The 144,179-nt window shown below is 45.4% G+C and overlaps 2 protein-coding genes across 3 annotated transcripts; both read right to left on the bottom strand.

Annotated features, from left to right (window-relative positions):
- Positions 1-33,700: 33,700 nt before the first annotated feature.
- RNLS (renalase, FAD dependent amine oxidase) lies at positions 33,701-110,290 on the bottom strand. Of its 2 annotated transcripts, none has more exons than XM_074874119.1 (7): positions 110,179-110,290; positions 109,991-110,096; positions 108,882-109,024; positions 107,522-107,683; positions 52,796-52,969; positions 37,936-38,111; positions 33,701-34,035 (listed from the first exon to the last, which is right to left on the bottom strand). In XM_074874119.1, exons 1-7 carry the CDS (start codon positions 110,288-110,290, stop codon positions 33,883-33,885), a joined length of 1,026 nt encoding a protein of 341 aa, XP_074730220.1. In that variant the 3' UTR covers positions 33,701-33,882. The 2 variants fall into 2 exon arrangements, with proteins under 2 accessions (XP_074730220.1, XP_074730221.1); XM_074874120.1 differs by having other exon boundaries at positions 107,522-107,680.
- Positions 110,291-130,851: 20,561 nt separating this feature from the next.
- On the bottom strand, positions 130,852-135,061 carry LOC141946238 (lipase member M-like). Its single transcript, XM_074875697.1, has 9 exons — positions 134,960-135,061; positions 134,472-134,589; positions 133,805-134,003; positions 133,580-133,689; positions 133,135-133,271; positions 132,319-132,462; positions 131,752-131,823; positions 131,268-131,333; positions 130,852-131,085 (listed from the first exon to the last, which is right to left on the bottom strand). Exons 1-9 carry the CDS (start codon positions 135,059-135,061, stop codon positions 130,852-130,854), a joined length of 1,182 nt encoding a protein of 393 aa, XP_074731798.1.
- Between the last annotated feature and the right edge of the window lie 9,118 nt (positions 135,062-144,179).

Below are 144,179 nucleotides of genomic sequence, written 5' to 3'. Positions count from 1 at the left end.
TGGCAGAGCATGGGAAACTGAAAAGTCCTTGACTTAGGATAAGCGCTACTTAGCAACAGCTAAAACATCAACGTTATTCTCACTCTGAATCCAAAACAGAGAGTTTGCATCTGGAGCTCTTCCCCACTGTAGATGTGATGTTGGTTTTGAAGTTAGGCCTAGCTTGCAGGAAATGGCTGGATGCCAGAGTTTTGCCAAAAAAGCACAAGCTGTCTGCTAGGGCTAAACTTTGAGACCTTTTTTGTGTGCGTAGGGTAGGCTCTCTGCTTCCTGACAGCGACAGAGAGGGGCCAATGGGAATATCTATACTTTCAGAGATGTATGTGTTTGGGCTATTTGTGCACATACCCTTGCTGAAACCAACCTGCCTCTTGTGGTTGTAGCTCTTGCAAAATATTGAAAGCTGAAATCTAGAGAAAGACTTCTTTTGTTTCCAAAGAAGTCTTATCTTTGACCTTTATTTCTACCTTCATTTGTTTGGCTTTTGGGGCTCCTCCCACATGAGACAGCTGTTGCTTGGACCAAACGCAGAGACTACTGCTTGCTGAAAAGAGGAGGAGGAGCAGAAAAATCTAAATGTTGTTCAAGGAAAAATAACACTTCAGCACCATTATTTGACCTCTATTGTTTTCAGTATCAAAGCTCTGTTTCCCTTTCACTAGATCCAGGATGAATAAAATACTATGAGCTGTATGCAGTTGCTTTGCATTCTTTCCATTCTTTTTTTTCTTCATTGTGAGTCAGAGTGCTGAGGTTCTTGGAGAGGCTGGAAAGAGGAGACTGCCTAATTTCCATGGGCACACAGAGTACCAGCATCTGGACAGAGTTATAACAAGCAAAAATTATACATAGTGTTTATGGTTATGAAGAATCTCAGTTTCTTGACCATATGAGGCATTTACAGATTCTGTCAGAGAGAAAAAAGGCTCAACTTTTTATTAAAAGTGACTGATAGAAGAATAAAAACAGACCAACAGCAGGAAACATGTCATCAATGTTAGCATCAGCTCTGCTGGCTGGAGTGAAGCTCACTGCATGAGGCATGCGGACACGTGTCCAGGTCCGTATCTGTCATCTCACGTTTCACCTGCTCTAGAAATCACAGCAAAACATGTGTCATTTTGGTGACAGGAGAGAAGCAAAAGCACAGCACTGAAAGGATGAATCTTGGTGGATCTGTATTAACTCTCCCTTCCAGCTCAGGGTGGAAGAAGATCCTGGAGGTCTGTGTCTAGGTAATTTGTCTTGCTGGGAACATTGAGACTTTGCCTGCAAAACTGGATTTAAGCTACTACTGGAGATGCCAATGCCATCAGCTAAAAGGAAGGGCACTTTTGTTTCCCAAAGGAAAGGCTCAATTGCACCCAGGGAAAGAGATTTATGGCACAAACCAGGGTTGTCTTAATCCTGTGACCTGGGGCTTGCCAACCTTCATGATCTCTCAGCAAATCTACTAATGGGTTAGGTCCAAGGTATCTGTGTGACTTTGACTGGTCTCACAGCTATGGATACAGACAAATTATGTCATGAGATGATCAACCTCCTGTTTTATACTTCTCCATCATTGCAGAGCAAGGTGCACCAGCCCAGCCAGCAAGAGCCACAACCAGTTCCCATCTTCTCTGTCATTTTTGCCCTCTTGCTGCGTATACCAACAGCAAGATGCCACTGCTTTTACCCCTGTTGCATTTCTTCTGCTGTTTGGTGTAAAGATGGATGGTCTGGTTTTGTCCACAGAGACAAGACTCTCCTACTCCCTTCACTGTTGGAAGTGGCCCATTTGTCTATTTCAACGGTCCATTTCAAAATATCCTTTAAAATTTTTTTACATTGCTTATATGAGTTGGTGAAGTGTTCGAATATTATCCTGTCCTCAGTACAGTAGGTCTGGTTTCTACTCTGGAAACAGCCAAAAGGAATTGTTTTTTATTAAAAATGGCCTAATAGAAATTGAGTGTGGACACCGTCCTCACCAACACAACAGTGCCTGTCCTGATCCTTTGCATGTCTCAAAGCACAGATAGCACATCTAAAGGGAATATAGGAAAGCCAAAAGTCCCTGTCAGGAAGACTACATGGCCATAAGCCAAGGGGCTTCTTGTGTTAATGGGTCAGAGCCCTGTTTAGCATCAGCTGAAGAAACCCCAGGGGAAGAAAACAGGTACTGACATGGGATGTATGGACTGCAGTGTAAACCAGTGAGAAGTCCAACCTGTAAGATCCATCTCTAAATTATTAAAAAACTCACCGCTGATGATGTCAGGCTGCAAAATGCCATCAGCTTCTGCAGCACCAGCGGGGCAGCCGGGAGGCAGCCGGCAGCCGGGTGGAGATTTTCGCCAGTCTCTGCAGGCTTCTGGCGAAACTGGACCTGAGCCTGCTGACTTCACGGTGTGTATTAATAACTGATATTGAAAATCCTCCATGATAAGTAGCAGATGATGGAAAGTGTTTCTTCATTCTTGCAAACTTACCCCCACATATGTATTTTATAAAAGTGTGGGAACCCAAAAAGCTCAATTTTAGTTTCCATTACTCATTGTTTTAGTTTTACATAGTCGTTTTTCTTGCCTATATGAAGCAGTCTTCTGCTTAACGTTGTGTGATAGACCTCATTTCTTTCTGTGGCCCCCTCACCTTGGAGGCAAGGTCGCAGCTTGCTGATCTAGCAAGGCCTGATTTTTCTTTTCCCCACCCCCGATCACACAAAATAGTTTCTCAAACATATCTGTGTCATGACCTCAATTTTGATAATCAGTCTGATTAAAGAAGTAGTTTTCACAGAGAGAAAGAGGCAACTATGGGGAGGTTCTGCCCTTTCCAGCCCCATTAGTGCAGAAACAGAGCAAACCACAACCTGCAAAGCATTGCAGGAAAACCGAGGTGTGATGCAGAGCCCTCAGCTGATGAAATGCAAGAATACAATGGTTGAAGAATGGCACAATAGGAGTAAAACTATTCATTTCTAAATGAGTGCCTTCCTCTGGGCTGCAGTGGAAGGAACATCTACCTGCCAGGGGGATCCTTGACATTAAAACAAGCGTTTCTTTGCACAGAGGTAACGTCTGAACTCCTGTCGTCAATATTCAAATGTTGTGGGTCCAGTTCTGTTTTCATTTTGTGCATTAAAAAAATCTTGTTGAAAGAATAAAAAAGTGGTTGCGTGTAGGAGGCTGAAGCACTGCTCTCTGTGAATCTTCAGGGCTCAACGGGAGTCAGTAGTTTTATGTCAATGCATAGCAGCTGAGCATGTGTGCCAGAAACTTTTCTACATTTCCCTGCCTCATTGACATATGCTGGTCATGCATTATGCCTGTCTCTAGTTTATTATGCAATAAGGCCCGTGCTAAATAGCATAAAGATTGAAATGTTGTTTAGGCCTTGTATTACAAAAGTTCATAGCAGCCCCTGTCTGCCACACTTAAAGAGCAAGGCAGTCTTGCCGAAGAGATGCCTCATGGGCAATCTCACCAGGGTGTCCTTGTGCACAGCCGGGCAAGGCTGGAGTCCTTTCCCTCACTCTATCAGTAACAGCTGCAGTCAGCCCCTCTCCTGCTTTTACTGGGTGGAGTGAAGACAACAAAGCTGTCTCCATTGAGTCAGAATGCTCTGCCACATGGTCCTCCATGGTGAGTAGTGCCTTTCTCTGCTGAGCTCACTCTTCTGCCCTTCCCAAAGACTTTGTGCTGGTCTCATGCATGATGTATCAAGTGCTGACCCAGTCCTGGCTAATGCCTTGCAGAGGATTTGAGAGAGCCTGCTGCTGCCTCTTCTCCTAACTTCAGATGAAGCGTGAGACATGAGCTTTGGGTTTTCTTGCTCAAGCAGCTGGTGAAGGTGTCCTCCTACCCTGGAGCAGGTTATGACCATGTGGCCTTGGAGCCTTTCTGAAAAACTTCTTGTGTGGCTGTGCTTTGGAGCATTGGTGTATTTGTCTTTGAAGGGTTCTGTAAAGCCAGTATCTCCAGGACCTTCCATAAAGTCTCACCACAGGCTGGGTTTTTTTGAAGTACAAAGAAGTCCTTTCTCGTGCCTATCTGTCCAAACCTTTGGCAAAGCCCTGGGAGATGGCACCTTCTGCACCTGTTGGACTAGGGTTTCTATGTGAGCGTGGGTTATGATGGAGTTACCTCTGCCAAGCTTCTCCAGAACTATCTCAGCACCACCCTCCTGATTTGCACTGGTGGGTTGGAATAGGGCATTATCCTTCCCCTGCCTCTGTTTCTGGCACTGGTGAGGCTGCTTGGTGGGGAACTGTATTGGGTTTGTGCAGTAAAGTTTTAGTAGTTGAGGGGCTACAGGGCTGGCTCCTGTGAGAAGCTGTTAGAAACTTCCCCTATGTGTGATAGAGCTGATGCCAGCTGGCTCCAAGATAGACCTGCTGCTGGCCAAGGCCAAGCCCACCAGCGATGGTGGTAACACCTCTGTGATTATATATTAAAGAAGGGGAAAACGTTGCTGCACAATAGCAATTGCAGCCGGAGAGAGGAGTGAGACTGTGTGAGAGAAACAACTCTGCAGACACCAAGGTCAGTGGAGAATGAGGGGGGAGGAGGTGCTCCAGGTGCCGGAGCAGAGACTCCCCTGCAGCCCGTGGTGAAGACCATGGTGAGGCAGCCTGTCCCTCTGCAGTCCGTGGAGGTCACTGGTGGAGCAGATGCCACCTGCAGCCCGTGGAGGACCCCACGCTGGAGCAGGGGGATGTGCCCGAAGGAGGGTGTGACCCCGTGGGAAGCCCACGCTGGATCAGGCGCCTGGCAGGACCTGTGGACCTGTGGAGAGAGGAGCCCACACTGGAGCAGGTTCCCTGGCAGGACTTGTGACCCCACGGGGGACCCATGCTGGAGCAGTTCATGAAGAGCTGCAGCCTGTGGGAAGGACTCACATTGGAGAAGTTCATGGAGGACTGTCTGCTGTGGGAGGGACCCCACGCTGGAGCAGGGGAAGAGTGTGAGGAGTCCTCCCCTGAGGAGGAAGGAGCGGCAGAAACAAGGGGTGATGAACTGACCACAACCACCATCCCCTGCCCCCCAACCCACGCCGCAGAGGTGAAGGCGGAGGAGAAATCGGGAGCAAACCTGAGCCCAGGAAGAAGGGAGGGGTGGGGGAAAGGTGTTTTAAGATTTAGTTTTTATTTTCTCATTATCATACTCTGATTTGATTGGCAATAAATTAAGTTACTTTTCCCAAGTTTGCCTGTTTGTCTGTCGGTAATTGGTGAGCGATCTCTCCCTGTCCTTATCTCCACCCACAAGCCTTTCATTATATTTTCTGTCCCCTGTCCACCTGAGGAGGGGAGTGATAGAGTGGCTTTGGTGGGCACCTGACATCCAGCCAGGGTCAACCCACCAAGAGACCTGAAGGCTGGGAGTGAAGTATGTTACTGCCTTCGTGGTTTTTTTTCACTTGGTTTTGGTGCCTGACTTTGGTGGAGAGGATTTTGTGCTTGTTCCTGAGGGCTGTCCACATTTGTCAGTTCCCATGGATGTGGTTTGATGGACTTCCCAAGGAGATGCAGGTATCTGCTTACTGCAAAACGAGCATCTTCCATGTCTGTTTGGATCAAGTGTGGGAAAAATCCTCTGTTCTTCAAAGGCATTCAGAACAGTCTGCATAAAATTGGCATCTCCTGTAATGCCACAGACAGAAGCAATGTTTCTAACCCTTCCTTCCCTCTTTGTTTGTCTCTACATCTGTTTGCCAAAGATCTCCTGTCTCCCTTTTATGGCAGCAGTCCTGCAGGTCATACTCAATAGTTGCAAGTTTGTGTTGTCCCGGTGGTCCTTGGGATGCAGCTTGTGCGTGAGGGACTGTTCCGTGCTCCTGAGTCTGCAGGACTGATTTGCACCTGGCCACCAGCTATGCCCATCAGTGTCATCACTGGCTCTTGACCAGCCAACAGTTCATGTTCCCACCTGGCTTGCCTGCAGGCTCATGGGTGTCCTGGAGATGATTGCAATAGGCTGTAACTATCTCAGATAGAGGATCTTGCTGCTTCCTTACCTTGATGGCTGCTGAGTGGCAGGACCATGCAAGACTGAGGGGTTTTGGGCAACTGGGCAATGCTCACTGTCTTCATCTCATTCTTGTGAGACTGGCAGAGGTCACAGGAGCAATCACCAATTCCCATGAAAGGATGGCTTTTGGTCTGAGAGATAATGTTGTTGATGTCTTAAAATTGAGGCCGAGTCCACTGCTCCTCAGGAAAATACTGTAGACACCATTTTCTCAGAGGTCCTCAAATCCTGATGCTCCCATTAAAGCTCACTTGACATAAGGCAACAAGGTGAGGAATTTCTTGGGTGAGTTCCCCAAAACCTGTAGCACTTATGTGAAAACATCATGCAGGTACAAATTCATCCATTCCCATGACACAGGGAGATGGAGTGGAAATACAAGATGCATAGTCATAATCTTCCTAGGTGTAGATAGACACAGAAATCTTGTTATGTTACTCGCTTAATATTTTTTTATTCCTTTATGGCTTCTATACAAGCTTTGGCAGATGTATTACTGGCACAAGGGCAGGTTTTCTATTTAGTCTTAGGTAAGCTAGTATCAGTTTAGGTCCTTTCTGTTCCTCAATCAGTTTGTTCTTCAGCAAATTCTGTTCTCTTCTTTGTGAAATTCACATCTTGTGTTGTATTCCCTACGAAATGTTTCAGTGAGCAGGCTGAAGAATAAGACTATTCGTTCTTCCGCACATTTCTTCAAAGGTAACTTTCACATTATTTACACTCCTTTGCAATTCTCCTGGAAACTTTCCTCAAGAGACAAATAGAAGAACATGCAGATTGGGGCTGCAAACTAACTTCTTGCTGCTCACAGAAGGTATATTGGAGTGAGGTCTTTTGCTGCAGCCCCTATCCATGGAGATCTGGGTGGAAACCAGCCCAAGTAAAAGATGGCATAGGACAGAGTTGCTCCAGTACAGGGGAGGAGTTTTCCAGCCCCTAAGTTGTTCTTCCTTCACCCTTAGGCACAGCACTGGGGTTTGGTTTTTTTGTGGGTAGGCAGGCAAGGTGAGCTCCATGTGGACAGGGGTCAGGCCCTCCCTCCTGGGCAGGAGCGACCATCCACCCATCCAGGCTGTAGTGCTTAAGGACAATGGCACGGGACCAGCTGGGGTGCTGGGTCATGGAAAAGTTTAGGGGGCTTTTTTTTGTTTGGGTTTTCATGTGTGTGTGTGTTGGTTTTGGGTTTTTTAACAAAATAACAGTATTTGAAACAGCAGAAGACAAGAGAGTTAACAAGTGTTGGGAGATACAGGAACAATAAATTCCCCTTGATCCTTCCCACCTTCAGACATCTTGGAAACATCTTCCCTGTAAATTGCAACTTACAAACCCTTTGTTGTTTGATAAGGTGACAAAACTGGTAAAACATAAAAGCCTTTTGGATTCTGCTTATGGAATCTCTCTTCCTGCTGGCTGCAAAAGACTTGGACCAGGTCAAACCATAGAGCCTCAAAGTGCAGAGGTAAATAAGAAGATGACCTTTTTTTCCTCTTTTAAAAATGTGATTTCAATTAAATTTTAAAATCTAAAAAAGTATTCTTGTATGCATTTTCTAAATTTATTTTATCTAGTGTTGGTCCCTGCATGAAGCTTCTATACCTTGAGCTGCACTATGGTCGTGCTTGAATTGTTCTGGGATGCAGCATAGAAGATGGAGTTGCTCTGCAGGATGGCCAGGTATTGTGCATCTTCCAGCGACAACCTAGCAAGAAATTATGTGTGATAGTAAATTCTCATCTCAGACTCAGTTCACTTCCGCCACAAGATCAGAATTTCTGGACAGACAAAACAGCTTCTGCAACTTTAATAAAAATTGTATATATATAACTTTGAAGATTTATTTAGGCCAATGTTTCAGAGCATGTTCTCTAAATCATTTCATAGAGTGGTGTCCACTGTAGGAACACTGAATTAGAGCTCACTTATAAATAACATAAGCATCAGGGTAAGTGACATATTATCTGGAAAAAAGTAATTAACCTGTCCTGATGAGGAGGTCCAATCCACAGGCTGAATAAGAGTCAGGTCCTGCTGCAGCCTTGTGCCCAGTTCCAGACACAACCCTCCCTCCCTCCTGAGGCTGGCCTCCCAAGCACATCCCCATGGCTAAATTCCCAGACAGGCCAGCGGTCCCCAGGTGGGCGCTCCCATGGCAGCGAGGGAATGCAAAATTCATGTTCATGAAGTGCACTGGCCCAGGGTCTCCGGTTTGCTCTATTAAACCTATGGTTAGTCTCCATCCAAACCAGCACACCCATAGAAATGATCTTCAACGTCGGCACCAGTAGAAGGAGGCAGTAGAAAGAAACATTCATCCACTTCTACCCATGTGCCAAAACGTTAACACAACCCATATGTCCACACATGAAAAAGAAACAATATCTTATGCAAACCAGCTGTCCCTCAACAGGGAACAGCCTTGGCACTTGCACATTGTTTTACATATTTTAAGTGGGGTGTAAGGTTAATTAAGAAATCCCTGTAACAGCCTTTTGAAGTAGGGGCAGCCGGGCTGAATCCTTCCTCTTCTTCCAGCTGTCCAAGTCCCTGTGGCAGGACAGGTGGGACTGGAGGCAGGACTTCACGCCTGGGGAAAGAGCATGTCGCAAAATGGATGGGAGCCTCACCAAAGGGAAGAGGGTTTCCTGGGCTGGCACACATGGCTGGCAACTGTCCTGCCAGAGGAGGCAGATGAGCCCCTGATGAAGTCACTGGAGATGTTAGGACCTCCTGGGACCTCAAAAATTTTGAGCAGAGGTCAAGCTGAACAGGTTTTTCCTGTGTTGCATTTGCTTTTTCTTAGGTTTTCAAAAAGCCTCTCTGCAAAAATGCCTTTCCTTGAGCATGGAGCAGTGGCTAATAAATGAAAAAGTACTAGGATTTCAGCTTGCATTTGCTGAACTTCAGCATCTTACCAGGCATGTTTCCAGAAAAGCACAATAATAAAGGGGTTAAACCCGGAGACACTACCACAAATGTTTCACTGTCCAGTATTGGATACAGGGACATATCCGCTTCAGCACACTAGCTATGAAATACTGGCTAAATCTGCCCGGATTGGTGCTCCTTCAGTTATTTTAGTCTTAACAGGTTTATAGTCGTCTGAGGGATGGAGACCAAACTGCCCCTGATGTAAAATAGAAGGGATCCTACAAAAATGAGGATATTTACCTTATTTGCATTTTAGTTCATTAACTAGGGTAAAACACTGGCTTTCTGCCTCCGTGAAAAGGCAAACCAAATTATTTCCCTGTCATTGCAGATTTTCAGAGCTCCAGGCTCATTCCTCAGGACTTAGGCAATGTTTGAAAGACAGCTGGAGGTGCCCTGATCCCCGTTTCCATCCCCAGGTGTGGGAAGACCATGCCATGCCCAGGGACACCAGAAGCCTCTCGTATCAGTGAGGATGTATCTCAGTGAGGATGTAGGTATTTCTAGAGAGGTTTGGTATTTGGAGTGGGACTCTTCTCTGAGGGGCACAGCGAGAGCCCCAGAGGCACTGGCACAAGCTGCAGCACAGGAAACTGAATTACTGAAATCCAGGCTTTTCAACGCATTTGTTAGCAACCTGGAAAAGAGGAATTTTGCTGCTGATGCTCTGTTTTGCAGGATGGTAAAGCTGAGGGACAATGGTGAAGAACTGCAGATTAACTGGGTGCAAAATGAAGCACAAAGAGAAAAATAACCCAAAAATGCCACGTATGATATGATGGGCTCTGGCTGGAGAACTCCAGAATGAGATCCCAACATTTTGACGGATGGTCCCATGAAAGCACCAGTCCATCGCTCAGGAGTGTCAAAAAAGCCAGAAGACTGTAGGGCATTACCAGGAGGGGAAAAGAGAGCCTCACGATGCTACAGCACAAATCCACCACACTCCTGTGTCTTGGATGCTAGGTGCGGTTTCAGTCTTCCCATCTCAGAAGGGATACAACAAAGCTGGGAAAGCGTTGGGGAGGATGAAAGATCTGGAATGGCTTCTGCAGGAGGGACTGTACAAGCCAGATCTGTCTGGTTGTGCATGACCTCTTGTGCTATAAAAAGTTAGAGTGTATCAGATGGCACTAACTTCAGCTGGAGGTAGGTTCAGGTTGGACAAGAGGAAGGTGTCGCTCTCAGGACACATTTCCCCTGCGGTGTTCCCTGGTGCATGGTTTTGGGGATGTGAGGAGTTTTTATGAGTTTGAAAGGGCGATGAACAAGTTAATGAATGAGGAATTCGTTCAAGGGTACTGATTGCTTCCAAAACAACCTATATTATAAAATCCCTGAGCAGCAAAGTACCAGAAGCTGAGAGAGCACTCAGGTGAAATTTCCCTGCATGTTTTTCTTATTCTTACGCCCTTCCCCAGGTTTTTGGCCAGAGTTCAAGAGAGGATCCTGGGCTTAGTGGATTTGTGCCAATACAGCCATTTTCGTGTTCTTCTGACACAGGAAATCAAAGCGATGTTCCCTTGTGAAGACGGATGTAATGAGCAAGGCATCGTGCATGAGTGATTTCTGCTTTACGTCCTGATTCAAGATAAACATTTAATGATGAAGCCCAGAGTTCAGAGATTCAAGGATGGAAAAACAAAAGCCCCAAACGTGTGTGAAAGTGTAAGAACGTATTCTGTTTCAGAAAACTTATGTTATTAGGTTTCTGAGTAAAAGAACTACAGGATATTTCACAATCCAATCATTCATGAACTGAATGGGTAAGCAATATTGACAAGATAAAAGCCACTTGCATCAAAAATGCTGAATAAGCAAAGAAATGTGTGCAATTTGCACGGTTTATTTTGCCAGCAGAAAAGGTCTCCATCTTCTGGGTGATTCACTTGCTGCCATTTGGCTCCACTTCAGAGGTGAGGGTTTCAGAATTACTCACAGCCCCATGCTAACGAATCGGAAGTCGTTATGCTATTGAAGTATCTCACAGCTTTGTCCCCTCTGAACCCACACAAGGTACTGAGCAGATGACTTAAAAACGAGACCTCGCCCTCTTTTTTGTCCCAACTTGATGCAAGTTTCATTCCATTTTTGCATGAGTCCTTGTTTTAGACATACTGCTCATGGCTGACACTAACAAAGACTCAACAAAACAATCTCAGCACTTCAGGTAAAGAAACAAGTGGGCTTTAATTATTGATGATACAGTGCTCTTAGTCATTGTCCAAGCATCACAAAGACTTTTCCATAATACCAGAGCCTCTCTTTTCTAATCCAACTCATAGAAGGAAGGAAGAGGCTTTGGTGCAGAGTATTTGGGACATGGGGCATGGTATGGCAGAGATGGGACAAGGCAGAGTGAGAGGGTTCAAACTTCTAACACAATCCTCTTTTGACTCTACAGATGCTTTTTCCTCCCCTACCTCAACTTCTTCGCCAAAGAAGAGGGGGTAGTCAATGAGAAGGATAGGTATTTGTTGGTGGGAGATGGGAAGAAGCCATAGTCCTGTCCTGGAGGAACTGCACTGCTATTTCCCTGATGGTGTGAACGCTTGCAGCTAGAAACTTCACACTGCCTTGCTGCAGAGGTCATACCAAAGAGTATTGGTTGTTGGTCAAACCCAAGAGTATTAGAAATACCTCTCTAAGAGATCTTATGCTCAGGCACAGGGATGTCTGTTCAGTTCTACAAGGCTAAGAAACCTTGAACCAGATAGTCGAGTTCCAGCTCTTTACTGTGTCTGAGCAGCCAAAGCTCAGCATTGCAACCTCATCGATGAGGTACAGATCCAATGGGGTAAAATAGTGGAAAACCACTGAGTTTAAATTGCTCTACTTGCACAGAAATCTTTTCCTCAGTGTGTTTTTAGTTTGTTTTTTCCCTAGGTACCTATATAGCTATGACTTACAATCTTGAAATATCTAGAACTGTTCTAAGTAGTATTAGCTTCGTGTGATCTTCAACATTTTGAACACAAGCTCAATGCACATTTGTTGTTGGAGTTGCATTTACATGTGCACAAGCACGGTGCCTTTGCTGAAACTAGAATCTGACACAAGAGAATGAAAGAAAAAAAACCCAAAGCCTTGCTCAAGCCTTATATCTAAAACAGTTGTAAAGGGAAAGTTTGGAAGCCAGACAAAATTATTTGTTGTTGTGCCAGATACAGTTATTTTTAAAGCCCCTAAATGTATTCTTTTTCCTTCCATGGGTCTGTCATTAAAAAGCTACAATGCACCCCGCATAGACATTTTTTTAAAGGTATAAAGCTTTGCCCAGCAAATACTCCAGTAGAAACTAGAGGGATCACGGGACACTATAGTGGGGATTCTGTTGCAATAGATGCCTCAGCCTTGCAGGACTGGGAGCTGTGGTAGAAAATACACAGTAGCATTTAGTTCAGTGTAGATGGATTTACAAATTGACTGTGACTGTGAAGCCACCTGAGGCTTTCCTGCCAAGCCAAATTCTGCTTCCAGGAGTGCAGGCTGAGACCCAAGGTGTATGACATGTACGTACCAGCCTGGTGCTTCTCTCCTGAAGTGGGGAGGCTGATGACAGCAAAGCAGGCACATCCAGGTTTCCTCCAAGTCACCTGTGCTTCACCAGCAATGAACATGAAGCTCAAGGGTGGGTTTGAACATGTCTGCTGCCCCATCTGCACCCTGACATCTCTGGGGTGCCATGGGGCACAGCTTCCAGGTCACAGCATGGACATTACAGCTGCTCTTCATGGATGGTGCCTCCTGGTCAGATATGGCCAGAGCTCTCCAAGGCAGTGTGAGGCTCATCTTTGCTACAGGTTACTCCTCTCAGCATTGGAGCCATCTCCTGGTGGGTAGTGAGGAGGAAGAGCGGGTCTTGCAAGGAATCACAGGTTACTGCAAGAGCCCTGGCTTTGTTCCATGAAGGACCACTGGTGACAGCCTCCCTAGTCCCCGTGGTTTCTGCTGGGGGGGAGGCTTGGCTTATTTTTCTCCATTTTTCAACTATATGGCCACCTTTGTTTGCTCTATGGAGCTTCCTTGGCCAAACAAATATTTTTATTAATACTCGTCAGCAAAAATATAAACAGATACTGAGTTATATCCACAGGCTCAGTTCTGATTATTTGACCTTTAGTTTCTATTGACAACAGCAAAGTAAACAATTTCTGTAACGACTCAATGCTGATTTCAGCCAGGAATAAACAAGAACATGAGATGCACACAGTGAGCTATAAGTTATTAAACCAGAGACCTGAAGTCATTGAAACTGGCAGCTACACTAAAAGTATTGATGCCAGTGGGGCAATGATTCTCCCTTGCAAAAAGCTGTTCTTTGTTCATCTTGCTGGCAGAGATGGGTTTGATGAGCATGGATCTGCCCAGAGGTATAGACTTGAGCTAAAGTGAACTTCAGATGGACATCTTCCCTCCTGAGGATCATTCAGGTCAGGTTTTCCAACGAGCCCTGAAGCCAGCAGTTCCTTTTAGGAGTGTAAACAGGCAGTGAAGTTTCTGGGAAACATGTGAAGGTACCTTGTGGTACTTATGTAGTTGGGTATCTTCATCTGAAAACTTGGCCAGCCCCCAGCAGCTCTTCATGGTTTTCAGGCTGTCACCTACAAGCTCTTCAGGCAAGGTAACACTGGTAGATGCGCTGAGGACACATCCTAGCTAATGACCGGAGGGCCTCTCTAACGCTGCAAAACAGAAGGTGCAAGGAGAGCTTTCCAAACAGCTTCATTCTGGAGGAACCCCACAGGGGTTTGGTGCCTCTTATGACATTTCAATTTCATGGAGGGTCTCAGCTGAGATCTAAGAGAAGGTCCTTGGCCTCCCGTCTGAACTAGCTGTGTTTACTGCGCATTTCTGCAACCCACCAAACCCTCCCACCAAGCCCAGCTCAGAGCATTTTGGTCATAGTAGCTGAACGATGATTGTAATGCAGGTCTGTGCAACAAGCTAAGTCTTAGAGAAGGATGTCCTTCTTGCCAGATCAAAGTGAGCCTATGAATGCCTTGATAGGAGGGGCAAATCAGAGTGTGCTCATACCTGTAAAGTATTCCTCCAAACTAGAAAGCACTTGGCATGACTGAAGGTTAACTCTTGACCTAATCAAGTAAATATTTTAAATTTAAATCTTAAAAATAAAACAGAAAACCCCAAGTCTGGATTCTTGAGAGATTTACGTGTCTGATATACTTCAAAAACTTACCTAAACTGCACATGTACATAAGTTTGCAAGATGACAGCACAAATTACTGGTGTCTGCAAAAGAATGGCAACTATATCTGCAAGACAAAAACAGTGCCCTCTGCAAAGCCAGCTTTCAGCTTGTATGAGAAATATTATGGCGGAGAACACTGTTGCTGGAAGTTGAGTTGAAGAAACCCTGGCCCTAAGTTCAGATCCTTCAGCAGGTAAGCGCTTGCTAAAACACCGAGCAAGCCACCATCCTTGTGCTGGTCAGTTGTGGTGGTCCACTTTTTGATCTCAGGCAGCACTTCCCAGTTTATAGTTTGAATCTATGCTGTGGGACTTGTTTGATTTTTCTGCCGTCCCAAGACAGCGATGTTTGCAATACTTCACAGTTTTCCTACAATAAACAGCTGCTTCTAATACTGGAATGAGAAAAAAGGTTTGCGGGAGTTGAAGTTTGGAAGCACAGAGCTCATCTGCCAACACCACCCATGGAGACCCCAGTCCCTATGAACCCTCATCCTCCAGACTAATTGCTCCTATAAGGAGGTATACTGGTAACAAATTGAAGTGGGATGAACAAGAAACAAGTTGGGTCCTTGCTCCGACCTCAGAGCGGTTTCTCCAAAAGCATCTCGTCCAAGTGTCATTACACAGATCTCCTGGCAGGGACATCTTCAATGCACAACAGCGCAAGCTCCTTCTGACGGTCACCTCCTGTGGGATCCACCCCTCCCTTGGCTGAAATGACAGATGCTTTAGCATCTGAAACACCACCTGCTTGGGCTGTGGCACTCAAGGGCTGTGCCCCAAAGATGGTTAGAGGCGTCCTGTGATCTCCGTGAGTTGGCTGAAAAAAGCCCTCATTTGGTTAAGTCAAAGCCATTGATTTCCACTTGTGGCATTGGAAGAGCAAACCCCCTCAGCTCTTTTTCTTTGTGAGATTAAATAATCAATATTGACTTTTAAAGAGTCACTGTTAAGGTGGATTCCTTGCTCCACTGCACATGCATCTCCTTCTCAGTTGATGTCCCCTTGAGTTTATTCCACACATTTTTTGTAGCTGCCTTTTCTGGCTGCAAGAGACTATTTCTGACATGTAAACCAGTGTTCTGGTCCAACACAAGCCCTGGTTTAAGCTGGAAGCATTTGCTGAAGTGTCACTGGTGATAGAGGAACCCCCCCAAAAAACAAAGCAGAGGCAATATAAAGATATCCCAAACAATGACCCAACAAAATGACTCAAATGCTCCAGAGGCAGGTCACAGCATGGGGTACAAGTCAGAGGACAGGGACAGGATGCTCTGCCCTGCTTTTCTCCCTTTGGATCAAGCAGAGACAGTGTTAGTACAGTTTGGTTTTGGGGTGTTATTTGGGGTGTTATTTAGGACTGATCAGAAATTTTTCAGTAGAAGATATTTCCATGAAAAAAACCCTAAAAATTGCAATCTAATGAACTTGAAACAATTTCCAGAGAGGAGAAGATCTCAGTGGATCTTGTGCTGGAGAAATGGGTGGCTTCCCAGACAGCCTGGCAGGTGGGTTTTCACCAAGACACCCCCAAATCCCTTCCACCCCCTGGGATGCCAATGGGTGAAAGGGATCCCACTCCCCAGTTTTGGAGCAAAATGGAGGAAATCAGTGGTCAGAGAGGGTGGGGAATGAGTTACTATAGTGGCTTGAAAATGAGGTCTTGACTTCCCCAGGGTGGGCGGCCAAGGTACCCAACACTGCAGGCAACAGCTTGAAGTATCTTGCAGTTCTTATTTCACACTGTGCCTCAAGGCTTCAGAAAGGAAATATTGCAGGATTTCTACTCAAAAAACCAACAAAAGCAAAAACAACCCTAAAAATTAAAGAATTAAAGAATTAAACAAAGCAAAGAAAATCAGCATGTTTGTCTTTTCTGCTTAATTTGGGCCAAGTGTGTTCCGAAAGTCAAAAGTATTATGTAACTGGAGCTTGGCATCCTATTTGGCTCTTCTATTAACTTCCCCATCTTGCTCATGGGGAAAGACAAATACAGATTTTTTTTTTTTTTTAAATTGGTTTATTTTTAGAGAAAGCCCAAGTGCAAACTCAGAGAGATTATCTGAAAACCATCTATTTCTCCCTTAGTGGAGGGGACCTGGGTGGGTCTCTAGAGCAAACCCCCAGCATCAGCACTAGCTTTGGGCGGCCGCCATGCGGTTGCTCTCCCATGGGGTGCCTGTTCTCCATTCCTGCCTGTGCCATGGCCGGGGGCTGCTCTCAGACTCCCCCCCAGCCTCCCTATGGCCAGAATCAACAAGCCCAGCTGTGGGTTTCGAGGTGCTGCTGGTGGATATTTAATGATGCCTGAGCTGAGACTGGGCAGAATTCATTTCACCTCGATGGTTTTGTTGCACATGTGTTTTCTTTTGGATTCTGCAATTGAATGCAGCCGCAGTGGACGCAGAGCAGCAGTTGGTGCTTCTGGTTGTTTTGATGCAGAGCTTTCTCAGGAATAAACCCTGAGACACCTACTTTGTTTGTCCTGCTCTCTTTACCATCACACCAACCTGTCTTGTCAAGCTCCTGAGACTGTTCCTTGGTCCCTTGTGCTCAACCGCTAACTAAAATCTGCTCTCCCTTTCCCACATGCTACTGTAAAATAGTTGATAAAGTGAAATATCTCTACACCTGGGCAAAACCAATGAACCTGGGCTCTGCTAGGTAGGTCTTCCATGGAAAATTTCCCCCAGCGTATTCACTGGCAGGTCAGAGAGAGAGAGATATTATTTTTCATGGCTGGGTAGAGCTCTCCAGGGGTCTCTAATCCCCATAAGACTGTACAAGGAGGCTTGAAATTCAGGAGATGTGGGTGTTGGCTGTGACACCCCTGAGACAGGTTCTTCTCTCCAAACCCATCTCTAAATGTGCACTCAAGGATTTGCTGGCATGGTGATCCACAAGTTTGGGGGTGCTGCTAGATAAATAAATGCCTCCTGAGAGCAGCCAACTTCCCCAAAACCCACCTACCATCTGGTTTGGGTAAGACTGGCATGTCCCAGGCACTCGTGCCAGAGTCATGGAGCAGCATTTGAAGGAAAGGCAGGGGAAGAAGGGTGGTCATACCTCTGTAGAGGAATAAATGAAGAAAGCCAAGGTTTGTCATGGTGGAAGACCACAGATGCTTGTAGTTATTAATATCTTACATTTTCAACACAGAAAGAGTATGCCTCTGCCATGGGCATGTCCAAGAAGGAGAGCTGCCCAAACCAAGAGGAGCAGCCTTTGCCATGACTCAGAACTGGGAAGGGCAGTGGCAAAACTCAGCTGTCAGGAAACAGCTGGGTTTTCATTGGCTTTCAGCCTGTTTGGATGGCGTTATGTCTTTCTTTGGGCTTTCTCCCTCTCCGTGTTGAGAACCTTCCTGCTCCCACTCCTACCCAACCTCTCTCTCCTTAACACACAGCTCTGATTTCATGCAGAGCAGGGAAGTAAAACCCCAGATCCCATTGCTTTATAACCAGATAGGATAACATTAATAATTCACAACTTGTCCGAAGAAACCTCAAAGAACCTGTAATGAAAGTGAATGTCTTTGAAGACTGTGCAAGAAGCCTTGTTTTTAGTATAATGACTGTTATTAGCAAACAATAATATGCATGTCTCATTTTAATGTTCTTAAATCTGAACTGGGGATGACTAATTAAGTAGACAATTCAATGCCTGGTATAGTCGAAGAGTTACGGTATCTGCATGCGCCACGCTGACCTTTCGGTAGTTGCGAACTGGCTGGCTCTCCTGTCCCTCCCCCACAGGCTGGGACAGCTGTAAACATCCCCGTAATAATGAGACAATTGTAATATCCTCTTTATTTCCATTAAGAACCAGACCGGTGCAGGCTTAGGTGGCCCGAGGGGCTGTGCAAGCAAAGCCCTTCCGTGCCCTCCTGCCACGACCTGGCTGCTGCTAACCCTTGGACCCATGAGAGCACCAGGGACCGCTACATGCAGAGAAATGCCTGTGGTGCTCTCTCTGCGCCCCTCCAAATAGAGTCCAGCCCCAGCATCTCTAGGACCCCTTCTGTGAGATGAAAATAGCAACCCTACTCTCTCTTCGCCTTTCACCAGCTCTTCCCATCCCTGATTTTCCCCTGGGTGCAGGAGTGGAGGGTGGGGAGGAGGACAGGAAGTCACTGACGTGTGTGGTTGGATTTCAGTTTGAACACTGTCCAGAAAGGAGCACCAAATATTAGTAAACAGATCAGGAAACATTTCCGTGTTTGGCGATAACTCTGCTTTTCCATGGCAGCAATCTCCAGTGGTTTTTCCAGTGGAGAAAAAGACCTGCTTGGTCGCTTTGCTTAAACTGGAGCAACTCAGATCCTGGACCCCCTTCAGATCCTGACCTTCAAACTCAGGTATCTCCCCTTGGGGGCGCGTGCTGCAGCTCATGACTTTGTGCATGGAGCTAAGTCCCTCAGAGCAGAGGGTGCACGCTCTCGTGTATGCCCAGGAGATTACAGGACCCTGCTGCCATGGCCAGCATCTCTGTAATGATCCAGGCTGAAAAGGAAAGGATCAAGATGGTTGGCTTCTTTTGCTTCTCAAAAGAAGATTATGGAGCAGTTTCCTTGCCATGAGTTAAAGAGGGAATTATTCCATACCAATGGGCTCTTTAGGGCAATGAAAAAAGGCCTATCAAGCTGGTGGTTGAAGCTCCAGACAGTCATGTTAGAGAAAAGACCCAGGAGTGAATCAAGCAGTGAAGCAGGTAACTGAATAAAGTCCTAATTTTACCATTTCTTGACATCCCCTGGTCAAGCCTGGCAACCTCTCTGGGATGAACACAAGCTGCTCATCTTTCACTAACTGGGGGAAATGTAATGGCCCATGATTTTGGAGGACTGAACTGATTGTTCCTTCTGGCACTGTGCAGAAAATGCTGTTTCTGCTCTCTTCACTGTGACTTCCACTCAACACAGTCAAATATAGGTCCTTGGATCAGAAGTATGTGGTCATGGACCGGTTAGGGAAAGAAGACTTCATTGTGTGCACACCTCCCACCACAGGTGTTGATGGATGTTGATGCAGATGGAGGTGCCACCAAGCATCAAGAAGACTAATTGAGAGGATGAGGGTCAAAAATGAGGCTTGTGAAGAGAAAAAGATTTCTGATGAGACAGTCTCTATATTGGACAAAATGCCTGCCTGATCCATAGCCAACAGCAACCCTAGGAGAAAAGAAGGAGGAAAAAGAATTTGTCTGTATTCATGCTAAACTTAATGAGATGGTGTGAGAAACCGTATGATCTAACAGACCTGCTTGACTTGAAACATCTCAGCTTAGTTTAGCATAGCTAATTAGCATGGCTATGGCTTAGCTTAGCTAACTCTGTAATTTCAACACGCTCCGCAAACAGCTGATTTATAGAGCACTTGGTGTGTTGACAGTAGCTGGCTTGAGTCAGAGAAGTGCTGTTCAAGGCAAAATTCATATTTAGGTAAATGCTGAGAGCTGGAGCACACTGAGTGTCAAGTCACTGTGGCTACATGTCCTCTGCATGCACATCAGCTGGTGGATTTGAGGTCAGAGAGCAGCAAAGTGACATGCTTCACAGGTAGAGCAGTGTTTGGTCATCAGCTGAGAGCAGCCCATAGGATTGCAAACTGGAGAAGATATAGCAAATAACATTGTTTTCCAAGGAATTAGTTTACTGAAATAAACATCCAACCTTGTCTAAAACCAAAGCAAAAGCCATAGAACTTCTAGTTGGCTGGAGGATGTGGGTGGCATTTCTGAGTGTCACTTGGCACCGAAGGAGTCACTGGCTCTTTTTGAAGAACTACCCCCAGACTCCTGAGACGACTTTCCATTATCCCAGACTACTGAGATGGCTTTCCACTATCCCAGCTGTTGAAGATGCTCCTTTTCTTTTGGTTGCAAACATTTCACCTGGCAGCGCAGCTACAGTGGAAAAGCTTGTGGTTGAGCCTGCAGATAGCTCCTACCATGCTGCTCCAAAGGAAGGATCTCTGCAGCATGTGTAACCTGACACATATAGCGGCCAGTGGGAGCCTTGTTCATGGGTAAGGAAGGTTTCAACCCTTCTTGTTTCTCTGTGGTGGGCTTAGACAAGCAAAGCCATCAGCCAGGGGTTCACCTCCTCTCAGGTCCCTCCTGCATCCTCCTGGATTGGATGCTGTAGGCAGCCTCTATGGGGCCTTGGTGAGGTCCCCACCACCCTCTCGCACAGCTCAGGATGTGGCTCCACCATCATCCTGGGGCCTTGCCAGTGCCTGTCCAGACCATGGGCTGGGCTGCCCTAGGGCAGCACTGGGCACATCTTCTTGTGAAGCTTCATATGGTAGAGACCTACTGGGGTATGAGCTGGGCCGCTTCAGGTGAGATGCATCATCCCAAACACACACGTCTCCCTGGTGATGCTAAAGGTGTGAACGTAAGGTCCTCGATGAAACCCGGCAGAGAACATACCAGTGTTAGATGTTTTGATGGCTGTCGATCATCCATCTGTTGAGTCAACCACACTGACCCACTGGCCACAATGTTATTGTTAACAGCAATTACTCCACTACTATTACTACTAGTAGTACTAGTAGTAAAAATAATAGCGCACAACATTTAGTAATAGCACCTTTGTGGGTGTTGCACATAACACCTCCTGAGAGACCTCTTGGTTGGAGTGAGGGTTCAGTTTCATCCACTGATGGACAACATGAGAGTATAATGCACCCAGCTTCCAAAAGGAACGCCTTAGGTCTGCACACCCCAGCAACCAAGATGTCTGGAGGAAAGATTTTTAAACTGACATGCGTGGTATCAGTAGGTGGAAGGATTTTTGCTGTATAGTCTTTTCTCCATGCCTACATGCACTGTCTTCATGAATCACCCCGCAGAGACATGCAAGTGGGATCTGCTTGCTTGACGACAATCACTTTTCTGGTGTATTTTCAGAGGGTCTTACCCCAGACTGCCAGACTGGCTGGTATTTCATTTCTCCAGAAGGAGGGGACAAGTTGCACTGGCTGTGTCATGCCCACCCTCCTGCAGAACCGCGCACCCACAATGTGCCCCTCCTCTGGCTTTGCCACCAGGTGTACAAGATCGATGATGGTATTAAATGACTCCATCAATGCTGCCTACAATAATTAACAACACGTCCATTTGGGAACTAGAGTCTCCAGTGAGATGCCACCACACAAATCACCTTCTGCTTTTGCAGTTTCAATCACCTTCCTACACCATTGTCCTGCCTTTTCTGCTCTATAAAGATAAGGGCTTTGGACACAGAGAAACTACTGGAAATACAACATTTCCCCCCCCACCAAACACAGCTCCTTTCTACTGCTTAGGAGACTGACTCCCATCCCATATGACACCCTTACTAAGCATGGAACTGCCCCTGTAGCCACTCTGCCCACCTTACTCATTGCCCAGTGCATCCGGATGCCATGTTTTGCCTTTCCCTGGTGTCAATGTCTTTTCCTTTTTTTTTAACCACCAATGAAGGGAAGAAATGTGGCATCTGAAGCCTCAGCTGTGCCCAAGAGGTGACACTGCTCCCGTGGTTTTATTTCAGTAGCCTGCAGAGCCATCTGTCAAAGTGACTGCGATTGAGGAGGGATTAGATGAACTGCTGTAATAAAAGAAATTTAAGGGGAAAGCCCCCTCTCCTCCATCACCTCTGGGTCTGGGCTGGCCATCCCACACATGCCTGTGGGTCATGTGAGTTTGCATGGGCTCCACTGCCCACCCCACCAACACCCAGTGGGGCAGGACCCGATCTGTGGGTCAGGGTGCTCTGAGCAGCCCTCCAAACTGCAGCCTGAGCATAAGGCAGTGAAAGAGATAGATGCAATTAGTGGTCTGGCACCTCATCAGTGTGCAGCAGTGGGTTAATTTTTACAAGAGCTGTATCCTTACAGGGAGCATTGGGGGGGGGCGTATTTTCATTGCACCACTCCCTGCAAAGGGTTTCATCCTGTGATCCTGGGTCTAAAAGTGAGATTAGGAACAATTCACACATAGTGGGATTACACCCCAAATTTCCCTTCTGTGGCTCCTTGCAACACAACAAAATGCCTACAGGCTTTCCTAGTGTCCCTGTTGGAGTTTGGAGACATTAATGTAGGGAGGTGAAAATGCCCTCCCCCCTATTCTGGGCATCTTTCATCCCCAGCAGTGCGGAGTGTTAAGAAAGTGTGCAGGTCTGGTGTTCCGAGGGAAGCCTGCAGGACCCGTGTTGCCATAAATCACCTATAATCAGCCCAGAGCACATGTTTCAGTTCGGAAGCATCAACCAAATATATCCCCAGGAAATTCCTCATGCAGCCTCCCAGCAAAGCTGGGAAGTTGTGTGAATTTAAGGGGCTTTGCTGGTAATGGGCTGCGGATTAGTCACATGCTCACCTTCTGCAGGGCTCATCTCCAGCTCTCATTCACCCAGTGAAAGCGCTAAGCGCGCCAGTGCCTTTTAACGAGGTTTGCAAATAGTTTCTCCCCTTCTACTCCGCATGTCAGGCTTACATGAGTCAAACAAAACTATGCTGAGGCGTAGATGGAGCCTGAATCTTTTGCTAGCAATGGCCAACTGGGAATAAGAGTTACTTCTTTATAGCAGATGTGTAGCTCAAAGTTCACCATAAGTGCATTCACATCGAGAGCACAGCATGTATTGTTCTGCAAGAAGGCGAAGCTCAGCCCTTCAAAAGACTATGGAACAACTAATTTCATTATTCAAAGAATACAGTAAGTGAGCGAGAAAGAGCCAAAGTTAACCCTCTGGTCGCTTCCTGGAAGCAGGGATTTCTTTAACGCCCTTGAGTTAAACGCTTCTGCTCACAGATGCATGCAGAAAATCTGCCATACAGTGTCCTGTCTCTGTTTTTCTCACTAGTTTAGAAGTTGAATATCGTATTCCTTCAAAAATGACTAGTTGGACCAAGGCCAGGTGGAGCACCCCCACATGAAGTCCTCTGTGTGTACAGTGTATCCGTGAATACGGCTCGGCATTTTCATCTACAGTTATGACCTCCAGGGAAAATCAAAAGCAACAAATCATGTTTGTTTTTTTTGTTTGTTTTGTTTTTGCTTTTTTTTTTTTAAATTATCCATACAGAAATAGGTCATTCTCTTACTGACCAAATTAAAAAATAATACTTGCAGGCAAGAAGGGCAAAAGAAGATGACAAGTCCCATGAAAAAAACTTCACTTAGGTATTTTTAGGTATATTTGAGCAAAGAAAAGTACATTCCTATAATTTCCAGCAAAACCACTTTAACTGGTGGACTTTTGTCTAGGCTATTTATTTGTTCAGAGGGAGAGATGAATGCAATCCCTCACTGCAACATTGATTTTAGCTTGGTGAGGTTCTCTCTCATTCAGCATGACCAGATTCTGCCCAAAAGCTGACCCTGGACCTTGCCATTTGTAATAATTGCAGTAACAAACCCCGTGTCTCTGCCTTTCCTGCAGCCATGATCCAGCGACACACCAGTGACTGGGAAGAGGGTGGTTCAGCTCCCGGTGATATGCACCCACCTCCACAGGCTTTGCAGGACGAGGCCCATCTGGTTTCACCTTGCTCTCTAGCCGTGGTAATGCAATGCCAGCAACAACAAGGGCAAATCGTGTCCCCTGCTGTACATGGCTGTGCATTGCTTGGCCATGTGGCTGGTGCATGAATTATTCCTGAAATTCTCCCTGCCCAACCAAATTCCTCTCTCTGGAGCTAAGTTGCTTGCTCAGCATGAGTCCTACCTGTGAGTGTAGCACAAATGGAAAAACTCAGGGGAAACAAAGGGAAAAACTGACCCAAAGAAATATCCATCCCAGATCAGAAGGTTAATAATGGGGGTTTGTCAAAGACCAGATTTAGTCTTTATCCCATGGGTTTGCAAGGATGCACATGTGTGGAGGGGTTTGATGGAAATCTGCTACGTGGTCCAGATTTCTCAATGAACAGTACAAGACGGGTACATCATCTACTAGAGGCTTCCTTTATTTTCACAAATGCACTCTATGCACTGATCCTCCATGGAGAGAGAGTTAATCCCTACCCCTGCTAGGTATCTTCTTCTCTGGGTGAAGTCAACTCAGATGGTCAAGAAACTGTGAGCAGGGATGCCCTACTTGCACAGGGACAGGCTGTTTCCTTGGGACCTGCTGGGTTTTTCCATGCTGCAGCTTGTGCTGGTGTTTCTGGGGTTCCCGCTGTGCCCCTTGGAGCAGAGTCCAGCCTCGGTGCCTCCAGGACCCTTTTGGGCAGAGGGAGATGCTGTTGGATCACCTCCTTGTCTCTGGCTGCACAAGCCCAGCTCCCCCAGCCTCCATCCACCATTGCCGGGGCCTTGGAAGTCTCCACCATACACCACCTTTAAACTTACCTCATCCTTGATTCCCATTCCCATCCTCAAATGATCTCAGACACAATGAGCTTCTAGACCCCCTCCTTGTCAACTCACTGCAGCAGACATTGGTCCAGATGCTTGTTCATGCTCACAGTTCATTGCCACATTTTCCAACAGCTTCTGCAAGTTGTTGGTATGCAACAGCCTTGTTTGCAAGTGGACCCTGGCTGGCAAGGCACAGACCACGCCTGGTGAGCACACAGAAAGCAACCCAGCTTTCCTTTGAGCTAGCTAGAGGTTAGCAGCCTTCGCCTACCCAGCAGCACGGAGCATGGAGCAGACAGACCTCTAATCTCTTTGTCAGAGAGGTCTGAGGGCTTGTGCCACTGGCTCTTGGTCCTGGAGGGATGTTGAAGCAAGCTGACACATCTGAAACACGTGCACAGAGCAGCGTGCCTTTCCCACAGCCCCTTTCTGGGCTCCACAGTGCTCCCAGCATGCAGCAATGCCAGCCAGCTCTCACCGAGCTGGTCTGCAAGGTGAGCGCTGCTGCTGGGTCCATGAATACCTTGTGCATGACACTTATTGCTACCCAGAAAAGGAGAACATGAAGTGTCAGGGTCTTCTCTGCAGCTTCCTTCTTTCGCATCACCGTGGCCTGAAACCACATCTTTCTTTGGGATGGCTCCACTCACTGACATGTCCTGCACATATTGAAACTTAGTGCATTTCGCAGTGTCTGGGAAGCTTGCCTGCTCCTTTTTCTTTATCAGAAGGGCATGAAAAGTCCATGGATCTCTTCCTCAAGCCCTTGCTCCAGTAAGAGCTGTGTGGCCTCTCCATAGAGGGAGATCAGCCCATGGGCTCTGAGCCTGCCCAGCCCATCAGAGTCCTCCAGGGCACACTGGATATACTGATCGTGACCAGCAGTGGGAAAATGATCCCACAGCTCTGCAAATGCAGAACTGTGTCCTCTCTTGGGTGCCTTTCCTTCTCTGTGGGGAGTTGCCTTGCTCCCCCATCCCTGGGAGGGAGCATCCCCAGTCCTGGCGTGGCTCTGGGTAGTGTGGAGGAAGGAGGGGGAACAGCCACCTCAAGGTGCTGTCACTGACACCAGAAAAGACCTGTGATGTTGGACACGTCGGGGTGGCTCTGCCAGGACGGTGTCAGGTTGGTCTGCCTCAAATCAGGATAGTGGATACTCAAGGAGGGAGTCAGTGAACGGCACTATTGTCCCTTGCTGGAGTGAGGACACATGGGAAGCAGAGCTCATGGTCCTCGGGGGTGGGAGCTGACCTGTAACCATCCCTTGTGGCCTCCTCACGAGCATCTGCTATGCAAAGGTGGTCAGCTCCCCCTTGCAGTGCAGCAAAGGAGCAGATGGGTCCCTTTCATTGTTTCGCTTCCCGTTTCCAGCACATGGTCCTGGGGGTGCAATATGACAAGCTCTTTTATCTGGCAAAACAGCCAGAAACCATCTCCAGCCACGCTTGGGGTGGAAAACCCAGTTTTCTCCCTAACCCAGAGCTGTTGTGTACCACTCAGAATCCTTTGGCAAGTCCTTTGACAAGGGGACTGGCTTAAACACTGGACTGTGATATGTTAAGGGTTTTATTTATACTTGCTTCAATCTTGCTGTGTTTGTTGTTCACATTCCTAAGCTGGTCTCCAAAACTGCCTTTTAAATCAAAAGAGTGGGATTTGCACTATGCAGGTGTGCTAAGGGAGGCAGCAAATCCAAAATGACCCTGGTGTAGGGTGCTGATAGTCCGTGTTTTGGATCAGAATAGCTCCAGCATCTCCCTGTAAAGAGTAATAATCATGCACAGCCAATGGCTATTGCTACAACACATTTGTGAGCCGCTTGAGAACAAAAATCTCTTTGTGCCAGAGTGTTTCCAAGACTCCATTTCTCCCGTGATGGGGAAGAGCCACCTGCATGCTCACCGCTTGGTGGCTGCTAACGAAACACTGTCTGGGTTTCACTAAGCCTTGAGGTGCTGAGCTGGGAGTTTCTGTGCACTGGAAATGTGGCTGAGTCCCTCCTCCCCTGCCAGCTTGTCCCCTTTCCCTCTGCTCTGGGCAAAGAAAGCAGCTGCCAGGAGAGAGGCTGACCTATATTCCAGTGCTGAATGGTGCCTTACTGGCCACCACTTTCCCCCCCGGCCCCTCCCCAGTCTGGGCTGAAAAAGACAGAGAATGGTCAGACCTGTGCACAGTGCAAGCATCACTTCCATGCCCCAAAACAAGCCAGGGGAAACAAGACCTCGGTCCTTGCAGCAGGGCGTGCTTCGCTTTAAAGATCTTGACATGCGTGATCATCCTGGAGGAGAGATCTGAGCAGCCGATAGCGCTGAGAAAGGAAGGATGTTTCGGCACTGGCACAGGTGAGGGAGGAGGTGCCATTCAGCTTGACAGAAACCCTGTGCCGAAAAGATAATTTCAAGCTGAGCTGTGGTTTACCGCAGCGTCCTCGTGACCGGCTGAGCGGTCGGGTGGCAGGGGCGGCGGGGAACAGGCTCATTTTCCCACAGCTGGGGCCCACGCAGGCGTGTCAGGGCTTGGCTGGGGAGAAGCAGCAGCTTTCTGCTCACCCATGTGGCCCCAGTTTGCATTAAACCCCCTTCCCCAGATTCTCAGAGTAACTGAGAAGGGTGACAGCCACGCACAGTGTGCTGCACAAGGTTTTTCCCCCGCTGGGACAATACCCAAAGCACCTGGTTATAGCGATGCTCAGCTGTTCCGGGATGAATATTGGGGAATGACAAGAATCACGAGGCTTTTCCAGGATCTCTGTGGGTTTCAGCACCATGACCTCCACGATGACAGCAATCTGCCCTGCATCCTCTTTGCTTGATGCTCAATCTCCCCACTTGCAATTCAGCAATGGCTCTCCCAGGGTTATTTCTTACCTGTTTCCATGCATTTACCTCCAGAGGAGAAACTTTGCTTGGCTATTCCCAAAAAGAAAGGCAGTCACTCTCACTCCTCCTTGGTAAGGGCTGTTTCACTGCCGCTGTGGGGCTGCTCCTTTTACAAGCTGCAAGCATTGGCTGCGTCACTGGCTGATCTTGAAGGTGCCACCTGAATGTGAGAATTAAGCAAAAAACCTAAGGAGGCTAATAGTGAGGCAGTGCGGTGAGACAGACAGAGCGGCAGCAGAAGGCTCTGGGATTTCAGGGCTTCAGCTCTGCCACACAAAGCAGCTTACGGATGGCACATCCGAGCCAGAGCCTGGATTAGAGGCAAAACCAGCTCTGGCCCCAGGGAAATCTCTGCGCAGCGGCTCAAGGCACTTGCTGGGAAGCTCAGAGTGCCCTCATCCCCCTCCGAGAGTGCTTAGGCTCCTGATCCCAGCACCAGCCTCCTAATGGCCTGTCACCAGCCATTTGGCGTTTGTTATGTTGAATTTTGCAGCATGGAGCAGCCGGGCAAATGCTGCATTTTCCCAGGCACTCACAAAGCCCTTCGGTGCTGGGGCTCAGCCTGCAGCTGAGGTTGGGAGCGATGACCCAGACACGACTGCACAATTTGAGTGGCACGGGGTCAGGTTCCTCTTCTTTGCATTATCTCAAAGAGGAACTCATCTGTCAGTATTGCACACCACACTGGTGCTCAGCAACGTCTGCTTTTAAACTGGTGTTGTACCAGCACAACGTCGTCCCTCCATCAGTAAGAAGTGCGGTCACGGTGGAGGATGGGGATGCTCCAACTTGCCCAGACACGGCCCCGAGCGACCTGCTGTAGCTGTGACGTTGGTCCTGCTGGGAGCAGGGTTGGAACAGAGACATCCACACACCCCACGGGCAGCAAGATCTCCAGCAAATCCTGGCCTCAGGGAGTCCAGGTCTTGCTCCAGTGGCTTGGCTGCAGGGACATTTCACAACTCAGTGCTATGGAAACCCATCATGTATTTTCAGCTGGGCAGTACCTCCCATCTGCAGCTGCCTTTTAAAAATTAAAAAAAAAAAAACCACACCCCAAAACTAAAATAACCTCTTAATTTATTTTCATATGCCTGCACAAAAATACTGCCCAGATCCTTGGAGACATGCAGTTTGTGAATCGATATAAGCCAAGGAGCTGGGCGCCCGTCTCCTCTTCCTAGTTCTTTTCAGAAATGGGATAAATTCCTACAAACTGCACTAAACACACCAAGAGCTGTACAGATGATTTTATAGACCTGGGAGAGTTATTCCAGCTAAGAGCCACAATATGCTCTGTGCAGGTAGTGTCATAATGAGACATCCTCTCTGCAGCCTGGCATAGAGGCCGATGCAGCTCTGGTGTGGGTGGAGGTGTTGGGAAGGTGTTGCTACCCCAGCAAGCACAACATGGGGACATGTCTACTGGACACAGCAGAGTCCTGGCCTTCAGCTGGGAAGGTGCATATGGGCTTGGGCTACCGTATACAGCCACAGCTTCTCTCCCTGGAGCTCACCTAGAGCCAGCTTAGCCTAGAGCAGAGCGTTTTCCCCAAGGCACCACAACTCATGTGATGAGCATCCTCCTTGCCTTGGGAAGGGAGAGGTCTCTGAAGGCCCTGGGACGCAAGACAAGCAGATCTGTCCTTGTTGGGGCTGCAGATGTAAAACTGGGGGTAATGAGAGCTCTTTAAGCACATAATTAATAGCACTTTTTGGAGTCAGGCTCTGATGGGCTCCCAGCAGAGTCCCGTGGCTTCCTATGACACTCGGTTTCCAAAAGGCTTTTATCCACTTCACAGCACTTTTACTCCATCTCAGGGATCTGCAAGCAGGGTCAGATGCCAGCAGTGGGCAGAGAGCCAGCAGGGTTGGATCCTCGCCCACAGGGTCTTAAGCCCATGCCAGAGGGATGCCCCTCAGGAAAAGAGGGTGTGCCATGACTTCAAGCCCCTCTCTGCCAGGGCCTCCCCCAAAATTCATCATGGCATGGGATACAACGGGTCCACCTTAGTACTGTGACATGGTGGCAACAGCATGGACACTGCCACACATCCCACCCACTGGGAGGAAAAGTACCAAACATTGCATTGCCTGTGCCCAAGATTTCAGTTGGTACAGCATCCAAAAACACCTCTGCAAGAGCAGGACGTGGGTGCACGTGGTGCTCAGTTCAGGCACCTTCTAGAAGGATGAAAGGGCTGCAAAGATCACCAAGGGCTGTCTGTGTGGGGAAGGGATGGCAGAGTACAGGGTCGGATGGCTCAGAACAGCATGCTTGGCTTTCTCAAATGCATCTGATTGAGGACCACGTGACAGTTGTGATGCAAAAACTGCCTTTCATGGTGCTAATGAGGCCAATGTTGGGTGGATCACACCTGGCCCAGCCACAGGTCTCACAACACTTCTGTTCACTGGATATGTCAAGGGGTAGTTGTTCCTACCAAGCCTTCCTGTCAACACCTAGTCTGCTACTTGGCCAATAATATAAAATCTTTCCTGGTGAAACATGCAGCTGATGCCAGCTGTGGTGGGACAGTAACCAACAAGAAAGAATTGCTGTTAGAGACCTAAAGGTACCATTAAACACTCAGAGACCAGCAAAATGCATCTCACGTAGCTGAATATATTGTAAAAACAGTGCCTGCACTAGATGCCATGGGCCAGCCCTGCAAAGTCATGTTCACTGAGTGGAAGTTAACACAACTGTGAGTTTAAGGGCTTTGAGCATTTATGGCCCCATCTTTCCTTGTGATGAGGAAGACAATAACATCGTCGTCTGAGAGCTGAAATTTGACTTTGGGCATTAGCTGTGGCTCGTGACATATAGATCAGACACAGCCGTAACCCTTGTCTGGGAACAAGGAGATAGCGGTTGTAATTGAAGCATCTGCCAGTTAATCAAAAATTACGTCCATCCAGGGAAAAGTCCAGGAAATCAACCAGACAAGTCTCTTCTGTTGCCATCCTTCTGGATACAGTGGCCTCTTTGAAATATCACCACTTATTACCCGCCTTGCATGGGAAAGTTAACACCATCATCCCCCTGCTCACGTCTAGAAAATGAGATGCTGCCACGGACACCCTTAAGCGTCCACTGTCTGGAGTGTGTCCAGAGGAAGGTGTCCATGAACTTTTCTACTCCACCTTAAAAAAACAAGTCGTTCTTGCTTAAATCATCTTAATCTGGGAGGAAGCTATAGGGAAGAGGCATTCTCATGGACTGTCATGATATGGGGAAGGATGGGAGCAATTTTAGACTCACTGTGATTCATGTTCGAAAACCTCTGAATGGAAAATCTCGTTATTTGAAAAATCTCTGAATCTGTAATCTGCTTATTATCGGGTATTTTGAGGTCTCATAATGACCAGATCTGTAAGATTGCTGAAAGGATGGGGTCAGAGACATCTCCAGTTATCTGTCCCTTGTGGCATTGAAGGCTGATGCTGATACAAGGCCTCGTGAGAGCATCACGACTCTTCGGAGCACGCCTGCTTGCAACACAGCATTAAGTCAAACATGCCTCATTTTCAGCTTTCTGCACGGCACAATGCTTTCAGGATTGACCTTTATTTGGGTTTTTAGTGGTTTGACTTGCTTCCATTCAAAATTGAAGGAAGGGGAAGGAAGTGCAAGTTTTAGTGTGTTTTAATGCAAAATCCATCTTTGAAGAAAGAAGCAGAAAACAATGAGTGAAGATGAGGAAAACAGCACAAAAAGGAACCCCTGGTCTGGATCTGGAAACCCCTGGTCTGGAAAGATCCCCTGAAGTTACAGTCTGCTCCTTCACCTCTGCAGGAGAAGGACCCACATCCTTCCCTGTGCTCTGTGCATCTCAGGCAGAGCTTGGATGAAGGCAGACTGGTGGGGTGGGTCCCAGAAACCATCACCCCGGGTCCAACAACCCCGCCCCAGTGACACCTTCCAGGGGAACCAATAACCCAGCAGAAAACCCTCCTGTACGGTTCAGCGTGTTCTCCCGCAGGACAGCCAGGCCTGGATGGAGGCTGAGGAGCACAAATGGGCCTTGGTTGCTTTTGTATGCCCTCCTCTGTGGCCTACGGCTCTTTGATTCAGGTTTTCCAACACTGCAGAATAAAAACCTTATTTCAGTGGGGACTTTGGTTGCTTCTGAGCTTGCGCTAAATCAAGCCAAGACTAAATGCCTCACCAGATTATTTATTCCATGACCGTGTGGCTCTTCAGGGCTACCTTGATCGTGGAAGATAAGAGATCACATGCCTTTGTAAAAGATTTGTTCACAGACATGACCACCACTTCTTTCCTGTTTCTGCACAACACATGGTGATTGAAACCTGAGGGCTTGGAGCTGGCTGGTTCAGACACAGTAACAACATCTAGTTTTAAACTCGAGCACTTCACGGAAAGAAAAAAAAAAAATCTACAAAACCGCACGGTATCACGAAATATCCTTCAAAGATGTTTTTAAAATTAAGTTTTAAAGTTCTTAGTGTCACTTAAAATACAGTCAAACGCAGCAGTAAATTACTGTGTTCAGTTGCTGTGAATAGAGGGTGTCAGATTTTTGTGAAATGCAAGGGTGTAAGAGACTGAATTGTACTTCCCTAATGGTTAAAATTCTGTCTGCTGAAAATAGCATTTTTTTATTTTTACTGCTGTAGTAAAGAGAGGTACTAAACTTGTGACACGTGATTTAAGAGGAAGGGCAAGCTAAAATCAAATTTAGACTAAATAAATGATTCCTTGGTTAATTTCTGAGTAATTTCAAAATTGACTTCACATCTTAGTAGCTTAGAAATACTTGAAACTGTGACAGGTAGTATTTTCAACACAATTAAACTTGCTGTTTATTTTTTTAGTATTTCAAATCAAATTCCTTGTTCATTCACTCACACGTGTATTTATATCCTTCCCTGGACCTGTTCCTCTATTTCTACACCTGTTCTGCCAAAATAAGCTGTCTAGAACTCACCTCACTTTCAGACTGGCTGTTTACTTTAAATGAGCTTTTATGGTGGTGGTGATGTAACCCCAAGCCTGAAATGTCAGTACGGTTTTCTTATTAACACACTGCCACGGACCACACTTAGATGAAGTCTTTTCCCTCCTTCCTCTTGGCATTTGCCAGGCAAAGCAGCTAAATCACCTTCCGTGCTGGCTGCTCCTACCCTCACTCCTCCACCACCTGGAAGGAGGGAAGGGCTGCTCCTAGTTCAGGGGACACTGGGCCAGCAGAGATCCATGATGCACCAGTGACTCTCTTAACCTGGCAAATACTGAACTATTTTAAGTGCATCCACTTTCCTGGACAGTCTGCTTTACTATGTCAAACTCACGTTACAGCCAGACATCTGTGTCACTGTCTATTCCCGAGATGACTTTGGGATAGCAGCCCTGCTGCTATGACAGCACCAGAAACACGCACACCTTCTCTCTCACCTTCTCTCCATTCATTCTTTTATGAGCACAGCTGGGCTGATGCTGCTTAGACCATACCCAGGACAGGCACCATGTTTCAGTGGCACATCACTGTCAGCAACATCATCAAGCTCTTAAATGAGCTCTTCCAGCAATCTGCAACCAGGGCTCCAGAAAACTGTGGGCTAAGCAAGCTGGTAGGCAAACAACTACCATCCCTCGCTTAGAAGTTGTCCATGCCTTGGAGACATGGTGAGACCTTCAGTCGATATGGTTAGACCTCGCATAGACCACCCAACTTGAGAAGCATAGCAAGGAATGCCCCGCTACCGACTCACACAGAATCACAGAATCACAGAACCATTCAGGATGGAAAAGACCCTCGGGATCATCGAGTCCAACCCTCAGCCCGACTCTACAAAGTTCTCCCCTACACCACATCCCCCAACAGCTCATCTAAACGACCCTTAAACACATCCAGGGATGGGGACTCCACATCCTCCCTGGGCAGCCTATTCCACTCTCTGACCACTCTTTCTGGGAAACATTTTTTCCTAATGTCCAGTCTGAACCTCCCCTGTTGCAGTGTAAAGCCCCATGGCCAACACGATAACCATGACCAGGGCTGATCTGCACCAAAAGAGATGACTATGTATGCTTGAAAGCTCTGGGATCAACTGTGCATGTTCCTTCTGTCACTTCCAGGGCTCCAGATGCTCAGTGAAGGAGTAAACTCTGCAGCTCCATGGGTTTTTGTGCTGCTTCAAGTCAGGATCCTCTCCTTGCCATAATTTTCATGGGCTGTAAAAGTAACAGGAGACCTGGCAAGATGGCTGGAGCTCAGCACCTCTGACTAGAGCCAGAAAAAGCTTTACTTCAAGCAAAGTAACCACTCACAACACAGATCCTGGAAAATTAATTTTAATTCCATCTCATCCCAATATTTATTACAGCACACCAATAGATTTTCCTTTATTTATTTTTGCAAGATAGCGGCCAGTGATGTTAACACTAAACCAGAATTCAATCCATCATAGTAAAATTCATCATAAATCTAGACTAAGTTTAGCAGCCGACTTTAAAATTGCTATAAATGAGACTTCACAGCCTCTGCAAGACTCATAGCAGAATCTATGCAGCCATCGAAGTTGGAATGAGTAAATCCATCGCCCCCACAAATCAGGAGAGGTTGAGTATGAAGAATCATTTGTCCCGGACAATTGGGCACAGCTTTTGTAACCTGGAAAAGAAAAGCACACAGGGAGATGGAAAAGAAAGTATTTTATTTACCTGAGTTTCATGACAGAAAGGTCCATATTCCTGAGAAACAAAAGACCTCTTTTCAGTATTCTACTTTATGGCAGACACCAATGCGTGTCAAACGGCAGAGTAAAAGCACACAGCATCTGTGTTTTTATCATGCTTGGCTTTGTCACACATCGTTGTAGCCTGTTTCAAACCTACGTACAAAGGCTGAGTGTCCTTGTCGTACTAAATCAGTGCATCTCAGAGCAGCACCGCTGAATCTCAGAATGGAGATAAGGCAGCAGCAGCAGCACTGGCCTGAAGGTAAATGTGAGGGCAAGGCAGGCTCAGGCAGAAGGGCTAAAAAAGGTAAGAAGATGCAGGACAGCTTGACGCTAAAGTGATTGGGGGGGAGGTGGGAAGAAATAGTCCGAGAAAAGGAATGACAAAACAAGACCCATACAGATGAAATGTTGAAAAAAAGGAAAAAATATCTAGAAAGCCATAGAGAGAGAGAAAAAAAAAGAAAGAGCAGAAGCACAGCAGTAGCCCAGCAATAGAGATCAAACCATAGAGATCATAAAGCATGATACAGAGAGTACAATTTTCTTTTGATCATTTCTTGACTTTCTGCCTTTGGTCCAAAGATATGTTTTGGATTCCTGTGCAGTAAACCGTTACTGTATCCCATCATGTGACTGTCAGCTTCAGTGAACAAGACCTAAAGTCCAAGGCATCTTGTTTAGTCCAGGGGGTTTTTGCACTGATTCAAACGTACATCAGCTAGTCACTGCCATGCCGTCATCTGCCGTTTCCAAGTACCGATCAGCTGCAAAACACCCGCGTTTATGGTACTGGCTGCATTTTGTGTTACTGGCACGTCAGCATCTCTTTAAAGGAGGTAATCATCTGAAATGAATTTGTAGCCAGTTGCGACTCATTCTCCATTATTCAACTTAACAGAAGAGTCTAGCCATGGTACATCCAGTCAGAGATCATCTTTCTCAGACTAATTTTAGGTCAGTACTTAACTTATTCCTAAATTTTTCTTACAGATCAAGGTCACGGCATAAACAAGGAAGAAAGGTTTAGCAGAAAAAGGCTTTTTGAGTGCCCTTCCTTCTTGACTACCAGTCCTTATTTGATGCTGGCTGTACCAAACAGCTTCTGTTTTCTCATACTGATCGCAGGATCAGTATTTTCACATCTCAGCCTGCATCTTTTTGCCTGTGTGGCAAGACTGCGTGCGCAGTGTAGTAAAGACCCTCCCTCTAGACATAGTGACTGAAGAAAGGAATGATCCTGACCCTTCTTCAAGTTCTTCTGAAGGTGTTGTCCAACATAAATTCCGAATGACCCTTGGCTGTATGGCACAGCCTGTTGGATCTCCACCATCAAAGACTTCAAGACTCAGCTACACAAAGCCATGGTCGAGGTCACCTAGTGATGGCGACAGTTCTGCTTTGAGCAACAGGTTGGCCTACAGGCCTGAAGAAGTTCCTTCTGAAACACCCTCTGAAGAGGTCCAATTTCTATGAATCTGTGTTTTCCTAGTATTCCTTATAAAGTGTCTCTGTCAAAGGGACACGATGGGTTGGGAAGCTGTTAGCTATGAATGCTAATAGTGTCTTATCGTAATTAAAGCAGGGGAACCAGAATTGCAGCTGTACTGCTAAGCAGTGTCAGTAGAAGTTTGGAAGTCCTAATCCTCCATCCACCACGGATAATTGTAATGCCTGCATTTTAATCCCAGGATTGTGTTTGGCCATGTGAGGGACGTTACAGCTGGATTTAATTAACAAGCAGGATAAATCCTGCCTAAGAGAGTCAGGGGAAAGATGCATCCATCTTACCGGTTCCCTTTGCTTCTGTGGCAACAGCTTATTATAACTGAAAGTAAAGATAGCTTTAAGAGAAAAAGGGAGCTCTGTCCCAGATATTTAAGTAGTGATTATTTTATAGGGTGACAATAGAGATCTCTTTACCGAGATAATAGATCTCACTTACACTGACTTATTTGCAATCTAAGACATATTGACATTGGCCCACTGAATTAAAGACTGGTGAGAATTCCTCCTGTGACAGACATAAAGCACAAGCAGCTGCTGAAGTTGGTGGTTTTGGTTAGTGCATGGTTGACAGCAGGCAACAGAGGCAGGAGAAGAAAGCAGGAAGAGCTGTAAAGTGGTTTGAGAAAATAATAGAGCATCATCCAGCAGTAAGATGTCTGAATGTAATTTTTAAATAGGGGAAACAGGACGCACACCTAGTGGTTTAGGAAGACAACAATTTTGAAGCAATTGTGGAAAATAAGAGTTTATCCCTACAGTCACTGTTCCAGCTAGCTCTAAAAGATGAAGCAATACAAGTTTACAAGGTTATAATACATCCTGTATGGCCATAATTTTGCCAGGATTCAAAAAGCATAGTTGTTTGGTAGAATGCAATTAAGACATTTTTTATTTAGTAGTAAGAAATTAACTGCCGTTCTTGTCTTTTATCCATGTTTTCATGGTGAAATAAATCAGAATGGGCCATATATGATGCATATGCTTTTATGTCACCTTTGACACTATGCTAGTGTGAATAGTGGAAGGAAAGTCATATTAGGCTCTTTTCTTGCACACAAAGTACCTGAATTTGACAAATTTTATGATAGAGCTCAGTGACAGCAGCAGTATCTAAGATGTATTAATTCTGTTTAAAAATACTTCTTACTCTGTTTTGGGAGCCCCTTCCAGAGCTGGTCAACCAAGTGTCCTCCCTACCACCTGCAGCTCTTGTGCTCGCAAGCAGTTTGAAGCAGAAAGGTAACAGATAATGCAGAAGACCAGAAGTCACAACCAGAAACGGGTGCCTTAACAGTGACAACTGTACAGAGATACTGCTACTAGCAAAAAAAACCCTGAACTGATAAAGAGGAACATATAAAACATACCATGATTTTTCTATGAGTCACCTGAAACATTAAAACCTATGTTAAGGTTGTTTTTATACGACAGCTGAGAACAAACACTATGCCCTGGGAAGTGATTTGCAAACTACCAATACCTAACTCGCAGAAAAATAAACTTTGTGCTATGAGATCAGGTTCCTAAATTGGATGCAGATCAAGGACATGAAGCAGACTTCACAACAGCCATCTACATACAGTAACTTTTCCAGACTTCATAAAAGGAAAAATTTTTAGGGGACTGCTTTAAGTAAATATTTTGCATCGACTTCCACATTCAATTTCACCAATGTAATTTAACTTAAGAGGCTTTGGGTAAACACGTAGATACACTCCAATACTTTAGGAAATTGCCAACAATTTCCTTGGATTTTTAAAAGTCTGTAAAATATACACATTTGCTATTATTACCCTTAGGTAGTTTACTTTAAAATATTTTTTGCATAACATGCTGTTAAATAGAACCGGGCCAAATCAAATAATAACAATTAGTATGTCTGAACGCAAGGACTTCTGCTACTCTGTGGTAGGGTGGGAATTTTGCTAATAATATCACATACTTTCGGATACAGAACAGACAGATTGAGTCATATTTTTAAATACCAGTGAAAATCCCACCGAAGTATGTGGGATTTACTTCCTTCCTGCGCACTGCACTCCCTACTTACCAGGAGTGCTGCATAACTCACCGCTGAGCCAGGTCCACTATGTGAAAAGATGACTAGAAATGATCTGGCTGTTGTTGGCCAGCCTTGGATGCTGTTCACGGCTACGTAGAAAAATGTATTATGGATATCGAGCAACTACCCCCTTTCCTCTTGCTCCCTGAGGATGAAAACCACTGGGTCGTATGATGTCCTGTTTCTTGCGACACACAGCAAGTCTGTACATGGCACTGCCCCAGCAGCATCCTGCCAGCTGACCGATCCCACCACAGAATACCTGAGAATATCTCCATTTATGACACTTGATGCTGGCTGGTTTAGGTAGGGATGGCACGATCCTCTCCAGGTGACTGAGAATTAACTGCTGCACCTCTGCAGGGTCTGAATCCAGGTGCTCGCTTCCAAACGTCACAGTTGTGTGAACTACAACTGAGGGCCCAATTTCAGAAGATTCTGAAATAAAGAAGAGAGATGCTTTTGAAAGACTACTCATTAATACTTGCCTTCCCTGCATGCTGACAGTTGTGCCTCTAGCCTAGGAGTCAGTAGAACAAAAGTATCTGTGGCACCACCCTGTTCTTCCAGCTGGAAGAAACACAAGCAATAACAACACAAGTTGTTCACAAGAAGCACAGTGAAGAAATCCAGGCTTTTTGCAAAATTTGCAATGGTTTTCTCATTGCAATAAACCTAGCTCCACATATGTCTCCTAGAGGAACCTCAAGGCATTCCCACACCCTGTAAGTAGCAGCTGGAAGGAGCAGGGAATATACTGGAAGCAAACTCTCCCTTTTTCCTTCCAGACATTTCAACAGGCTCTACAAGGAGGTCAACCACCTGGTGATTGTGGCAAACTGGCAAAAGAGAACAAGAAGAAACACGTAAAACTGCTCTGTAGGATTTTTTCCAGTCAAGTCTAAAATAGTAATGGTTAGTGCCCCTACAACTGCAGGGCACTCACAGGCACGTGGTCGCAGCTGCCCACCTGCAAAGTCTTGTTTGCGTGGTGGTTGTGGAGGTGAGGTTTCCCACAGGGCTACACCTGCAGCTGGGACTAATGTTATCACTGGCAACCGTAAAGGGGAAACCCTTTACCAAAGGCTGAAGCTCACCCAGCCATGTGGTAAGATTAAGGTATTGGATGATGTGCCCTTTTTTTTTTTTTTTTTTTTTCGGATGGAAGATTATTCTTGGGAATTGAATGGCTCTGCCACCGTTCGTGGGGATGGATCCCCAGGGGCTCAGCACTCCACCTACGGCCGAAGGCACGTGAAGACTCTGAGCACGCCAGATGTAAAACAAGCCAATTGCAGCCACAGCCACTGCCAGCCTGATGCACGCAAGCCACGGCACCAACAACAGCACAGCTCTGTCAGCGAGCCACCTCCTCTGTCTGAAGAGCCGGAGGAGTGCGGGCAGCCGGGTCACCACAGCCAATTTGCTTACACACCTGGATCAGACTAATTTACATTCCTCCTCCCTTGCACATTTGAAACACGTGTCCCCTTAATGGGGACAACCTCTGCAACACAGAAATACATCAGGCTTGAACATGAAATCATCACAAGATAAAAAGGCAAAGGACAAAAAAAGAAGAGTGTTGCATTACTGTGAAAAACATCTGCTTCCTCTATAATTGGTTGCATATTGGCCATGCAACAGTATTTACATAGTTGAAAGGCTAGAATAAAACCAATACATTTATGGAGGGGAAGAAGGGGAACAGAAGCCAAGGCAGGTTAGCTTGAGAAATCAGCACCTCCTCTTGGCCTGCACAAGGGAACTCAAATTTTGCTGCTCTGGCAACTTCCAGGAAACCAATGTACAGTTGTCTACATGCACGGGTTTGGGGAGTGTGAACCTTCAATACAGCTTCAGTCCTCGTGCAAATACGTGCAAGTGAGCAAAACTAAAAAAGAAGAGTTTGTCCCTTAAAAATCAACCAGGCTGAAGTGCCAGGGGAGGAACTGAAGGCAGCTCAAGTGCTGATGTTCATCACAACAGACTTGGAAATGGCCAAGCTTCGTTATGGCTGGGGCTGGTTGTAGGTCCTCTACAGCAAGGGACTTGTGTCCCTGACAGCATGTTGGCTTGTTACCTTACAGACTTGGTCCAGACAGCCAACAACCAGCAGCCAGAGAATCTGCCTAGAACAGTGGATTTTCAGACGCAGTGATTTCCCTGTGCCAAGGCACGATGAGGACCCAGTAGATCCTTGTGTGAGTCATTCCTGCTGGGGCTGTTCCACTTCGAATGAGCAGGATGCATTTGCTGGAGCAAGGACACGACCCTGGGTTCTGCTATATTTCAGCTACAAGTTCAAACTCACCAAGCTGGTTGTTAGATTAAGCGGTTCTCTCTCGCTCCGTTAATTACACATTCCCTCTTTTGGAGGCAGAAAGCCTTCTCTGGCTAAACGTTTGTTTGAATTAGCACATTCCTAGAAAAATATTTTATTTTCATCAAATGAGCATTTTATGACCAAGGAACCCACAAAGAAAGAGGCAGTTGAACACCTTCTGACCAGTTCTGGTTGTTAGGTACCAAGCTTGATAGAAATCTTTCTCTCTACTGTGTTGATGAAGAGATCTCCAGCTTCAGATCCCTTTGAGAAGATAACAAATTCCAGCTTTCCAAAGGCAAACAAAAAGTTTCTCTGATAAGCTCTCTGTCCTGGGCTGATCACTTCAGAATACACTACCGAGGCACAGCAGTACCAAGTCCTAGAACCCACAGCAAGCATGAAAGCAATGGCTTTAATTTCAGTTGGAAGGATCCCTTCACTGAGTCACTTTCCTGGGTGGGCCAGCTCAGTCAACCCTTGCTCTTGAAAATCGGCAAAATGTGGCAAAAACGGTGGGAAGATGTTTCCTGGTTGTGACCAGGAATGCACCCTGACAGGCCACATCTGAAGGCACCGAGCCATGGTCCTGCCTTTTCTTAGAGCTCTCCATTTCCAAGTAAGGCAACCCTAAAAACAGAAGATCACTCACTTCACTCCCTGGGTTGGGCTCGCAAGCTCTGTTTTCAGCAAGTACTAGAGCTCTTTTCCTGGGTGATTTCCTGAAGAATCCAGAAGTTTTGAGATTGTTTCCTATTATAACCAGAGGTGCTGATTTTACTCTCTTGTGTCTTGGGCTTGAAAGTGAGTCTTAACCATCGGGGATGGACAGGTCCAAGATACCCACTCGACATGGATTTGGGATGACGGCAAGGCAGATCTGGAGACTAAGACTGTAGAGTAAAACAAGGACCACTCTTGTCTAGAAGCAGAGGCTCAGTCAAAGGGGCCGTCTTCCTGAGCTCCAATGAACTGACTGACTGAGTCTAACATTCAGCCTCAGACTCATCTTCCCAGGATTCCTCCTGCCACCCACACCACCTTTCACAGGCTAGCACAGGACATATCTCTGTTTGCAACAGCTTTTCCAACAGTCTGGAAAAACGTCAGAAACGCTACTCAGTCTCTCCTTCCCATTTTGGGGGAGAAAACAGGTATTCTGGTGTCTCTACATAGAGACTGTCAGGGACAGAAGACCAAGTGGGGAAGCCTATTAGGTACCTAGGGATTTATTGTAGTCTACATGGTATTTTGGCAAATTCTTCCACATAAACTTGGCAAAAAAGTTCATTAAAAGACATCTAAGCATTTTAATAAAATAAATTTCATTGCTTGCTGTGACTTGTTATAGCCAATGATTCTTGGACAGGGCCGCCTTCTTTCAAATCTCTCATCTCTTCCATAGCATGTACAAAACAAGTTTCAGGAGAACAGGCAGTTTGTTGAGTTTTTAATTCCTCCTTTGAGCTACTGATAGTTTGGAGAGCTTCCAGAGGCCACTGAGTCACAGCCTTCCAGTACTGAAATGTGCAGCCTGCAAGGATCAAGTTTAGCCTCAAGCTTTTTTCTTTCTTCTGCAAAAATACTGACTAAGAGAGGAGTTTAAAATAGATTTTTCCCTGAAAGCAATGGGGGTATCTCAGCCGTGATGAACTGGGTATGAACGACTGTTCAGCTGTTGCAGGAGTAAAACCATCATTTTCCTCCCAACACGTTTAGATGAGGCTGCAAGAGCTAGTTTAAAAACGAGGCCTTCTGGCAGGGCTTCTCATGCGATTTTAATTTCCTTTATTTGTGGCAAAGATGTAAGCCGTCCATGGCCATGCTAGCAGATGACGAAGTAGCATGGGAGATGTGGCAAGCCCGGGAACGCTCGGCAGTGCGAAGGGTAATGATCTGAGGGTGAATGGAAGCAGCATAAAAGCTTTCATCTGCTCCCAGTTCTCCTCCCCTCTCATCCCAGCTGCACTGCAATTAATCCGATCAGTTGATGCAGTGGAGGGCATAAGACTCCGGGTAGATCAGAGCTAGAATCAGACAGCAGAGTTGGCTCTAGTTTATACCTACTTAATGAGCAAGGAGCCACTCTGCCAGCACTGGCAGCGTCCTCGGCATCCGCAGTTGCTGAGGGACCCCACTGAAAACCGCTGAAAGCAGCAAGCTTGCGCCTTCCTCTGTCCAGCCCACGCTGCACCGCCGCAGCGGTGCCTGTCCCCCGGCCCCTCTGGCCTGCCTTCGTTAACTTGCACCAGGAGGAAAGTGGATTTTTGTGCAGAGACCCTGTTGAGGCTGCGGCCAGCGAGGGAAGTGCCTACACCATCTCATGCAGCAACGGCAGTTTGGCGGCCGCAGTTTGTGCCCGAGCTTTAGACTCCTCTTCCCATGGCACGGGGAAGATGGTATACTATAACTACAGCCTTCCTTCGCTTCTGTGTTAAGTCTTCCTCATTTTACTGTTAATTTCTTTTGCTCTGCTTCATCGCACAGGACCGACACAGGCAGAAAGTAGATGCAAAGCAACAAATGTGAGGATAAACACATTCCTTTCAAGACTTAATTTTGCTTCCATGTAAACAGAAAAGAACTGTGCAATCACTGGCGTATCGCCCCATCCAGCCCAACATCCTGTCCACGACGGGGAAGGTGTTTGCAGGAGCTGCTACATCCCTGCTTGGCCTGGCAGCAGGGGCTGTGCAGACCCTGCAGACTGTGAGGCTTGTAGGGCTGGGAAGTGGGGCTGAGCCAGGCTCTGATGTGGGTCCCAGATTTAACACAGCCACCCTCCTTGGGATGTCTTGGCCACCACCACTATCTACAGGCAGTTGTTCTGAGCAGCCTGCAAGGCTGAGCAGAGTAGCAGGGATGAACAAATGCCAGTTTTTTTGTCTCAAAGTCAAAGTATGAAGTTCCACCAGTTCTCCACAGACAAGTCTAGTCCACAAAGACCTTATGGGAGATGCTGAAGCACTTCAGACCAAAGTCTGGCTACACTGTCAGTCTTATCAGCAGTGTCTTCTCCTCTTAGCAAGTCTGAAACCACGTACATGGAAAAGGAAAATGGATGAATTGAAGAGACGGGAGATTAAATAAATGCAGAATGAAGTAAGTCCATAATTTAAAAGTGAGGATCTAATTACATCTTCCACATCCTAAAGGGAAGGTGACAGAGATGACAGAGCCAGACTCTTCTTAGAAGTTCAAAGCACCGGGACAAGAGCCAATGCGCACAACTGCAACAAGAGAAAATCCCAACTGGACATGAGGATACCGCCCCTTCCTGTGTGAGCAGGGCATGCCTAGGACAGGGCCCTGAGTGGTGGGGGTCTCCATCCTTGGGCACTGCCCCGACTCACCTGGACACTTGCTGTAGCTGTGACACTTGCTCTTTTGGGAGCAGGGTCAGGCCAGAGACCCCCACCCCAGTGCCTCTAGCTGGAGTCAGGTAGGTTTGTATAAGCCCATGAAAACAGACACCAACGAGTAATATGAAGTACAAGGTGTCACAGGTAGAGCACATATCTGTTATCTGGAAGGGGTGCAAAGGACAAAGCATGAAAGCAATTAGAGCTGACCATACACTGCACTTCAGCCAGTTACAACTGAATTAAGCACTAGCAAAGTCTCCCCATGCTGAACTCTCTGGGGAAACTGGATCTTGACCTATAACCTGGGAATGAGGGGAAAGGCGTTTAGATTGTGAGCAGCAGAAGGCGGCCATCAGCTTCTTAACACTTCAGGACTGTGTCTCAACACTCGTCACTAATTCCCAGCTGGAGGAATCACACAGGCTGTGTAAAGAAAGAGACGGACAGAATGCTGACAGTGAGAATTTATGCAGGATTAAGCCTGTTAAGAGTATTATCTTCCAGAAAAAGGATGGGGCTAATAAAAGATGCCCTGGAGAAGAGCACAGAGAACAGAGCCCAGGGCCACTTCCCCAGCACAGTGGCTTGTGGCTCATGAGCATCTGGCACCAGAAAGGTGGCTCCTAGCTTTGAGTAACACATTTGGTGTGGAATTGTAAGATGGAAGAGCATGGTGTCCTGGGTAAAGCTGCTCAGCAAAGTTGCTCGGGCTAGAAGCACAGCTGTCACTGTTACGGTGGGATAAAAAGACTCGTGGGCAAAATCCTCCATGCACTCTGTACTGCAGGACAGTGACAATATGAACAGCCCATGCTGCCAAGTCCTCCCACGGAGACCTCCTTCCACTCTGGGAAATTCTAAGATGATATTAAGGGTGTAAAGTCAGCTCCTGTGGTGGCCATGACCTCCTTACCATCAGTCTCAGGGAAGGTAAGACAGAGAGATCACTAAAGCATAAACAACTCCATAAGCCAAAACATAACTTCTCGGAGAAAGCCCACAGTGGATTATCTGTCCACCAAAATCTTCTCCCTTACAAAATGCAAAAGCTACTTTTCTCTGGTGAATCTATGCCAAGGTCATGGTTCAGAGTCCCTAAACTCAAAAGACATTTTAGAGATTAGCTGCAATCCCTGGGATCCACTGAGGCCTGAACTGTCTTTAGCACCATCAGAGCCTGAAAGTCACAGGATTCATTTGGTATCTATCATGCTCTGGAAGTGTGACAGGTCGAAAAGTAACTGTGGAAGGGGAGGAACTGGTGGGTAACATGGATTTTAAGGTGGAGAAAGGGGACAGAGCGCAGTGCTCTTGGGACTACATTAATGGCAGAAGGTACCCTAAGAAGGACCCATCTGCCCTCCAACACTGCCCACGTGGCTAGCAGTGGAGACTTGGCAAAGACGGGGAGAAGCAGCTATAGCTTCTCCTACTATCCCTGAGAAAGAAGAAGCCAACTGGATTTGTCCAAACAATGATATTCTAGGAGAGAAAATCATGTCTGAGTACCATCATGGAGCACGTCTTGCAGTTGCTTAGCTGAAAGGCTTTGAGGCAAGAAACCCTGTACCACAAGGGACACGGTGTTCACTGAGGTGCCAAGGACTGGGTGTTCAGAGAGGCTGATCAGCCTCGACCTTAGAAGTGGTTGTGCTGGTCTAGGACTGAAGCACATTTGTGGAAAAGCATGAGGCAGCACGGGCTGCAATCTGCATGCCCTGGAAGCGCCCTGTGGCTCACAGACTCTGCAAAGCCCATAAATCCACCAACCCTCAGAAGAATGAGATCTACTTTGATAAAGGCCTTTATCAGAGTAGCCAAGACCTGCAGATCAGTTTGCAGGCTCCACAGACACATCTGCAAAAGGTCCACAAAGAGGATTGAAAATTTTTACTTGTTCAGTTGCGCTGACATTAAAACTTGCTAGACAGCTAATGTGGACAAGGCTTGATGAATTGCCTGGTTTTGCCAAAGGGGCTTGGTTGGCCTCCCTTCCCAGTTAATTTATTAGTGTGTTCAGAAAATACTCAGCAGAGCATTGTTTGCCTCAGAGTCACAGGATTTAGGTAGGGAGGGACCTCAAGTCCCTAGTCCAACCTCCTACTCACAACAGGGGCCAGCTTCAAAGGCAGATCATAATCCTAGTGTTTGAGTGTTCAGCTGAATGGCTGAGAACCCCTCCAGTGCCAGCATGGGCACCACATTTCTTCTTCCTAGGGTTACAACCTCGATCCTAGGGTTACAACCTAGTCTCCAGAAGAAACCTGTATACGGATGTGATAGGCACACATCTTCCACAGGAACGTTTTCTTCCTTCCTAGAGGAACAGACAAGAGGGAATGGCCTCAAGCTGCGCCAGGGCAGGGTCAGACTGGCTCTTCGGAAGGATTTCTTTGCAGAAGGGGTTGTTGGGCGTTGGAATGGGCTGCCCAGGGCAGGGGGGAAGTCCCCATCCCTGGAGGGGTTGAAGAGTCGGGTTGACCCAGCGCTGAGGGATCTGGTGGAGTTGGGAACAGTCAGGGTGAGGTTCATGGTTGGACTGGAGGAGCTTCAAGGGCTTTTCCAACCGAGATGATTCTGTGATTCTGTAACAGCATCAAGTATTTTTCTCGTGTTCCTGACCAAATCGTGGAGTCAGAATAGATGTCAATAAAAACCGAGACATGGTTCCTTCCTCCTCCTCAGGATTTTTGAGTCTTAGAGGAGAGATGTGTTTTGCTATTCAAAACCCATTCTGGTCCTGGGTAGCATGAGGGGAAGGGAAAGGGCTCCATCACTGCCACACCAAACAAACCCTCAAAGCTAGGCTGTAAAGAAAATGCTGCTGGGTCAGCGCAGAGGGTAGCAGAGAAGCTGGACACATCCAGACATGCTTGGAACTGTATCCCTGCTCCCTGGGAGGTATCAGCAGGCTGCTGACAGAGAAGTCAACATGCAGGCTTCATAAAACTGTATCTAAAATGAAAAATAAAACAGTGATTAGCTTTACCACACCTAGCAAATAAACAAGAGAGATGGAGGTTTGCTTTCAAAATGCCACACTGCTATTTAGCAAAAGGGTTAGTGAGCTTCCCAAGTTATCCTCAGAAGTTCCCATGGTTTGTAAGGTCCCATATTCTCCCTGGAATAAAAACTGCTCTATCCACAAGGCACATTTTGGAAGAGTCTGTGTAAAGAACAGTGATAACTTTTTTATATTCAGAAATTCAGCATTTCATTAGCCTTACGTACAGTTTCTGATTAGTTTTCTAAAAGGCAGGCAGGGCAGGCAGGGGATTACAAAGCAATTGGCCATGTAATGAGGCGAAAACATAAATAACTCTTTAACTCTTTCATCTTCCAAAAAATTCTTATTTCAGTACTGAGAAGACAAAGGAATCTATATTTTAAAATTAAAAAGGATACTCAAGAATTACACTGATCCTGAAAACCTGTAAGACGAATCTTCCCTTTAAATTATATAAACTTGCAATCCTGAGGCGAAAGAGGGAACCGCTTCCATTTTTATGTGTCATCTATCTTTAGTCCTCCAGAATGCAAAGAGATGCAAAGACTGCGGTATTACAGAAATGAGGCTTGAAATAATTTATACTGAAGAATTCCCACTGTCCCCCCGACCAGTTATAAATATTGATGGGGTGTTTAAGGCAGCCAATCACACAGATATTTAATATTCATACATACCGCATAGGGAATTCAACATACACTTCTTGTAGGCTCTTCCTTATGTAATGTTCAAGCACATTACCTCTGCGGAAGGAGACACAATTTTATGAACAGCAGCTGAGATCCTCAGCTGATCCTTCTCGGAGGCTCATCACGCTCCAGATTACATTGGTAACAGCAGTATCAGAGAGACAGCTTTATTATTGATTCTTCTGCATAAATCGGGGAGAAAACAGATGTCACCTGCAGTCACCAGTAAGGAACTAGGCTGTGTCACAATGAAGAGAACTAATGTTGTGCTGCGGAGAATTGCTCCCAGGGACTGGTGCTGGTGCTTTTCCCAGCAGGCTCAGCCATGGGTCAGGCTCGCTACCTCCTCCCCATCGCAGCGAGGGGTAGTCCATCGCAGAAGACTGTATTCCTCTCCAGCAGTGTAAACAAAGACAAAACTCTGAGAAGTCATGCTGTTCTGTCTCACCCACCAGGACTGCCAGAAAGATGGCATGGTCACCTGGCCTGTTCTCCATTACAGAAGTTCAGCGGACATGCTGAAGAGAGTTTTTTTACAATTTAAAGAATAGCATTATGCTATAAATGTTTGAAGAACCAGCAACCCTTGAGCAGCCTGCACAAAGGAATTGAGGAGAAAACAGAAAGAGAGGGGATGCTGCCGTATCTCCTCACAAGAAGAGGCTTTATGAGTTTGCAAGTACTGTGCAACAAGCAGTGATTCAGAGTGCTGCAGCTCATCACGAAACAGCGACGCACAACGGTCCTCAGGAAAGCGCGTGGCTCTGAGAGCAAGCAAAGGCTCAGATTTTTTGAGAATTACAGACTGCAGCTCACTGGGTCTGCTAACAAACCCATCCTATTGTGTAACTATAACAACAAGGCTGTTTCAGGTATTTCACTGATAAAATATTAAACTTGTGTAAGAAAGAGTTTCACATCAGTTGTGGTGAACGGAGTTAAATCCAGTTGGCGGCCGGTCACGAGTGGTGTCCCCCAGGGCTGGGTTTTGGGGCCACTCCTGTTTAACATCTTTATTGATGACATAGACGAGGGGATCGAGTGCACCCTCAGTAAGTTTGCAGAAGACACCAAGTTGGGTGTGAGTGTTGATCTGCTGGAGGGTAGGGAGGCTCTGCAGAGAGACCTGGACAGGCTGGAGCGATGGGCTGAGGCCACCTGTAGGAGCTTCACTAAGGCCAAATGCCGGGTGCTGCGCTTGGGCCACAACAACCCCCAGCAGCGCTACAGGCTTGGGGAGGAGTGGCTGGAGAGCTGCCAGTCAGAGAGGGACCTGGGGGGGTTGACTGACAGCCGGCTGAACATAAGCCAGCAGTGTGCCCAGGTGGCAAAGAAGGCCAATGGTATCCTGGCTTGTATCAGCACTAGCGTGGCCAGCAGGGACAGGGAAGGGATCTTGCCCCTGGACTCGGCACTGGTGAGGCCGCACCTCGATGACTGTGTTCAGTTTTGGGCCCCTCACTACAAAAAGGCCATTGAATGACTCGAGCGTGTCCAGAGAAGGGCAACGGAGCTGGTGCAGAGTCTGGAGCACAGGTGTGATGGGGAGCGGCTGAGGGAACTGGGGGGGTTTAGTCTGGAGAAGAGGAGGCTGAGGGGAGACCTCATGGCCCTCTACAGCTACCTGAAAGGAGGGTGCAGAGAGGGGGGGATGAGTCTCTTTAACCAAGTAATGAGTGATAAACCAAGAGGGAATGGCCTCAAGTTGCGCCAGGGAAGGTTCAGACTGGATATTAGGAAGCATTTCTTTACAGAACAGGTAGTCAGGCGTTGGAATGGGCTGCCCAGGGAGGTGGTGGAGTCCCCATCCCTGGAGGTGTTCAAGAGGTGGGTCGACATAGCGCTGAGGGATCTGGTGTAGTTGGGATCTGTCAGTGCTGGGTTAACGGTTGGACTAGATGATCTTCAAGGTCCCTTCCAACCTAGATGATTCTGTGATTCTGTGATCTCTGCTTTACTAAATGAGTCAACACAGGGATTACCACGTCTCACACAAATGAAAAGGATAGTTTGGACTTTCATAGCAAGGGCTAGACTTTGCCTTTTGGCCTTCGAGGGCTAGACTACTCGCTTTTAGGTAGATGGTATACAGATGTAGTTATTTTTTGTGTAATGACATGTTTAACAAAGAGTCCCTTAGCAGAAAGTTACAGTTATTTCCTTTGGGTCTCTCAATGCCGTTTACTAAAACATTACTATTTGAGATGGTAACGAAGGTTAGATAAATCTCCATTAATTGTGGCTACATCAAAGCGGGTGTAGAAACCGCAGAAAAATCAAATTTCTGTTTGTGCCTGATCCATTAGTCACTTTTACTTATGCCTAGAGAACTGCAGCCATGCTCCTCTACCTGTTGAGGACGTACTCCTGCTAAGCGTTACAGCCACGTCTGATGGGCAGCAAAGCAATTTTCCCTCTTAAGACTAATGCAATGGAGGGCGGGATGCATGCAGGCACTTGAGAAATAACACACAACTCAATACATGGGGACGGTGTGCATGGCATAGAGGATGAACGGGGCAAATGGGACCATTCAGGCATCAACTGGAGAAGGTGATGGCTTTTTGGGAATGATGACTGCCCCGAAAGATCTCAGCTGCTTCACCCAGGAGACACAACATAAATCAATCTGAGCATTTCTGCTTTCTCTCTCTGAACGCTTACTTTATCATTGTCACCATCGTCTTCTTCAGATGAACCACGACCAGTCAAGGTTGAAGAATGGGAAGAGCGATGAGTGAGTGGAGCATGGTGTTAAAACATCAGTAATACCACCCCAAAAAGACAGCGAACAAGGGACAGCAAGGTGCTGCTGTGCCTCCCACTGATATGTTCTGGAGGTCAGTCAGAAACACAGAAAGAAAGATATAAATACAAAATACTTGCATATGTGCTAAAACAAACATAAAGGAACTTTAGATTCAAGCGTTTTGGCTGCAGTACTCCATATGTGTAAATAAATGTTACATTCAGCCCCCCTTGCCCATGTTGTCTTAAAGTATGTATTAGCAGCAGAGCTGTGCATGTGTTTGAAGAAAAGTGAATCACTTGGTGACCACTTTTGATTTTTATACTTCTGTAAGTCAGCTTTATTGAACACGACACAGGCATGCTTTCCAACCCTTCTGTGCTCGGCTCGAGTGCTCACAGCCAAAAATACTGCTCCAGCTAACATACACTGCTCTCTCCCTTGTACTACTTTTCCTGGAACAAAGTGCAAATCTGCAAAATGCAAGTTCACCGGGAAAGACAGTGCAGTCCAGGTGTTTATAGGTCACAAGGGGGGCCCTACTGGACAGAAATCATCTTCAGTCGCTGGCCCCCAGCTTGTTCCAGCCCTATGAAGAGATGCAATTCTCTCCCACAATAGGAGGGAAGTTTCAGTGAGAAAGGGATGTGTCAGCATTGATGTTCTGGTAATTTCTATGTATTTGTTAACAACGTGCCCCAAATAATAAGCTTCTATGCAGCAAGGACACTGTACGTAGCTATTTATAATTCCATTATAATTCCATATTTGTTGTTCTCAGTGCTGGTGCTTTAAGACCAACTATTGAAGCAGGTGAGGAAAGGATGGGTGAATTTCTCCCTTAGGCTGTGTCGTCTTCTGCACAGCTAGAATCGGGCAGCTGGGATGGAAAATACCAGTAGGTGTTATTAACTATCAAGTACTCATCATTAAACACAACAGTGGTGATAAAATCTTAGATGCAAGAAAATCCCCAGCTGCACATTGTCAGTAACAGGGAGACAATGCCAGAGGAAAAAAACATCACTCTCTATTTGGCTTTCCTTACGCTCTTTTTAAAAAAATATTCACTATTAGTCCCTGCTGGAGGAAGCATATCAGGGTGGACGCATCTTTGTTTTGGCTAGTTCAGCCATTCTTTTGTTTTATTTTCCCTCTTTTTCAGACCAACAGGCTAAATTCTTACGAGAAATAACAAAATTGGGCTCACTACAGTGGTGAGTTGGTTCATCACTCCAACTCCTTTGCTTCCAGCATAAACTGCTGTTTCTGAAGGCACTTCAAGAGCCATTGCTACTCAGCTGGCTTTGGTGCAGAGAAGGGCGTATTTGGAAGAGCTGACTTGAACTGTACTATCACCACACAAGGAGGAGAGCAAGGTCCTGTGCCTGACACAGGATAATGCCATGCATCAGTCTGGCTGAGCAACAGACCTTTCTGAAAAGATCAGGCTGGTTATGGTGGATCAACCACTGAATATAAGCCAGCAGTGCAAAGGTGACAAACCACATCGCATCAGAGCCTTGAGCAACACGATCTAACTCAGCAACTTCAAACCTTGTGTGGGAGTAGGAGCAGACGGCCTCCAGTGGTCCCTTCCAACCTGAATGACGCCAGTTGGTAGAGGCAGACAAATGGAACAGGAGGCAACACCCACAGTCTGAGCCTTGGGAAGTTCAGACTGCAGATGAAGAAACACTTCTTCCCCCAGCAGAGGTGCACCCCTGGGACAGGTCACCAGCCATGTGGGGGATCTCCATCCTGGGTTTTTTTTAAAACCTCAGCTAGAAAAGGCATGGCTGCCCTGACCTTGGGTTAGCACAGCCTGCTGTGAGCGGCAGCTGGAGCAGAGATCTTCAGAGGTCCAGGCCACCAGCACCACTGTTACACTGTCACACTCCTGCATGATAGCTTATTACCTGAAACTGCATCTTTATGGTGCAAGAGAGGGAAGGCATGACCAACCTTATGGTTGTTTTCTAGCATGGTGATGACATGTAGATATAAGGGTGACGGGCAAGGCACTAACATCACTGATGTCTGCAGACTGCCCACGGGAAACAATGAATCCCAACTGAACAAGGAAGACTGGAACCAGAAGTCTCCCAGGTCTAAATCTGAACATGCTTTGGCACAGTGATTTTGGTAATACTTAATAATTACATATTAGGCAGCAGCTGATTATGAAAATCCTTCCTTACTCTGTGACAGTAGATCACCACAATGGTCTGTAGGTTTTTCCCTCCACTTCACGGATGCAGTTAAACCTGGTCATCATCACAATGTGAGCAAGTAACAGAATCGGGAAGCGTTTTCAGCTCATAATGAACTTGATTAAACTCAAATGCTAGAGGTTTTTCTTGAGCTATTCCATGCAAATACACTCTTGGTATATGAAATACATTTAATAATTAAAACATATACTTACTCAACTGCCATCTTCCAGAAACAGATGAGAAGTGTCTGCCTTGTGGGATGTTCTCTAAGCTTTACCAAGCAGCTGTACTATGTGCAGCCATTTCAAGGATTTTCCATGATTATAAAAGCACACTGGCTAACTCTGAGTAAGACTGAACAGCCTCAATTATATAACTCATTACTACTTCCAAGCATGCTTAGTGGAAAGAACAGGAGTTGTAAAGTAATGGATGATGGGAGATAAATTGGCATGTGTATGAATCAATGTTTAAACAAAGGAACTCCAGCTCTTTCTTGGAATAGCAACATTTTGATGTTTCAAATCCCCTGACACTGGTTTCATAAATGCAGTAACGTAAACCATGTGCTGGGTGGTGATTTTCTGAGGACCTTCCCGCTTTCATTGTGTATTTTATTACAGGCCAAATGTGACATTAAATGCTATCCGCTGCGGCTTGGAGTTAAATACTTGCTCTGTTCAGAATAGCAACACTCAATTAAACAGCATTTTTCATGATCTACACCCTCTATTGTCACTGTGTTTAAGGGAAATAATGGGAGCACTGACCTATATTGCGTTTCTTATTATCGATGGAGATGAAGCGTATGCAGGGATTATCGGTGATGTACTGTGCAGCCCAGGGGACATCAATCTGTGTACCGGCTTCATAAAAAAGTACCAGAGCGTAGCGGGAGGAATAGCTTGCAGATTCCAGTTGCTGCTTTTGACTTTCATTAATTACTGGGGGGAAAAAAAAAAGAAAAAGAAAAATCAGACAATCTCTCTTCTCTCAGAACATTAAATATGCGAATGCTGTGGCTAAGCTGATTATTCCTCCCTGAAAATGACCACACTGCTAAAACTAAGAATTTAATATTAAGCCTAGTGCTTTGTAATATTTTTTCTGGGACACCTCTTCATGAAGTTTTAATGGCGCATTATGTAGAGTATGTCCTTCACACACAACCCTCCCCCATCTGTCGGTGGTTTATCTCCCAGTTCCCTGCTAGTTGCCTCTGACTTGAAACTTTGATGACTGGTGACTTTTTTCCACATCTTTTCTCAAAGGGTGAATAAACGGGAATAAGAGGTTTGGGTTGCCTCTAGCACATCAAGTAAATGATTGTACGACTCTTCAAAAACCCAAATGACTTCACATATCAACAAAAAGAACACAGGGACTCTTGAATCTCTGAGGAAAACAGCTCTGCAACTTCTGTGTTGCAATTCAAATGGATGAAGAAAACTCTACTTCAGCACACAAAGGATTCACCGTGAAGTTCAGCTCCTTCAGCTGAAGGTATTTTAAAGCAGTTTAGAAAATTTCAGAGCAAGTAGGAATCCATTCCTATGATTAACTCTTCTATCTTCTAATTACAGTGAGATCTGCTTTTTGCCTCAACTTTGTAATCTTCATAAAAAGCTGCACAAAGTAGCATGAGCCCCACTGTGCATTCAAATACTATTTTATTTAATGCCAGAGGAAAATACAACAGTTTGACTAGGTTAGGTTAGGTACCATGCCTCTCCTCCTACTACCGAATGGATGGCCAACACTTCTGTGAGCTGGAGCAGGACATGCAAAGACAAAATCACAGTGGTCTCCTGCTTGTATGTGAAACTGTTGGGCTTGTTTGGAGATTTGATATTGAGAGGCAAAAGAACAACAATTGAGGTGTTCCATTTTATGCAAAATTCAGCCAACATGAACATCTTGTATGAAGAAAGGAGCACCATGGCACTTCCCACAGGCAGGAGGCCAGGTGTTGAGTGGTACCTTCAGAAGGACTTCAGCAGCAGTCCTGCCCCAGCACAGACCAGTCCCATGTGTGGGGCAGGCTGGGACAGGCTGGAAGGGGCAGCTCTCCATGCAAGACTCTGCAGGTGGGAGGCATCCACAGATGCGTGCACACCAAGCTGGCCAGCAGTCACAGCAATGAAGGCCAACCAGCCCGGTGTGAGAGCATCCAGCAGGTCAAGGGAAGGTATTATTCCCCTCAGAATCACAGAATTGTCTAGGTTGGAAAAGACCTTGAAGATCATCTAGTCCAACCATGAACCTCACACTGACCATTCCCAACTACACCATATCCCTAAGCACTATGGTTGACCCGACTCTTCAACCCCTCCAGGGATGGGGACTCCTCCCCTGACTTGGGCAGCCCATTCCAACGCCCAACAACCTGTTCTGTAAAGAAATGCTTCCTAATACCTAGTCTAAACCTCGAGTGAGGCCACATCCGGACACACTGTGCAGTTTGTTAAGCCCCCCTGTACAAGGACAAACTGGATGCAGGCTTATGCAGGGTCACTAACGTGGTCCGCTGAAGGGGATCTCCACTCTCAGGGCCTGCCCTGACTCATCGGGACACAGCCCCAAACCACCTGCTGCAGCTGTGGTGTTGGACCTGCTGGGAGCAGTGTGAGGCTGGAGACCCCCACCCTGGTGCCTGCAGCTGGAGCTGGTGGGACTGGGTGACTCTGTGTACCTCACCCACGCCACAGCCACCTCCGTTAAACGAGACTGCAATTAATGCGCTGAAGCCGTCATGACTAATGCTGTTCCTCAGAACTTGCAACCTGGACAGCTTCATCACACACTCACTCCACCAGCACAGGCTCTCTCCCTGGGAACCGTTATTTCCTGCTGTGCCAAGGCGAGACTCTAGGAACCAGGGCGATAAATCAAACCTCCATGCACGGTGCTGTGATGCAGGCACTTCTGAGTCACACAGCGCCGGGCAGGGGCAGGCGTCCAGCAACACTGGCAGAGTGTTTTCCAGCAGGATGCACGTTTGAGAGCACACTGAGTCATGATGAGAAGTCCTTGCAACAGCTGCCACTAAACCTGTAAAGCCTACATACCGCTGGTCTGCATCAAGGTCCATTCCCACCACTGCTACTGGCATACTCCCTTCTCCAACAGCATCAAGGCTGCCTGTGTTTGGAGTCTACAAGCAGAGGACAATGAGCAGGGGAGAGTGTCATTCCTGAGCCAATCCTGGTGTCAGCCCAGCTCTTATCTACCTGTGGGTGGCCATTTCAGCTGTGCAAGTCTACAGGTGCAAAGTCCAAACTCCTTGTCATGACTGGTCCATTCTGGCAACATTTTCAAGTGGCCTCTGAAAATGTGCAGGGACACAATTCATGTCCCTAACCAGTGTCCTCTGAGATGCTCAGTAAGCCATGAAGCCTACTATGCCTCAGAAGCCTTGGTGAATGACCAGAGAAGGTTCACCAAGGATATCGAGTCCACTCTTCACAGCGACCTCTTCTACAGGAGGATGCGTGGTCTGCAGTCACAGTCTCTCACCTGAAAACCCCCCATAAGCATCTGCCCCATCCCAGTGTTTCTCTAGTTGTGTATGTTTTCTGTGACATCTCTCCACTCTATTCCTCTACACGTCATGGGGAAGACTGATTTCAGAGGCTGCTTTCTGCTTCCTCCCATGGAACAGCGACCTCACGTACAGAGTGCTCTCCAACTGAGATTCCTGGCTGGTCTCCTCCACCCTACCACAACCTCCATACCCACCCCAGCCTTATCTAATCACCAGCACAGCAAATCCCATCTCAACTGCCATCAGAAATAAGCCTTGAAATGCCCCCAAGAAAAAACCCTCACCAATTTTAACACAAAATATGCTGCGGAACAGAGAAATGGGGGGGGGGGGGGGGGGGGGGGGGGTGCAGAAGCACTAATTGACCCATGAAAGCTGGGGAGAGGAAAGGAGGAGAAATAAGGTATCGAGCACTAGGGATGGTGGTGGTGGAGCTGCCTGACAGAGGAAACCAGAGGACAGACCTGCCCAGGAGGGTAGTACTGACTGAGCAAGATGAGGTTTGAAGAAGCTCCCTGTTCCTCTCCAGCCCAATGCCCCCTCTGAAAAGGTGTTGAGGTGGCCCAGCTGCCTCTCACCTCACCCCTGCACCTAGATCTTTCCAAGGAGGATCCGCTCCTATCCACAGACCTCAGGAGCTCCTCTACGCATTGGGCCAAAGACCCCTTGACCTCTGCTGTCACCTTCCCTTGGCAAAGCTGCCTCTGTGTAAGTTATGGCACGGTAGGATTTCCATTTGTTATATGACTGGTCTGTGACCAAGACCCAGTAATGGTTTAGCACAGAGAAAGCCATTGGCATGGTACTGCCTTGAACGGGCTTCTGCAGCACGCGTGCACGCTCTCTATGGAAGAACAACCCCGTACAGAAAGCGGTGGTTGCAAGAGCTGCTCTTCAAGGTCACTTCTTGTTGCTTCACCCTGAGCATGTCCCAGCTGAGGAACTGGTGGCTTCCATCTCACCCCAGGACTCCAGATGTGGTGCAGAGTCCCCGTCTGTATGTGCTGCCTGGCCAGCCAGCTCCAAAAGCCACAGTGTGCAAAGCACCCTGCCCAGGCTCGCTTTGCCTTCCTCCAGGCCAGGCTGCTCCCCTGGGCACAGGGTTCCTGGGTGTGCAGGGCTCCATGCCAAACCTCCAGAGCAGCCTGGAAGGGCAGCCACCCTGGGCTGTGGCAGGACGCTGGCTTTCACCCCAGCTTTTCGTGCCATTCAAAGGTTTTGTGTTGACCCAGGCACTGGTAGGACTCCCTCAGCTCTGTGAGTCTCCTGCAGGAGACTCACCTCTGTCCTCCTCCATCCTTCCCCTCTTCCACAGCTTCCCTCAAGCTTCTGTGGCCCCTAGCACTAGGAGATTTCGTGGTGTGGCACTGCCGCTTGGCAAAGCCTGTGATGAGGAGGGGAAGGGAGGGGATTAAGCATGGATGCGGGGCGGGCTGGAGGACTGCCCTGGAGGAAAGGATGCCAACGCAAGAGGACCTCGCACATCCCGCCCCGCTGGAAATGTTCCCTGGCCTGTGCTAAATTCCCGCTCAAGCCGTGAATTTAACAGCACAGGCACATGGTGCCAGCATCCGGGAACTGTCCTGGGGGCTCTTTACTGCCAAGTCGGAACAGCGATGTTAGTGATTTCAGCAGTGCTTGTCCCAGTTCCTCCTGGCAGAACACAAGAGCCCGGACAGGGATCAGAGCTGCTGCTAAACACAGGCGGCATGGCAGAGGGGACAAATCTTGTCCAGAAACCCCCTCTGACCTCTTTCAGGTAAGGGTTCTGCATAGCTCGGTTTTGAGATGTCCGTCACCACCAGGCCCCCTTCTTACAGCTATGATAAATAATCACAACATATCGCGCCTTCTCCCTGTGCTGCGGAAGAATATAAAAGTCCTATAAACAAGCAAATAAATATGAAACCGTAATCCCCCATCTAAAACACTACTCTTTGTCCAGGTTACTTTGGCAACTCATTTCCCCTTTGGGAAAAAAAAATAAACAAGACCTCCTCCAGCTTGCGAAGCAAATTCTCCCGGCAAAGCTCAGCAGGCAGAAACCTCTGCGCTGTGGGAATGAATCTGAGATGGAGGTGAACTGCTCAGCTTGGGGGCTGCACGCACCGAGCTGCCTAAGCCCAGACCTTGCCTCTGCTCTGCAGCATACGTGGGCTGCTGCAGGGGAAGGGACCTGCAGGTTTAAATTTGCTCGGGCAAATGGTTTATTACGTGGAGCGCTTCAGCAGGTACAACCTTCACAACGCGAAGTGTTGCCAAAGCCGAGCCGGCCAGCTGGCTCTGAAGTACCCAGTTTAAGACTTAACATCGCTTTATGGACCTGTCTTCATGAGCTATAAAGTTCCAGAAGGTGTTAGGGGTCATTGGGGACGGATGCTGAACAGCAGTGCAGTAATCAAAGATAAGTTACAATTTTACAAGCTTTAAGTATACACATATACACGGAGCTTGGCCGGGGGATGCTGGCGAAAGCAGAAGAAGGAAGGCAACGAGCCCAGCTGAGCAACCTTCCTCCCAGGAGAGGGGATAAGAAGGAGGGCAGGCAGCTTCCAGGGTGTGGGCACCAGCCAGAAGTGACAGAGCTGTGACTTAACAGATCAAAGGGCTGTGAACAGCTAGGGCGGCTCATTCACAGTGGGGAGGGAAGGAACAGCTTCAGGAAGAAGTCACTTTTCAGAGCCTTGGGGAGATGGAATAACGTACAGGCTAAGGACACCTGGTGATACGGCCCAGCCGCCTGCAGGCATTCTGGGGACAGTGGCAGGCTGCTCACTGCCAAGAAGTGAAGCCCAGGAAACACTGAGGAGTTTCTCCAGACTCCATCCTGCCCTATCCTTGGGCAAACCAGAGCTGGAAGGGAACCTGCAGGCTGGAACAGAGGGGCAGCACTGCGATGCCAGCCACCTCACCTGCCAGCGCACTGGCCTCACAGACAGGTTCAGGCTTGAGGCGACTGCAGTGGGTGGCTGGGGGCCGTGTCCGGGCGAGTCGGGGCATCCCGGGGGATGGGGATCCCCCACCGCTCGGGGCCCATCCCAGGGACGCCCCGCTCACATGGGGACGGGCTGTTTCCTTGGGGCCGGCTGGGGTTTCCTGTGCTGCAGCTTGTGCCGGTGCCTCTGGGGCTCTTTCTGACCACACCATAAACCAGAAATCACTAATACCCATTGTCCCAAACAGTCAGGTTTGTATCTCAAAATTTGAAAGTTTATTAATTCAATTACTGATGTACATTTACTAACCAATTTGCTTAATTATTGCTTAGGTTTTTTAAAAATAATGTATGTGGTTCACTGGATTCTAAACTGCTGCAAATTTACAAAACTGAGGCGTTTTTTATAGCTTGAGAAGACAGGCAATAAAGTGATGTCAGGTTTGAAATCCAGCAACAAAAAAGCTGAACTGTATGCGAAAACAATGCTATGAGTTGTAAGACTGAGATTTTTCCCCTGTTCCATCCATTATGCGTTTTAGCAAGGCCAACAAGTTGATCTAAGGACATGAAGAGAGCCTTCATTTTGAATTTCCATACTTTTATTGGTTTAAATGAAAACCAGACTGTTGTTTTAATGTTGTGTATGAAACCACAAAATAACTATTAATTTTTCCCCTTCCAACAAAAACGGGTAAGATGATTTTAATAACATTTTGGAAAAAAACCCCAGCTTTCAGACCACAGAATTGTCCAGCGTACAAGAATCAGCCATAGCGATATTTTTAAAGCAATGCATAAGGACATGAAAATCTTTTATTTTCCACTGAAAAACTCAGCTACAGCTGCACTGAGAATGCCACTGAAGTAAATGTCCTCTGGAGATTTCATCACATCAAAGCAAGGGGCATGTATACTTTATTTGCTGTTTCTCTAGCCACTGACAGCAGAGTGGATTACTTATCTGTAACACTCAATAAATATAGTAAGGGCCTTTTATCTGCTGTTCCAGTACTTTAATGTCACCTCGGTGTCTCACTCATGCTGTGGGAAGGAGAGGACCCAGAGATCCCATTAGGGCCAGCAAGAGAGAGGAGAGCCAAGGCTTCAGCTGTCAGGCTGGGAGCACGGGCACCATGCCATTCAGGAGTCCAGGACTGAGCCCAGCCTACCATCGCAGAGGCCAGGGAAGCAAAAATAAACCCAGCTGCTCCGACGGCCAAGAACTGACTAGGACAATCAAGGTTTACTCCTGGGTGTTTAGTCATTTGCCAGCAAGTAAGGGAGGGGATTGCAATATGCACCTTTATCTGCAGAAAGGCACTGCAGGAGCGAGGTAGCACCTGGACCATTCACCACCAGCTTGTGGCAGTTGTCAAGAGGCTGGACAAGGACTGGACTTGCAACTGCAATTTTGAGCAAGCAGAGATGGGAAGAGACATGATGGGTCGGTAAAGGATTCAGGTCAGTCTGGTAACTGCAGCAGGGAGGTTACCCACAACTTCACACACAGTCCCATGTACCTGGCACTGTGGGTCACAGCTGCTGGCGACAGGGAGAAACCACATTCAGAACTGCAGGGAAAAGCAGATGCTACAATGTGAGATGCATTTAAAATAATACTTGTTTTGGAAAGTTTTGCTGTTCGTAATTCAGTATTTCTAAAAGCTTGTAGATACTTATCTCCTTATCAAGTCACCGCATGATTTCAGAGCTCAGCTGGGATGCTTGTATCCAGCTCTTGCATGCACGTAAGGATGTGTGGGCAAACTTGGGTAAACAAATGGAGATCCTGGTTTGAAAGACTTCCAGGCATGGCAGGGAAAACACTCTCATTTTGTTTCACTGTCCAGTCTTGCTGGGTGGCAGAGAGGATGTTGCATCCTGACAACTAGCAGCTCCACAGAAGACAACAAACAGCCAGCTATAGCTTGTGTTTTAACGCACGCAGCTGTTGCCTGGTAAGTTCAAAATTGCTTACTTGGTATGACCAAGGTAGCTGTAAATCTAGAGACATCTAGACATTACCAGCAACTGAAGCACTAAGAAAAAAAAACCTGCAGTAGTACTTTTAAGGAGTGATAGTGCTATTAAGCAGCAAAATATAAGGATGCTGGACTTGTAGCTTTCTCTTTTAGGAAAAGATCGCTCTTTTTAGTCTTAACTTCTTTTATTGGAAACTCCTTATTCTTCTAATAATCTGACAGCTTTAGCTTTGGTGGGAATAATATTAGAGCTTGGCTTGAGCTTTGTAACTTTTCCAGAGTATCCTCCCAATTCAGTGTAACTCCTGCTCCTTCTGGGCCTGCTTTCAGCACTTTCTAAAGCCATTCCTAACAAGCAGTCTGACAAGGGTGTATCTGATGGGCCTAGTGGTTTCTGCTAAGCACAACAGTCCTGCTGGGGCTGTAAGAAATCAGGAAAAATTAAAATACTTTGAAGGATACTGTGATTTGTATCAAGAGATGAAACCCCCATATCTGTCCACAAGGACTACAGGAGGGAAAAGGTGCTTCTACAGTTACCCTCTATTCCTCCCTGCTTGAGTTTTAGCAAGCAAAAACTTCAGCTGAAGCTTTGCCAGCAACCGTGGCTCACACAGTGCCTCAGTACCAGCTCCCGCTTTGATGTATTTGCAAATATCCCTTTCCTCTCTTCAAAGGCTCAGCATCAAGGTTGGACAGCGAGATGTCCCCATGTCCCAGGAGGAAACCAGCTATCTTTTGCCACTGCCCAGCCACCCTCCAGTTTTCAGGACCTTAGCTTCCTCTTCTGGAAACAAAACCAGTCCTACCCAACTCCCTGTCCCCACCTGTCACGGGATGGCACAAAAAGAAATAAAATGTCCTGCCCCTTTCCTCTTCTTCTCTCCCACCTTCTAGAAAATTTTGTCAGACAGGGATTTAAGAAAACCTGACAAACTTATGGAGGATCTTGGTAGGCGTTGCTTATTTTCCAGCAGATGGATAAGCATGTGCACAAGCTCCCCTGTAATCCCCTAGTACTCAACTTGTCCTTTGACTAGGAAGGTTTCTCTCCACCTTCTTCATTTTTTCCACACTTTATTCCTGCGACTATACACTTCCCTCACAGCTATGCCCTCAATAACCCTGCCACTGACGCTACCCCCCAAAAAGGTTTTGTTATTTCCTTAGACTGCTTTGCTTAAGATTTTATTTGCAGCATCTTAGTGATACGCTGACAGCAAATCTAAATGCATCAATCAGATGTTGTCAGTGACACAGTATTTGTTAAGTGGCTGGTGATCACCACTATTTTAAAAGTTAAAAAGGAAACTCTGTGGTTAAATGGCAACAAAGATATTTTTAGCCTAAGTATCAAGTTAAGAGATTTTAATAAGATGCTCACCCAGCAGAGTAGGCAGCTCGGCTAAGTACCTGGAGATCCAGTTTACTGTCACAGCTGACAGAGCGCTGCCATAGCTCTGTCTGGGAGATGAATTACTCAGGATGGCACATTATCATAACCTTCACACAACAAAGCCTCCTTGGATGGCAACCTCTTCTTCCTCGCCAGGCTTGTGGCGACTTTCCTACTGCTCTCCAGAGCAAGAAGCTGCTGCCCTGAGCTCTCTAGCCGAGCGGTGACAAAGGACAGACTTTCCAGGCAATCCCCCTCTGCACAGTCATCGGCGCTGACACCATGACACTGGCCCTCTGCCACCGCGCTGACCATTTCAAGATGCAGGCTGTTCCTGCTTCTGCCTTTGCGTAGGAGGGAGCAGAGGTTATGAGAAAGGCTTCGTTTTTAAGTTCAGCTTCCTTATCAAACAGCTTGAGATTTTTTTTAAAAAGGCAGCATAACAGTTAAATGCAACTATGCCTATATATGCATCGAAATACTCACTAAACATAGTTATATGTTGCGATATACTTTTCATTTTCTTATTATGCTCAGCTTGGATCCAATGCAATGCTCACTCCTGCTTGTATGCGACGTCCACAACAAGTTAAATAATTATTTCAAATCACTGTGGTCCTCGCTGACTTGGCGTAAGGCTTCTTTATCTAAAGTTTGTGGCACGTGAAGGAAAGGCATATTTGGAAGTGTAGATGATTAAGTGGAAAAGAAAGATGCTGTTAAAAAAAGACAGCACGAGTAATTTTTTATGATTTTGAGAATTAAGCTTGAATACCAGCTGCTCTTGACAATATGATTAGCAATTCACTCACTATTAAACTAAAACCTCCATCAATTTTCACAAGAAACATTTACATTACTCTCCTACAGCACCACACGTTGCGTTCGACTCAACAGAGAAATGAAACTGCACCGTTTCCGTGACTGGGGACGGAGCTGGCACGAGGGCAGAGTACCACCAGCTCCTGTCTCCTGGAGGAAGGGCAGGTGAGAAAAGAGGAGGGATGAGGAACTAAGGGAGATGCTCCATGGGACCTTTGCCGAGCACTGGCCTGTGCTGCAGCTGCTGTGCTAACATTCAGTTAGCAGTACAGCAGTACACTGCTCTGAGAGCTGATGCATTTGGGGGCGTGCACCCCGGCACCACCCTGAAGGCCAAGACCAGTGCCTGCCTCCTCCAGCCCAAACTGGCATAGATCTTGTGGTTTTGTTGCAGGAGACTGGGCTGGGAGCATGCTGCAAAACTATCTTTGCTTTCTCTCCCTTTAAATTGATCCATTATGCTTACTTACATGCTCAGGTCATTCTTTTCACTCAAAAAATCCCTGATCCGAAGCAATAATCTTTTTTGTTACTTTTAATATATAATTCAATTTTAAAATTTAACAAACCTCTATCCTCCTTTCCCAATTCCATAGCTTATCCTTAACCTGTACGCTGCATTATACACAGCTGAGGAGAGCCATGCTGTCCCCTTCAGCCTCCAATTTGCAGATGGATTTAATGCGTATGTTGACATTAGATTCAAAATTTTTGTATTTGTATTAATGGTGAAAATAACTTTTCAGTCTCATCGTTTGGATGACATTGTTTAGGTGGAGTGCAGAGGCTGACTCTTACCAAAAGCCTACTCGTTTCCTCGGTGATGCCATCCAAAGCAATGTAGCCCCTGCAGATGTGTACGACAGCACACGGCGTTTTAGTCTCATGAACCTGCAGCATATGTGATGCCCACACACAACACACCACACAAATGCTGGGGTTTATTGTATCTATGGTTTTGATTCAAAATTAATGACATCTTAGATGAAAATATGAACCTCTGCTAAGCTTCCACCCTGGGAAGAACAGGATATGACACTTATAAGCAAGTAAAACTAATGGAGAAGACAATAACGGGTTTTTCACAATCCAAACTCTTCCTACGGTTACATCACCAGCCACCTGGGGAAAGAGCATCAGTCTTGTAATGGTTCAAAATGCCTGTATTTTAGCTGGGAAATTTCTTCCAGCAAGGAACGTAGATACCCAGGATTTTCCAGATTTTGGACATACTTGGAAACTAGAGTCACTTACAAAGAACCCCAGGAAATTAGTCAATAAAAAATATAATACACATATACACTCCAGTTTCTACTTTGTAATCATTTGTAGGTAATGACAAAGAATATATATATGACATGCCATTATATAACTCTCATTAGCACAACTGCAAATACAGCTTCCATACTATAGGCAGAGCAACAGTTATTATCTGTTATTCTCACAAAGCCCGCTAGTTTCTGTGACTGGCATTGAAGTTGACAGAAGCTGAAGACATCTTTGAGAAAATCTGATTTTATTCATTCAGAGACATCTGTATAGATTTAAGATCTCGTCTTTGAGCTAAGAGACTTGGAAAAGTTTAGCTAAAAAATAAATAAAGCTCATTGTCACATTTCCTCTGGATTAATTTGCAAATTAATCCAGATTCATCTTCCTGCTGTGCCATGTCATTACAGAGGACTTAGAAAAGCTCCCTTCCTACATCAAGTTACAAAGTACTACACACAGTTCTGTTACTCTCTGGTGCCAACATGTAAAAGCTCATTACCTACATAATCTTCATCATAAAACATTTAGCAAATAACTTATGCACCTACTGTACACAGCACTGAGCTGAATAATAAAGTTGAAAGGATTTATTTTCTTTAAGTATGACACTAGTTGCCGAAATAGCATTAAAAGCTTCTCAAGGCAACAAAGAAAGATGTTGGCTTACTGCTCTGTGTTTTGACTCGGACAGAACAAACACATAAATAAATTGAATTAGATCTGCCTGATGTTTCTGGCTTCTGGGCTGCAGTTCCCCACTGACTATGGTGGAAGACCCTAATGGCATGAAAAGCTGAAGCGCGGCAACTGGAGGCTCATCCAGAAGGTCTCAGTACAGACTGGCTCCCTGTAATGCTTCCTCATTACTAAACTGAAGTCAATACCTGCAGTGAAATGCCAGGCAGTAGTAACGCACACTCACAGAATCCAAACGCAGCTTTACAATAATGGACAACAAAGCTTTCAATTTAAGTAAGTACTAAAGAAAATGCTTTCAGGCATTAATTACTGAGGAAGGATTCAGCTGGCCACTGCAAATTTCTGCTTAAGACAAAAAAATTAACATGTTTTCCTTTTTAAAGTAGACGGGCATGTCTAGTTCATTACCAGGAGGACGCAAAAGGAAAGAATATAGGGTAGAGCTGTGCACATCAAAAAGACGCAAGAATTGTATTCAACTTATACAAGAACCTCCTTGGGGTGATTTTTAGGGATTTTTTCTCCCGGTCAGGCCAGACCTGTTAGTAAGTTTCAATATTATTACCTCTATTCAGACCTCTCCTCTTTTCATTTTCTGAATCAGTCCAAACAGCATTATTGGGCTTTCCAGTTCTCGTGCTGGAAGAGAGGTTTATACTTCCAGAGACTGCTAATACAATGCAGCTGTCTCTTCCAGGCTGAAGAATCCCAGGCTATTTAGTCATCCCTTGCTGAGAAGCCACTTCATGCCTCTGGCCATCCATCCCTGTGGGCATCTCTGAAGCTTTTTGAATGATGAAAACACAACTGCACACGATATTGAAGTTGCGGGCACACCAAGGATATATCTAGCAGCATCACAATATCCCCTGCTTCTGTTCTCTATTTATTTAATTCATGTTTAACGTTCAGTTTTCTTTCACAGTCCTAGGGAGAGACGAGTTTCTATTTTCATTGGATCTCAAGCTCTCACTGAAGTTGGTCAGATCAGATCTCTACATGAAGTTAGGATTGTTTTTTTCAATCACTCTACATTTTTACGCTTCTGATCACAAAATGAAAGGCGGGACAGAAGAAACCATTGCCCTTTGTGAAGAGAAACAGAACACCTTACAGGGACTGCTGTCTGTATTCACTTAAAACAGTATCTGAATGGAGCTGGTGGATCACGGTGAGAGCCGGCAGTGCCAGAAGCACCATGCTGACAGGAACTTTGGAAATGAGTGCAAGAATACATACAGAAGACGCTCCAATCCACTTGCATCGTACTTGAGTAGGCCAACTACACAACCACACAATCAGGAGAAAAACACTAGAGAAAGAAGTCTCTCCCTCCCCATCCCTTCAGCTAATGCTTACCCAGCTTTCTGTCACAAGGAACACCCAACGTCAGCTCTGAGCGCATCCCAGCCCACCATTAGCACTTTTGCTGGCTGTCACTTTGGTACTGCAAGTTTAGCAATACCTTGTTTTTCTATGCGTTTTCCAGGTAAGGAATACACAAATAGGAGGAGCTCTGCCTAATGAAATCTGAACAGGAGCCTGAGTGGCCAGTTCTGGTCTACCTCCTCACTTTTGACACTGACCTGCAACATGGCCATGGGCAAGTCACGTAACATGGGTTTTCTAGTGCTGAAACAAAAGTAATTAGAGAGATCTTCCTCATAATGTTGTGCGAATCAATCAGTCAAATTCCTTCCTAAACAGTAGATGTAGTAGAACTGAAGCAGAAGATGCAGCCAAGAAGCTGTTTGCTGCCATCTCTTCCTCCTATGATAGTACAGCTATAGTTTCCATATGTTTTTTACTGGTAAGGAAAGATTGTGTTAAATACTGGAGGATCTGTCTGCTGCTTTAACCATCTAAGAAAAATGGTTACTGGGGAACTAAATGACCTTACATGTCTGTAAGGAATTTCTGGACATCTATTCTACATTAATTCTCACTATTAAGTTTTGTTTTCTCAGTTCATCATAAACAGTTTCCCTTGTTTAATATTATTAATGACCATGAATTTCTTTCTGCCACATAATTTAGCTTAAATGTTTCCAAGCTGCTTCTCTTCAGTTTATTAGTTTGGCCTGAAGTTGCCTATATATTTTATCATCCTCAGATGGGTCATCTAACAGCTCTGCAGATTTCCACCCTCTTCTACTGCAGTAAACCCAGACCTATTGAGGATCTCAGTGCATACCCATACATTACTTGGAAAGGAGAGTGTTGGACGTAGCAAGAATGGTGTTCTCCCAGAATTACTCTCCTGATGCATGGCTAGGCACAATCACACTGACCTTGTGTGGTCACCTCACTGAAGAAATGTGAACTGCACTGTATTTGCTGATTTTGCAATACCTTAAGTTGGACACCTGACTTCTCTAAGAGATGTAAGCCATGATGGTACAGTCAAACATGTACATGAATAACAGTATCATTTAGTATGCGTTTTTTTTTAAATCTGCAAAGAATGATTCCCTTATGGAGGGGATAGGAATCAGCTGCCTAATCTATTCTGCTTCCACCATCGCAAAACTGGGACCCGTCTTAAAGCAAAGAAGCAACCAAAAAGCAGTGTAGAAAAAAATCCCAAAGTGAAAAGGTATGCTGAAGTCAGTCTTAGTATGAGTAGTCCTGGAACCACTCATGAGAGGTAGAGTTGCTGCAAGAAGATGGTTTTTCCCATTTGATAAAGTTCTGTCCTCTCCCTTGGATTGGTGAGCTGAAAACCCAAGAAATGTCATATTCTACTGTTCATGTCACCATATGCTGAGAAAAGTGTCCACTAGTTAAAAGGCAAAAGGATGGCGATCAGAAAGCTACCACTGAGAAGCAGAGGAATCGCACTGGCACAGAGATATGCCAGTATTGAGGTGCTAGAAAATTCATGACAAATCACACACAAATATTTGCAGAAAAAAGGACTAAATTATATTTGGAGGAAGTCTGTGATTTTCTACTGTTGGGAGAAATCTTCTCATCACGAGCTTAAACACTGAATACATTTAAATGTAATTTAAACTCCCAATGAGGCTTTCAAGTCAATGTTTTCAAAGGCATACAAATTATTTCAGAGGATGGGCTCGTATTCCACTAAGACAAGACTGAGAAAACTGTGCTTGGTTTGTCAATACACTTACCCATAAGACAAGCAGTAGAAAAATGCAATAGGTTTCAAGGGAAGAGAGGAAGACATGAGGTAGAAAGTGACACAAGGCAAAGACACTTGTTTCTTACCTCATTACCAGGGAAAATAAATACTTGCTAAATGCACCACAAATGGGTATGTGTAAACACAATGCCCATACCAGCCTACACCACCTAGCACTAGTAGCTTTCTGATTATCAGTCTTTTGCCTAATCACATCTAATTGCTTGCTGTCTCAGAGGATTTTTATGAAGCCTTTAATTCACCCCAGATACTTTTCAAAAGCAGCCAGTAAACGTACCTGCCTGCCTTATCAGTATTTTAGGGGGTTGTGGGGAAGGAAATAAAATCATAAATTTTATTCTTTCAAGAGGAAAATAAAACTCTTCTGAAGAGCAAATTTATTATAATATCTAATGGGAAAGTTTATTTTTAGAAGCTGTCTGCACTGTAATAATTAGTTCAACAGAATTCAGGACACAGTTTCAGGAATCCATATCCTGAAATAAAGCTACATAACACTGGAGCATCACAGGGCTGATGATCTTTACAATCATGTCACGAACAACTACAGATCCAAATTTGGAGAGAATTTAAAGCTTAATATTCACAATATTGTGCACAAAATGTTAAAAAAAAAATCAAATCCATTTATTTTCATTTGAGAAATATCTAAGCAGTCTTGAAAGATAAAGCAAATCCACTTGCTGGGGAAGAAGAGTCTATTGGACAATGGGAAATTCCAGGACTTCAAAACCACCTGCCTGGACATCTTTCAGAATTTCATGACTCTCATCTTCTCCGAAAATGCTCCAGATAAACCATTTTCTTTTAATCTTACACCAAGTTACGTTACCTTTAATATCAACCACCAGAACTGTGAAATACACAATTCCCCTCACAAGAAAAAAAGACTCAGGATATAAAATGCCACGTAGAACTACACACACCATACTGACACTGTCCATAGGTAGAGAACACATAAGATTTGCTTTTTTTTTTTTTTAATCAAATAGGTTGTGGCTATATTTCTTTCTGGTTTCTATTTTGTCTTTCTTTTTTTCCCTGCAGCTGAATTACTTATAGACTTTATGGGGCTTTCCTCCCAGAAGTTCTAATAAAGCAAAGACTGAAAAGCTGAAACAGTTTTATCCTTTTACTATTTTTAGAAGCGTATTTGAATTCTTATGTGCATATTTCAGTAACTAAAAGGGCAGGGGAGAAGGGAAAAACATTATTTCCGATGTATTCCAGCACTGCAAACAGAAGAATCTGATGCAGCGGATAGAAAGGGATAGGAAGGAGAGAAACGGGAAGAAACCAGGACTGAATATAGAAATGGAAGAAGATAAGCAGAAGGGCAGATGGGAATCAAGGTACCAGGCGGTATGTACGGAACAAAGACAACATGAAATACAAGGCAATAGGGCAGGAAGAAAAGACAATCGAAAACACGGTAGAGGTAACAGATTTATAAACAAAAAAGTTTAAGGAAAATCACTTTTCAAAAAGAAAGTGACAGATTAATCAAGAGAAATGTGAACTAAATGAGGAAAACATAGAACTGAAGAGAGAGGCAGACCAGAAAGAAGGCTCACAACTGACCTTAACAGACACTTTTGTGCATTTCCATGGCAGATGTTCTGTCTCCCTGAATTTAGAAGAGACAATGGGATGAATCCCTTTACTGAATTGGCAGGGTACTTTATTTTTGATTATGTGGTTTAAGAATTAAAGTTGCCTTGGCTGCTGCTAAATGTCTGAAAGCCTTGACCATATTCTGGTACCTTCGCTATGGATAATGTGGGGTTTGGAGATATTGCTTATGCTAAAATCATTTTTCTATTTTCTCCTTCAACTGTCCAGTATTTTGCAGCACATGCCAGTCTGAGGGTCTGTGCACTTTCTTCAGGTCCAGACTGTAGCTACATAAATAGGCAGGCTCTTTAGTTCCTGATGTTTTCATACTAAAATTTAAACAAATATTTGATGTTGAAATAAGAGACACAAAAGATGTGCTGGTGGAATAAATCTAGTGTGTTGGACACTGCGGAGATTGTTACTGACAGGAGTCCATCCAAACTGAGACATTGAAGTGAGGTTCACAGACGTCACTAGTTCCTTAAGAAAAAAGATGACTGCAATTTATTTTGCTTCTGCAGTTAACCTTAACAAAAAACCCATAATCTTTGTTTTTAAAATGTCTCACATAACTCAGGCAAGTTCAGCTGACCACAGTGGACTCAACACTTAATGCAGGGCTGCCTGCAACTGCAGAAAACTAGACATCATGTTCTCAGCAGACCACAGCAGTGCATGCTGCTCCTGCTAACACCAGGGGGTCTGTCAAGGATTGCTCGGCCTCCCCAGGGATGTTCTACAGGCAGCTTTTGTGTGCAGTGCTCCACATTCTAGAGCTCAAATGGGAAAGAAGTTTATGGGGCTTTATACTGGACATCTCCTATCAACCAGAGGTTAGTGGAGTAGCTGTCATCATCTTTACAGTTCAGGGTTAAAACTGATGACTGTCTTAACAAATTAAATGTCTCTGCTTACTGATGTAAACTTTATAGGAAACCTGCCGTCTGCAGTTACCAACAGTTTACTGAAGCTAAGACGCTTACCAGTTCAAGATTTTTTTAAAAGATTTTTAAATTTAAGAAAATCATTCTCTATAATTAGCATTTGGTTACCAGATATAAATTAAAATTTCCACCCACCCATCCCTCAAAAGAGAGTACCTCAGGCTCTAGGAGACATTGTCAGAACCTAGAAAACTCTTTAAAGATTTCCACTGTAACTGCTGAAAAGAATAATCTAGGGAGCTGCTTTTCTTCTCCCAAATATGCTATGTGAGTTGCGATTTACTCTTCTGAACTGCAGAACCACGCCAGAACAGATCTATCACAAAGTACCTTAAAAAGTTATTGTATTCTATAAGTGAATGTGCAGCACCACTACCAGTCCCAAACAAGTTTTGAGTTCATTCTATATTTTCAGAAAACAAACCAAAAGGTTAAGACAATAAACAAATAAACCTGAATAATGATTCAGACCCACCAGTAGATGCAATGGTAAAATACACTAAAAGTACAATGAATGCAGAAATGTTCATTTGTATTATTGTCCTAATATAGAACAAAAGGAAGAGGACTTATATCACATAAGGATGGATGACAAAGCATCTTCAAATACAGAAATACAGTACTGAGAAAGCTGTTACTATTTATAAAAACTTGACTAGCAACAAATAATAGTTTCCACTCAAAAGTATTAAGACAGTTGGCTGATCTCCATGTGGCCTCTTTGATGTAGATTTTTAACGTAGCCCGGAATTCTGGGGAAATCAGACGAGATATGGAAGGGCTTGAACATTGTGCCAAAAGGACAAACAGAAGCGACTCAGGTAGGGGATAAAAAGCTGACATCAGTCTACAAGCATAGTGAGTAAAATCTGATGGGGAGCTCACAATAAAAATGACAGAATTAATGGCAACATGACTCCAAAACAGGTCTTCCTGAACAAATCTAATCTCTCTTCAGAGGGACTGCCCATTTGATTGATTAAAATACATACAGGCAACACATGAATCTTTGCAAGGTATGCAACTTAGCCCTGTATGGCATCAAGCTTAAAAGAGAGCATCATACTATAACGATAAAGCACGTGCTAAAGGGTTAGGAACTGGTGGGCTGACAGGTCTCGGGGAGCAGCTGTCAGTAGGTATTTCTAGCGGGTCTTTGCAGAGACTGGTAAGAAGCTTAAAAGTATACAAACAATTTAACTGCTGAAAAATTAATGGCAATGAAATTTGCTAATGGCACAAAGTCTGTCTGAGTGGGCAGTCATGCATGATCTGTATCACCATGCAGGAAGCTAGAGTAGCAAGTAGGAGGAGAGCTTAAATTTGTGTACAACACTTATCAGATGCATACTGAAATGCTGTGTCCAATTTTGATCTTAAAAAGGATCTGGAAGAAAAAGATGTCTGAGAGGTGGGATAATTAAAGCAGCTCAGCACTTCTCTAGACAGAGAATTCCCATCACTAGGAGGATCTGCAGCCAGCCCCAGAAAATACTTCAAGAGCCAACAACTTCTCAAAAGCACAGTTGGTTAACTAACAGGTGCTTCATCTTTGATGGTTTCTGCAAACCCAGAAGGAATTTCTCTGCTGAAGTGCCAGAGGGAAACCTAAGTATGCTTTATATCATCTAGGTTACTGGGCTTAATACAGAAGGTATTTGGATGGAAGGTGATGGCCTGTGACATACCAGAGAACAGACACTGATCGAATGATCTGCTCGATCCTCTCAAACGTTAAGTAATTCGTGAGATCTGTGCAAACTCTACCGTCTGATACCAAGCCACAGATTTCAATGACTTTGAAACAATTTCATGCTTACTCACCCAGGCATAACCCGCTCCTCATCAAAGCAAGGGAATGAATTATGGGAGGGCAAGCATTCAAAGTCTGGCTTTCCTTCCAAAGGCTTGGTTGATTTATGCACTGGGAGCATATAGACTGTGCTCTCGTAAGGAAAGGGAACTCAGATGAGGAGCACAGCGGAGTTTGATGCACTGGCCTTTTCAACTGCAGCTTTAGACAGGAGCTCTGAAAGAATGGGTGATGCTCCCTCTCTCCCTCGCCCTACTGCATCAGCCCGTATGACTCATGTAAGTCAAGATCAAAACATGACTTCCCCACATGCAGCAAGTGACCTCGTATCTAAGATAAAAAAGTAATACTCTATTATATGCTTCTCAGTGATTCTGGTTCTTCATACTGTATGCAGTCTGAGAGGGAAAACAGTACTCAATTACTGACTAGACACAAGGCCATACAGATAAAATATCTGCTATTATTTAACAAAACAGCTGTCAAGAATAGCTATCAAACAGCCTCTCGTTTCAAGAGAGTAACTGTCTGGCATTCATGAATAATTCTTAAGGAATGGGCAGGCCAAGGAAACTTCCCATTCTGGAAGTGGAGCCTTAGTTAAAAAGAAATCTTAAGTTTTATACAAACTTTGTAAGAAGAGACGGAGGGAAAGAGGGGAGAAAATACCTTTAAATTTAACAAAAACCCCCACAATACTCAAGTGTATTCCAGGTTGCCTGCTTGGCAAGCAAATGTGTCAGGAACAAGCCTCAGGCTGTGAAGAGAAAAGGTGAAGAGCAATTGGCCTCAACCAGTTGTGGCACTGCCACTTACTTCAACACGGCCCTCTGGCATTACTGTAGCCATGCACCCCAGGCAGAGCGTGTCTCTCCCTCTCCCCAGGACCGATTCACACACCCCTCTGCCTTACCACTCGCGACTTGGATGAGTGGCTAAGGGGAAGACGAGAGCCCACAAGCAGCCAGGCGTTTGAGCTCAGCAAGCAGGATCTGTCCCTCCTGCAGCACACACCGAGCACACAAAGCACTGGTAGCACTGCCATCTGCTGCAAGAGAGCTGAACGTCAGCCAAAGGCATCGCTGAAACAGAGCAGCACAAATCACCTTCAATTCTTAGGCATGAGTGGTCACGCAGAAAGGTATTATAAAGGCAGCTGGTCTTTGCTGTGTGAAGCATTATGTTGCTATATAAGCATCATCAAACTTCAGCGCCTCCAGCTCCCGGGTCAGGCTTCAAAAGCAGGGTTCTGTCTGCCTTCTGAGTTATTTATTTTTTTCATATTTTAAACTTCTCGCACTAGTTATGCAAAGTATAAAATTAATTTTTCAGACAGCTTAGAATTTAAGGTGACTCTTTAACTCTGGATTTAAAAAACAAACCAAAACCAACCTATGCTGCAGAATAAAACTGATAGCGCTGTAACCACATGAAAAATACTATCATGATAGTTGCAAAACAGTGTTTCTATTTCTGAATAGCTGTATGATATAATCAGAGCTCTCTGCCAAAGACTGCCAGAGGAAAAACTCTTGCAGCCCCCACCTCATAACAAACTCATGACAGGGAAAAAAAAAAAGTGAAGAATGATAGTGGAATTACATTGGCAGATTGAAAAAAAAAAAAAAATCTTCTCTGGAGTAGAATTACATTTTAAAATGTAGACCAAGTTTAAAAAAGACCAAGTTCTTGATCAAGCACTACAAATTTAGGATGAAATATCTTGATTCACAGCGAAAATCCCATTGATGCCCATGGGAAGTCTACCTGGGCCAAACTGTTTACTGAAAAATCATCTAGGTTACAAAGTGACCGGGGCAATAAGCACCACTTCATTGGAAAAGATGATACTGATCATTTCCTGGGCCACATTTAACTCTGCCCTTTTATTATGTGCTGCATCATTGTTAATTCACATCTAGCAAGGAACAAAGATTCACAAGGTCTTCAAGTAACACACTTAAAGCCGAATAAAACTGTGACTACATCTTCAGGCTACTGTTGAGAAGGTTCACTCTCAATCACTAGGATTAGAAACGACTTATTTTTGACAAATCCCTTCATTCTGTGGAACTTGGACTTGTCACAAAGGCAACAGAAACCCATTAAGTGAGTGGTCCAGGCTTCGCAGAGTATTATGTCTCTTCCCTGGATCAACTCATGTATGTTTAAATATAATCCAGAACACGCAGCTAAATGTTATCACATTAATAGTAAATAACAGCAGTGCTTTTCAACTTAAACAGACAACCCAGAATATGAAACTTCTTTTGGAGGAATAAAAACACCAGGAAAACCTTGTTATATTTCAGAGCATTCTGCTGAAAACCTACTGGCACAGGTTCTTGTCCTACAAGGATCTCTGAACAACCAGTTACTGAAGGGAAAATCAATTACAGCTCAGTCCCTTCTGCAAGAAACTGATCTGGTATTTTCTCAGGGAAAAAAAAACAAAAAACAAAAAACCAAACCACAAAAAAAACCCCAAACAACACAACAAAGCAAAGAAAACCTGTCCGGTTATCTGGAAGCAATTCTTTCCAAAAATCATGTCCTGGACCTTAACAGATGGTCTGCTCTGCTAGTTCATACATAATGCACCTGCCTCATTAAAACGTTATTCTAAGTTTCCTACTTATGCCTTTGGCTAAAAGCAAAGCAGAGCAAGTGTATCCTGAATGTGTAAAAGTTGCAGTTTGCCTCCATGCTCATTTCCTCAGCCTTAACACATGCCCCTTCCTCCCCTTGTTCTGTTGTGATTTATGGGAAGGGTATTAAAGTGCAGGAACTCTCTCTTCTGGTGTTTGAAATCAATCTAGCACATAAGGTCCCAGTCCTAAATGAGTCTTCTTATGCTATCACACAAACAATAAAAGATACTTCAGTGTTCAAGTTACAACAAATTATAGAATGACCGTAATGGATACTTCATGCTTAAAAATATCCTAAGCAACACAGTCAATACCAACCACTTAAATATGCATTGTTTATAGACTGAAAACTCTTCTTTTTATAAATATTTTACCTATACAACTGAAGAAGGATTTCTTTGCAGCCACAATTTTAAAAAATAGCTTTTTAAGTTAAGAAAACACTTTAAGGTTGAAGCTTTCCTAGTCCAAGTCTCAGCCTGCAGCAGATTTTGCAGTTGAGTAATAAACCCTTTTAAAATATGGTTTATTATGGAAATACTGTCAGAGCCTTAATTAAAGTAGGCGCCACAACAGTAGAGCTGCTTACACAACAAATGGATTCTGCAAAGAACATCAGGCACTCGCTGACCTCTGCATTAAGTGCTTTTATTTCAGCCCACCGTTTCAAATGGCACTGTCAATAAAGTCATCTGAATGACATCACTTGTATATCCCGCTGCACAGCCCATGGAGTGCTTGACAGAAACAAGGGAGTTGAAACAGCAGCTAATGTCACCAGCAGCAGTCTGAAACCACGGATGTGCATACGTCTCCTACCAAGGAATCACTTGTCTGGGAAATTAAAAGGGGCCTTTAAACCAGACTTTCAGGTCTGCGATTTAATTCAACTTTGGCTCAAATCTGCTACGTAGATCACAAAGAATTATGCTCCCATGTCAACACTATTTCTGTCTTATTAAGTTTTCATGAAGGGTGAAATCCTGGCTTCACTGAAGTCATGGGAAATTCTGCCAAAGACTTCGGAATTTTTACCAAGTTTTACCCAAAGTGAACCAGAAAATCACCTGCTTGTTAGAAAAAATCAAGGCTTTTAGAAAAATGATACTTTATGACAGGAATTCATGACATGCTGATGAAACGGATCAAGACAGATTGAGTCTGATAAATGTAAAAACAACCTTAGTATCCTTCTATCAAAGAAATTCAGAGTCCACGGTAAAACACATTCCGTGTGCCTATCCTGAGCAGGAATGTTCCCAGAGCACAGTGCCTCCCATCTTACTCCAGCCTTCATTTCGGCATGTGCACCATGTGTCTAGGTTTAATCCCACAGTTCCTTACCCTGAGGCAAACAGGATTCTTTCCCAGTCAATTATGTTAATTGCAAAAGGACTTGTCTGTCCCTAGGGAAACTGTGGGAAGATCGCTGCATCACCACACCAGTGATTCTGGCCACATCCATAATGCTGCTGCAAAACTGCAGGGGAGGACTGAGAAAAAGGGGCTTCTGCCTCCAGGTTTAAGTAACGCCGTCAGCTCTGCAAGCAGACAGCTTTGAGAAGGATGCTGAAGGTTGTCTGAATAGATGGTGTCCCTAGACACAGACGGTTTTTAAGTGGGTTTTGCAGTTTTTTCAGGGTACGATGTATGCACAGTCTCCCCCCTCAGTTTTTGTAAATGACACCTGGGCATCAGCAAATGTCCCCATTGCCAATTTCCTCTTGCATTTGGTCTTCCCAAAAAAACATTAGGAGTGTGCAGGACACCAGATATTTTGTGACAAGATAACCAGTCATATAAAGTATGCCTTGACATTCAGGTTTGTTCAGTGAAAGAAATGCAGTGCTAACACCCGCAAGGAGCCCTGTTTACGAATATATGAAGACAGGGGATTGAAAACCACGTCTGCTAATGAAAAGCTCACAGACTATGCTCTATCCAGCCCACAAAGAGAAGGCCAAGGAATAACTTAATCCCACTGGGATTGCGTGTATGGGAAACAAACATTTGATAGAGGACTTTTCACTTTGGCAGACAGAAGTCTAGTAAGATCTAATGGCTAGCTAAATCTAGACTCATTTCAAGGCATGACATAAAGGGAGAAATAAATCAATCAAAGGAAAGGAATGGAAGACCTCTTGCTCTTCCCAAAAGCTGAAAAATCACAAGCCAGAGCAAACCCCACTAAAACATACCAACATCGTTTGGATCATCCATCACTGAAAGTGTTTATACCAAGATTGGATGCTTCATTCTAGATTGGCTCCAATTAAAAGAGTCTTATGGCCTGCAGGGGACTGTTTTATCTGGTCATAGTGGTCCCTCTGGGCTTTCTAATCTGTAATCTAATTTTCAATCACAAAACGGCCCTGCTATGTACTCTCCTTGGTTCCATCCTTGGAAGTGTCATGCAGTGCAGGATGTGGTAAATAAAAGCACATAGAACTTATTTTTAAAGCTGGCTGGGACGAGATAGGGAGGAAAGACTACTTGTGGGTGGTTTAAATCAATGTACTATATTTAATTCATGGCATTCATCGGATGACACAGCAAGAGGCATGTAACAAGGATCAAACAATTAAGATTTATTTAGAAAATGCAGTAAGGTTTGGAATGAGTAAAGATGGCCTGCTCCTCAGCCAGCCACTAGATTTTAATTTTCCATTCATCAGTTTCCCCCCAAAGCCTGCAAGGGAAATACATATTTATTTGTGCTGGGTTTAGTGACATCATATTTAAGAACAGACCAGGTCTCTCTGTCCTGCTGAAAAATTCTGGTGTATGAAATGGGGACAGAATTGAAAAACAGACATGTCTGAGCATGGTCTCTACGTTCAGCACTTAACCAGCTCCAGCTTGCTTCTGATCACTTTTAATTCTTTGTGGATTTGCCAGTATGGAGGTGGCCAAGCAGCTCTTCTACTTGCCTGACACTGCTGTGCTGCTCACGATTTCAACACACTTCACACTTGGCAGAGCAGAGACTAGGTCTGCCAAAAGCTTGGGTAGATTTTTACAATAAATAATAATAAATCCACCTGGCCCAAGAATGCATTTTTTCAGGAGTGTCCTAGTCTCTCTCCAATTCTCCAAGTGATCAACAGACAAAAGATGCTCTTACCTTGCATGTTTCTTTGAAAATAATGTCTAGAATTAGAAAGAAATTTGATACAAAGTTAGCTCAGTGGAAAACTGCAGGAACAGTGAAATGACTGAAGTCATTTGCAAAAACAGACAAAACTAAACATTTGCTTGTGCTTAACCAATGGGGCTCCAGAAAATAGTAAAGAACATTTTAATAGTACAGTTCACAGCCTAGATAAAAACTGTATGAAAAATCTAATTCCAAATCTTGGGCAACTTCTCTTTTGAGTATAAATGAAAACACTCAGTACTGCTCTGAAATCAGCAGTCTCTTACTTTTTAATATGATAAGCAGATCTCTGTTTATTAAATATCAAGTGGCCAATTTTCATTCCACAAGAGCTGTATGTATAATTACTTTAAGTTTTTCTGGAAGGCAGCGTTGCAGTGTTCTGGACAGTCATTCTTTTAATCCACTGATGTCTGTACTTCATGAGCTTATGAGTGGGAGCGCCTTTAAAATTAACATGAAAGAACTGTACACATATAAAGAGCATATTCACAGCCAGACAAACAATAAATAGCACAATGAGGTCAGATTGTGATATTGCAGCAAAGACTTGTCTAGCATGTGTGCATGTTATTTAAAAGTTCAAAAAGTCACATACATTTTTAACAAACCAAAAACACACATTATAAGTTTATTACTGTTGAGTCTTCAGAGCAATAGCTTAGCGGACTGGAATAATAACCCAACTTGAAGTTTATGATGTCCCACGTCTTTTTCTGCACAGCAGATTTAAGCCCCATGCAGCTCTGTAACCAGACAATTCCCACCCTTCACTCACTCAGCCTGGGATTCCCATAAACAACAAACTTCCTCCACTGTAACTATGAGAAACTAAAAACAAAACTTATGCAAATCACTCCCTAAAACACATATCTGTGTCTCAGAAAAGGAAAATGAAAATAATTACTTTACTGCAGTTTAAATTCTACATAATTATCTTCTCTCACTTCAGTTAACACAAGAGAAACAAAAACAGTCTGGGTGCTTTGTGGTTAAGTCACAATGCATTTAGCAAATTTCCACGGTCCCTGCAGTAGATGCAAGGCTCATGAGCTCAGTTCATGATAAATTACAAATTCCACAGTTTTGAAAAAATTAATAACTCCTCAAAACAGAGAAGTGCAACTGTAGCTGTTTAATCACCCTAAAACCCAGTTTAAAATAAATCCAGTTCGTTAAGTAAGGAAAGGAAGTAAAAATGTCAGCATCACCCCTACCACATTTCCTCCAGCGTGCTGTATGTGGGGAGCATGTCAACACAAAAACCATGCAGTGTCGTCAGCCCATGGAGAGAACTGTTTGCACCTCCGAAACCTGGGATTCGGCTCAGCCAGGAAGGGCCTGGCCCTCTGCACAGTGCAGGGGTGGTCCTGCTGTCTGCAGCTTCCTGGAAGCCTGACTGGAAAGGGAATCTTTTTGTTGTCAGATTGCAGGATTTGGGAAAGGCCCTGGGGGATTCCACCAACAGGCTCTGCTAAAATTTGAACAACCTCCCAGGAGAAACTCAGCTGGTCACTGGGTCAGGGCTCGTTTTGTCCCTCTGTCTCTCAGACTTCACGTCTCTGGGATATTTGAGAAAAACCTCCACAGCACAATCTTGCTGGTGGCCTCAAGCCCCTCGTGCAGCTGCATCTCATGTGTAGCCCCTAAAAGCTGACCCACTAAAGCCCTCCCTATAGGTAGTGGCTCAATTTTTCAGTGGAAGAGGAAGCCTAACAAAATTTCCCCCTACATTTGCGAAGGAAAAGGACCACCAAAACACAGTACATCACTTCATCCGGGCCTGCATGACAGAAACAAATGGGGAAAAGTGGAAACTAATTTTGTTTACCCCCAGTGAACACCCTTGTGCCATCTCTGGGAGCGCTCTCACAGCTCTGTGACTTGGGCACATATCCAGCAGTACCCTCTCTGGGTGATCAGTCACTGGAGAAGGAAAAGGCCAAAAAATCCACAGTAACAACTCCCCAACAGCGGGAACATGCTCCAAATTGAACTAAGTACCTCTAATGAACAAGGTTACAAAGACAGCTCGCTAATTTCAAACTGATATAGTTACCAGCTTCAAATCAAAGTTATTAAATCCCTAAAGAAAACTGCTGAAGTTTATAAAACCATTCAGAGAAATGGTTACAGAGAATGCCTCTGTAAGATTACAGTTACCTGTGGCAGCAGAGAAACCTCTTAAAACTGTACTGCATCCTTCATTTCACCAGTTGAAGTTACAGGGATTATTCATTTCCAAGGGACTTGATCTGTACCTGAGCCTAAATGTCCCTTCTCTGCCTGCTTTATTGTTTAACTTTTAGCTGGTGACACCCCTCAGAGCAGGACAGTCAGCCATAAAACTAGTGTGTCTACTTATTCTGGCAAGTCCCTGCCACCAGGAGCCTCCTGCGCAGATGCTCGAGGATGTCTCAGTCCCCTCCAACAGCCATTTCAGTCCGAGAGGCCTGCAAAGGTCTGTCTGAACAAGCCCCAGCCTCCAGCAGCTTCAGGATGTTTGCCAGACAGAGAAGCTGTCTGTCAAGTCAAACTGCCAGCCTCACTGTCCTCCGGAGGGCACGACTTCACTGCTCACTTAAAACCTGGTGGATCTATGCATGTTCTGGCTAATTGGTTTGAATGGTCCCTATTTTCACACTATAGAGAATACCTGCCTAGAGTTTTAATTCAACAACTCTCCAAACTGAAGCAGGTTATCCTCACCTAGTTGTTATGAAATACATAAGTTATCTAAAAGCATTTAAGGAGTTGTAAATCACATTAAAAATTGATTTTAAGGTTTTTCTAAAGACTTGCACTGGGCTTAAATTTGAGAAGAGAGTCAATCTGCCCCCCAATTTGCAAATTGTACATTCACATGGATATCAAAGGGGAAAAAAGTCTCAAATATTTCATGCATTCATACTAATAACATAAACATGAATACTTACAGAACTCCTTTTACTTTAAAGGGGGGGTATTTAAGATACAGTTTTCAAACTGACTCTGAACAAGACCATAAAAGCAGAAAACGTGACAACTACGAAGGTGATTCAGGCTACCTGAAACACCACAGGCTTCCCTAAACAGTTCTTTGCATGCAACCAATGGTACTATCATCAACTGAAAATTAAGTTTAAGGCCTGCACTCACAGATAACACTGCTGCACCCCAGCTTTGGCACCATCAGACTGAGCATGCCAGCTGGCAACATTTCATCTGAAAGATCATGCACATCACAGACAATTTTCAAGTTAATATCAAGTTGTGTACACATGATGGAGGAAGCAGTAAGGCAGTTCAAAGTTCTCATTACTTGCCCAAACAGGCCCATATTTAAAGGCTGCATGAATAAATCTGATGCTGATCTATGTACTGTGGTTAGCTGCTTCTAAAATGAAACCTCCATGCTGATGTGATCTGATCACTGCATTGTTTATCCAGTCATACTGGATTCACTCCAAAATTTCAGTCAGTCTGTTCAAAATTACCTAAGTTGCAGCTTGTTATAATCACATCTGGATTAGCCTACAGCTGTGTTGTACCAACTTGATTAGAAGAATGAAAACAAAGCCCCAGTGAAAACTAAAGCCACACATAGACCTCACCTTCAAAATACTGAGCCAGATTCTCCCTTCTCATCGCTCTTGTGCTACCCTGCAAAAGTCACTAGTGTTGCTCATTGTAATAAGGGTGGATCTTAAGGCTGGACTTCATTTTAAATGGTCTGCAAGCTGTAAGCAACAGCCAATTAGTATCTATCTGATCTGCTGAACAGAAAAACTCGAAACACTGTAGCCAAAACAGCTCATCTCATTTGAGGGCTAAAGACATTCCAAGCCCCAGCTGCAAAAAAAGTAGTATTAGTTCCCACATCAAAACATGAAAAAAAAAAAAAAAAAAAAAAAATCACTTCTAACACGTTCCATGCTTTGGGATTGGCAGAACTCAATTTATCAAAGATATTTCCCCTTGCTATTCCCCACTAATTATGAAAAATACACCACGCAAATTAAAATAACAGAAAACTTTGCAGAAGAGATTTTGGTTTATTGGGCAGTCAGAGTCCTGACTTGCTTTAGTTTGGCTGCCACAAACCTGAACTTCTCCTTGTTACCTTCTAGCTTACTAGGAAAGCAAAAAGGAGAAAGGATGCTCTGTACCATGATTAGCAAGGAATCACTTCACGGACAGTCCTCCTACGAGAAACTACTGACATCCCATTCAAAATTGTAAAAGTGTGATAACATGGAATTCTCAAACATCACATGCACACCTAGGCAGCCTTGGGAAATTCCCCAAAAAACAGTGAACCTTAGGTTTTTAAAGAATATCATACACAAACCCTTACATGCATTTGTGTGTGTGTGTATGTGTGTATACACATACAACATGTATCTATACACATACATAGATACACACATTCAATATATATACTCTTTTAAAACTGTGCAAACCTAAAGCATCCCTGAAGCTAGTGCAAATCAACCTTAAGGCTTAACCACTTTCTCCAAGTCTTTGCCCATACAGTCATCAGAGCTTAGATGCTGTCAGAGAAACAGTTTACAGGAGTCCGCTAAGCTGGATCAGATCACTTTGCACAAAAGCAGATTGCTAAGTAAATTTACTGATATTTACAGTATGCTCCATTTTGCAGGTGTCATCCCTAACACTCCATTACTGTGGTTTTCAAGAGCCTGAACAGCAAACCTTACTGGGCAGCTTTCCATCTAGATTGCAGAACTGCACCACTCTTACCAAGGCTCAAGGAACATTTGAAAAGGTTGAGAGACACCAGAGGTGTCCACTCCATTTCTATGCTGCACATGCACTGTCACATCAGCCATCTGATCCAGACACTAAACCCCAACGTACTACTGCCTGGACACAAATACATGCAAATGATCCCTGAAACAAGAATAAGCCAGAAAAAAAATTAAACCAGAAATTTGTTTCTGCACTAAGCTTCCAGAATGAGTAATCCCCTATTATGCTTGTGCAACATTCTCTTCATCGTTCTAAAAACAGAGGAAGTTACAAATCATCTAGTGAACATCTTCAAATCTTGCACAAAATTTCTAATCCTAATATAATTGATGACTCACAATTTGTAACCTCAGTAAGTGAAACTGCTGACATCAAAGTCATTACCAACAGTGACCTGGCATGACAATTATGCCCACTTAATGTCAGCTAGCCAAGTGCCTCCCAAAAATAAAACCAGAGGTATGAGGTCTAATTAGAAGTGTCTGAATTACCAGGAATTCTATATTTAAAAAAAAAAGTTATTGATGAGGTTTCCAGTCCACTACACCATTCTAGTAAAATACTCCCTCTACAGTATTCAGAGCATTAAAACTTCACTTTAACAACTGGCCCCATGAAAAACTTCCTACCTGGCAGCTTTGTCCTTTGTTCAGAGTGGAAGATTTACAATTCTTAGTTTTTATGAGAAGATAATTTAGGTGCACTGCAGCTAAAGCACATCTCACAAAGGATCACAACCATGAGACACCTGCAAAGAGAAGGTACATGCTATAAACTGCATTGAGAGTTTTGGAACTACAATCCAGTGTAAGCCTCAACTAGTAATGAACAATTAATTAGCATGCATTTGTAAAAATATTTATGCGGGGCTGGTCAGATTACACATAGCCATGTTATGAAAACACATTTACCACATCGGCTGACTGACTTAGAAAGCATCCTGAGAAAATGCAGAATTGTATGTGAAATCAGAGCCCATATCTAGATGCATCTTGGAGGTCAACCTAACTCCTTCAGCAAGGACCTCATCTTGCATCTATGCTCTGGAGCCTTCTGCATTAAAGACGCCGAATTCAATCTCCCTGATTTTCTTACATCCCTAGGGCTCCCGTTTCCAAAATCCACATCCCTTCCGCTACTGCCTTTCCGACTAGGGCAGCAATTAACACGGAGTCACAATGACTGCATATCAGCTGTCATTTTCACTACTTTTTGGAGCATCTCGGGATGCTCCAGGACACACCACAGGTTGGGATACATCAAGGAGACCACCTTCAACTTTGTGCTCTAGATGAAATGTTGTTGTCTAAGCAGGACAAAGGCCTTTAACTCAGAGCTTTGGTCCCTCTCTTTGTGGTCTCCTCCCACAGTCTCCTTGTTCTACATCCATGTTCCCACACTGCTGATGCTACCATGCTCCATATCCCATATTCCCATCATGTTTATTTTATTGAACTTCTCCCACCTTCCTGCCAATCCTCCCATCATACTTCCCATGAAACAGAAACAGAAGCAAGGCATGGCACTGAAGATGAGAGGCATGAAATCCTGGCAAGTACCTGGTATGCAGAACAAAGTCTGGCTTCATACAGGAGAAACAATGCTTCACTCTTCCATATGGATATGAATTTCTCTGCCACTCAGACACACCAGAAAACAAACTACCTACAGAGCAGTAACCCAGAGAGCTGAAACATCCTGTCCTTCTGTGCCACAGGATCCAATCCACTTTTCTGGAATTTTCTGTGATGCACCACAGACTCTTAAAAGTGAGACAGCAGCCAGCTTGGGTGACAGTTAAAACGTAGGGAGCACACTGCCAGCTAGGCTTTGTGCTGTGTTACTGACATTCCCCAAGAGCCTTTGGCTATTAACAGTCATGTTTTACCCCACTCCCAGGAGTCTCTCAGCACCACCTCAACAGCCAAACTGCTTGTGCTACAGGAGTGGGGCTTCTGTTGTCACAAATGTGGGATTCTTTCCAACCGTTAAACATCTCCTACAAAGGCTACTGGAGTTGTCAGTCCCTATAGATTGATACAGGTTTACATTTACTGGAGGTTCTCCCTCCCCCCAACCCCTGCGGTACATCTATGTGCAAAAAGGGACAGATGAATGTAATGACACTGGACAACATTTTAAGATGAGAAAGGATCTCAGTTTTGTCCTGACGAGCAATACCAGAGCCACACCTCTTAATCTTACTGCAGTGTTGATGAAAGTGATGTAGCAGAGCCGAAGTATATTCAGTGTGCCCTGCTCACTAACTTACCTGTGTTTTCTTTTCCTCAATTCTGGTAATGCTGATGTACACAAATCCATCACTGACTCACGTGATGCTTAGATTTTGTTTCACATGGTGATGGAAAGAGAACATCCTTGTACAACAGCAACTGAGAGTCTAAGGAAGTGGTCTGGAGGCTATGCACTTCATTTCCCCAACAAGCTATGAAAATTGCAAAGCTGAGAGCAGAAAAAAGCTGTTAGTCAGCAGGACAGCATTCGAGAGCACTGCCCCTTTCAGAAATGCAGCTCCTATTTAAGCAAAAACATCTGGTAAACCATCCAGGAGTCACCCTGCAGACACCTGTATGTACAGCTTCATTTTATATGCAGGCAGTAGACATAACAAGGGAAGAGCAAAACCTTTCATTTCCTAAAGGTACTCGTTACAGCAGCCACTGTGCAAAATTCAGCTAAGTTTTTCAGGCACTCCAAACCTCAGTGAGCTGTTTAAGGCTTCCTTAGAGACCACTGTTCTCTACAGCATAAAATATCACCACCTTTGAAAAGATTCTCATAAAGTGCTAAACTTGGTCAAGCCACAGAAAGCAGTATTTGCACCACCCTGAAATGAACATTTTTGCATACCAAAATGAAGCATTTTTGGTACCAACTGTTCCCACAGAAAGGGAACACTCACTCTGATATCCCCAAACAGAAAAAAAAGCAAGGAAAGACATTTTTAGATCGTACAAAAATACAAAGAACTGATATAACCAACAAGGAAGTGTGGCTTGTGTGTAACCCTATTAATCTATCTTGACTGAACAATATATATTTTTTTATTTCACTCTTCCGCCTCCACTTTTTGTTCGCTGTTGAGGACAGATAAGTGCTACTGGCAGTATCTTGGCACAGGCATTTCACTAAACAGTAGGCATTGTAATAGCAAAAAAACTTAGTCCCTCAGATTTTGCAGAATTTTTCCTGCCTATTTGACTGAAAGATCTCAGTTCCAGGTTCATGTTGGAAAAACAACTATTTACAGAACAACAACAAATGTTTCCTCTGTAGAAAGTGCCAACCCCAGTCAAATAAGGTATTTTAAAATTCTGATTAAATCCTGTAAGCTTCTGCCAATCTCCTAACATGAAGGCAAATAATAACTGAGACAAAGAATACCACTTCTGGAAGTCACAGGGTACGTACAGTCCGAAGTCTGGCTGGTTAAGTGAGGCACTTAAGGAGTCCTAGCACAGAGGCAAAAGCACCACGGTCAAGTTGTCCACTGGTGCTGAAGACTGCTTAGTAACTGGAAATATAAAGCAGTTTTGCTACAAGATGATATTTAGGAGAAGCACATTCAACACAGAGACAGAAACATGAATTGTAATTTTGACACTGAGAAACAGCGTTAGTAGCAAAAGTTGATTAAACTTTCTAGCCATGGAATTATTTGTCTTCCTCCAGTGGTGGTGCAAAAGCTACCAGAGGACACAAAAAGCTTTACTGAAAGTAAGGTGAGGTGGGTTCTGCATGGAAAGGAAAAAAACCAAGTCCTGTGACTGAAAATGCTAAGGCCAGGCTGAAGGAAGAACAGCATCATCTTCCTGTATCTTGATGGAAACTGAAGTGCTGAAGATGCATCTTCTCATTGCTCTGCTTTTTAAGACACAACTCAGTACATGGGAACCTCATCTCTTGGTGCCAAGGCGATGGTGGCAGAGATGAAGATCAGCAGAACAAGTGTCATGCCACAGTGGCAAGACCTGTCAAGTGCCACACTCCGTGCTTCCAGCATTGCTAGGAGCAGACAGAAGAGCAGGTGAAAATCCCAGACCTTTCTGCAAACATCAAGTCATGGTTGCTCAGCACTGACAGCATCAAAATAACCCTGGAAAGGAGGGCGTTTTAACAACCACAACCACCCAGCAGTAGACTGCTCCTGGAGGAAATGTAGATGGCTCAATTTTGCAGGTCTCTACTTCAGACCTGACCAGAGTGGTGCCCAAGAAAGCCAGACTGACATCTGGATGAGTCCCCAGGGTAGCTTCATGAGCCTGGCAAGTCTCAGTCAACCACAGCACTCCATAAAGGCAAGAAGATGGAGATCCTGCTGGAGATGCTTTAGTCAGTCTTCCCTGAGGTAAGGCTGCACTGGAAATCTAGGAGGGACTGAGAACAGAGGCTGAGATTATGAAGGGGATGGGGAGTTGTTCTCCCACCAATGTGAAAAACAAAAAAGCCAATCAGCAGCAGCTGACACAGTTTTCATATGGAAAAAGACAGAAGGGACTTGTTTGTTGTAGTAAATAAATATTCAGAATTGCGGTGTGTACGTTTTCTTTCTTAAGGGATTTTTCAAAAGCAGTTCACAGCTGTGTCATCTTTTGTACCACTTTTGTCAGGGCTACTAAATTAGCTTTTTTATTTACTCTGAAGTGTCTTTTTAGGGAAGATTTAAAACTATGCCAAGAAATAAAAGTGCTAAATCTTCTTAGACATGAAGGTATCTTAAGTAACTGTGTAACTGTGCCTTTGATCATTTAAGGGTATAAGTTTGGCACATGCTGTCGAGAGAAGTCATATCCTCTATTAGTTCAGCAGATAGAGCATAGAAAAAACAGACATACTTTCAGACTCACTAACCTTGCCTGCCTTTATCAAGTCTAAAATAGAAGCTGTAATTGGCAAACTAAGTACTAATTGAGAGCAATTGCTCTGACTGTAACTTGATTATGTTAATCAAGTAACAGTTTGGAAAAAAAAAAAAGATTATGGTTGATAGTAATTATCTTTCTCTTCTGCAAGACTAATGCATGCATCATCTTCCTCTTTGCTAACATCCTTTTACTACACAGGCATCGACTACCTCTTCTTTCAAATTGTTTGGCTGAAATACAGCTGTGCCTCCACAGGCAGGATGTTACACGGGCAATATTCAGGTTTGGGTTTAATTTTCCTAGTATGCTGCCTGTAACAAACACAACCAAGTTCAAGGCAGCCTGAGGATTTCAGACATACTTTCCATAGCAAGAGGTGTATGAATCCTGTAAACAGCACTGAGAGCCTCCATCACACCTAAATTTGAATGGGAGGACACAGCCTCTGGACTGTAATTTAGCCACTTATTTCCTGGGAAAAATCAAGATCTTTTACCATCTCCATGTTCAGCTGGATTTATTTATCCCATTACTATTCTCAGTAGCTCTGCAAAACTCATTTCCTTCATTTTTTTGGCTTTCTTGGATAAAAAGGCAGTTGCATCCTTCAATACTCAATACAGTTAGAATGAAATCTAGTCACAATAAAAGAGTCAATGGAAATTCTGCTACCAGCTTTGATTAAGATGAGTTGAACAAACTGCTGGATCCAGTATTCTCTTTCTTTGCTGGTGATTAATTCGTGACAGTACTATTTTAAAAGTAAATTTAGTTTTTCTATATACTTTTCCAGGATTCTCTTACCCCTGCTTTATCCTGGTTCCGAGAAGGCCCATGTTACTGCATATTCATGTAAATATCCAGCACATACCGGGAAATCCTTCTGGGTTTTTTCAGATTCTCAAATTTTCCATCAGTTCTAATAACCAGTATTTCTTCTGCTGACTGCTTCTCACTTCTTCCTTCTATTCCTCAGTTCAGGGATTCCACATTTTATTTCCTCTTTTTCTTTCTGTTGGGACTTTTTTTTTGTGGGGACAGTTCCCAAATTTTGTATCTTTTTCATTTACCAAAGTTCTCCCAAGATAATTACCTAAAACCAGGAATTCACAGTTGCTCAGTCGGTGGTGTCTCCTACAAACACGATCTCAAACATTCTTTGTACAATTAAGGCAACTCAATTTAAAATTCATTCTTGAGTAAAACAAATACATATACCTAAATTGCAGCTAAATATGTACCAAACCTTGCAGTGCACTTTTTCAGTGAAGGATATGCTATAAGTGTGAAGAAGTGATAAAAAGATAAGGAAGAGGCTCAAAATACCTTCCCACAGGAACACACATCTCAAGTCTTTACTGCAGTCCAAAATACCCCTTGTCTTTTGATTCAAAGAGCTTCAATCAGCTTAGCCCATCAGTATCGCAGGAAGCTAGCAATAATTCTTATTAAAACCCACTAATAATGTTAAGGGGGAAAAAGCTCTCAAAATATAGATTCTCCTAGAGCTAAACGTATAATATTATAAAGCTGAAAGCAATGACTGTAACAAAAGGTGAGGTGCCAGAAGTTTCAGAAAGAAATTGATAAAGCCTTCAAGACCCCATTAAAATCTCCCCCAGGAATAATTTGCATCTGCTCTACTTCATGCAGACATTGGATTAAGCATCTGAGTGTAAAACTTAATCTAGGCTTTTATTTCACTATGGGTTTCCTTCCCCTCCTCCCCCCTTTTCAAGCGATTCAGCAGGCGCACTTTTTCCACACTACCAGCAGCCCCATTACCCTGTAAGGGAGAAGGATTTAACTGATCACAGCATCACACAAATTACACATAAGCCTGTGATCCTGTTGCTAGCATCAGTCAGCACTATGCTCTCTAAAACCAAACTCTGAACTCTGCAGCTTTTAATAGATGGCAGGTCCTCCTATCCCACTGTTATTCGGTGCAAAAGCAAGATGACACCCACAGGGCCCTTCCTTTTCTTCCTCTTCTTTCATTTCCACCCCTTTTCACAATACCACATTTACACACTTTTCTAATCTACTGTCATTTTCACCAGCTTTAATGCTAGGCAATATCACAATTCTTAGCAGTATTGCAAAAGATTCAAATGGTATTTGCTCATGATGGCTCCAGGCATATTATAACATCTATGTTATACAGCCACTTTCATGGATCATATCCTGTTATTACCATAACACCCTACTGGCTGTAAACCTGCATCCCTCAAATATGTTTCAATGAGTTGTCAGCTGCATTTCAAAGCAATCAAATAGTGAATTAGGCACCTCAAAAATAACAATTTATTATTACTCATCACCTTGGGAAATGATATGCTTTGGACTCATGAAAGCTGATCATTGTCTTCCACTTCCCTCTCTCATAAAGCAGCTTTATGTTAAGTAGACAAAACCTGCAAACTGGTGACAGTCAATAGGATTGCTGCAACTGAAAGGGAGAACTATAATAACAGAGCTCAGAAAATACATGCAGGAACGTGCATGCAAAATCACATTGCAACTCTAGCATTAAAAAAAGCTAAATAAAAGACAAGAGAGAAGCAAGTACAGGGGAGAACTTCTAAGTCAAAACTGGAACTAGAAACAAAGTGTACCAACGTTTCTGTAGCTGTCTGTTGTTCTGGAGTGTGACTCAGCAGAACAAAGGCTTTTGTCTTCATTTAGAAATAGAGTCCATATTGCACAGGAAGTGGCAAAAATCCACTGTCTGGAATGTGACCGTAGTTCCCTTTGTTTTCATGGGGACGTACCACAGAAAGTCCCCTGCTTTACAGAGACAGTAAATCATGACCATGTTCAACATGAGCTGATGAGACCAGGATAAGACTCTAGTTTTCCTGTAAGCATAGAGAAGCAGTCAATGAAAAAATAGAAATTTGTAGAAAAAAAGATGAGTGAGACGGTCATAACTGAGAGCAATCAATTTTTTACTTGCATTTAATGAATCTGCAAATACCTGTCTTTATAAATTAAAACAGAAAGAACACTCTGAGAAGGACAGGGGTACATGACAAAGTCTGTGCTACCAATACAATCCAACACTGTGTAACAGTCACCATAAAAAACTGCCAGCAGGTTTAAGACTAACATCTATATTTGAAATATTTGTACTTCCCTTTTTATATCATAACTGTCATGGACATAAATGATAAAGAAGTCTGAAAGGGGAACATGAACATCAAAATAGTTTTTATATCAATCTTTTAAAAAAAACCTTGTTTTAACAGTACCAAGAAATGCTGTTAATCACTTGGAGGTGATCAGACCAAGAGACTATAGTTTATTAGCATTTTTAAGTTAAACATCATGTGGTAGAAAAAAAACCAAGCAATAAGTTCATTTAAGGACAGAGTTTTCTATTCATTCACAGACCACAGTATCTCTGTTTGGACTAGTTTCTGTCACTCTCCTTTCTTCTCCAAGCTTTCCCATATCGTCAATCATCAGTGAATTTTCTGATGGAAATACAGCATTATTCTACATACAGAAATCACCTGCTATCATGCAAAGAAGTATACTTTCAGTTAAAAAGTGTATGGTTTTTGTACTATATAAAAGTTAATTTTCTTTATCCTAATGAAGCAATGTTTCTCCTCAGTTTCATAAAATAAAGCTCCACCTATTTCCATGCACTTTTTCTGAAAAACGTGAGTGCACATGTAAGAAGTTTTTGCTTGCTCGCAGAGTGAATGAGTGGGAGTGTGGCACAGAAGTAAGCCCTGTCTCTGAATGTCACAGTTGTGAAACACATTATAAATAAAATCATATACTCTAGAAGAAATTTTCATCTCTCCCCTTTTGCTGCATGCTGAAGGAAGTGCTGGGGTAGACCTCAGTGAAGGAGTGAGAGCCTGCAAACACACGGACATTAACGTTTGCAGAGAAACTGATAAATAACAGAATAATTTCTCTAGTTGTTTTGCAGGGTGAATGCATAAGACACTTCAACAAGAATTACATGATTTGGTTTCCTCTCTTATCTTCTCGCTTGTGAATTGGTATTAGCTGGTACCCGTGACAGATGTGTGATGTTTTAGTGTCTCATACTTCAATGATTTTCAGAGCACTTACCTCATGATGATGGGGAGAAAAAAGCATCAGTCCCCTGTGCTAGTAAAAATAACTGAATTAATAACAGATTTAATCTAGAGTTGGTAGTTTGACCTACCAGTTAAAAACTTTAATGATGCACTATGTAGCACTGCCCAGAAAAGCTGTGAAACCAAACAGGACATTTCATTAATTCACTGTAACATTTTGTAAAATATGCCCCTGACATGTCACGGTAATCGTTTCTTTTACTGAAACCATGTTCTTCTTTTTCCTTCCTTATTTTCTTTTAAAATACGTGCTCTGGTGACAAAGGAAGACTAACACAGAATGTGGTGAACAAAGATAAACTACCTCATTTCTCTCTTGTATCATGACTTCTTTTAGTGATCTAAAACATACCAAAGGGGAAGTGCCGTGACTCCTCTCAGTGTAACATGAATCTATTTAACTTCCAGTTCCGAGTTATGCAATGATCTCTCCCATGAGCAGTTTTCTTTCCTTGGCTAGTATTAGGTAATGTACAGGCATATAAAGCTGGCTATGTGTTACCATCATGGTATTTTTTCTCCTATCCTTTTGTATCTCACCTGCTATTAAGGTTGCCCTTAACAAAAGAGGCAACAACAAAAGCAACACTTTCTAAATGCTGCAGTTCTGTAACGATGGGAAAATTAATATCGGGAACTCAAATCAGCAAGCCTAAAATGTCAGGTTATTCAAACGTGTGAGAAGGATAGCAGAAAACACCTCAGAGAGTCTGACAACAAACAGTCACAGCATTATATAGGGGAAGGTGCTTCTGTAGATTAATACAAATATATTTAGCAAACACTGTATATTTTACTAAAGACTATGCTACGTCTCCATGTTCTTTACCATCTATAACTGAGCTTGTTTGCAGAGCCAGAGAGCGGAAAAGCACCAGACAGGCTTTCTTGTCTCGAAATCAAGTACTAATTGAACTTTCCTATCCTACCCTCAGTGTTTATCTGTGTGGTAAGCTTTAACCTCCATTTGCACAGGTTGAGATACTGATAAAGAGAAGTTAAGCTTTCCTCAAAGCTGAAAACGGCACTGGCATACAAACCACATTCACACTACTGAGTTCGCAGGTCCATGTTCTGACAACATTTGTTGTTAGACTACTGTTCCATTAATAATAGGATTTTTTTTGCTTGTTTTTTAACTTCCTTGCCTGGTATTCAGATATACCTAAAATATAATCAGTAACAGAAGAGAACATGAAATGGCTAAAAAAAAAAATTAAAGCTGCATACATTTGTAATGCTGCACCCACAATCAGTACGTTGTTTCATGTGGCTTCATGTATCACATGTTCTGGATGTCTTATCTGCTTTATTTCTTTTGTTTTATCATAGATAATCTTTAAGGTCCCTTCCAACCCAAATCATTCTATGATATGATTCTATCTGCCATGGGCAGGGACACCTTCCACTAGCCCAGGTTGCTCAAAGGCCCGTCCAACCTGGCCTTGAACCTTTCCAGGGAGGGGGCAGCCACAGCTTCTCTGGGAAACCTGTGCCAGTGTCTCACCACCCTCACAGGGAAGAATTTCTTCCTTACATCTAATCTGTATATACCCTCTTTCAGTTTAAAACTATTACCCCTCATCCTATCCCTATACTCCCTGATCAAGAGTCCCTCCCCCCTTTCAGTCCTGGAAGGCCGCTCTAAGGTCTCCCCGGAGCCTTCTCTTCTCCAGCTGAACCCCCCCAACTCTCTCAGCCTGTCCTCACAGGGGGGTGCTCCAGCCCCCTGAGCATCTTTGTGGCCTCCTCTGGCCCCGCTCGAGCAGGTTCGTGTCCTTCTGATGCTGGGGGCCCCAGAGCTGGACACAGTACTCCCTTAAGGAGTAGTAGTACTCCCTTAGTACTACTTATCACACTTGCTTTCATTTTGCATTCTGTCTCTCATCTCAGACTTTCCAAAGGATTTAGACATGCAACCAAGTATGCATAGCACGTGTTCCAAAAGCACAGATAAATTAAGAAAGCTGTACCTGATTGCAAATGGCCTCCCTCTGCCAGAATTCATCCAACTTTCATAAATTAGAACATGCATATCATGCACACCATTTTAGACATAAAATCAAGTATCAACTTAAAAACCTGGTTCCCCAGTCTCTTTTTTTACTTGTAAAAAGTTAACCCACTGCTATAAAGTATTAATGTTCAAAATGTAAAACAGTAGGGAAAAAAAATTGGTTCCTTGGAAGTTACTGACAGATCAACTGCAACCTACCAGAGGATGACAAAAAAAATACCAGATGGAATAGAAAAAAAAAAATAATCCTTGCCGTTAGTACATCATACCAAATGCTGTACTTCTGAGTACAGCCAAACTCTCCCCTCCTCCTGCCACAACAAACCGTTTCTTGGAAAATTGTTTACGCCTTTTTCAACTATTGATGGTGACTATTGACTCTAATAGCTAAATCTGACAAAGACACCAAAAAAAGCAGAAATACAGATCTCATAAAATGCTGCCCAGACTTAACTGCCTTGCAAATCCCATTTAAAAAAGCAGATGCAGGTACTCACTGAAAATTGAACCTTAAACCCCACAAGCTGTTATAATACCTAATATCTTGATATTTGCCTTTACAGTAAAATACAATTACTGCCAGGTGACACACACACAAAAAAGTAGGGATATAACATTTATGGCTAAAGGCAACATGACAGAAAAGGAGAAATACCGATTTAAAAGAAACCAAGTAAGCATCCCATTGCCTATAAACACACATATATCAGCAGCACACTTTCACTGCCAGAAGATTTATGGGGGCTTAAAAATTACAAAGCCAAACCCCTTAAAACTGATATCAATATAAACCCCAGTTCAGGTCAGCAAGCCACCCAAAAATCCCACCAAGATTGGCTCCAAAACCCCAGGCTACCACAACATTTTTGAGCACCTAACCATTTTCCCTAAGGAACCTTGAACTGAAGCTGTTCACAAGGAACTGTCAGACTTCTTCCCCATGGGATTACTATAGCATTTTACTACCTCCTGAGGGTTAAAAAAAAAGAAGTGTTACACTCATTTTCCAAATATCTGATGGTGTCTCTACTTCTTCCACAGTATCTGAAGTGGAAAACATGGCATTTTGACCATTATCATCAGAGCGCTAGAAAAACCATACATACTTCTAAAGAACGAAGGGGCAAAAGCTTCAAGGAGTTGAAGTTTAAAAAGTGCTACCTTTTTTGCTTGCCATAATTACGACCTTTCGCAGTATTTTAAGCAACACATAAATTAAGACTAGAACGCCTTCCTGGAATCATCTTGACAGCATCACAGATAGGTGATTTATTAGCCTTTTTTCCAACCTTACAGATGCTAACCTTGCTAGCGTCCTGCAGCACAAGCATGATGCAAACAGACTTACACTGACATCTAAAGGTACCTATTCTGTGATGCCTCATGAAAATGTTCGGAAGTGCTAGCACCCTATAAAGTGCTAACAACAGAGATGAAGAAATGTCAATTTTTATACCCAGAAGAAGACTAATTCTCACTCTCTCTCAAACATGAGATACTTTTAAAAGTTTAAGATTCCACACCATACCACAAAGAGATTATAACCTCCTGTAAATGCAAAGGAGTATTGACATACAAAATATTACCATGTTACCAGAAATTTGTATTTCTGAAGTTTAAGCAAGGATTTACTTGGTAAATTACATGAGCTGAAATGCAAGTATGGGAGAGCTGAAATGCAAGTATGGGAGAGCTGAAATGCAAGTATGGGAGAGCTGAAATGCAAGTATGGGAGAGGATACTTAAGGCCCTGGGAATTTCAACTTTTTCTTGACATTTTTAATAATTTGTAGCAATTGAGTCCATTGCTATAACATAGGGTGCTTCATCAACTAAGTCAATAAAGTCAACCCATGTCACCCTCATTTCCCACCTGGCCTATTCCATTTTCTACATTAAATAAGCTTTGGGACTGTGAGACTGCCTGCTTACCCTGTTGGACAGCAGCAGAATGGGCAAACAACTATGCACACGGTGCTTCCTGAAACATAACCAACATTCAAGCCCACCCCGATTGCCCTAACAGCAAATCCTGATCAGTGAGATCCAAACACTTACAATCACCCACCTGACAACTACTAATAAGCTACAAACTAGTGTTTTAAATCCTCTTTCCATGAGGATTTTCATGAGGAATTCTCATCTGGAGTGAGATAACTCATCATTTCAAAGATTAAAATTTCAGTACTCAGTCAATAAAATAAGGTGCAAAACCAAAGCCTAAACCAGCTTTGGGGCAAACAGGAGATGTTTGAAGTTTACTACATTCAACTGCTATACTTTTAATAGGTAGTCCAGCCATTACAAATTATATGAATTTTAAAAAATTTAAAAAAAAGAAGTGAAGCAGCACTTAAAGTTGTTCTGCAAACCACATGTAAAAGAGTTCTCAACCCCTCAAAACATCACTAGATGAAGAACTGATAGCAGATACTAACTGCTAAAGAAAACAGAAATTCAGATAAATGAACTCAAGACCCAAAGATCTTTGGGAAGTCTCACACGTGACTTCTATTATAAAGCTCAGACAATATTTATTGTTTTCAAGAAACTATTAAGATACATGACAATCGCATGACCTTACCTCCAGGCACGCTATTTGAGCCAGCACGCTCACTCGCACAGACTTCAACCTCCGCTCCCGATCATCTGATCTGGGCACAAGTCAGGTGAGCACCCACGGTCATACGCCAGCTCTGGGGAAACTCATGTGGGTCAGAACAGCACAGCTGGTCTGATGATTACAGCTCTCGGAACAGAGTTCATTCTGTCAAACACACCAGCAGCATTAACAAACTCTTAAAGACAACTCATGTTACAGAATACTGGAAATAACAGTAAAGCAGAAGAAAGCAGTATTATCAAGTAACTTTTCTGTCTTGAAATGAGGCAAGAACTACACTAGTCACTGAGCAGTTTATCGGGGCTTTTTTTTTTTTTTTTTTTTTAAGAAGAGAGTCACAGGAGACCCACACAGTGCTTTTGAGTATCTCTGGGAAGGTGGATTCAGCAGGGAATTCAAATCCTAAGGAAGAGCAAGACAACCAACAGTAAATGTAGGCTTCTAAGGAAACACAGGTATATCCAAAACACTACACAGCTAAAATACTAACAGGATATGACAACATCCTGCATAGAAACTATAGAAGAAAAAGGCCACTGTCCTCAGCTCCTCTGACAACATAAGCCACTGCCAGCGCTGTCAGGTCTTTCCTGCTACTACACCCCCCCAGTAGAACTTCAGTTGGGTTGACACAGCTGCCTGCTGGCCACATGAGGAAGAGGATTAAGGGACTGACCCAGGTTTTAATCTGGTAAGGAACAGAGAACAGGCAGAAAGAGAGGAGACAGAGGAAAAATGCCTGTATCCTAAATTTCACAGTCAGCTTCAACTGACCTGACTGCAAATTTCTAAATAGAGAGAGGGTTCACATCTCTCTCAGGTTTGCTCAGCTCTAGAGCCCACATAGCCACAGACTAAACCAGACCAACCTGCTGACACACACACAAGCCCTGTTAGTTGTGGGATTTCTCCCCCAGTTTCCAGCCACATCAGTGAGCTGACCCGCCTGACACCTTTAAGGCTGATAATACGCACTGCAATGCTTCTGCAAAATAAAAATCTCTACCATCTACATCATCTCACCTGATGGCACAGAAACAGAGCTTAGTTCCTACAAAAAGTGTCTACGGGTAAGTTATTCCTGAGGGTTTTTTAATACAAGAACATACCATACGTTCTTGGAAATTATGATGCCAAGTGTGAAAAGCTGACTGCAAGCTCAATGCAAATTTTATGTTTGACTCCATGGAGCCAAAATCTCATTAAGTTTAAAATTAATATTATTTTTTTTCCTGCTCTAATCCAGATGTGGACTGCAAAAATAACTTACAGATGTATCCGTGGGAGGTAAAGATAACCTCTATAAAGAACTGTCTCAATTACAGTGGTGTGAGTGGCCAGCAACTATTAAAAAACCCCTAGAAATCCACAAAAACCCATCCAGTCTAAAGGTACTGCCTAAGCTTTGAGAATATATTAAAATGCACATAGCATTAAAAAAACATGTTCCAGTAAAGACTTCTGTCTGCCTATTTGATTGCAGCACTAATTAAAAAAAAAATCCCAAAGCAAGCAATTAAACATTAAGATTGCTTGCAAACCTGCACCAGAGTTTTCAAAGGTTTTCAACTCTATAAAAGCAATAGTTTGAGTTGGAGATTTCACATCAAAATGAAGGCTATAAAAAGTCAAAGTCAGCCTATAGTCACCTTCACACATTTCTCTCCCAAGTATGCTGAGCAGGTGTGCTAACAGGAAAGGAGGGAGAGCTTTTCTAAACACATTTCCCCCACCCCCAAAAAAGAAAACAAGAGCAAAACATCAAAAAAAAAAAAGATTTTACTCAAAGGGAGAAGTGAGATGTATGTTATCATTGTTTCCCAAAAATCAACCATTAAAGCCATTTTAGATTCAGCATCTAAAAATGCAAGTCTGATATAAATGCCTTAACTAGACTTACTGAAGAATAAGTTCTTAGTAGCACATCCAAGCTTCTTACAACACAGAAACCATGAGCTCATTAAACGCATGTCCCACGAGACACAAATAAAGAAGTTTCAGAATTGCTCAGTTTGGTCACATTTTAGGCAGGGAACTTTTTTTTTTTTTTTTCCTTCCCTTTAGGCTCATGGCAAAGAGCAGCTTTGGAAAGATTTCTCTATCTAAACACAATCCCTGGACAGTACCAAAGACTGTCTGCTGTTGGGAAAAACTAAGAGGTATCTGTGTTTATTGTTGAGATAAACAAATTTTAGAGCATTTATTTGTTCTGTTCCAAGTATGTCCTGTGTTCAAATACCATCACCTTTATTATTTAGAAAAAAACCTAATGTGTGCATGCACATGTGGGCTCGTGCTTAGCTGATCCAATATTCCTGGGGTCCCATTCTCTATTTCGAGATACACTACTGGAATGACATAAAGAGGCTAAACAAGCATTAAATAAAGTTCTGTGATCAAGGCCCCTGGTATTGAAGCACTCTGCCAACCAGCATAGGCAGTAACGACAGGACGAGAAGCATCTGCAGGTTACTGTAACTACAGTCAGATTGGGATGAATTAAATGTGTCAATACACAAAAGCAGCACTGCCTTACATGTCAGAAGTAACTTTTTTAAAACCAGTTTAGCTAAATCAGCACAATCTGTGGCCAGTTTAATGTGCAGGTGCTCTGAATCTCTCCTGGGACTACACAGGAAACCTAAGCTTAGAATTCAAACCACAGATTCATGAGCTTTTCTTTGCTCATACCGTTCAATCCCTTGCACAGCCCCTGTGCTGCTCTCCTACCCTTGCTGAAAGTGCATAGTGTGCCAGTAAAGTCTGTGGGCCACATGCTGAACTGAAGATCACACCACCCATCCTGCTAAAAATAACTCCCCCGCCTTTTAGGGGGAAAGGGGGCGGGGGGCCTGCGTTACTGTGGTCCCACGGACAGTTGTGCTGAGACAGCTGACTTGCTGGAAGTAGGGTAGAACAAGTAATAAAGATTGCTGGAAGAAATGTCTCTGCAACGTTTACCAGGCACTAAAAAAGAAATACTGTGACAGAGCAAGACCCCCTCTGCAGGGTTTCTGTTTAAGAGCTGCCATCCTGGTCTGGCCAAAGGATCTAATGGACTGGGAAGCTACTGCCCCACTCCCTCCCAAGTCTGAAGACAAAAGGCAGCATACTTTCCTCTTCCAGCACAGTATCTTGCTTTCTTCTTCCATTTTACTCTGAGATCTGTCAAATCAAAGTTTCAGCTTTCTACCAAAGGCAGGCCACGCTGACTAACAACAATAATAGGCAAAGTAGCCCTTTAGCTCATATATATTCTATTTCATTTTCCTTTTGAAACCTCCCATGCTAACGCACATCGGGCTTAATCCTCACACTTCTCAGATGAAGAGGATCACAGGAATCAGTGTGGTAGCCTATCCGACCTTCAGTAGGCTTTCAGTGCGTTCAACGAATAACTGCAGAGCAAGTCCACTATAAGCACTCTAAAGAAGCACCTAAAAATAGGGTGAATCAAACACACTTAAGAATACACAGGGCCTACTTTGATTTTTCTTTTTTCCTGATGTGCAATTCCAGCTCCAGTAGCCTTTTTTTAAAAAGTACTCCCCTAAGGAGGGAAGCTATACTTGAGCTGTAGAAGGCAGAGAACACATAACAACTTTGCCTGCTTTAAAGGCTGACGTAGTGGTTTCAGCAGCAGCTGAACAGACGAGCGTGCGCTGCTCCTCCTTAGACCCTCCTCCGCTCCTGTAGTCCCACCCGCTCCTTTCTGCCTGCTTTCTCATGCTTGTCAGACCATTCCACAAGCTAATCCAGCTCCTTGACCGAGCAAAACCAACACCATACTTACATAGATACATCTCTCTCTCTTCCCCCTTGCTGGATTAGCAAATCAGATCAATTTACAGGAGGGTACAAAACGCTGCAGTGGAAGGTAAGAGGTGGAGCTGACAGCAGCAGTGGGCGGCAGGGACAGGATGACATTCACTGAATCACAGGGGAAAGTCACAGCCACAGGCGAAACAGAGAACTGCTCATCGTAACTGTTAGGTTACAGCTAAGGAAAGCTGTATTCTGTCTGGCTGCATCGTGCAAATAGCTCTCCCGCTGGCAAGGACAGAGGGTTTCACTACAGAGCAAGATGCCGTGGGTTTCTGCAGCAGCACTGGTAATCCAGACAACGGCCTCTGGCACTTCTATCACAGTTGTATCACCCAATTTTACCAACACACATCCTTCCACTATCACAACCTCAGTCAGTACTAGGATGCTTCCATGTCAAATGGGTGACAGGTTTTTAAAGGACCACATTAATATCAACAGCTAGTCTCGTGCAAAACTCGTAACTACTTGTATTTCAGGAAAGCACAAATATTTGCACGGTGTGACCTCAGCTCCCAAGGTCTGACAAGTAACTAACAAATCAGTGCACATGTTTACACTAGACATTTTAGATATGTTAGGTAATGCGAGCAAACTCAAAGCCTGGATAAGACATGGTAAGATTACTTGAAACTGTAACTACAAAATTCAGAATTTATTGTCATGCTATCCAAAAATAAACACATTCACTCAGCAAGAACTTGGGAGTCATGAAAAATTAGAGTTGTGCTTTCCTAATTCACATTATAAAGCCTCCCTATGTAAATATAGTCCTATTTTACTTGTATCTTCTCATCAGCTTGTATTATTTAAAACATGTGGGACAGTCACACAGATGGGAAAAAAAAAAAATAGGTCAGGTTTGAAACAAAAGCCAAGCCATTCCATTTTATTAGCAGATTAAACATGCAGAACTGTAATTTAAAATTCTAAGTAAGGCAAATTAATGAAGACATTCTGAACACACAGATAAAGACTGCAACAATTTGCAGTAGTTTAATTGTCATGTTGCCAAATGTCTTACTAAAAACAGAACCGAAAAAAGAGTTTGTCAATCTGATTTGAAAACACATAGTTAAGGACTATATTGCCTAGTGATCATATAGAATCTGGTATACAAATCTAGGATTTTTCAAACATCAGCAGCCGTATAAGTCCAACATGTCTGAAACACTATTAGATGATGAACATTTTCAAAATCTAGTCCTTTCATTTGCAAAGATCCTGCTTTTAAGCAAATTTATTCCTTTTCTGACTCCAAATTTACATTACAAAACTCAGAAACATTTATTCATTTTCCTTTTACTTTCTGCATAACCACAATATTTACTACTAAAATATGTAAAGCCCAAATACAAGTGCACTAAATTTAATTTATTCAAACTGAATGTTCTGAACATCATCTGATTGCTGCCACCTATTGTTGTTCCAAACATGCTGCAAGGAGCTAACTTGTCCCCTTCTGCCTCAACCCAATACTAGTATTCAGCTATTTTAAAAGCTTAGAAAGTGACTAACTCTTGACATACCACATGTTATGTAAAGAAAGGAAAGCAGGGGAAAAATTAAAACATTGCAAAGATTTTTTTTCTTTTGATTAATTTTGTTTGGCAACTCTAACTTCAAGTAAACACAGGACAGTTTCTGGATGAAAACCAACCACATCAAATCAGTGAAGAGTAATTTCAGCAGATACTAGTATCAAAGAGTCCTAAGAACACCTGTTACACAGACTACCAATTCAACAACTTTACTAGTTTAAAAGATTTCAAAGCTTCTGACTTCAAGCAGCATTATTACTACTTCTGTCTCTGCTATTGCTAAATATACAACCGATAAGTCTATTTGAGCATGACAGCTGTAGAAGGAATGAATAAAGGTTGAACATAAAGATGAATTAATCTAAAAAGATTGGCCATAGGCAAGCCACTTCCTTCCCTGCCCCCTTTCAGTTAAGAATTGATAAATGCTGGCAAAAGTGAAAGAATACAAACAAACCAAAGTATACAAGTAAACAGAATATATGTAAATACAGACATACACATATGCATAGTGCATAGATATACACTTTTTAAAATATATATATATAAAGGTGTGTGTATACAGACTAACTTTCCATTGATCTAAGTTTTGGCTTTACACTCATAAGAGAAGTAATTCTGGAACAGTCATTTCTCATACAGCCCATTTAAAATGATAATTCTAGGTTGCCAAAGGCCACTGAATTCTGTCTGCTCCTAAATGTATACAGCTTCGCAATGACATAATGTTCAGGTTCATCGAGAAGGTTAAAGAACAGGAAAAAGACACAAACTAATCAGCCTAACTAAAGCTTTAGTCTGCAGAGCTTTACGTATTAAAATGGAAACTTCGCCACTAAACATAAAATTTGGGAGGGTCATTATTTCAAAATATTAATTCTCTGAATATCATGTAAATAAATTAAAATTATTTCCAAAAAACTTGGGAGGCGCAAGATCTCCCTCAAGTAGGCTCTGATTTCCCCTGTCAGTAGTCTTCATTCTTAAAGCCAGAACACAAACCCAAGAACTAGCAAGCCATGTCACTGAAGATAAAATTTTGGTCTGTTTCAAACTGAAAAGCCTCACCTCATCTGCGTTCTGCAACGGGATATTAAAGGTGTCTATTAAATAAAGATGTCTTAAAGACACAGAAATAAAGATAGAAGTTAACATTTGCAAATTGATGAGCAGATCAGCCACTGGACCCAAAGACACCCACATTAAGGTAACTGGATTGCCAGGGGCTGGCCCTTCACGCAGTCTGGTGTAGGCACATACACCAGTTCTGCAGTGAAGAGCAATTTGCACCACACACATATGCAGGATGCTTTTGTTGAAGCACCTAACTATAAATATAGGAGCCTAAACTTCAGGAAACATCTCTGAAAACATGGGCGTAGGTGCCCAAACTGTTTTGTTATTAAATAAACATACTACATCTTTATAGCAAGCACCTATGGGACCACTGCTTAAAAATACAATATTCAGACAGTTAAATATTCTCAAGCAAGGGGAAAGTACTGATATGATAGAATCAGTCTCGACGCTCAAAGAGAAAAATGGTGAATTCCTGCAAGGGCAGAACTGCCACTTCTGGCTAGTCATTTGACCTCCCCAGCTCAGGTTCTTTTACACACAAATATCAAAGGTTAATTCCAATGCTTACTAATGGATCAAAGCATCACCTACTTCACACAGCTGTTCCTTTGCACCTTCACTTATTTCACAGCCTTTATCTGTACATTAACGCTAACAATCCCTCATCAAAATCAATTTAAAACTTCATTTTGCTTTGAACTGATAGATCCAATTATACTTAAGTGGCTAAAATAGAACCTGGCACAGATCCACACATAGCAGTTCCATCTCCAGTGTGCAGGAAAACTGATGTTAAAAGGCATCTCAGACATCAACCTTGGATAGCAAAAGTGGAGAAAAATTACAGAGGATATGGAAGATCTTTAAACTAGCTGCCTCTATTTAAGCAAAGGAGGGTGTGCTGTAAAGGCTAGTTACAGTCAAACAGGGCTGTTGGGGAAACAGCCAAAGCTCGCTCCATCAACAATGCTCATCAAAAATCACAACGGTGACTGAGATTAATATTACCACAAGGCACCAAGCCACATCTTTCATTTATCTTCAGTGTCTGTCTTCTATACGATAAAGGCCTTCAAGATCAGCAATTAAGGTAGCTCTACTCCTATATCCTGCCCCTCTTCACTTTAAGTCCCTTGCCCGCAGCCTGAGTAGTTACACGTGACCTCTGAGCTGGCCACACAGGCTGCCGTTGCGAGCCCTGCCCTCCTCCACCTCCACACATCCCTCATGTCAGCCGCGGAGTGAGCGCAACTGCAAAATGATTCCTCCCACCCTGAGTGACAGCAAGGGGCAAGTCTGCAACAAGGAGCAGGAAACTCCCCTTCCAGGAGCATCGGGAATTGCTAGTTTGTATACTGGGAATGGACAAATGTGCTTTCCATTAGAATCACCAAATTTTACCTCTGGATTTGGAAGACCAGAGCATACAGATGACTGAACTGCTTTATGGGTAAGGAAGCAGCCTCGGCATATGTGCAGGCAACCAGGCAGAACAGCTTGTACAGCCATGTGAAAACCAACGGACTCATTTGTACCATCAGTCAGTTTTGGGTCAAAACAGGGAGCATATCCGACTCCCAGCGTGGTACCCACTCACTGACAGAGGAGGCAAAAGCAGGACAGTGTCAGTGTGAAGTGGAGAGGACAACTATTCCTTTCAGCAGCTGCCCACAGTTACCTAGCTTGAGCTTAAGATGAAATTGCATCTTTAAATCCCAAGAGAGGTGGATCTAGGAAACCCTCTGTTCTCTGTCAGCAAAACTCAGCTCTTTGACGTGCAATCAACATAAGGTTGAGATTTAGAGATACAGACACGTACCCTGACCTTCTGTAAGTCACAAAAGATCTGAAATCTACACCCTGTTTGGGCTTTGAAACGCCTTCATTCTCCTCACCTATTTTCCTCTCACTTCTTGGCCTAAAGAAAGCAGAAAAGGAGCCAATAGCTCCAGTGCTAAGGAACTCCAGGGAATGGGGAACCAGCCTTGTTGCCCAAGATGAAGAATTAACAATTGGTTGGAAATCTGGAAGCCAGTCTCACAGAAGGTACAGGCAGAGAGAGAAAGAGAAATGGGGAGAAGACAAAATTGCTGGGTCCCCTCAGGTAACAGTTAACACTGCAGTTATACAGAAGATTAAGAAAAAGACATTGCAGAAGCATCTGACAGTTCCAGCATTCCAAGAGCAAGTGAAATGAACTGTTCACCTTAACTACATCTTCTGAAAGGGACCTGCCCACTTTTTGGACATGAAAGGATTTAAATTACCCCAAGAAAAACAATTTGCAAAGACATCAACTCTGTTTGAGGAAGGCCTTGAGATGCAGGCTAGAGGAACCTCAGGAAGACTTTGAGAAAACAGTACCACGCACTACTTCTACTTTTCTTCTGTTCCCAGGACTTTCACTATCAACCACCATTAGAAAGGACAGGATGGGCCAGGCCCACCCCCCCAGTCATCTACCCAGTAATGACACCTCTGAGCAATCAGTCACCTCGTTATGCCTGTCTCCACAGCCTGAGCTGTTGAGGTTTCTCACCCACTGTGAGCTGAGCTAACCAAACTGAGGTAGCTTGAGAGTCAGCTGTGACTGCAAATATCTCCAAGTAATATTCCAAGTTAGGTTGTTGTAATGAGCCTAACGAGAAAATTGAGATGACAGAGGAATGGCCCAACCCATCATAGTTCTTATACATCACTCTCCTCTTACTTTCTAACACTTGCAAAGCTGTGCTTCAGTTAGTGACCAGTCAATGTTTTTAACATTAGTTTACTGTATCTTTATATAGCAGAATGGTACACGTGGCTATTAAAAGGAAAACATACAATTCTGAAAAGGATGTCTACACATTTACCCTGCTCATATGATTCAAAGTATGAAGTGAAAAAGCACACTCACTAACGAAGAAAATTCAGTGGGGATACCACTACTTTCTATGGTAAAGGGACAAGGGGAAATGAGAGAGCTCGCAAAACAACGAATAGCAGAGACATCCTGTTCTTACAGGATATCTACCTCTTCAGGCACAAAGCTTAAAACAAGAGGTTGTAATGACGATACTTTTCTTTACTGTGTTCAGTCATCAATTTTCCCTTTGCTACCATAAAAAACCGTGCTGCAGTTCAACGTCCTGCTGGCATTTATCCTCCTCTTCCCCTCCGCCCTTCCCTGTCCTCTTCTTTTCCCTCACACAGGTTACTATGAAGCAACTTCAGGCAGACCCTGGCAGCTCACTGTAACCACCTCCATCTATTGCTCTGATACCTTTTAACAGACAGCTTCCAAATCACACTCGCATATTTAAATGCATTAAAATCCAACATACAGCAGAGTACAAGGAGCCAAGCGTTAAAAGTCAGCTTTTCATCTTTCAAGCACTGGTGGCTTTTCTACAACCAGAGGGCAGAGAACCCACAAATTTTAAAGCGTCTACTTCAGGAGCTGGCAGCAGAGAAGCAACAAGCCCTGTCTGACCAGAACTGACTCAAGCCACGCGGATGCCCCTGCGCTGCTGCAAGCACGCTGAGTTCAAAGAGAGGTTATTAGCCAGACACAGCATGTCTTCAGTACAACAGTGCAGCTCGGGTGATAAATCCACAGCCCAGTGCACTTCAAATGGCTCTGCCTGGCTGGGCTTCCTGGCTTCTGCTCAGCATCAGCCCTCAGAGCCGTCTCCTGTAGAGTTGCATCAAGATCTCTGCCCTGTAAATCCTCACGGTGACTGTTCCGCAAGGATCAAGTCTCACAACAAATACAACAAATCTGTTCACAGGCTGGGTAGCACCTCCCAGAAACAACGCCGCTGGGAGCCCACTGTGGACGGGCACCGACTGTGCACAAAGCTAGCATGGGCGAGCAGGATTCAGCAGCCTGACTTCAGAGAAAAGCTGGCCCTGGAAGCCTCACACCTGAGACAATGCACCTAAGCTAGTAAACTTGTCCAGGCCTGAGCTTCTTTCTCAGCACCAAGCTGCTCTTTCTAAGCCTCCATAGCACTGTTAACACATTCACCCCAATAAATCACCAAAGGATAATTGAGATTTACTCACGTTTGGGGAATACAACGCCAATGGGGCTGCTAGAAACAGCAAACAAGCTGGAAGGTCTGAGAGGCTTTCCTCTTATAAACTAGAGACCAAAGAGTTCTGATCTGGACTTTTTCCTCCCCTGCATTTCATATGATTTTAAGCTTACTGAAACACCCTAGGGATTTTCCCCACAGCATAGCTGTTAATCAGGTCTTACTCTGTGGGTCATCCCTACTGCAGACATAACAAGTGCGGCGCTGAAAATCAGCATGACATGTTGAGAAAGAGATAACAACAAGGAAACCACCACGTGGGGACCAGCTGAGGCTCTTGTCCAATTCAATAACCATTTTCAAGTTACAGAAAGACAAGTGTTGTTTTAGAAGTCAGCAAAAAATGTGATCAGATTAAAAATTGACTCATCTACTTAAACATTTTTTGCTATCAAGGTACTACCGCCCATGTGCCACACATACAGCCTCAAAATTAGCCACCTTCTATCATTTTCAGATTCACCCTATTCTGATGGAAATTAACAGATAGCTCAGACTGCTGAGTGTTTCTTTGCTCAATTGACATTTTAGGCTAGATACCTGTGATTTGGAGGTATGAACTTACTGTTTACAATGTCACCTTGCAGCTGAAGAATTTGTGGAACAGGCATTGTGAGAATAACTATATCAAACTGTTCTGGCAGTCCCATTTTCCTGGACACTTCCCATTTCCCATCTTGGAGACAGATGTGAGTTACATGTTGTTCATAGAAGACATCTGCACCTGCTTGGAAAAAGAAATTGTTAAATACATGTAACAGTGAATTCTACAGAGAAAAGGCAGAGTAGTTTCCCTTAGTAACTGGATGACTTACAAACAGCAAAGCAGACAGACAGTCCTAGGGCAAAGTTTCACAAATCAGGTTGAATCAATTTAACAGCCAGCATATGACATTAAAAGAGGGGATCCTCATTAGCTGAAAAGATCCCATCACTCCCCTGTGCTAGGGCTGGTATTCATTTGACTCCTTTGTGAATGATTCAGTTCAGTAAACACATCGAAAACTACCAGCTGCTCCCTTTGTCAGGTTAGTTTACTGTGGCTTTAGTGAGCTGAACCAAGTTAGAGTGAAATCCAATGAGCACAGGAGGTGGCACAGGGTAAGCAATCAAAGCACACCCCCAGTAGCCGAAAAAGAGCATTGCTCCCTTAGCATCTCTCATATATCAGAAGACAGGAACATAGTCAATTATCTGCAAGATTAGGATCTAAAAAAATGACTAATTAAAAAAAAAGACAAAAGCAATCACATCATGGGAGCAAAGCTTGACTACTCATAAAGCTAACATTTTTCAAACCAGAGTTAGTCACTAAACTGTATGAGTGGTTCTGCCATGTTATACCTAATGCAGTAGTTACAGTTTAAACTAGCAGATGATCTTTTCTAAAAGACCTTCAACACAGTAGTCTCACATACAGCACAAGCACTCATTTCTACGGAACACAGCATGTAGCTCACCACTATGTTCCCAGCTGCTCCGTTAAGTACAGTTAACTTAAGTACACACTCACGAAAAAACACCCAAACGCTCACTTCATTCAAGTTGCAACTCAAAACTCTTTTCAACTGTGATCTCGCACCCACTAAATTATCTCTGTCCTCACTGTGTTAGGTCCAACCTTCATATGCTAAAGCCAACAGTGTAAATATAAGCTTGGCCCCTGGTCCTACAGACGCTATATTTGTGTAGAGACTTTTATTTGTCAGCAGTGCAGCTGAAGTCAGTGAAGTGCTTGCAGGACTTGGAAATTCATAGAGCTCCCAGACACGTTTATCCATCTAAGCAACTTCAAGACATGCATAAACAAACAAGAACTTGAACATTCTCACTGCAGATTTAAATTTGAAAGATAGTTTGAGAATGCCATCAAAAACACAATCATTAAAACCTTTCATTTCATACAAAGGCATCTAAAAAATTACCTGACTGTTTTAAATAATACTTGACAACTGAGGACATGCCCTGGGGTGCCATGTAATTGCACAATCCTTCTTTCACTACCAGTCCTTCAATGGGTGCAGTCAGCGGTTTCAAGATGCCATGAGACAGAAGTTCCTCATAGAAGCTTAAAGGGAGCAAACGACACAGATGAAAATACACAGTGTGAAACACACCAGTAGCTGTCATTATTTTTTACAACTAAAGTTAAGACCAGCCTAACTTTCACATTTAGAGAATAGTTTTTAATGACATCATACAACCTGTGTTTCAAGCCAGAACCATAGCTATAAAACAAGAAACTACCTTGCTATTATACTGCAGGCTGGCCTTTTACGTGAGGCCAAGGCTACCTACTGTGCCTGTAACAGAAACTGTTAGCGGTTTGACCTGAAGGCTTCAGGACTAACTGTGGCAGGGGCATATACAACAGTTACTTACAGCTCTCAGTATCAGTACAGACTGCATTGCCATCATGGAGTGCAGGAATATTCCATCAGCTGGATGCAGGTGCCTCAAACACACCTACATTTTCCCTGACTTCCACACAAATTTCACATTTTCACGTCGCCATCCCCCTCCCCAACCGACGGTGAGCCCTCCCGTGTACCCACGAGCCCAGGCAGCCCCCACCTCACGGCACTGCCCCATCCCCACACTCAGTCACCGCTGTTCTTCGGGGCAGAAACGCCGTGTCCCCATGAAGGCACCTCACACCTCTTCTGTCATACCTAGCTTTCCTGCCACCTGCACAGCGTTTAGGCGACTCTGAGGCGCGTTAGCTCTGGAAAGCAAAGACCTCTGTGGATTTAAGCAGCGGGGCCACACTCGCCTGCGTTTCCTACGGTGGCAAGATACGCACCACGGGTGAAAACCGCCGAGCCGCGACCCGCGCCCGACCCCGCGCACCGCCACTTGCTTCGCCCCACCCCTCCCCCCCGAGGCGGCAGGGACGGGCGGGAAGGCGGAGGGCCGGAGGAGGGCTGCGGAGGGCCGGAGGAGGGCTGCGACCGGCCCCGCCGGCGACCGCCCAGGCCGCGGCGCCTCCCCTCAGCCCGGCCGCGCGCGGAGAGGGGCGGGGGGCGGGGCTTACCTGCGGCGCGGCCCCGCGCGCTCCGGCTCGAGGGTGACGTACTGCGCGCCCAGATCGGCGCTGCGAGCCGCGTCCCGCGCGCTGCCGCTCGTGCTCATGCGGCCCCCTGCGGCACAGACACTCAGACACCGCCGCCACGCGACACGACACGACACGACGCGACGCGACACGACGCGCACCAGGCCCACCTGCGCCGCGCGCCTTGTCCCAGACGGCGATGTGGCCCAGCGCCGCCCCCCGCAGCTGCGCCGCGCAGGCGCCGCCCGTCAGCCCCGCGCCCACCACCAGCACCCGCGCCATGGCCCGGCCCGGCCCGCCCCGCCCCGCCGCCGGGCGTTGCGGAGGAGGCGCACGGCCGCGCTTACACCGCCCCTGCGCACACTCCCGTGCACACACAGAGCGCCTGTGCGCGCGCACCCCCCCCAGCACACACTGCTGCGTGCGCACCCTCCCGCGTGCACCCCTCTGCTCACACATGCACACACGCACGCAGCCCTGGGGTGCCCCAGCCCCCAGCTGCCTGGGTGTCCCCTTAATCACAGCATCACAGAACCATTCAGGTCGGAAAAGACCCTCGGGATCATCGAGTCCAACCCTCAGCCCGACTCTACAAAGTTCTCCCCTACCCCACATCCCCCAACAGCTCACCCAAACGACCCTTAAACACACCCAGGGATGGTGACTCCACCCCCTCCCTGGGCAGCCTATTCCACTCTCTGACCACTCTTTCTGGGAAACATTTTTTCCTCATGTCCAGTCTGAACCTCCCCTGTTGCAGTTTAAAGCCGTTCCCCCTTGTTCTGTCACTAATCACCTGTGAGAAGAGACCAGCACCAACCTCTCTACAATGTCCCTTCAGGGAGCTGTAGAGAGTGATGAGGTCTCCCCTCACCTTTTCCTCCTCACACTGAACAGTCCCAGCTCCTTCAATCTCTCCTCACAGGATTTATTCTCCAGGCCCTTCCCCAGCCTCGTTGCCCTCCTCTGCACTCGCTCCAGCACCTCGAGATCTCTCTCGTGTCGAGGTGCCCAAAACCGGACACAACACTCCAGGTGTGGCCTCACCAGTGCAGAGCACAGGGGGACTATCACCTCCCTACCTCTGCTGGCCACACTGTTTCTAATACAAGCCAGGATGCCGTTGGCTTTCTTGGCCATTGTCACATCCTGCTCAGATGAGGGAGACAAGTGGCTCAGGTTCATAAATCCCCAATGGAGTGGACGACAGTGAGACAAGTCTCAAAGTCCAAACATTTATTAACTTCGCACGAGGTACTAATTAGATACATGATAATTGGCTAAGTATATAAGAGTTGTGGCAAGCAATACAGTATGCCTTGAACTGGTTAATGGTATTGAAGGGAAAGGGGAAAAAGGAAAGGAGGGAGATGGAGAGAAGAGAGGAATAGAGATCACTGGTCTGGGTTCCTGCATTGATCCCACCAGCGAGGGTTCCAGGAGGCATCCGTCTCCTTCACTTCACTGCACTCTCCAGGCTCCACCCCCCTTTTGCTCCCCCCCCCCAATTTATCCTTGGGTCCATCCCCTAGGTCAACCCACATACCCATGTATCGCCTGTACAGGGAGGGGTAAGGTGTTTCATGGGATGATGTAATTAGCATGATCATGTCAGCCCTCGTTAGCATACTGAGGGGTGTTAACTTTAACATGCATTTCGTGGATAATGAAGCAAAGGTCATTCACGGGACAGATGGCCCTTGAAGTTTGTCCAGGTGCCCCAGAGCAGAGCCGTCCTGTCTGCACAGGGCTCCCTCCTCCAGCCCCATCCTGTGTTATTGGGGCTGCTTCATCAGCTTCGACCTCCACACCATCCACCCCAGGACTGCAGTTTTGTTACTTACAAGTGTTTGAGACATTCCTTAGCTCGGAGGGCCTCCACTCCCCCTACTAACTTTTGTCTCTTTCTGTTTTTTTCAGTCCGTCTTTCTTGCAGGCCTGTTTTTACAAGTCATCTCTCATCCCCCTGCCCATCTCACCCCTCTCTGCCCATGTCCCTCCCGCTCCCCCATAAGGGCAGCCAGTCCCCAGCCTGCGGCACCACAGGCTGCCCGTGGAGCAAGGAGCGGCAAGGAGCAAACAGAGCTGTTAAGATGACAGATCAGACACCATTAGTTGTAAAAATTCAGCTGATAATCCACCAGGACAGGCAGTTACAGGCAGTGAAATGTGTACTCGAAGAACTGATGTCTTGCCAAAAGACCTCTGCCCCCAGTGAGTCTTAGTTGCTGGGCATCTACCTGGCACATGTCAAGTTTTGAGTAGCGTGGAGCATTGAGTAATGATGCCTGTCCAACTTGATAAACTTCTGCAACGATGTGACTGGTCTGGCAGGTGAGGTGAAAGCAGTGGATATTGTCTACCCGGACATCACCAAGGCCTTTGACACCGTCTCCTGTAAGATCCCCACGGAGAAGCTGTTGGTGTCGGGGCTGGATGAGCAGGCAGTGAGGTGGGTTGGAAACGAGCTGAATGGCTGGGCCCAGAGGATGGCGATCAGCAGTGCAAAGTCTAATTTGAGGCCATTGACCAGTGTGTGCCCCAGGGGTCAATACTGGGTCCAGTCCTGCTTTTCATCTTCATTAATGCTCTGGATGGTGGGGCACAGTGTACCCTCGGCAAGTTTGCAGGTGACACCAAAACGGGGGGAGTGGCTGATATGCCAGAGGGTCATGCTGCCATCCAGAGGGACCTTGATGGGCTGGAAACATGGGCAGGAACATCATTAAGTTCAACAAGGGGAAGTACAAAGTCCTGCACCTGGGGAAGAACAGCCCCATGCACCAGTACATACTGAGGGCCACCCAACTGGAAAGCAGGACCAGGGGGCCCTGGTAGACACCAAGTTGAACATGAGCCAGCAGCGTGTCCTGCTGCAAAGAAGGTGAATGGTGTCCTGGGCTGCACTAGGAGGAGTGTTGGCAACAGGTCAAGGGAGGTGACCCTTCCCCCCTACTCAGCACTGGTGGGGCCAGACCTGCAGTGCTGGGTCCAGTTCTGGGCTTCCCAGCACAAGAGAAAGTCCAGCTGGAGAGACTCCAGCAAAGGACCACTAAGATGATTAGGGCACCAAAGCACGTCTCCTGTGAGGAAAGGCTGAGAGAGGTGGGACTGTTCAGCCCAGTGAAGAGAAGGCTCACAGGGGAAATCTCATAAATACCTGAAGGAAGGGTGCAAAGAGGACAGACCCAGGCTTTTCTCAGTGGTGCCCATGACAGGACCAGAGGCAATGGGCAAAAATGAAACACCAGAGGTTCCCTCTGAACATCAGAAAACACTTGTTTACTGTGAGAGCAACCAAGCACTGGCACAGATTGCCCAGGATGGAATCTCTGTCCTTGGAGATATTCAGAAGCCATCTGGACATGCTCCTGGGCAACTGGCTTTAGGTGGCCCTGCGTGAGCAGTGGGGGTTGGACAAGATGATGTCCAGAGGTCCCTGCCAACCTCAACCAGTCTGTGATTCTGTGATAAGCTATCTCTGCCATGGGATTGACTTCATCCCAACACCAGTCATCCAGGAATGCTCTGGAACTGGGACTGATCCACCCTACTGAACAGCTTCTAGCATAATCAAAACCTGGCCACCTGGAGGTGTTAACCAGTAGGAATTGCTGGGAGGTGTGACAGCTTCCACAAAGTGTCAGTGGGCTATCTGCAACACCCAGAGTTTTCATGTAACCATGCACGGTACTAGCTTGCATTTTGCAAGAAGCTATGGCTTGATGTTAGGGAAGTGGGATCTGGAGACTTGAGTAGATAGTGCTGAGGGGTGATGGCATGTGTGCACCACCTCTGCCTGGGGAAAGATGAAATTCTCTGGACAATGGTGACAGAAGACATCTGCCAGGAGGTGACAATCAGAAGTTTCTAAGGACATCTTCATTGGCCTGATAATGCTGCTTCTTGGAGCCCACAGGCAGGAGCTGATGGATTTTCACCTGCCTGTTGTTGTTGTCATTGCAGCGCTGCCCCTCCTCACCTTTAGCACGCTGCCTGCAGTTTGTCCACAGCCACAATTCAGGAAAACAAGTTCCCATCCTGTCACCCTTGAGCATGGGCGACTGGGGGAAGTATTTGGATTACTATCCTTACCTATCTGCGTAGCTGGGAGAAGAAGTTCCAGAACTGCTGGTAGGATCACTGTGGTATGGGGATGCCACAACCTGACACCTTGGCATAGGTGTTTAGCAACAACTTGATGTAAAGTCCCTTATGTGGAGCTGGTTGCACCTAAGGGACAGGGTTTACCTTCTGAGGGTGTTAATCCTCATCTTCAATGGGAGCTCTGAGTTGACCTCGGGACAGATGTTGTTTAATAGGTACTACTTGGAGAGAGGTTGGAACCTCTGTCTCCCCTTCCCATGTGAGTTGTGGAGTAGTCATGGAGGAGAACAAGTGTTCAGTCTGGGGCTTCCTAATTTTTTTTTAAAAAAGACTGACTGTATAATTGACCCTCCAACACGTAAGAGTGTAGAGCTGGGAATTCAGATTTGGTGGAGGTTTTATCTTCTTGGCACCGTTGCCTTGGGAAGAAGCGTCAGGAGGTTACATCCCCCTTCTCAGCACCTGCTGTGGACAGTACCAGTTGGCACCCTGCTTTGCACCCTGCCTGCTGTGGATGCCTTCCAACACCCCTTCTCTGCGTGCACCATGCTGATAGCTCAGGCAGCAGTTCAGAGCTGGCCATTCTCTTTGGGCATCAGGTGCCTAGGACACAGATGAGTCAAAGCTAAATTTCACTGTGATCCTAGGGCTCGGGGCATCTCTGGCTTTGCATTCAGCTTTGCCCGGGGGCATGGGAATGGAATTCAGCTGTAGCTCCTGTCTTCTAAAAGACCTGCTGGACTGCACAGTTGTACATCTGGCAGTGGGCTGGGCAGTGGTTTGTCACTACAATTTACTTGTTTATTCATGAAAAGGAAATTTCTCAGACCTCATAAATGTTTGACCTGTGACCAGATGGTCTGTATGTTCAGTGTGCTTGGAATGGCTTATTGTACTGAATGGTTATCTGGATTCTCACTGCCAGCTTAATTTGCAGGAGAGTTGAGTAGGGTTTCTTAAATGTGCATTTTCTTGCTAAACTCTGGCCTGGTAAAAGTAGGTAGGAAGGTAGTCATAGAAGAGTATTAAGGCAATCAAAGAATTGAGGCCAAAAGAGAAATATCAAGAATTAAGACAGAAACTTTAGCAGTAATTTTATAGACAATATGGTTATTAAATTTGAGCATGATGGGTAGTGAAAGCACCTAAAGAACAGTACATTGCAATGGAAAAAGCTCTGTGCTCACTGGTGAACATGCCGTGTGGACTGCAAGAGTGTTGCAAGAAGGGGCTGCATGAGTTGGGTGAGAACTCTTGGATGTATGACATATTTTTGCTTTTGCCAAACTGTACATGAGCCAATAATGTGCTCTCACTGCAAAGATGGAGAACCATGGTCTAGGCTACAGGAGCAGACCGGTGGCCACCCAGTCTCAGTTAGCTACCACCCCTGCTGTTCGGTGAAAGGGAGGCCACATCTGGATGCTAGGTCCAGTTTTGGTCTGCCTGGTGTGAGGGATGTGGAGACACCAGTGAGGCCCCATAGAGGATGATAAACAGGCAACGACCCTCCAACAGCAGGTGGACAGAGCTGAGTTTATTTGGTCTGGCCATGGGGAGGCTGAAAGTGGTCTGAGAGCAGCCTGTGACTCCTCAGAGGGCAAAAGGTGATAGAGCGAAGGTGATAGCCTCTCTGTAGTGGCAGGAGATATGATAAGGGAAAATGTTGTTGCACCTTTGGATGTTGACACTAGACGTGTGGAAATACTTCTTTCCCTGGGGAGTAGGGAGAAGCTTTGGGATGGTCACCACAGAGGTGGGGGATCTTCCAAAACTTGACTACTCAAAGCCAGGGCCAATCTGATCCAGTACTGGGAATAGACGTGCTTCTAGTGGAACAGTGGATAAAGACACAGTATCTGCCATTGGAAATCCATTTTAGACTTCAATCTTCCCTTGTAATAACTTAATTTTTTCTCTTGTAATAAATAAATAAAATGGCCATTGAAATGTGAAGCTGGAAACTTTCTTCAGAGTTATCAATTAAATCATTTTATAGATGGAAATTACCTTTAAAATCCATAGTTATTTGACTCTGCCTAATCAGTATTTAACTGGCCTGCACAAACAAATCCTGGACAACCGTACTTTCTAAACTATGGTATTGCCTGATGATTTATATGTTTAATATCTCAATGTGTTTGCATTTAGCCTTCTCTGTCCTTGCTGCCCCACCCTCCAGACAGTTCAAATAGGATTGTCTTACGAGAGATGAAGAGCGCTGCGCCTCACACCAGCGAGAGGTGACCATCAGTCCTCTGCTGCCGCCTTGTGCCCTGTCTCCGTCTCCTCTGCACACTGAGCATCGCTTCCCTAGACTGTCCATCCATCCGAGGGGCTGACATTTCTGTCTCCTTAAGAAGGAACTGTGCCACCCCTCAGCTGGGCTGGTAGCCTCTGCTTTTATAAAGGTGAGTGTGGGAAAAACATTGGTAGAGCTGGGTGTCTTCCTAAGTGTGGATGTAGATGATGTTTATGGAACCAGCTGAAGGAAAACAACTCCAACCCAACTGCCTGTGTTTGTCTGAGAACAGGCGACAAAAATCTGATCTGCTGGGCCAAATCCAGAGCCTGGTCGAGGCCGGCTTTCTCTGCCTGGTACTGGTGAAAGCAGAGACTACCCAGGGAAAGCACATCAGCCTGGTGGCTTTCTGTGGTCCATCACCTTGTAGTCGCTAACATCTACAGCTGTGTTGGAGAGAATGACCCTGCCCAGTCCTTTCAGTATCTGTTTATGGATCTATTGCCCATAACTTTGTGTAAAACCTCCTGCTGCTCCTATTTGCCTTCACCACCTCTTGTGGCAGGTGCACTCTCCAGTGCATAAAGTATTTTTTTAAACTGTGTTAAACCCACCATCATTAAGTGACATCTAGATCTGCTGGAAGATGCATTGTTCCCGAGTAAGGTGATAGAATTCACACATAGATCTGCACTTATAAATGTCCTTCTCTGAATTAAATGTAATCAATTCTTGTCTTTTTCACTATGATCAAAGAGAAGGGCAAGTGGTTAGAAATTTTCTTTTCATTATTTTATTTCTATTTAGGGAGTGAACGCAGTGTTGGCACTTATTCGATTGATCAAACTCAACCTGCTATCTTCACTCTGCCTCCTGGTAGACTTGGACAGTTGTGTTAACGGGTGTTGCAAACAGCATGGCAATATTACAAAGTTCTCCCACTCGGTCATACACTGTCCTTAATGCAGCTGGGAAGAGATAGGGCAGAAGGAAGTGGCTTGCACTGTGTCATAACTGATATGACAAGTAACATGCTACATCCTTTGTGTATTGGTAAGAGAAAGTCTGTCTTGGGATCTGCAGCTTGTGCTGGTGCCTCTGGGGTTCTCGCTGTGCCCCTCACAGAATCACAGAATCATTCAGGTTGGAAAAGACCCTTGGGATCATTGAGTCCAACTATCAGCCCTACTCTACAATGTTCTCCCCCTCTCCGAGCAGAATCTGGCCCTGGTGTCTCCAAGACCCCTTTGGGCAGGGGGAGATGCTGTTGGATCTCCCTTTGCCTCCAGCTGAGTAAGCTCAGCTCTCTCTCCTGGCCTCCACCCCACCAATGCAGTAGCCCTGCATGGGACTCACTCCAGTTTGTTAAGGTCTTGTACTGGGTAGTCCCTAACAGTCCCAGTATGAAGCTGTGGCCTCCCCAGTGCCCATCAGAGGCAACAGCCACTCTGAACCCTGGACCTGCTGCCTGTGCTCTGGCCAGCACAGCTTTCATCACTGCCAGGGTGCAGTCTTGGTAATCTTATTGTTCTTATCCTGCACTTCCCACCTTTTTCTCCTCAAGCTGATTTTTGTCTGGTGTGGGCTTTTTAGCCAGCCTACCCACCTGCTACTGTGGCATGTTTTTTTTTTTTTTTCCTCCTGTGTAGAGGACTTCACATTTCTCTGCCTTGCATGTCTTGCTGAGATGAGAAACCCGTAGCTGTTTTCCAAAGGTGATGTGTGAGACAGTGTTTGCACAGGTGTCAGTCTGAGGGGGGACCATGTGGTGAACACTGGAATTTACCATTTAAAATGGGAGCCCACAGTACTCTGTGGATTGTTTTTAAAGGCGTAATTAAATACTCAGTGATTTTCTGTTTGACATGCCTTGCCTTGCAGTCCTGCATTTCCTGTAGAAAGCACCAAGTTGCTCTTGAGCTCCAGCAGCTAATTGCACTACAGACCGGGGTTTGAAGGTGTTTCTTTTGGACAGGAGCAGATATATTAGACAAAAATAACAGGAAAAAAAAAAAATCACACATGTGATGTTATATTTTAACACTCTTGCAATTTCCAGTGGTCTGTAGAGCATTGCAGGGATTGCTGCCTTGCCCCTTATGGGAATTCCTGAAAGTCTGTTCCACCTCCCTGAAAATATCGCAGTTGAGATGTATTTCCTGAGCCACCGCACATGCATTAAAGCTTTAGGTGGTCATCTAGGCCACCAGACTAAGTCTGAGTCCTACCTGGGATGTTTTCCTGCCCACATCTCTCCTTTCGCTGCTGGAAATCACCCGTTGTTAGCTGCAGTCCTAGCAACGAGAAGCAGCCCATCCCTCCTACCCACTGGTGCCTCACACATGCCTTGGATTCTCTCTGGCAACCTGGCCTCTAGCACATGGTCCTGCAGCCGTGTGGCACATCAGCAGACCGGTTTGATACTCCTTCATCAGCCATGTTTATTTGCAAAGTACAAGAAACACAGATGAGGAAACTCAGGTTTCAGATGTTTCATTTAGACTCATATCACAGCGATCTATTCTCTGAGACGCGATGGATCCTGTGTAGCCTTTCCCGTGAGGTTAGCTTTAAAGTGCCTGCAATTCCCTTGAGACCTGGGAGTCTGGACCCCTTGTAACTCAATTGATTCCTGGCTTCATCAGAGACACAAAATTCACTATTGCCATCTCAAAGCTGGCACTGTTACTCCTGGACCTTTAAAACTACCAACATGAATCAGAAATCAATGTAACAGGTCTGCGGTGAAAAACCACAGCAGAAATACACCTCTGTAGAGGCACTACAGTACTAGTGTTTTTGAAGTTCCATAAAAATTGTAATTGATCACATTTTTAATGCTTTTTTTCTTTCAACAACCAAGACACTAAAAAGGGAGAATCAGGAAAGAAATAAATCCTGAAAAGCAATTACAAGAAAGACAGTCCAGCATGTGATTCTGATACGCAATGTGCAGAATCCAAATAAAAAAGGGGCTTAGGGAATGTACGAACTGCCTACGTCTTAGGGTTTATCTGAGATGCTTTGGTAATAAGATTGAGTCATTCATTTTCTGTTGCATATTTTCTGACTAAAGTGCTTTCTTCAAATCCAGTACATATACATGTGACCAAGCAGTGCTGCAAAAATCATCCCTGGTAGTGCATCATTTATGCAGCAGACCAGGCATGCAGGTAGCTGCCAACCACAAAGGGTTCAGTCTATGTTTAGCTGAGTGTTGTTATCAATATCAATACTTCACAGAGAAATAAAATGAAGTCTGTCTACTCTAAAAAATAAGACTTCTACATATTCATGTCTTCACAGGTTTGGGATAAACTGTGTTAAATATTGCCAGGTTCTGAGCTTTTGCTCTGAACAAAACTACAGCAGCATTTCTTTGTGTGGTCAAGCATGTGGGAAGATGTTTCTTCAACCCAGGCTCCCTACATACATGGAAAGTAGAGGCTGAACTGCTATACCTGAGTTCACATGAAACAAAATTTTCAGGTCCTCTCTAAAACCCAATTCAGTACATTGACCTTTGATTAGAAACAGAAGAGTTGGCTTGAATTTTGATGTTAAACATGGTGACAACTATTTTTCCTGGTTTTAGCAATATTTTAGACTAACCAAGGCATGTGGACCAAAAGAAAACATGTCAGGGAGTTATTCCTTGTCTTAAACAGGTATGCCATGAGAAAAGGCTGCTCATCCCATGCAGCACTGAGATGCTCTCTAGCTGCCAGTATGATGTTGACTAGTTGTTTAAAAATAGCTATTTTTCCTGTGCTGTAGTGTAGGAAATATTTTTAAACCTTCAGTGCAAGAAGATGTCATCCTTCAACCTAGCCGAGTGCCCCCAGTACAACACCTCTTATGATGGATTGCAGGTCTTTGCATGTGTTTCCCCTGAACAAGAGAGAGAGAAAAGGGTCTATCGTGTTGTGGAAAGCTCCTTGAGGAAGGTTGTATTTCCATTTTAGGGGGACTTGAAAATTTCTTTCTGGCTTTTGTTCGAGACAGTCCTTTTTGGAATGGATGCAAGCTGTATTATTTTTGGTTGCACTTGCAGATCTAGCCATTTCATTTACCCTGAGCGATAGGGAGGTCTCACTTCTTTCTTCAGTTCAACAGGCATCTGCAGACCAACCGAATGGGTGGGCATCCAAGTGGGAAGCCCCACGTGCTTCAACGTGCTGCATCTCTTGCACCACAGCATTTACAGAGGAAGTGGTGACCTCAGAGATGCCATATGTTCATGACATCTTCTTTAGCCTGAAAGAAGAACAGGTATAATAATATTCTTGTTTCTGCTAGCCAAAGTTCTGAGGCTCATCAGAAAAACTTGATAAAGATGTTAATGATGTGAACATCAGAAGAATCAGCTTGTTTCAAGGAGGGAGAATCTAGTTGCAAGGAGAAGCAATGTTTCAAGAAGAAATTATTCAAAGTCATGCACTGCGGTACTGCCAAATTTTCAGTCTGTCATGCTTCCTTTAAAATTTCCTGGAAGATCTGCATCACCTAGAGGTAGCCATGAAAGGCAAAGTAGATTGATGAGAGGTGCGGGGGAACACAGAAAATAATTTTGGGTGGAGAACAGTCTTTCCAAATGCGATTGTGGGTCATTTTTGATAACAGAATTCATTACTAGAATTTGCTTGGTTGAAGTGAGTGACAGTGATTCCTCTCTGATGCTGGATGTCCTTGTGCTGGCCTTGCTGACCACTGTAGGATGCTACTCTTGTGCCAGCTGAAACGCTCATCTTAACATGTAACCTTAACATGTTACCTCCAGCACAGCAGGGCAAGTCAGTCAGGACTCTTTCTGCAAACAATCTCCCATCTTTCCAAGCCAGCCATGATACCATTGAATGTTCCGTGATGGATAGTGCAAGTCTTTGCCCATGTGCTTTGTCAATCCATGTAAACTTTTGGCATTTGCAAGCATCCTTTGGCAAGAAGATTCACTCCTAGTGAAAAACACAAGAGCACACCATGGTCGTGGCACAGTGGGGATGCTCTGTATTTGTTCCTCTGCTGCTTTCTTCATAGGTCCTGTCCTAAGCCTTTCTTCTCTGAAGAACAAAGTCAGCAAGCAGAAATGAAAATTTAATGAAAGATATTTATGAAGAGAAGCTTGCATTCATTACAGTTTCCTGGTATATCATGAAGCCACACTGGTTGCAGTAAATAATTCATGACTTAATTCTTTTTCCCTCCTGTTTCCTTCCTAAATATGTTGCTTCTGCTTCTGTCTCATTCCAAGAAGCCTTCTGTAAAATTGTCTTTTGAGGTCATGCTCTTTCCCTAATCAGGTTTTTCAGTTTGCTCGAGACCGTCTGTTCCCACTAAATACTTTTTTCTCTTCTAAAAAAATGACTTGTAGATTTTACTGGATCATCAGATTACCAGATTAGGCAATTGTTTGCTTTTCTGTCTTCAAGAAATTCTCTAAGCGGATTTCTGAAGTACAAATTCTTGCTTAAATTAATCCTGTTTAAACACTTTTTTCTTTTTAAATTCTCTTTCCAGTTCTGCAGAAACAATTTGCCCAAAGCAAAAAAATGCAGCTTCACTTGGTATTTTGCCATAGGTACAAAAGGGCTTTGTCTTCTTTGTTGTACCTAAACATTTTCTTTCTCTTTTAAAACCCTGAAACAAAGCTGTGACCCAAATCCTCGCAAAAATGGAAATAGATCAGCTCCCAGCAGTGCGGGATGTTTGCTGGTGAATTGCCTGGCATATGGCTGCACCCAGGAGGCGTTTATAAATAAATAAATAAATAAATAAATAAACAAACCCCAAATCCTTCCCCGGGGGCAGCAGCTGTACAGAAGGGGATGGAGACCCTGGGCATGGCCCCTCAGCCAGGAGTCGGGGATGCCATGGCTCACCCGGACATGGGGCATTCCCTGCCTCTGCTCCCGGTGGGGTGTGCTTGGTGGGCACCTGGGGAGCTGGGAAACATGGTGCAGACCAGGAATCATGAATGCACTAATTACCAGCCTGGGGTGATCTTTCTATGTTCTGATGTTGTTTTCCATCTGTGCTTCTACCTGGATGCTGCCCAACAGTTGGATGGGGCCATGGCTGCCCTGACCCAGGGCTGGACCACAGACCCCGGGACCTCTTCCCACCACTGCCACTGTGACGGGCTGCATGACACCCCAAAGGCTGCCACCCTGTTCCTCCCCAGCAGCCCAATCTGGGCTGACGTCCCTTGCTGGGACCACTGGGTTGGCACCCAAGTCCTCAGTGTACACCAGCACTGCCATGAGGCCATCACCGCTCTGCAGGAGGAGAGATCTCTTTTATTGTGTGCTGTTTTGGTGGGAAAGGGTAATTGAAGCTGACAAGGCTGCATGCTGGACTCCACCACTTGCTGAGTCAGCAGATTGTCTCTTGGCTGACAGACGAACGCTTCCCTAAATAAAAGGATGTCAAACAGACTTTTGTCACAGGGCTCGTGGGCTCCTGGAAGAACAAGTCTCAACTAGCCGGCTTGAGAAGGAACCGAGCTGTTGCACCAGCTAAAATCCTGAGATCCCCAGCAGAGGATTGAGAAGGGCTCTGAAGGCAAGGGGAGAGAGCCACAGATGTCATGAAAGGGACGGTCTCAGCACCGGTCTCTTATCAATGCCAGCTGGTGGGGTGGTCAGGATGATCCTGGCCTAATCCTCCTGGCCCCAGAGGTCTTCCTTTCTCTCTGCCCAGCAAGCAGAATGGACAGATGGATGCTGGGGGCAGCTTTCCAGTGCCTGGAGGCAGCCGGTGAGCTTGGGTCCTTGCGTTGCTCTGTCGCTTGCTTCCCCATCAGTCATCCTGGAGGACAGGTCACGCTAACCTGATCACCGAAGGACACTCATCTTGGTCTTAACCCACAAGCGCTGCCACTTGTTCTACCCTGCGATTCCTCTGGCAAAGGTTTGGGAAAGCAGTGGTCCACTTCCATGTTAAATACCATGTCGCATCCCCAGACCCTGCTCAGGTTGTCCTCTTGGCATCTCCTTGGGGAGCAGAAGCAGTACCACCTCTTGCTGTCCTCCTCCTAGGAGCCACCAACTGCACAGGCAGGGGGTTAAGGCAGGCTGTGAAATCTTACACAAACCAGTTGTTCTTGTTCAAGCGCCTGCGGGTTTACCAGCCAACACCCTCTTCATTAAACTGTTTCTGCGATGATTGGCAGCTGAACCAGCATGCACGGTGCCTCTGAGGGTGCAGCTGTGGGCTGGGAGGTTGGGTGCTCTCATCGCTGGGACGAGGACACCATGACTGACAGACAAGGAGCCCCAGGGCCAGGCAGCGCGGGGCAGGGACACCACCCTCTTCGAGGGCGTGCAGCAGTTAATTCAGTGGTTTCATGCAAAAGGCAACACAGGGGCACATATTTTCCTATGCAAAATTCCTCATGCTAAACATACATTTTAGCCAAAGGTCATGGCATACCCTGGAATGATTCCCTGTCAGGAATGAAGCAGCAAGAAGGCAAAAGGTAAGGTTGAAGTCTGAAGACTTCCAGGAGAGAGAGAAAATTGTGTTATAAGAGGTCAAACCTCAGCCCTTTGGGTTTCTTTCTACCGCTGGAGAACGACAGGTGTATCACAGTTCAGACAAGGGGATCATGCCAGGCACAGCACTAATTTCACGGTTAATATTTCCCCTTACTTCTCCTCTACTCATGTCTTCTCTTATGTCTTCTCACCAGTTCCCAGCTTTCTACTGCTTCATCAGTGATTGTTCCAGTCTCTAGGTTTTCATTTCTGACTTTTTTTTTTTAACAGCTATGAACAGAAGTGATAGCTTGCTATTTTTTGATTTATTAATTTTTTTTATCATAGACAGAACAAGCACTTGAGAAAGCAGATATTTGCAGGTGTTAAATACATTTGCATTTCGACTTTCTTAATCAGAAACACCAAAGAGGTTGGGGAAAAAATTTATGTCTGGAAAATGATATCCCAGAATTGACACAATATACTGGGAGGAACCAGACAACAGCTGGAGGAAAGAGGGAAATGAGAAGAAGAGAAACTGGTAATCCATCCCATTGCTGCTGCGATTTCTATATTCCCCCAAATGTATCACCTGGCATCTGGAAAACTAGCCTTTGTGGGATGGCCTGGAAATCTCTGACTTTATAGACAATGTTTTTTCCTTACTTCTCTTAACAGTAAATACTTTAGAGATATGGGTGCACAGGCAAATTACCTCATCTCAGCTATAGCCACCAGGGCAAGTCCTGGTTGCCAGTTAATTTAAATCATATTGATTGAGGCAGCATTTCCTTGCTGTATTTTGTTGCATATAGATGCAATAAACATTCGGAAAAATTTTGGGCAAGAAAAAGAAATTAACTATTCTTTAAAGCATTCACCCAAGGAGCCCTTAGAGGCTTCAGTATTTGTGATTGGTCAAAGTAAACTGATGGAGAAATTGAGGGAGATATTGCTCTTCTCATAAGCATTCAGCACACTGAAATCATCAGATGTGTCTCATGCCACAGAATCATTCACCCACAAAAGAAGAGCTGGGCCTGGGTGAAACTGGGTGAAACAGGTGGTGGTCTGAAGACAGGTCCATCTGAAGGCAAGACCCTGAATGTAAAGCCCTATAAAATCACACCAGTTAAAAGGTGAGTGAAATCTTTGTTCAGGCAAATGAAATGTCCTTCACAATACATGTGAAGTGATGGTGAAGAGCTTCCTCTTGAGATGGAGGTAACTTCAGTAGCACCCAAGGGATATATACTTCCCTGCACATCCCACAAAACCATGGCTGCTGTGGAGATATTTTCACAAAGCAAAAATGTTCATGTCATCAAGCATGGTGAGGATTGGAGGGAATTGGCAATCGATATTGATCATTATCTATGATTAATGATGGATTGGGTTTTCCTCATTTCAGCAGTAAATAAACCAGCCTAGAGGGTCTGTTGAGCAGGTCTGCTAGTGCACAGGGTAAGAACTCCTCAATCCCCTCAATTTGCCTCCTAACTAGTGACTTACATGAATCTACATTAGTCTATTGTAAGGCAAATATATTCCCCGGTATTTTTACCTCTTCATCTGGATCACGAGTTGCCCACTGTTTTGACAGCTGTCCATACAATTGGTTATTAGGAACCATGTGGGAAGAAATACACGCTCACCCTATTTTTTTAATTCTACATAATTAAAGAAGTCAAACCACAACACAGGTGAAATGTGCCCATGAGCACGTGAGTAGAAATTGGCCATTTTCAGGTTTGGGCTGGAAATCCCAGCTCTTGCCTCAGAAGGCAGGTCCCACTGCAGGCTCTGTAGGAGCAGGGGGGCAAAAAAATCTCCAGACTGTTTTTTTTGGGTGGAGCTCAGCAAGTTTATAATTGGGTTTGATGTAGCACCGGTGACAGGCAGACCTGCTGGTCCTTGGCTCCTGAGCTTCTCTAGCCTGGTGGAGCAAATTCATTCCTTATGAAAGATCCCAATTTTGGGAGCAATATAAAATGGTGGTTAGGACTTTCTCTGAGTTCTCATCATTTTGTGGAGGAAATAACATGAGCCTGACTTCATTCCACTTGAAAGAGGAACCTAAAGTATGTTGTCTGAAGGTGCAGGCTGAAGTACATATGTGATTTGCCCTCATTAGCCTCAGTATTATGTTACAAACTGTAATGGCAACAGCCTCCAATCCCTCATACCAATTTCTTACTCTTATCAGCCTTTTATAAGGCCATCTATTGACAGATTGACTTTGGCTGATGCTCCCTGAAGTGAATTCTTCTCTTTTAACTATTCAGATACAGGTCAGGGGTTGGTATACCTTTGCAAATACTGAGTGGTGTGCTCTAGATTAAGCAGTGTCTTGCAGACATCCACAATGCGGCTGGTGGTGGCACCACCAGATGCCTTATGGCGATCAGTGCTTTGAGACCAGCTTTCCCATCCCACAAGCTGCTTGGCTGACATGTCTGGGTTAGAGAGCAATGCCTTATCCTTTAAATATATTTTTCTCTGTGTTAAAAGGTGAGGGATGCAGAAGCTGTAAATTAATCTCACTGACTTTTAATCCACCCTGACTGTCAGCATTTTTATTTTCTTTAGATTGGAGGTCCTAAAACCTTCTGCTCTCTGGATCACTGTGGGCATCTTTTACCATGTGCAGAGATTTACAGGCAGAATCATGCACAACTCTTGAGGCAAACAACTGTTTTACCTACTGGTGAGCACATGTAATAAATAGATGGGGCTATCGTGCTGTTAGACTAAGCATGAATACGCTCACCACACCCGATGCAAGCATTGATGAGTGGCTTTGCTGGCTGGGCAATTATCAGTGAAGTGGGGAGATGCTGGTGCCTGTTCCTTGGAAACCTCAGATCTCCCTGAGTTTCTGTTTCTGATTGTTCATCTTTTTAGTCAGATTTTCATGCTGAGGTTTTTCTCCCAAGTCCTGGAGCTGCTGACAAGATGGAAACAGCTCAATTCTGGTCATGGGTGACACCAAGAGGGACTTCCTGTGGTCCCAGGTCATCTTCTTCTTGGTGTCAGCTTCATCTATTCAAATTGCAATACTCTTCCATTCCCACCTCTGGCATAAAAGTTGGAGCTCTCAAAACTTTGTGAAAGGCATATACAGAGGACTCATCCATACCTGGTGTCAGGCTACTCTGCTGCTAGAAGCTGACAGATTAATGGCTTTGGTAATTGCAGGACTTATCTCTGAATAGTCCCGTTGGTAAGGTAGAATCAAGGAAACAAGATGCTATTCTACCATTTTTGGTGGGCTCTGGAAGCATGTCTCAGCACTGCTTCTGGCTGGACCAGTGCAGGACCAGGCACTGGGGGCACTGCCAGCAGTGCCGGAGTTTCACAGCATTTGCTTGTGCCTCTGCCACACCCACCATCCTGCTCATGCCAACCCCATTATGCCTCAGGTGCTGCAGAGAGGCAAGATGTGGCTGCTGCTGTGCCTGGCCCAGGGGCTGGGCGATGCCATCCCACACACTGGAGTGAGCCACCACAACCCTGAGCAGTTCATGAACATCATAAGTGCTGGCAGAGGGCGTGCTTCCCCATGGGGCAGGCCCAAATTCCTCCCCAAGGGACCATTTGGGGTCTCCCCATCTCTTACCCCTGTGTCTGCACCCATGGGGAGCCAGGGGGAACTGGGTACATCCCCCCTGGCTGTGCTGAGCTGTTGGCCAGATGGTCACTGCATTGCTCCTTTGCCACTTGTGTCACTCCCTTGCCCCATCTGCAAATGGAACAGTTTGGCCTCTGGGGTGTCCCCTGGGATCCAGGCACCCTCGTTGTCTTTCAGAGGCCCTCTTCCACAATGAGAACCTCCTCAGGTCTCCTGGAGATGGTCAGATCCCATGTCCCATGTCTTGCCACTCCACAGGTGGAAAGGACTTTTGAGGGGGCAAGGAAGGAGTCTGAGCACCTTCCTTGCATGCAGCATCCCCACTCATTGCTCACTCCTCACTGTCCCTCCAGACCCTGGGAACAATTTCCCCAGGAGGCTGTGTCTTTATCACCCTGGCTTTCCCTCACCACATCAAGCAAAGGGACAGTACCCCACATTGGGGAACTTCCTACCCAGCTGAGCTCTATTAATATATTACATTTTTGAGGATTGTCTCATTCAGCACAGCCAACAAACACAACAGCGCTGGCTGAGCTCTGCCTTTTCCAGGGCCGACTTATCCTCTGATGTATGTTGTGCTTGGGACAAGGTGTGCCGGGAGTCAAGTCAGACGCACCCACCTTTTTCCCCACTGGTTTCTCTCCTTGAAGAGCCAGGTAATCCATTTCCACGGGTATCTCAACAAGAAGAACCAAGTCCTGATGAATGGTGGCTATTTCCTGACCATGAACTAGATTCCTGGTAGCAGAGAAAAGTCTGGAAGCAGAGGTGGGCACACATCGTCCCAAGGCGAGTCTTGGCAGGTCCCTTTCTCCTAAGCAGAGAAGATCATCTAAGCAAAATGAGGATTGTCTTTTTAGAAAGAGTGATGTGACTGGAGTTTGCACTGCAAGGAGCAGGGGACAGGAAGAGATGTGGGTCCTCCAGGGAGGCAAATATGTTTTTCTCTGGGCACTGGTGGGGAGGAAACAGCCTTGAGCTGGACCTGAGACACAGGAGCTCCACACTGTTTTGTTGTGTCCGAGATGGGGCAGCATGACCCAGTGAGCCCCAGCACCTGGAGAAGGAGGGCCATGGTGGCTCCTTCTTCAGAGTAAACCCTCTGCCCTGGATCAAGGTTTCCTGACAGCTCAGGGCTGCAGGTGGCAAAAATATTTCAAACTGGAGGAGAAAAAGCACCAGCAGAGAGAAGGAACTGGAGGGGAAGCTACTTTGTCCCCTGAAGAAGACTTTCCATTTGTGGTATGAAAGTATCACACTCCCATCGGTTGGAGGTGAAGGCGGATCCTTTTCCATTCCCAGGTAGTCTCATCAAACAATCTTTTTTTTTTTCCTGTCATTTCCAGGACCCAGGTTACTTGTGTTGCTCCAGCATGGCTTGGCTTTAGATGGTAGCAATTTGGTTTCCTATTTCCCCAACAGCAGCCTGGGCTTCACCCTCATGGACATGAGTACGACATCTGGATCAGAAACAGTCGGGGCAACAGCTGGTCTCGCCGGCACCTGAACCTTTCTGTCAACCAAGAGGAGTTTTGGGATTTCAGGTGAGAATGCCACCAAGGACGCAGCTGGGATGCTGGGCTGCCAACGCCAATCGCCTGGTGTGCAGGGGAGGTTGGAACACGAACACCTCCTCCAGCTTCTCCCCTTGCTCCACAGCTTCCATGAGATGGCCATGTATGACCTCCCTGCCATGGTGGACTTCATCCTAAGGCAAACCGGGCAGGAGAAACTGTTCTATGTTGGCCACGCTCAGGGCAACTCTGTGGGTGAGTAAGGAGGAGGAGCAGGGTACCAGGATGACACGAGAGAAGGGCATCAGTATCTGTCCCAAACTGGAGACTTCTGGGGACAGGGCTGTGTTGGCCCATGGGGCCACTTTCCCCAGCTGCCTTCTTGGTCCTTCAGCATGGGAGAGCTTTGCTATGTCTTCCTCAGCCATTCTGGGCTGTGCTGACATCCAGAGAGCTGCAGCTTCATTTTTTTCATACCCTGTGTCTCAAACAGGGGATCTGGGATGCAAGGAGGAGATTCATGTGCTTGGGTTCATATGGCAGTTGCTTGTAAGACCTCTGAGGTCTCCTGTGGGGGGGCTTTTCAGGTTTCATAGCATTTTCAAGCATGCTGCAGCTGGCTGAGAAAATCAAATGGCTCTTTGTAGTAGGTCCTGCCTACAGTTTACATACAGGTAAAGGTCCAGTATTAAGTCTTTTCCATCTTCCTGATGCAATAATTAAGGTAAGTGTTGTGTTCTCATTTTCTCATCCTAATTAGTTATGCAGTTAATAATTGCTAGCCAAAATCAGGAAGTGGAGTTATTTGTGCCACCGTGGCAAACTTCCCCCAGAGCTCCCAGCGAACTGCTGGGTTGGTGCTGCTGGGTTGGCTGGGTTGACTGGATTGATGGTCTGCCACATTGCTCCATTCACTGTGTGGATAGACATGGCAGGATTGGTGAAGTGTCCCCTCTCCCCACGTTTCCTTGGAGACCACACTGGTCCCTGCCATCAGCCTCATCTTCCAACCCTCGCATGGGCTTGCTCCACTGGCTGACACCTCTGCCTATTGTAAACAACCCACCCTCAGAAGGGACTCCCTGAGCACCAAAACCCCAGTCTTGAGGGATGTACAATCCATGCTGATTCCCTGGTGCAACCCCCACCCTGCCAAGCCAACCCCCAGCTCTGTAGACACCCATGTACCACCCCCAGTAATGGCTTAAGGAAGTGGTCATGGAAAAAACTGAGATCACTGCTGCAAGAGCACATTGCAGTCCATTGCCAACCACAAAGCGAACCAAGAGTAATGGAAAAAGCCAGTGTTTTCAGCTGAATTTGTCCAACATCCATATGCTTCTTCCTCCAAGATGAAGATGTTTCATCATAAACAGTTAGGGAGAGAGCAAACCGGTAAGACTCGAATTTGGAAGTACAGATGGCTAATGAAGGGTGAAACCAGGAGGACAGTCCTAGACTGACAGAAGTGACACCAGGTCCACATGAATAAATCCTCATTGGATTGTCCCTTCCTTCAGAAAGTGAAATCATTAATTTAATTGTAATTAAAACATAGTCTGAATGGTCGTAGTGGGTATCTTGAAATTAGGAAAGTGGATGCACCTTGCATTTTTTGCTGGTTACAAAGAGTTCAACCGTGGAAGGGTTGGAGTTTGGCTGTGATACAAGCATTTATTGCAATCTCTAGTCACAGAAGGCAGGCAGAAATTACACCATTACATTTAAGGCATTAAATGAGTGTGGAATAGGTGATAGGAAACATTTTTAAGAAGCGAAGAGCAGAGTGGCAGCCCTCACACAAAACACATGCCCCACGGCACGTGGGAAGGGGTGGCTCCTCCATCCCAGGGCAGCATGTGGACCATTCATAGATTTTGCGCCATTAGAGCAACAATCTGCCTGTACATGCGCTGGGGGGCATCCAGACCCCAGTGGTGGTCGAAGTGGTTCCAGTCAGGGAAGTGCTCGTGACGAACGAGGTTGGTGATGCGGGGGAGTAAGCGCTGGGTCTCCAGAGGGGGATTCACCCAATCCTGCCCACCACTCCACAGGGCGATTGGCACCGTCATGTCTTCTATCCTGTAAAAGGGAGGGGTAGCCTGGGAGGGGAGAAATGCTCCAGTTATTTACAGGTTCTGACACTAATAGCACTAATGGATGGGGTCTGCTTCCCCTGGCATCCCAGAGGATGCAGGCCATGCTGGCCACTGGAGAAGGCTACTCCCATCCTGGTCCTAGCCAATCTCATCCTCTGCTCCTCCTTCCACAAATGCCCATTTACCTGGTGGTACTTCTCCTGGTTCTTCTCCCCATAGTCAAACTGCTTGAAATCCCCAGTTTTGGCAGTCTGAAAGGCAGAGGCAAAGGGTTAACCCCGTACAGATAATGCCCTGGATCACCCCCATCGAAAGCAAAGGGCAGCAGCAGGGTCCAGGTGAGCACCCTGGTGTCAGGGCTGGCTCTTGCTGGTGCCCATCGTGTGGACCAGAGCAAAGAGGGAGTCCAAAAAACACCAACACGGCGTCCTTACCCAGGACGGAGGTGGGCATCTGGGTGGCTCTGCCTTGGCCAGCCAGAAACAGTAACTAACAGCTGTGGCTTTTCAGACGCCATGGTGTAGCAACTTCAAATTAACTTCTATTGTCTTTGCCTGATTCTGCCTCCTTACCTGTCTCCAGGATGATGAAGCAGCATTGTAAAATATCATATTCACAGATTAAAAGAAAAAGCACTGGTTACAGTCATTATAAATTCAGAATTTCTACCTGTCCCCAATGGAGAAGAGTTTTTACTGATGTATAGTCTGGAAAATGAGCTAGGTACACATCCAGTCGGCTCTACGGGAAAAAGAAAGCATTTTCTAAGTCAGTTGGGAATGATGAAAATCTTTCTAGGCAAAAAAATCATTCTGTCTTATAACTGCAATATAAACTTTATATTCTCCAGCAGCTTTATTCTGTTCAGAGCTAGGAGTAGCTTTTAAAGGTAAACTAGTTAACCACTGCTTTAAAATGGAAATGCAACTGGACCAGTTAATTTTTGGTTTTGTTTTTTTTTTTTTTTCTGTAAACTTGTTGCAGGTTAGCAGAAAATGAGGCAGGAGTTACCTTTCCTTTGCAGACAAGACCACAAGTGACTCTTTACTAATGAAGCTTCCATTATGTTTAACACCCTAACACCACTGAAAGAACTCTCCAAATAACAGCTGACTTGAACAGTGCTTTTCACACCTTATTTTGGGTTTTTATACTCAGTTTTGTATCTCATTATCAGTGTCCAGGTGTCTAGAAAAACTGGAGATGGCTGTGACCTAGAGAGGCTGATGAACCTACCACATTCAAGTTCTTGTTGTACCCGCCAATAATGAAGATCTCATTTTCACAGATTTCAGCTGTTAGTAGGTTGCTGCATAACTTTGCAAGGATGGCTCTCTCCTTCCTCCCCACCAAAGTCAGCTGCTTTGTTCCAAATATTGCCTGCGAGAGCACAAAGAAACAGGTCATCAAGGGTCCTGCAACACATGACTACTCTCCACAAGAACCTCTTGCTTCCAAACAGTGCTGATAGGCTTTTGATGTATTTGGGCTAGCCAGCTTCTTGAAGAGGTTGACCTACAGTCACACCCAACTCCCAGAGCAACATGAAACCATCACTACCCTTTCCACGCCATGCTGTCATGATGCCATCCTGGTACATCATGTGTAAGGTACCAGCTTCTAAAGCTCAACCCAGGATGGCAAGACTCATACCACTCATCTGCCTCCTCTGTTGACAGGTGCTCCTCAGGGGGAGAATACCAGCTCCCCTTCCAGTCCTTCTCCAGCTGCTGGAGCAAAGGGTGGGAGATCGTGTGGGTCTGCTCTGAGCACCTTTCAGGCTACAGGACTGGGGGTGGTGAAGTCAATAAGCAAAAAAATAAACAGGAATGATAGAGAGGTATGGATATTTTAAACAGTGAAATCTGGTTGTGCTCAACTGGGTGGAGAGGGACATCCCTGCTGTTTGGGGTTTTGGGATCGCTCATCTCCCCACACGTGTCTTCAACACCTGCCACAGGCATGGGCTCAGGGAACAGTGGCAACACAGGGGACATAAGCTGTAGAAAGCTCCTGGGTTTTGGTAGTATAACACACAAACACCTCACATACCTTCAGCACCACATCTGGTAAAAATGCTAACTTTAGCACAGGGCCTTTGACATGATGAAAGGTGTAGAGAGGAGCCATCGCAAAGAAGAGTTTGATTTTCTCAGCCAGGTGTGGCATGCTCGAAAACGCTATAAAACCTGAAAAGCAGTGAGAGATCACAATGATAACCCCAACGGCAACAACACTCATGCCAAAACTCCTGTTTGAGACACAGAGTATGAACAAAATGAAATGCTCCTGGATGTGAGCACAGCCCAGGCTGGCCAAGGCATGGCAAACCTCTCCCATGCTGAAGGACCAAGAAGGCAGCTGGGGAAAGTGCCCCCATGGGCCAACACAGCCCTGTCCCCAGAAGTCTCCAGTTTGGGACAGATACTGATGCCCCTCTGCCATGGCATCCTGTCACCTCGCTCCTGTCCACCACCTGCTCCTCCTCCTTACTCACCCACAGAGTTGCCCTGAGCATGGCCGACATAGAACAGTTTCTCCTGCCCAGTTTGCCTTAGGATGAAGTCCACCATGGCAGGGAGGTCATACATGGCCATCTCATGGAAGCTGCAGAGCAAGGGGAGAAGCTGGAGGAGGTGTTTGTGTTCCAACCTCCCATGTACACCAGGCGATTGGCGTTGGCAGCCCAGCATCCCAGCTGCGTCCTTGGTGGCCTCCTCACCTGAAATCCCAAAACTCCTCTTGGTCGACAGAAAGGTTCAGGTGCCGGCGAGACCAGCTGTTGCCCCGGTTGTTTCCAATCCAGACATCATACCCCTCGTCTGCAAGGATGAAGCCCAGGCTGTTGCTGGGGAGGTTGTCCACCCAGTCACCACCGTCTAAACTGAACCCGTGCACTATCAACACGGGTAACCTGGATCCTGAAAGAGAAGAAATTGTGTACTTCACACAAGAAAATCCCTTCCCATATGGAAATAAAAGGGCCCTGTGCATCTGAGTATTATTTTCTGCAGGTTACACATTAAATATTCCCTTCTCCCATCATTTCCTTGGCTCTGCTGGTTGCTTTCTTTATTTGAAGGACTTTTGCCACCCCTGGCCCTGAGCTATCAGGAAATCTTGGACCAAGGCAAGGGGTTTGCTCCAGGGAAGGAGCCACTGGGGTTCACTGAGTCACACTGCCCCATCCCGGACACAAAAAAACACAATGATGAGCTCCTGCATCCCCAGGGACAGCTCAAGGCAGCTGGGCTAAAACTTCTCATCCCTCTTCCAAGCTGCCAAAAGTGTGTCTGAAGGTATGGGCATTCGCACTGGCTTCCCCTTGCACACTGCCTCGTCTCTGAGCAGGGTCACGGCTGCTTCATCCTTAGTGAAACTGAGCCCACCTGAGTGACCAGTGTCCCCCTTGCCGTGGGGAATGCGGTTGAGGCTGAGGAAGTAACCATCCTCCGTCAGCACGTTGTACTCCTCGCTGGGATACCCGTGGAAACAGATCTTCTGGCTCTGCAGGGACAACAGTCCAAAGGGTGAGAGTGACCCACTGGTGTCCATCACCCCACACCTGACCCAATGACATCCACTGCCACCACCCACCCTCTCTGGTGTAACCTCCACCTGCACATATGAGACCTGAAGGTCCATCTACATTAGAGGAAGACCACGGAGAGGCCAACCTCAAGCTGAGGGCATGAAGTGAGTGAAACCCATGCAAATATAGGAAATTCTTGGTGCCCCAAGCGCCCTGGCTGACCCCAGGTGCAGATGCCAGGGTAATGGATGGGGTAAGCCCAGCTGATCCCTCAGGCAGGATTTGGGCACACCATCTGGGGAATCCCAGGTCCTGTGGGGGTGGGCTTGACCCCCTGACACTTACGATGTTCATGAACTGCTCAGGGTTTTGGTGGCTCACTTCGGTGCGTGGGATGACATCGCCCAGCCCCTGGGCCAAGCACAGGGCCACCAACAGCAGCCACATCTCACCTCTCTGCAGCACCTGGGGGATAACGGGGTTGGTGTGAGCAGGATGGTGGGTGTGCTGGAGGCATGAGCAAACGCTGTGAAGCTCCGGCACCACTGGCAGCACCACTGATGCCTGATGCCGCAACGTGCTTTGGGTGTTTTAAGCCCAAACCACACCAGCTGCAGCATCATACAGGACCCTCTGCCTGGCACTGGGCACTCAGCAGCATCCTGCAGCTCTGGTTGAAGACCACTGAGCAAGAGCACCTGGTGACACATGGGTGGCAAGGGCCAGGGGTCCCCAGGGGATGAAGGGGAGGAAATGGAAAGAGGCTACATCTGGCCTGGGGGGCTCTGAGGTGGACACAGCTGGGGTTGCAGGGGCTCAGGGCAAGCCACGTCTGCAGTTGCTGCCTTGACCTTTTGGCTTCCCAAGACTCCTCCTCCAGACACTACCAAAGGCTGCTCAGACCTCTGGTTTGACCCTACAGAGCTGCTTTTATGGTCCTTGCCTTGAGTGTTAAAGCCTGTTGGTGCTGCTGCTCATCACCTGACACAAGCGAGTCCCCTCTCCAGGTGGGGGTGGCTGCTCTGCAGGGATGTGACCAACCACTGAGAGCCCATTATCCACCTGAGAGCCACAGCCACACCATGTGGGTGGCGGGCCACTGACTTAAGCTTGGTATCTGTAGAGGTGTCTTAATATGTCAGTATTACCTCCCACCAAAATCCACCTCCTAACGCTTCCCAATCCCCTATGCAGTTAGGAACCCATCCCAAGCATGTCTTGCTGACCCTTCCCAGCTGGCCCTGGTCCAGCTGCAACTGCAGTGTGGGACAAGCAGCCTCCAGCCATCCCTTCTCCGGGAAAAGCATCAGGATGTTTCTCAGGGAAAGCATTGTCCCCCAAGCAGAAGGGGTCATGTTGGAGCTCTGTTCTTCAGGAGTTCCCCTGCCCCATGAGCTCATCACCATGTGCTCCTGGTGTGCTCTGCTGTCCCCAGCACATCAGCTCAAGGGGATCCAGACTTCAGGACAGGTCCAGTGAAGTTTATTTCTCTGGTGACCCTGTTGCAGGAGCTAGAAAAGACTCTCTGCCTACCAGAGGAGCTGTCTGGGCACATGTTCCCAGCACCCTTCCAGCATGGAAAGGTCTTCATGGGCTGATCAGGAAAATGGGAAAAACTACCCACTGTACAGCACCATGTGGGCAACAGAAAAAACTCACTATCAAACATTACAATAAAGTGTCAACTCAAGTCTTGCTCAAGCTGACCACCAATGTCTTGGTGCCTCACCCCGTGCAGGTGAGGACATCCTGTGTTTAAACTGCTGTGGTGATCAAAGGAAGGAGAGGTCGGATTGCCCCATGACCCTGTAGACAAACAGCATTGCTAAACCTGATCTCCCCTACCGGCACTTGTCCTGTCCAGCTGCCGAACACCAGTGACCACAACTGCAGGCGGGATCCATTGGTGCAAATCACCATTTTAAGGTGTTTATAGTCTGCAGCCCCTCCAAACTGCATGTAGAAGGCAGGTAGGAAGGACAGCAGGAAGGAAGGAATTACAGTGGCCGCCTTCTCACCAGGCTCAATTGCACGCAGACACGGGCAAGATGTTGCAGGCATCAGAGACATCAGAGACAGACCAAATTACTGAAATAGCCACTTCAGCAAGCATTGTGGATTACAAGGGACCAAGAAGCCAAGCCTACACAGGAATTAGATGCCAGAGGGGCCCTCCCCATGCCAGATATAACAATATGCTTCCCAGCACTGTTTTCGTGTTGCAAAGCCCACCCTGAGTTTTCATACCAATTGCATTTTCTTGATCAGCATGTCACTTAGGAAATGGTTTCTTTCCCCTGGGTCTACACCTTGGCTTTCAAGCCTTGGCTGGACAAAACCAGGGCTGGCCTGAGTTGGCACTGGGGATGGTCCTGCTCTGAGTAGGAAGTTGGACCAGAGGTCTGCAGAAGTCCCTTCAAAAGCCTTTCCCCATCCCCTGGGCGGAGAGTTCTCCACCCTTTCTGAGGTCTTCCTGCATGGTCTATCTCCCCTACACCTGCAGCCAGCCCTGCACATCATCATATGCAAGTAGACCTTCCACTGCCCCATGATCAACAACAGCCCACAGGCCTGTGGTTTCTGTGGCTCATGCCTGGCTCACAACCCTGCACACTTTGTGATGAGGATTTCCTCCACCCAGTGCCCCCTTGCCCAGATCCTGAGCAGTGATACTAAGATTTCCCATGTCTTGGGGGTCACCACCATAGCTGAAGGCTTTTCTGCCCACACCATGTCATCCAGATATTATGGTGGCACATGACAGTAGCCATGACCTGTGACAAGCTGTGCCACAAAGCCCACGGGTGTGAGTGAGACCACTGGAAAGCATTCAGCCATTTACAGAAGCAACTCCTTCTTGTATCCCAAGAGATTAAAGCCTTTGTGGCAAAGGAGGAAGGATTAGTCACTGCACATACCTGTGGCATTCAGCAAGCGGTAATAGAGTCCTGGGTTTTGATGTAAAAACATGTTAGGAACATGTAAAGACTAGACAAAATGAGAGCCCCAGCCTCCTGCACCCAAGCCTTGGGGTCACACCATTCATGAGAGTTGTGTCCATCCTCATGTACCCGGCGTGGTCTGGAGCCACCCTGAGCTGGAGCATTCCCTGCTCCTTCCCCAGCAGGGGAGGACTCAGCAGAGGAGATGTCAGCTCACTGCCTCACAGGGGACCTGCCCGCACTGCCCACCAGGCCTTGCATCCACAGAGCTCGGCCACAGCAGGGCCATCTCCTCCAGCCCCTGACTGCCCATCTCCACCTGGCACAGCCACGTGCTGCCACGCTTCAGAGATTCAGCACCACCTGATGGCACCCGTGGGCCAGACCCTGGGTGTTCTGGACCACTCAGCTCAGCTGTGGGTCCTCCCAACACTTGCTTCTGTCATCAAGCCAAAGTATGTAGCAGAGCCCATCAACAAACTTGAACAGAGCCCAACAGAACAGAGACTGCAACACGTTCTACCATCCAAACCCAGAAGCACTATCTCTAGTGGCAAACTGCTGCTCAGCTGTGAGTCCCTGGGCACAGGCAGGCAGGATGGAGGAGATCAGAGGCAGTCTCTGCTCCTTCTCAGAAGTGCCATTCCCCACTCATCAGCTCTGGGTAATCCAAACAAGCCAAATCTAGGGGTGCAGGGACACCCCATGCCCTCCACACAGCCAAAATGGATGGAGACCCAGGAAAATGTCTAACCACAGCCAGGAGTACTCACAGTGCTCCCTCAGCTCACTGGGAAGTACCAGAGCTCATGCTTGCAAACAAAATATAAAGGAGCTCAGATGCAGAACTGCAAAGCAGACCCTTCAGAGGACACTTTAACTGCGATGGTGACTGAAATGCCCGAGTTCTCCATGGATAAAATCAACAGCTGGAGGGATAATAAAGCCTCTTGACTCAGCTGGGATCTTTTCTTTCAGCAACAGCCTGGGCTAGAAGAAAAGCACACATTGCACATCAACCTGACCTGCTGCTCCAGGCCTGTCCGTGAAGTCAGAAGGGTCAGAGTCAGAAGTCAGAAGGCACTGAGTCAACCTGTCCTCTTGGCTTATAAAGACACACGGAGAGGTTGGGACCTGTCAGTCAACATCTGAAAGTCCAGTCCTCCAATCACACTGCCTGCTCTTCCTCTCCAGCCCGATGATTCAGACACGGCATCCCAAACCCCAGGGAGCTCAGCAGCAAAGTGAGACATCTTGAAGGTAGGTTGGGCAATGGCCCCATCACTGGGAACACCCAGGCCTTGTGGCATCCTGCAGTTGGGAGTTGCATTTTTGGCATACCTCTGCAGAGGGATTCCAGCTGCCTCATCTGTAATGCGAAGGGCAGCGTGCTCTGGGGCTGCCAGACAGGTCACCAGCTGCTCACGCTGGCTTTCCTGGTGTAGGTACCCATTGGCAATGCGTCTCAGCTCTGCATGTCAGCAGCAGGCACGGGGATGACCATGATGCCTAGAGGAGGTGATGCAACCATGCCTGGGTTGAAAGGGAAGAGGTAGAGCTCACCCAGGAAAGGAGGAAGAAATACCAGGTTCACATGACACTGACAGCCTGACTTCTATCAGTGTGGAGATCCTAACAGTGGAAACCCAAAGGGTACAAAGCAAATCTCATGTGGGCAGGCATGACAATCAGCCCTCCACGATGGCTCTGTGTCCACGGGCCCCTTCAACCACAGGTCTTCCAGCCCCATCACCTTTCCTCCTGCTAGGAGAGCAATGGTGGTGGGAAGGGACCTCTGGGGTCTGCATCCCAGCCTCCCACTCACAGCAGGACTCTCACCAGTATCTGTGGCTCTGTCTAGCTGAGGTGGACCCATATGACTGCAGAGCAGCATCCAGGAAAAAGCCAGGTGGAGGAAGACAAGCATAACCAGGCTAGCAAATGGGACAGTCATCCCTGAGCCAGCAATTGATGCATTAACAGTTTCTGGTCTACATAGTTTTCCAGCTCCTGTGCAGTGTTCACTGAGAATGAGAGACTGGGGTCCTGGTATACTGGTGTACTTCTCCTATAGCTCTCATGGTTGAGATATTGGACCTCTCCACTTTCTGCCAGCTGAGGAAAACAGAACAGTCAGCATGCACAAGGTCACAGCCCAGATTCTCCCTTTCTTGCACCACTCCATGGACCTTCAAGAGCTTGCTGAGAACCTGGAACCCCCTCTTCTGCTGGTGGGACATGAGTATTGATGCACAGGCCAAAGCACAGTGACACCTGCTGCCACGCCAGGGCAAGTGGAGTCCTGGGAGAGCAGGCTCACAGTTCACACGCCCCAGTGTATTGCCTTTGACTATGGTTCCTGCATGTAAGATAAATAATAAGATCTGAAGTACTGGCCATAGACATTGTTTTGAAAGTCCTCTCCCCATGCCACAGCCCTGCTCATACCCTCCCTGGGCATTTACTGACAGCTACCTCTGGAGATGTGTCTGCCATGCTGATGTGCCCTTCGTTTTGAACTGCTTTTGGATGTGACTTTCATGGCAGCAAAGACATTAAGTAAGAAGAGTTCCTCCTGCCTGTGGGTTATGCAAGTCCCAGGAACCGCAAGTCTGACAGGGGACTCCCAGTCGGTGCCTTGATCTGAACAAGTAACAAATGTGTTTTGCCACCATCAGATCTCCACAGAACAACCAGCAAGTCAGGCTCTTTGCAGGGAACTTCAAGTCCAAAGTCTGTGATGCAACAGGTCATCTGGGTTAGAAGAAAGCCCAGACCAGGACTGAATTGGAACCCACTCATTTCACAGCACAACTATTCAATACTCAAATTAGGCTCCTAATTTCCAGGGCCAAACCAGCCTGACTGGGGAAGACCTCTTTCACACCAGCTCCAGCTCTCTTTCTTGGGTTCTGACTCATGAGCCTTAATGACAGAGTTTGTATTGAAAGGTTATTCAAGAACATTGCTTTCTTTGGAAAGCAAATTGGTCTCATGTGGCAGGACATGAGGTGATAGGTTTTTTGTCAATGGCTAACTAGATCAGTCTAAGATCTAAGATCTTGGTCTAAGGCAAGTTTGCCTGAGCAGCTTGCTCTTCCTGTAGCCAGGTGCATGAGAGGTGAGGAGCTGCTCTGGCTGAAGAGGATGTAGGTGTCTCATGCACACAGGGGCAGCATCCACTACAGGGATGTTTGTTTCTTCTTGAATTAGGGTGCCAGCACAAACGTCACCATCGTCTCTGAGAAACAGAGCAGCCTGTTCCCATGTGGTGGGAGGATCTCCATCTTACTGACTGATATGTTTGTTCAGTGCTAGCAAAACAAGTAGGTTTTGCTCTTGCACCAAATTGCTCTGAAGTGGTGGCTGCAGGCCACAGAGATGTCCTGCCCTGTCTTCCATGGACCAAGCTTATCCACAGCCCTGGAAGGACAACGTCACCTCAGTTGAAGGAGCTCAAGGAATAAGCATCCAGGTGCATAAAGAGCCCAGCAGAAGACAGAATGGGTCGCAAAATGCTTGTGAGTCTTTCCGGGTGCTATCACTGGTGAGCAGAATATTTCCTTTGCCAGTGCAAAATATCTCTGGCTTGGATGGACCCATGCTTATTGTGGTTTTGACCATCAGAATGATTGTTTGTTTGTTTTTCTAAATTTAAATGTTCCCATGAAAGAACAGGATGTTGCCCTTTGCAAGTCCTTCATCTAATTACAGGGCCTTTGGGCACTATTCCCCACACCCAGCTGAGGTCCTGGAGGAGGCAGACTGGTTCAGTAACTCAGCACAAGGCTGTAACCACTCACATGGCGTTTCTTTGAGCACAAATGTCAGGACTGAAATTCAGGGCTCACGGTGCTGATTGCACAGTCCGAGCAATCCAAAAGGCAGCATTTATTTACCTGCAAACTTGTCCTGTAGCCTTTTTCCAAACTCTTTTACAGTGGCTTGTGCAAACCAGAGCATGTATCTCTAGTGCTTCTGGTGGACATAGACTGTTCAACAGAGGAAGTTTAGTGTTTTGAAAAATGCAGAGAGGACACAGTGCAAAACTAGTTTGGGGGTTTTTTGAGTTAGCTGGGCTATTGAAGCAAAAGCAGTGAAACCCAAAGGAAGCATAAGAAGTATAGAAGACTTGCAGGAACACTTCCACTGACTCAAGCACCTACAGACATCTCTGCTGATGACCTTGCTGCTCACTGCACTCCTACTTGGTCTGGATGGCCATGTTTGCAGCCTCTCCTCTCTTGAAAACAGCTACACAGGGGTGGCAAAATACCAAGCTAGGAATGCTCTGCCCTACGTGTCCTTTCAGGCAGCATCAGGCATGGACCTGACAAGGCAAAGGTGAGCATTCCTACAAGAAAAGAGACTGAAAACCATGCTAAGAAGTGCCATAGAACAAAGTAAACATTTAATCATCAACTTGACCAAGAAAAAAGATCCAAGGTTCCTTTTACACAAGATGTACCTTGCACTGAAAGCCTCAACCACAGGTACCCACGAGGAATATAAGCACAAGTAAAAGGTTAAGAAGTGACAGGTAAAGCCACCAGCATGTGATTGTTAGGGCAAAAGCCATGCAAGATATTACTGGGTGCCGAGAAGGGGAAGATTTCACAACAGCTTGCCATTTGGGGGAAGATGCTTTTGCACTCTAATGACTTCTGCCCATCCCTACAGAGTTAGGAATGGTATTTCCTGTATCAACACTTGTAAAGTGTTGTCCCAGGACAGGCCAACATAATAAATTATCTCTTGTCCAGTGCCCTGCAGAACAAGATCAGCAGTTGGTGAAAGGTCCAGCAATACAGACAGATTTTAAGGAGAAAAAAATTCTCAGCAGATGTAATTAAGCACTGGAACAGGTGCCCAGAGTGTTGGTGGAATGTCCATCCCTGGAGATGCTCAAAACTGAACAGGACAAAGCCTTAAGCACCCTGATCTATTTGGAAAATCACCCTGCTTTGAGACTTGCTAGAAAATAGAGACCTCCAAGGATCTGTCCAACCAAAACTACGTGCCTGTCTGAGGAGGACTGAAGAGCAGGAGAGATGCTCCAACTGTTGATTGACATCTACACACAGTGTTGGACCAGAGGACTGCTAGACAGATGAGGAAGTCTCCTGAGCAGAGGCTTTGGTGGGACTAACACCCACAGGAGAGTCGATCAGGGACTTTGCAAGATGGGGACAGCCAGGGCTGCTCTGCTGGGGCACCCAGCTCCACTAAGAAGGGTCCTGTGTCAGCTCAAGTGCAACAGAGGCTGTTGGCACTGCAAAGGAGGGCACATGGGTGCATCTGAAGGCACTCATCACAGGAGTTAAGCAAACAGCAGTGTGCCTGGGCTCCCCAAGCTCCTCCTGCTCAGCAGAGATGTCCAGCTGTCCTCTAGAGCTGCTGTTCCCTATCCAGACATCATCCTCACATGTGGCAGCCTCTTCTCTGGAGACCTTCTGAGGTTACAAGGCCTGCTGTAAGGCCTTAATGGTTCCTTTGTAGTGTAAAGTACTTGGTACAGAGAAAACATTAAGTTTTGTCTCTTCTTTGCTCCATAAATTGCAGGCATTGCTCCCATCAAGTATGCAACATTAGGTAGCAATGGAGCTTAGCACAGACTGCATGAACCTTGCTTCTCCCCCTGGTAACAAAGGAGGAAAGCAAACTGAACACAGAGGTGCCCTGGGTTTTCTGTTTTGTTTTGGGTTTTTTTTTTTTCCAATAACAGACTTTACACTCTGCTACTAACAAACCAGCAAAACCTGAGCTCAAGTTTTTTGCTAAATTAAACTCAACAGCACAGATGCACACACAAGAAGAAACATCTCACCTGCTCTGCATCAGAACACCAATAAGCTTTATAACCAGCTGAAAAACACAGAGGAATTATGGAGGGGCTTATTTTTCTCCCTCCTGCTCCTCCACTATAGCAGAAAGAAGAAATGCAGAGTCAGCCAGCGCATCATGGTGATGCCTCTGAGGGTCTGTGGTCCTGCCTTGCCACCCATCAGGGCCAACTTCACAACTGCAGCAGGTTGTTGAGGGCCTGAAATGACAGCATGATTTATCAATGCATTATAACAAATGCAACAAAAACACACCTCTCACCCAGCTGAAGCAGCACAAACACAGTTGGTGACATTACAGTTCATAACATGGATGGTGGGAGGGCTGGACCCGGCCAGGCTGCCCTTTCCCATCCTCACAGCAGAGAGGGCTCCATCCTCACAGAGCTCCTTCCCTGGGTGGCCGTGGCCAGGCTGTAGAACCACCTCATGAGGTGGCACCTCATGCTCAAGGAGAGGTGGACAACCGTGTTTTGGTTTTTTTAAAATATACCTAAACACTACACTTACCATGAGGGTTTGGGCAGAAGATCATCTCCCTCACCAATGCTTTCACAGCACCCTCTGCTGCTCAGGCTTTCCCCTTTCCTTCAGCGAGCACAGTCCCGTGGACAACAATCAGTCCAAGACATCAGTGCTTACATGACCAGACAGCAGCTGGCTGAAGAGTGGGTAGCACCAAGAAATTTAGGAAAGAGTACACAAGATTAAAACTCATTCGGGCACGTGGTCTCCTTGGAGGCAGAACTATGGCACCAAGGGGATGGGGGACTGCGAAGA

Source organism: Strix uralensis, chromosome 7 (assembly GCF_047716275.1).
Source record: "Strix uralensis isolate ZFMK-TIS-50842 chromosome 7, bStrUra1, whole genome shotgun sequence".
Taxonomy (NCBI): Eukaryota; Metazoa; Chordata; class Aves; order Strigiformes; family Strigidae; genus Strix; species Strix uralensis.
This window is presented reverse-complemented; position numbering and strand designations above follow the sequence as displayed.

Excerpts from the sequence above, each read along its gene's own strand:
- RNLS (XM_074874119.1), bottom strand. The coding sequence starts at position 110,290 with ATGGCGCGGGTGCTGGTGGTGGGCGCGGGGCTGACGGGCGGCGCCTGC. Across the intron at positions 38,112-52,795 it reads TAATAAGAAACGCAATATAG|AATCTTCTGAAATTGGGCCC; the intron begins GTCAGTGCTCCC and ends TCTTTATTTCAG. Across the intron at positions 34,036-37,935 it reads ATAAATGGAGATATTCTCAG|GTTACAAAAGCTGTGCCCAA; the intron begins GTATTCTGTGGT and ends TTTCTTTTCCAG.
- LOC141946238 (XM_074875697.1), bottom strand. The coding sequence starts at position 135,061 with ATGTGGCTGCTGTTGGTGGCCCTGTGCTTGGCCCAGGGGCTGGGCGAT. Across the intron at positions 134,590-134,959 it reads CTGAGCAGTTCATGAACATC|AGCCAGAAGATCTGTTTCCA; the intron begins GTAAGTGTCAGG and ends TTGTCCCTGCAG. Across the intron at positions 132,463-133,134 it reads TACCAGATGTGGTGCTGAAG|GCAATATTTGGAACAAAGCA; the intron begins GTATGTGAGGTG and ends GTGCTCTCGCAG.